The sequence below is a fragment of the Maniola hyperantus genome, chromosome 16 (assembly GCF_902806685.2).
Source record: "Maniola hyperantus chromosome 16, iAphHyp1.2, whole genome shotgun sequence".
Classification (NCBI taxonomy): Eukaryota; Metazoa; Arthropoda; class Insecta; order Lepidoptera; family Nymphalidae; genus Maniola; species Maniola hyperantus.
Window position 1 is genome coordinate 11,463,272 of NC_048551.1, and position 144,179 is coordinate 11,607,450.

Here is a 144,179-nt window from a genome sequence, read left to right on the forward strand (position 1 = left end):
CCTTCCAACATCAATGATTCTACCATCTACCATTCACTTCTACTACTTACTACAATACCATCCTTTAACACAATTTCTAAAGCTGAAATCTATAGAGCGCACTCTGACTTTGCTTAGACTTAAGACAGAGTTAAAACGAGACGGAGGTACCTACCTATATCTTTTATATAAATCGGTCTCTTATTAACTCAATCTTAAGTCTGAGCAAAGTCAAAGTGCGCTCTATAGATCTCAGCCTAAAAGAGCTAAAGCTATTAAATACAACTCAATTTAGAGATTAAAGACAACTCAAAGAACTGTCAAAGTTTTAAAAAGTGTTGACGCTACATTTGGCATCAAACTTTTCGGCAAAAGTTTCCCAAACGCGTTACTTGAACGACTTCTTTGTTTTGATCATGCAAAAACGAAATTCACCGAAGTGTTTTAGTAAAAAAGAACTTTTATCTTCGTATCTTTTTTCTATAATTCTTTTTGCGTTTGCCAAAATAATTCGAGCTTTCAAAGTTTACTATTTCAATAAAAACACATTTCATTTTCTTCTATTCTATTGTACTTAGTTTAATTTTCTTAAGCGAGACGACGAAGTTACTTGTTTGTAAACACTAATAACTTGTTATTTGCCGCTTAGCATGACAAAGGAAGGTGCTGCCTCTAAATGGAGTTACCTAATATTATTAGGTACGTGTATATTATATACAACGTTAGTTTTAGTATACGCAAAACCTAAAAGTTGTTTGTTTAGAATCAGTAACAGGATCATTTTTACAACGTGTTTATATTTTGACCAAAAATACTTTAAAATCCTGCATGTTTGAACACCTAGTTGAATGACCGCATGCACCAGCTGATTCGAGCAGCGCGAGCGGGAGCGCGCACGATCGACGCCAGCCATCTCGTTCGCTCACAGCCGCTCGCTTGGGGTGACCATGTTTTTGCGATCATAACAACTCAACACAACAATCTTATAAATTCGCAAATTTTCATTAAATATTTTTGAAGTTTTGTATAGATATTCTTTATGTAAAAACATTCGACACGCGTTGCGGTTTTTGCGTTAACCGTTTGCGTTGTACCGTGTGTTGTAACGTTGTAACGTGTGTCTTGAGTCATATTTAATTTAAATTATTTTGTATGTATCTATGTATGTTTATAATTATGTTTGTAGTTGTAATAAAAGAAAAATAAATGTAAAAATTAAACCTACCTATTCTATTTTTGAAAATAAGGCGCCAAAAAGTTTTTATCAGACTATCATGTACAGTAGTAAATAAAAGTTAAAGTTTTTAATCTGTGGCACTTCAAATGCTTGGTTCTTTAAAGCACTTCGATATACCTAAGGGTGAAATCTACAGAGCACACTCTGACTTTGCTAAGACTTAAGACAGAGTTAAAACGAGACACATGTATTTCTGTCACATAAATCTATCTCGTTTTAACTCAATCTTAAGTTTGAGCAAAGTCAAAGTGCGCTATAAGTGTCTATAGATCTCAGCCTAAGAGGTGTTCAGATCAAATGTCAAAGCTGTTTCTGTTTGGCTGCCATTTTCGACGAAAATTTCACACATTCACTGATCAGTGATCACCACATTGTCTCTTTTGTGTGTCACCAAATTCTCTCTTTTCGGATGGAAATAGGTAGTAAATTTTGTCATAACTTTTACAGAGCTTTTAAAATACTTCATAAATACGTAACAGGCGCTTAAAGTTTTTGTCACCAATGAGAATTTACCTACCTTCTATAGTTTTGGTACCGCCACGCGATATTCCAATTTTAGCCTTATTTTAGATACCTACTCGATATTGGTACACGCCATTTGAAAGGATAGTAAGTATTTTTTTAACAAAGTTAGTACCTACCACCTAATATTTCTAGACATTGTGAGCAATTAGTTTAAAGAGATATTATAACTTAGGCCTAAAATACCATTTTATATTTACAAGAGAACTTTTAATCTAAGCTAATATAATATTATATTCTGTAATCTAAGGCACTAACTCATTAGGTACTTGGTTTAGTACCAAGTGGTGACGTCGGCCTCAAAACAGCTGATCTATTTGGCGGCTATTTGTCCGTAAAACATTCGAATTCATCGTCTGGTGCTGGAATATCGACCTCGCAGCGGAAGGCGCAGCGTTGGAAGACCCCCTCTAGTTGGATGGACGGCATCAGACGAGTCGCAGGGACCCGCTGAATTCAGGCGGCGCAAGACTGTGGCGTGTGAAAGTCCCTACAAGAGATCCATGTCCAGCAGTGGACGTCTGTCGGTTGTTGATGATGATGATTCTATTCATACTAAAAGTGTTTTCTAGCTCTCATACATAACTCATTTGGGAAAGTTAGGAAAAGTAGTGAAAAAACAAAAAAAGGTGAGATAAACCGTGTCTCAGATTTATTAGTTGCTTTTAACTCCGCTCTACTATCTCTAACTACCGTTAAGTTTTTACTTTTTGCTGAGATTTATTTCTAAGTTTTTTGGACTTACCTTGCCAGGTACTTAAAAGTAGGTACCTATTTAACTGAGTTTTACTTTGGTATTAGTATCAAGTAAAAAAGTTGAACTTGGAAATATAAAAAAAATTTGTTAGTGAGACATTTAATGAGAGATTTAGGCCATTCATCGTGTAGATTATACGATGTCATTTGAAAGGGACGTGTGAAAATTTATAAATCATTTCTCCATTGTGGAGTTTTTCAACGGATTCCGTTTGTGATAAATGTGTTATGTAACAGACAATGGACCCTCGTTTTGTGTATGATTAATGACAGTTTAAAAACTCGATTCGGACCGACGAAGCGACTTTACGCGTCGTAAAATCGGGACCCTTGAAGAATATTATGTTCCGATTTCCTTATTAAGGAAGTTTTCTTTGCTGACCTTATTGATTTTGTGTGTTTGCGATTTTCCTGATATGTTGATATTTTACACGTACCTTATAGTATAATAATTATACTGTATGTCTTTCAAATAATATGTGATTAATGCTACTTTTTGATCTCGTAATTACACACGTTACAATTTGTTATTAGTAACAAAAAAAATACAAATATTAATTCAACTAAGGATTTTTTTAACAGTATTTAAAACTCATAAATTGAGAATCAGCTCAATTTATTTCATCTGAAATGGAATTATTTTTAACACAATATTTTGTTGTCTCATACACATCTGACATGAGACCTGCCGGGATTAAAAAATAGACTATAGGCAAAGAATTTATAATAGTACCTACTACGCTATAGGCTATTTACCGGTGATGGTTGTTGAGCCTATAGGTATCTCTTACCTTCACCAGTTTACCTGTTTGAAGGCTTACCTATTATGTGGCTTCACCTTACCAATAGATAGCGCCGTGTTCTTGCTCAGTCTATCAGGTTCAAATAACACCAAGTTCACCAATTCATTAGGGATTTATAACAGTTACATAAAATAGAATAAATACTGTGACAACTGATAAGGAAGGACCAGTTACTACGGCGGGCAGGGAACACCTGAAACTACTGACGCTATTTCTTACAATATATGCCCGAGTGGCTAAATGCTGGGGTAAGCAGTTCCCCTACAGGCTACTAGAGATGTTGGCTCTATTTTGCTCTTTACGTCGGACCTTAGAGATGACCACTACAGCTTGCCCGCGTCACCAAGAGAACCTCTTTTTCTTTTATTTCAAACTTAAAACTAAAACTTTCTGCTATCTTCATCTCAGCAGTGCAATAAAACTAATTACTCAGCTATCACAGCCGCACAGCTGGGAAAAGTGAAAAGTAAGTCCCGACTTCCTCATTTCAACAATATAAGACTTCTTTTCATTTTAACTCACATTTTCGCTGGAAACCTTCTGTCTTATTTTTTACTAGACTAGCTTATGCCCGCAACTTCGTCCGCGTGGCCTACACGAATTTCAAACCCCTCATTTTTCTACTTAGGGGCTAAATTTTTCAAAAACCATGATACATGTTTTCTACGTTTATAACAATTTCAGGGTTCTAACTGACAGACTTTCATACAAATTTCTAACCCCTATAGAGTTGAATTTTGAAAAATCCTTTCTTAGCGGATGCCTAATTTCAGCCCGATCCATCCAGTAGTTTGAGATGTGCGTTCATAGATCAGTCAGTCAGTCAGTCACCTTTTTCTTTTATACATAGGTTTATGGTAGAAAAAAATAAACAGACTGAACATAATATTATTATTATGTAACACATTACAGAGATAAAAAGAAATGTAATCAAAACGACACACGACCCGACACCACATAATGCGACTCAATTATGGTGAAATTGTACCTACGCAAAATCTGAAACATTATACTTTTCTACCTTCATAATACCTACTTCTTTTGTCATCAAAACTCATCGCCGTCCAATTAGGGCACTGAATAGGCATTTCATTAATCCGTTTACTGAACCTCAATATATCGATATACCTATATAAAATTGTATGATGTATCGATATATCTATCAATTTGTGTGTATATTATCATGGACGAATAATAAATGGCGGACGGATTGTCGCTGGATACCACCACGAAGCACTCAAATAAGCCAGCATCGCGTGTAAGTACAAGGGAATCCCTCCACCTCCCATGGCCCCACCAATCTCTCGATTATAGTGCTCGTTTGGTACTTGATACCCTTGGCGTTTTCCCGGGGCACCTACTTGACTCCCTAACAATTATTTTATGCCTTCTCCTTGATCTAATTGGGCTAGATGTCACTAGCACAGCTGAGATCCCCGCTGCCGTGGTGCCGGCCTGGCACCTGCACGCTCCGAGCTGCTTCGCCTTTTATACATTGATGCTCTTATGCCAATGGTGCGAGAATTCCCGAAGCCGGTTGTAGTTTAGGTTGTAGGTACAAGGGCAAGGGATTATACACATATTAACACTAATAATAAGCCTATCGGCCGCCATTACTTTTGTTTATTCCACTCACACATACTTGCACCGCCGCCGTCATTACAATACTTCAATCCTTTCTTTGCAACAAGTAGCCCCCCCTTTTTATTCGTCCTTGTATACAACGTTAATTTTAGTATACGCAAAACCTGAAAGTAGTTTGTTCAGAATCAGGAACAGAATCGATTGCAATCATTTTTACTACAGGTTATATTATTTTGACCAAAAAATACATCAAAATCCTGCAAGTTTGAACACCTAGTTGAATGACTGCGTGCACCAGCTGATTCGAGCTGCGCAAGCGGGAGCGCGCACGATCGACGCTAGCCGTCCCGTTCGCTCACAGCCGCTCGCTTGGGGTGACCATGTTTTTCGAGGACAACGACTCAAAGCAACTAGCTTATGACTTCGTAAATTTTCATTAAATATTTTTGAAATTTTGTACATAATAATTATATTCTATATGTAAAATATTCGGCACGTGTATCGGTTTTGGCGTTAGCAAAAACTAACGATGTATAGAAAAGTTGGCGTTTAATAAGTACGTTTGTATGGAGAAGAGCGTATGAAGTAAGGTAGGTTATGTAATTTATTTAGTCTTATTTAATGAAAATTGATATACAAAATTCTGTTGTTTTATTATTGCGATATTTCGTTTTTATCCTCAGAACAAGTAATAATATACTCTATTTTCGTACGCTAATATTTGAAACAACGTATAGTCCGCGACAGGTTGAGATAGCAATCGGGATATGAGGCGGGGGCACCCGCGCTTGCCCGCACCAGATTAGCGTGGGGGCTATGTGGGCGTGCGTGTGCGTTCCCTCCTTGATTGTCATCTCGACCTGTCGCGTGCTATACCTAACACGGCATCAGTTTTAAAGTAGGGCAACCGTTGGCTGCATGTTATTTTCAGTTCATTGAAAACAGACGGTAATAACAAGAATAACTTCCCATTAACATACTAATAGGGTATAATGAGGTACTTAATAGATACCTACCATAACTAACTAGCTGTCTCACATTAATCAGTATACAGTTCGAAACGCGTGGTCTAGAAACTAGCAATTCTGCATAACTACTTCCTTTTAAGGTTCAGTACCTCAAAGGAAAAAAGAAACCCTTATAGGATCTCTTCGTTGTCTGTCTGTCTGTCTGTCGGTCGGGTCAATTCAGGGAAATTAAAACCCATAAAGCACCTACTTCCCTTTGACCTATAATAATCATGTTTGGCAGGTAGCAATCATAGCATAGTAGATTTTTTAAGTTAGATTTTTAGGTACCTAAAGAAAAAATCTGAAAACCGTGTACATCACGAAAAATAAAATAAAAATGAGTGTTCACGATCAAATAATTAGTTTACTAAATCACATCATAGATGGCGCTGTCCGTTATTATGTTACAGTGTTGTAATGATGATGCAGCTTAAGATGGAGAGCGCTTGCCTAGAAGATGCCTATTCACTTTTGACTTGAAGGTACCCATATTATAATTGGAGGAAAAACTGATGCTGGATGGGTGTTCTTGCCAAAGTCTGCACTCATACGTAGTCGAAATTCCACGGATAGGTACGTACGAAGCGATTTGCCTCCTCACACTGTTCCAAATCTTAGCAGTTTGAATTAGAAATGAGGAGGCAAATCGCTTCGTACGTATTCGTGGAATTTCGACTACGTACGCTACGTGACAAAAAGTCAATGTAAGCAATTTTACTATTTACGAATATAAAGCGGGTAAACTGATTGACAGTAAATTGCCACTAGCTTGTTAGAAAAGTTTTAACGGTAACGGATTTTACGCTGAAAGCCGATAACGATCACGGGGAATCACTAAAGTTCCGTATACCGGCCTAAAAGGTACAGCCTACATCCGCACATCAAATTTTGACTTAATTCTTTGAAAAATAAAGTTCATATTTGAATGAAAATCTTGTTGTTTTTACCCTATTTCATTTGAAAGGTTCAAGAGTTTTGTTTCAAAAGTTGTCTGGTTAGAAATTTGATGGACGTGAGTGAACTGAGCTTCCGTCACTAGATTGAGGGTTATTTAATAGGACTAGTATATATTTTAAGTACCTACTTACATTTGGGTCTATGTCATCATCATCATCATCATCATAATCATTAACCGAAAGACGTCCACAGCTGGACATAGGTCTCTTGTATGGACTTCCACACACCACGGTCTTGCGCCTCCTGAATCCAGCGGCTCCCTGAAACTCGTCTGATGTTGTCCGTGCACCTAGTGGGGTTTCTTCCTACACTGCGTCTTCCGGTGCGAGGTCGCCATTCCAGCATCTTGGGACCCCAACGTCTATCGGTTTTACTTCGGCATTGCCTACATTGCCACTTCAGCTCAGGCTTCCATTGCGGCTTCAGGATCTATGTACCTAATATAAAAAAAAAAAAAAAAAAAAAAAAATTCGAAAAATATAAAATTAATTATGTTATGTGCCTCCTTTTAAGACCTTCCTGGATAGAGGGGGAAAACAAGCAACATAATTTAGTACAAGGCCAACCATCAAAATTAAGTTCCTGTCAGCCACCTAGCTACCCACCTAGCTACCTACCAATGTCTTTACAACGCGTTTTTGAAAATTGAACTTGCGTGTGGTCAATATTATTTCTCATTGATTTTAGTGATGGTGGTATACGTCCCGCAAATTGCTAATGCGCGTGACCGCCATTTTAGTGACGTCAGCACTAAACTGAAGTTTCGAGCTGATGGTATATTTTTACTTAAATAGGTATAGTCAAATGACGTCATTTCGATGTTAATGAGACATGGTTCCAGCGAAATAGCAACTTGCGGGACTTTTTATTACTACTCGTATTCATCCATTTAAAAAGTCAAAACCAAAACTATGAACTTTCAAAACCTAAACCATTTGCCATTTCCAGCGAAATAATTAATTTCCTTCGTCTTTTTCTATTTTGTTTATTTTGATGGACTCTCTTCACCGCATAGTATCGATTTTTGTATGACCTGACAACTTGCATCGTTCGCAACAAACTTTAGTACGGAAATTAAATTATGGAGAAGAGCCAGCTAGTGGCAGACTTTCGTTATTTTATAAAAGCAGAAATTTGAAAGTTTCTCTGCGTATTGTCCGCAACCAGGGTGGAACGATCTGCGACTGTGAGGTTTGGATTAGGGTGGGATCATTTGGGAGATAACAGGTAAGAAAAGTTTAAAAAATCTTACGAAAAAGTATAATGTTATTTTTTTATATTTTCTTTGGAATAGAAATTAGAAATCACGTCATGCATTGCTAGACATTAATTAGTATCGTGGCAACTCCCTTCCAGACATCATTAAAGTTTAATAAATTTTTGACGACCTCCCTGGCGCAGTGGTGAGCGCTGTGGTCTTATTAGTGGGAGGTCCCGGGTTCGATTCCTGGCAGGGGTTTGGAATTTTATAATTTCTAAATTTCTGGTCTGGTCTGGTGGGAGGCTTCGGCCGTGGCTAGTTACCACCCTACCGGCAAAGCCGTGCCGCCAAGCGATTTAGCGTTCCGGTACGATGCCGTGTAGAAACCAAAGGGGTACGGGTTTAATAAAAACTGCCATATCCCTTCCGGGTTAGCCCGCTATCATCTTAGACTGCATCATCACTTACCATCAGGTGAGATTGCAGTCAAGGGCTAACTTGTACATCTGAATTTTAAAAAAAAAAAATTGTTAAAGTCCTTCCCTGGTTGAAGACAATACGCAGATAAACCTTCAGCTTTTATAAAATAACGAAGGTCTGGCCCCCGCTGGCTCTTATTCCACTACACGAAACTCGCTCAAAGAGCTGTCAGAAGCAGTTCAGTACAACTTTACATTTGCGCGTATCCAGATATAGAAATTAATATGTAGGTAATAGTTTAATTATAGTTTCAAAATGAATCTATCTATCGTATCATACGATAGATAGATTCATGTAAAGAGTCTGTACAGTCTGTCATGAGTAGAGTATATATTGTATAGGTACAATACAGTACAATACAATATATTTAACATACTGCATGGTACGACATGCAGCATGCGATATGCGCTACGTACGCGTACAATAGTACGCGACAGGTCGAGATGGCAGTCGGGGTATACGGTGGAGAGACTGACGCTCCGTACACCCGCACGTCACCCGCGCTATCCCGCACTGAGCTAGCGCAGGGGCTGTGCGGGTATGGGGGTTGTCCCCACCCCAATTGGCCATCTCGACCTGTCACGTACTTATATATCTATGGCCCGCCCTCATGTTTAGTAGCATATAAGCTTGCTTTATAATAACCCAAGAAAGCCTTTACCATTATGTGCTTGATTAAAAGAGGTAACAACCCTCAGCAATGAAAAATACGATGCACAGAGAGAAACTTGCTCGTCGAAAATGTATTTGCGAGGAGACCCAGTTTAATGTAGGTACTTATAATTTAAGTTTTCATTCGATTTCTGTAACTCCTTAGAACTTTCATGTTAAACTGCAGTAACTTAGGTATGTTAAACAAGTAAACTAATTCGAGTACCTAAGTAGTTTGCCATTTCATAATTAATTCAGTGAGCTGCATCGGTTGTAATTCTGAGAGTTTATTATCGCTTTGTTCCGTACTTTTGATCAGTACCCTTATTATAAATGCGAAAGTGTGTTTGTTTGTTGGTTTGTCCTTCAATCACGTCGCAGCGGTGCAAACGGATTGACGTGATTTTTTGCATTGGTATAGATAAAGACCTGGAGAGTGACATAGGCTACTTTTATCCCGGAAAATCAAAGAGTTCCCACGGGATTTTTAAAAAAACCTAATTCCACGCCGACGAAGTCGCGGGCATTTTTATAATTCTAGCACAAAACAGCTCCCTTATCCAAATTTTTAGTACTTATATTTAACTAGATGATGCCCGCGACGATTTAGGTTTTTAAAATCCCGTGGGAACTCTTAGATTGTCCGGGATCAAAAGTAGCCTATGTCCTTCCCCGGGATGGAAGCTATCTCTGTACCAAATTTCGGACACCTCCTCCAAAGTCAAATTAACGCGTTCTACCAAGGCCTCTCTGAGCTTAGGGATCTCAGCTTCAGTAATACGGGGACCGGATACTAATAATTAACCACTACCACAGTCTAACGAGATACTTCATACGGTCATTAAATGGAGACGTCAGTAGAGCAATCCTACGGGATCATGGAGCGAGATAGGGGAATGATTCTTTGCAGTTTACAACTTTCCTGGCGCTGTAAGCGCTGTGGTCTAGTTAGTGGGAGGTCCCGGGTTCGATTCCCGGAAGGGGATTGGAATTTTATAATTTCTAAATTTCTGATCTGGTCTGGTCGTGGCTTTGGCCGTGGCTAGTCACCACTCTACTGGCAAAGCTGTGCCGCCAAGCGATTTAGCGTTCTGGTACGATGCCGTGTAGAACTAACCGGCTCGTTGGAAAGCCTGGAGCACCGCAGAGACGTTAGCTCCCTATGCGTGTTCTATCGCCTGTATAATGGGGAGTGCTCTGAGGAGCTTTTTGACCTCATTCCACCCTCTTTTTTCTACAACCGCACCGCGCGCCACCGTAAGGAATTTCACCCTCACCATCTGGGTGTCTGGTGCACTTCGACCGTCCGCTGCGCCAGATCCTTCTTTCCACGCCCATGCAAACTGTGGAACCAACTCCCATCGGCGGTGTTCCCACTAGATTATAACATGGGGTTATTCAAGGGGTGGACCAACAAATTCCTAAAAGGCCGGCAACACATCGGCGGCTCCTCTGGTGCTGCAAATGTTCATGGGCGGCGGTAATCACTTAACATCAGGTGACCCGCCTGCACGTTTGCTCGCTATATATATATTAAAAAAAAAACCATTGGGGTATGGATTTTATAAAAACTGCCATACCCCTTCCAGGTTACCCCGCATCCATCTTAGATTGCATCATCACTTACCACCCGGTGAGATTGCAGTCAAGGGCTAGCATGTATCTGAATAAAAAAAAAGTTATTATCACATGTTTGTGGTAACAGCCGGGATTACCGGCTTAACGAGACACGCAGGAGACCAAAAGGCTAATTCTAACCTCCAAAGTTACCGACTTGATCCATTGTTGCTTAACGATCTCAATCCATTGATATGCGTTGTCACAACTACGCCACACTTCTCTCGAATAAAAAAGTCTCTTAAGAATAAGTACTAAAAGTAACATCAGGTCATCGAGTCCTGAAAACCAACTGTTTTTCTTTCGGAATTCAGTCACGCATACCGCATCCAAATCAACGACATTTATTTATACGTCTAACCCTTTTCTGAATACCTTGTTTCGGCTTTGCGATTGACCTCTTGTTTATTTCACAGTTGATCGCACTGCGGTATTTTCTTTACAAAGTTTTCTTTTCTAGAACACTTCAATTCTTTTCCTTCCATTCGATTTTCAACTATATCTTCGAAGTGTTTAAACTCAGTTATGTACGTGACGGAACAATATGTATATTGCCTTGAACCCTTTTCGATATTTTCACTGAATGGAATTAAACATTCGGTGTAACATTATTTGCTTTCTAAAGCCTTAACTTAATTCCTCCTTTATTTATGTATAAACAGAAAGAGTTACATATACTTACTTCCATTGTTTTTTAAATTGATTTAAACTCATAGGTAATATTTTGTCCACCAGTACCCGTAGTACAAGATTTTACGTCTCACCAAACCAAACCAAATTCGAGAGTCGAAATACTTCCGCGTTACAGTAAACTGGATCTTTAATGCCTTGTTTTAAAGCTCAAGTTTGTCTACACTTCTACAGCCAGCGCTCCAAGCGGAAACATTGCAAAATTAAAATCAGTGGCATTGAATATTTGACTTCAATTCAAGGCTGTTTAGGTCCATTTTACTGTAACGCGGAAGTATTTCGACTCTCGAATTTGGTTTCGTTTGGTGAGACGTAAAATCTTGTACTACGGGTACATCTTACACTATCCTCACAGGGGGTCATATGTTTTTTTATTTTTTTATTCAGATACATGTTAACCCTTGACTACAGTCTCACCTGGTGGTAAGTGATGATGTAGTCTAAGATGGAAGTGGGCTAACCTGGAAGACAACCTGCACCAACGAAGAGCTACACGAGGCTACCGACCGAGCTATCGCGGTTGCGGCTTTTTGGGCTGCCCGTATTTAAGGTGACCGTCTACTAGAGAAGAAGAAGAATGGCTATCTGCATGTCAAATTTCAGCCCGATCCATCCATTACTTTGAGCCGTGTGTTGATAGATCAGTCAGTCAGTCACCTTTTCATTTTATCTATTTAGATATTGCGGAAACTGTAACTGCGTGGCCTGGATCGAACCCTTGACTACAAGAATAGAAGGCCGACATTTTAACCACTAGACTATCAGCGTTGGAGGTGGCTCAGAGTTTATTTGGCTAAAACAGAATATGTCATCATCATCATGATCAACCCATCGCCGGCTCACTACAGAGCACGGGTCTCCTCTCAGAGTGAGAAGGGTTTTCGCCATAGTCTACCACGCTGGCCATGTGCTGATTGGTATACTTCACATACCTTTGAGAACATTATGGAGAACTCTCAGGCATGCAGGTTTCCTCACGATGTTTTCACCGTTAAAGCAAGTGATATTTAATTAATTAAATCGCGCATAACTCCGAAAAGTTAGAGGTGCGTGCCCGGGATCGAACCCCCAACCTCCGCTTAGAAGGCGGATGTCCTAACCACTAGGCTATCACTGCTAAAACAGAATATGTACTGCATATCAATTCAGAGCACGGTATAACACCTGCGAAGTTTGTTTAGGATGATCCCCAAATGTCCTGAAAGAGAATGTTTATCCATCCCTTACACAATTTCATCCACAAACATCCCTATATTTTCACTTGTTGATTAATTTCTGTTCTGCTTTGATAAAGGCTTTATGTCTTCCCTATTATGTTTTTTTATCCACCCATAGGGCGTTTGTGCACTCATCCGTATTCAGTTCGTATCCGTAATTCTTTGAAGTGGCCGTCATACAAATATGTTTCATTCGATTCGTATTTTTAGGGAATCCCTGATTTCACGGATGAGTGCACAAACGTTTGGGCGTTTGTGCACTCATGTGTTTTGAGAGTTTTGAAAGGATTTTTGAAAACCTAAATCCACGCGGACGCAGTCGCTGGCAGCATCTAGTGATGATATAAGTACCTACACCATCAAAAATAATTTTTCAACTGAAAAGTTCATAGTTCACGACAGGTCGAGATGGCAATCGGGGTATACCCGCACGTCACCCGCGCTATCACGCACCGGGTTAACGCAGGGGCTGTGCGGTGTGCGGGGCGTCCCCACTGCTATCGCCATCTCGACCTGTCGCGTACTATACTTCTCAGTACCCTTATTATAAATGCAAAAGTGTGTTTGTTTGTTGGTTTGTTGGTTTGTGCTTCAATCACGTCGCAACGGTGCAACGGATTGACGTGATTTTTTGCACGGGTATAGATAAAGACATGGAGAGTGACATAGGCTACTTTTTATCCCGGAAAATCAAAGAGTTCCCACGGGATTTTTGAAAAACCTAATTCCACGTGGACGAAGTCGCGGGCATCAGCTAGTCAGCTAGTCATACATATACACACTGCTACACTAGTCATACAGCTATAGGCACTGAGGACAAACCTCTGTGTTTTTTTTCAGTGTTTTTAGTTTAAGCTTTTGATTTGTATATGTTTTGATTGGATAAGTACCTCATTAGAAGGTAAAAATACTTGTCAAAAATACAAGCTTATGTATTATATGTATTTGTACCTGTGTATATCTTTACCTAAATATTATTATTTCTATAGCTAATTTATTAGTATTTAAATTTACAGGTCAATACAACAAAAAAAAAACTATATATGGTATATATATAATTGGATAATATTAAATTTAAAAAAAAAAACATAATGTAAAGGAAGCCTCAAAGTTTATATGAGGATTCATATGTCAAGTTTATATGTCACCATAGTTTCGTATCAATATTCACGCCCTTCAGTAACAATATAACTAGTGTACCATGGGATCCGTCATAATAATTTTACGACTCAACTTTAAGGAGGTCAAACTTCCCGGCCCCAAGATTGAATCTGTGCATACCATTTGTGTATGTTATTAATAGTAGAGACACCATATTTACATTTTTTAAGGTTCCGTACCTCAAAAGGAAAAATGAAACCCTTATTTATAGGATCACTTTATTGTGTGTTGTGTGTCTGTCGGGCTGTTCGGAAAGAAACCTACAGGGTACTTCCCGTTGACTTTGGCAGGTAGGTAGGTCTTCTAGCAGACTTTTATTTTTATACATCAAAGTTTTTGAATTATCGTGCAAAATGTCGAAAAAATACGACTGTAGTACGGAACCCTCGTTGCGCGAGCCTGACTCGCACTTGGCCGGGTTTTTTAGTATGGCTATTCATGTCAGGAAGTATAATCTAAAATATTCATAAAAGTAAAAGGTGACTGACTGACTGATCTATCAACGCACAGCTCAAACTACTGGACTAATAAAATTAAAACGAAACGAAATAATGCCTATTACAGTAGCTAATAATATACCTATTTATATTATGTGCCGAAAGAAAATTTTAAGGAATAAAATACCTAAATAATTACTACCTAATACTTATGTACCTACTTGCAAATTCAATATACAGCAAGAATGCAAAACGTAGAACTCCAAATTCAAATATTATACAAAAGGAAAAGGTGACTGACTGACTGATCTATCAACGCACAGCTCAAACTACTGGACGGACTATTATGCCTACATGGCATCCGCTAAGAAAGGATTTTTGAAAATTCGAACCCTAAGGGGGTGAAATAGGGTTTGAAATGTGTGTAGTCCACGAGGACAAAGTGATAAAATGAAAATATGATATGAAATTTATAAATTAATGTAATTTCGTTATACAACAGAACCTAACTTCATTAAATTTATATAAAGCAACAGGGCAGCATAGGTAACATGTTAATTATCTCCCTACCTAACAGAATTCACTAAGACCAAAGAGGTTTGCTTTCATTTGCTCCAAAGCTCCTGGAACTATCCCTACTATCCTCTCCACCGTCGGTCCAATTTGCCCTAAGCCCTGTAATAGCGACGCCTAAATGGGACGCTCATGCAAAATGCTAAGTAGCTTAAATCGGGCACGGTAGAATATATTTAGTTACGGCAGCGATACAAATGTTCCACTAGATGCGGCGCTTCATAGTAACAAACATGTTCTGACGAATATTTTTAGAGGTAGAGTAGGTTTCACAACTTGGGGTTATTCAAGGGGCGTACCAACAAATTCCTAAAAAGCCGGCAACGCATCGGTGGTTCCTCTGGTGCTGCAAATGTTCATGGGCAGCGGTAATCACTTAACATCAGGTGACCCGCCTGCTCGTTTGCTCGCTATATCTATTTAAAAAAAAAGGGTAAAAACGCTCTCAATTCACCGTCTTCCTAGTACAAAATCTACCCCTGCACACGGGGCAAGCTAGCCAGTTTCATAACGCAGCGATATAAATGTCCCACTAGATGCGGCGCTTCATAGTAACAACATGTTCTGACGAAAATTTTTAGAGGTAGGTAAAAACGCTCTCAATTCACCGTCTTCCTAGTACAAAATCTACCCCTGCACACGGGGCAAGCTAGCCAATTTCATAACGCAGCGATATAAATGTCCCACTAGATGCGGCGCTTCATAGTAACAACATGTTCTGACAAACATTTTTAGAGGTAGGTAAAAACGCTCTCAATTCACCGTCTTCCTAGTACAAAATCCCAAATCTTCCCCTGCACACGGGGCCAGCTCGCCAGTTTCATAACGCAGCGATATAAATGTTCCACTTGATGCGACACTTCATATAACAACATGTTCTGTCCAACGAATATCGGTGTCCACACTCCTGTCAATCGTAAGCCGCTTTAGACGCTGTCCGTTGCTACGAACAAAGGTAAGTTAGAACTGACTAAAGATACTACGGATACCTATACCTACTCATAAAATATGATGTCGTGAATAATAATTATTTAGAATACCCATCGTGCAAGTTTATTTTTTACAAACGGTCCAATTTGCCATAAGCCCTGTAATGCGCTGCCTAAATGGGACGCGCTTGTAAAATGCTAAGTAGCTTAAATCAAGCAGGGTAGAATATTATTTAGTGACACACTTTCGCATTTATAATGAGGTAGTAAGAACGTGAATAATGAGTATTTAGAATTATTGTGCAAAGTTTTTACAAACGGACTGCGTCGAAATCAGATGACGATTGATAGGAGTGCGGACACCGATGTTCATTGGATAATGTTACTGTAAAACGGCGTATCTAGTGGAACATTTTTCTATCGCTGAGTTACGGCAACTGGCGAGCTTGCCCCGTGTACAGGGGAAAATTTGGGTTTTTGTACTATGAGGACGGCGAATTAGGGTGTTTTTACCTACCTCTAACCATATTATTAGAGGAAGTTAAATTTAGGTCAAAACAGTAGATACTTATGGTATTACTTTGATAATGATAAAGATTAAGTAGGTACCTACTTATATATTTTAGTATAACCAGAGAAAATCAGAAAACTGAACTACACTCTGTGACTATTAAATTTATAGTATAATCAGTAATTACTAACGATAGTTTATTTAAAAATGTCGTAGATTAAAACTTAACATTCAAAACGCATGGTCACATAGTTTATTATGACACGCTATTATGACGGGTTAAGGGTGTAAGCACGACTTTAATGCTCGAACGAACAAACAAACGACAAATCGAACGCTCACTACAACGGCTGCGAACTATTATGGCCAATTTGAGGGTTAATTGGCACAATTTTAGCTGAATCACTAATCACTCGACTTGAATAGTTCCCGAATGAACTTTCGGACTATTCAATAACTTTATTCGAATGGAAGGAAATAGTTAAATACCTTTTATTAAACTACATATATCATTATTAAACTATACCTATTATTAAGCTATACACGATATAAACCTTCCTCTTGAATCACTATCTATTGATGGAAATCGCGTTAAAATTTGTTGTGTAATTTAAAAGACCTAAGCGTACAGAGAGACAGACGGTGGAAAGCGTTTTTCTTTTATACTATGTAGAGACTAACAAGACAAGTCTATCTAAAATTTAATGTCCTAATTTTTTTAAAGTAAACATTCAAAACGCATGGTCACATAGTTTATTAAGACACGCTATTATGACGGGTTAAGGGTGTAAGCACGGCTTTATTGCTAACAAATCGAGCGGCTCCCTACAACGGCTGCAAACTACTATGGCCAATTTGAGGGTTAATTGGCACAATTTTAGCTGAATCACTCGACTTGAATAGTTCCCGAATGAACTTACGGACTATTCAGTGACTATTCGAATGGAAGGAGATCGTTAAATAGGTACCTCTTGTAATTAAAGAGGTCTTTATATTGCAAAACTAGCTTGGCTGCATATTCGTAAATACCTGACGCGTAGATACTTATCGGAATAATATTTTTATTTTTTTAAAAGAATATTAGCCAAGTTTATTATGCTGACTAATATTCTCCTTTCCCCTCCAACTAAGCGTAAAGCTTGTGCTAGGAGCAGGTACGACAATAGTGCAACGGGTGTGGTTTGAACCGGCGACATTTCGATTGGTTGATTCGCTGTTTACATTTTTTCACAGACAATCAAGGGGCAGAATTTGCTACCGATTAAGTTAACGATGAATTAGTTTTTCTTACACAATTTGGGAGGGCAGGTGCTCTTACAGCCGTACTCAGGGTCGCTTAATCGTTACTTAAGTTTAGTTAAAACGAGACAGAGCTATTTCTCTCACATAAATCTGACTCGTTTTAACTCAATCTTAAGTAACGATTAGCGACTCTGAGTGCGGCTGTGAATCCTTAACTAAGATAAAGGTCACTATTAAGCAAGGACCAGAACAGAGACAAATGGATTGTAAAATTGCTGTCTTCCGTATTTTCGTTTACCCTCAGAGGTCGCAGTCTTTAACATACGGACGATAAATCGACGGAGACGCCGATAACAGCCGAACGTAACTTTTGTAGTTCAATGGCGTTAACGGACAACGAAAATAAAATGTGTCCCATAATATTAAACTTTAGCTCCATAGAAATAAAGTTCAAAGTATATAATGTACTGTGTTTCATGTAAAAAATATTTTCGTAATAGTGAATGGACAAGGACAATTTGTCTTATAGATTCTGTCGTTTGCGAAATTATCGAACGCTTTAAAAATAGGCTGGTCGGTAAATCTGTAATGTGTATCATCTATCTTATTATTCCTTTAGATTCTATAATATGGAAGTAATCATCATCATCATCATGATCAACCCATCGCCGGCTCACTACAGAGCACGGGTCTCCTCTCAGAGTGAGAAGGGTTTGGCCATAGTCTACCACGCTGGCCATGTGCGGATTGGTAAACTTCACACACCTTTAAGAACATTATGGAGAACTTTCAGGCATGCAGGTTTCCTCACGATGTTTTCTTTCACCGTTAAAGCAAGTGACATATTTACTTAAAACCGGTGCGTGCCGGGATCGAACCCCCGACCTCCGATTGGAAGGCGGACGTCCTAACCACTAGGCTATCATAGCATGGAAGTAATAGAAAAGGTTAATTTAAGTTTTACAGCTAAACCACGCGCCACGGTCTTGCGTCGCCTGAATTCAGCGGCTCCCTGCAATTCGTGTGATGCCATCTGTCCACCTAGTGGGAGTTTCCCAACGCTGCGCTTTCCTTTATGAGGTCGCCATTCTAGCACCTTGGTTCCAACGTCTAGGTTTTTCGAACTATGTGCCATGCCAATTGCCACTTCAGCTGCGCAATGCGTTGAGCTATGTCAGTTACTTTGGTTCTCTTACGGATCTCCTAATTTCTGAATAGATCTTCTAGAAAAACTCGAAATATAGCTCTCTCCATCGCCCACTGATCTAACCACCTACCCACTATTATAAGGTTTTCCCGCAAATTGCTATTGCGCTGGAACCACCGAAATGTCATTTTGACGTCAGACGAAATAAAAATATAACATCAGCTCGAAACTTCAGTCTAGTGCTGACGTCACTAAAATGGCAGCCACGCGCATTAACAATTTGCGGGACTTATATCAGCTAATACAGTTAACAAGGTTTAAATACGTCCATACGCCGATCTCGCTTAATCATTTGCCGCCAGGATTTATGTACCGTTAAGTGTCAACGTCAATACAAGAGGCGACGGCGCGGAAAATAGCTAGCAATTCATTTCCCGGGAAAAGAGAGCCCTGTCTGGGAGAAAAGTTAATGACTCCGGTGTCCTTAGTACGGGATTTTACATCTCAAAAACGTTGACAGATTTCGAGCATCAGACAGCGTTAAAGTAAAATGGACCTTAACTTAACTGCCTATAGTACGCGACAGGTCGAGATTGCAATCGGGGAGGGAACACTCCGCACACCCGCAAGCCCCCGCGCTAACCCGGTGCGGTAAAGCGCGGGTGACGTAAGGGTGTGCGGGGCGTACCCCCGCCTCATACCTCGATTGCTATCTCGACTTGTCGCACACTATAGTTTAAACTTTCGTCCATAGATACATACATCTTATAAAGTCTCATCTTATAATACATACATCTTATAAAGTTTTAGTAATGTATGAATATATATAAATAAATAAAAATAAAATAAAAAAGCCTTTATTGTCTAATACGTTAATTCCAATTATATCTCCTATTTGAATATATATAATATGGTATAAATATAATATAGTATATAATATGATATAATATAGTATGAATGAGGTCGATGAACTTTGTCAGCCCTAGCACAGACTACGGTCTATTTGGGCTGCAAACTGCCAACACCAGTCTCGGCTTTTTATCTAGTGTTTTGGTCTAAAAGTGTGGAGTAAATTGTTCACTATTCGTTTTGTCAAAAAAAAAAAAAAAACAATTAAAATCAATCGTAGGTACTGATTGAGGTTTTCACTTGAAATCAAAGACTTCAAATCTATTTTAATTTCAACACAAGTTGTTATATTTGAATACTCGAATATTATCAACGTTCGCGAGAAAATCTCACAACTTTGATAGAATTTAAAAGCACACACAAGCTTTAAATCACACTGACGTCAGAGCAAAATGAACTCACAAATCCTTACTTTATAGCTCAAGTTCATCTAAACATACAGTCACCTCTCCAAGCGGAAACCTTGCAAAATTATCATAAGTAGGTACTTAATTTTAACTTTAAACCAAGGATCATTGGGTCTATGTTACTATGACGTTATTGTGTTTCGACACTCGAATACTATCTACGTTGGCGAGGGAATCTCATACTAAGCACAGAGATTGTAATTACCTTTTAACTCGATTTACCTGAACGTTTACTGACCGCTACTTTAGCACCAGTTAAGTCATGGTTAAGTATTATACCGCATCGAAATTTACAAGTAGGTTACTAAGTTCGTCGATATTTTACGTCTTGTTGTCAGAACTTTCAGTAATTAGCGTCAATCTTCTGAGCTTGGAGAGTAACTTTTTGTGTAAATATATTGCTCACTAGTAAAATAATATTTTAAAGTTTGATCATAACAAGCTATTTCTATATTAAATAAACTATACCCGCGACTTTGTCTCGCGGATTAAGGTTTTTTAAAAATCCCGTGAGAATTGTCTGATTTTCAGGGACAAGAAGTAGCATGTATCCGTCACTGGATGCAAGCTATTTTTGTATCAAATCTTATCAAAATCATTGAAACGGATGGACCGTGAAAACGTAGCAGACAGACAGACACATTTTTTGGATATTTTCTGTCGCTTTGTTTGTAATGTTGGATTAGCAGTTAGCTGAACTGTACTGTACCCGTAGTACAAGATTTTACGTCTCACCAAACCAAACCAAATTCGAGAGTCGAAATACTTCCGCGTTACAGTAAACTGGATCTTAAACGCCTTGTTTTAAAGCTCAAGTTTGTCTACACTTCTACAGCCAGCGCTCCAAGCGGAAACATTGCGAAATTAAAATCAGTGGCATTGAATATTTGACTTCAATTCAAGGCTGTTTAGGTCCATTTTACTGTAACGCGGAAGTATTTCGACTCTCGAATTTGGTTTGGTTTGGTGAGACGTAAAATCTTGTACTACGGGTACTGGCCGTTAATCAGCCGTTTAAGGACAGCGTAACCTGCTAGTTGGGGATTACTGAAACTTTGATCCATTGTCGGAACCGAGAAATATTACTGTTGGGTGTTTTATAGCGCAGTTTAAGTAGGTTGTGTTTTTAAGCTACCTCTCTGGCGCAGTGGTAGGGGAAATTTTATGATTTAAAAATGTACTTATTTATCATATTGTTGCCAGCTTATATTGCTAGTAGGCTAATGGTGCTGCCTATAAAATTATATTTGCCTGTACATTTCGACAAATTAATAGATTTTGATTCTGCCTCGGGTCTGGTGGGAGGTTTTAGTGGTAGCTAGTTTTGTACTCTTCCAGGTGCTTTAGCGTTGACAAACTCGAAAAATTCAATAAAGATAATAAGGTAGAGTATAGAGCATGCGAAACTAAACACTTCGGTGTCACGTCTCCAATCTCATGCATACAAAGTAACCAACATGTCCCACGTCATGTTGTGGTGGCGTAGCAGTCGTATGCTTCAAAGTCTACCTTTTTAGGATTCCGTACCTCAAAAGGAGAAAGAATGTATAAATGTATGTATGTATATTGTATGTGTGTGTGTCTGTTTGTCTGTCTGTTTGTCCGTCCGTGAATGAGTTTCACCTTTCCCCTATAACTAAGCGTAAAGCTTGTGCTAGGAAAAGGCACGAAAATAGCACATTGGATGAGGTTTAAGTTCCCCCTGTCATGTACAGAGTGTAACCAGAACGCTGGCAAAAACTTTGCGTTATTGTTATTCTACCTAAACACAATCCAATACCATTTGCCTCATTTTATAGTTTTAGTGATTTAGTATTTTTCAAACCCAAGCGTGCAAAACTCGGGTCAATGCCCCACCTTCGACGCGACATTGACTACAAGTTGCCTACTTACGCAACGTTCGCTGACCTCTAGCGTCAGTCAGATGTTTTATTTGCAATATATCGTGAACATACAAAATATAGGAATTTTTTTTCGCGTTTTTTTGTGATATCATAATATTATCAGTAATAATATCACCTGTCTTCGTTTTTGCTAGCGTTTCTGGTTATAAATAAGCTGGAATACGTGTCGCAAGTAAGCATTACCGTGTAAAAGGCGGTTTCATTCCACTCGGAGTGCATTTTCGAAATGAAAATTACGAAGAACAAACGTTTAGGTGCGATAAGGGACTTATTATGGCACCATGTAATTCTTATTGCACAGTGTGCTTAGTATGCATAGGTAAAGGTATTAGATTAGTATGCCAACCCTAATATAGGGTTATTCCCGTTGAGTCACACCCCCGTGTGACACAAGGTGCCAACAATTTCAAAACATTCCCGTTGAGTAACACTGTTACACAACGAGAATTTTTTGAACTTGTTGGCACCTTGTGTCACACCTACATAAATACATATTATTGCGCGTGTATCAAGTATTAACTGATTGTGCACTTTTCCGAGATGTTATTTATTTATAAATCCAAGATGGCGGACATGATTTTTTTTACAAAAAATTGACGTGGGTGTCGTTTTCAGGGTTTTCGAGGGTGCTGAATTTGATGATGACACTTATTCTGAAATCCAAGATGGCCTAATTCCACGCGAACGATGTCGTGGGCATCAGCTAGTAAGCTAGTAATACATTAATAGGAAAACAACATGGTAGAAAGAAAGCTGTAATAAACTTCCAGTCATGTATAGCTGAAATACGTGTCGCAAGTAAAATCTAGTGTTTACTTAGCTATTACACTGATCGCGAGCAATTTTATTTACTCTTATCCGTTGAGGAGTTCCATTATCTATCTTCGAAGATGTTCATCAGATCTTCACCAAATTTATATGGGACTACCTTTGAAGTATACCCTTTCAAACAAAAAAACAAATTTTCATAATCGGTCCAGGCGTCTTTGAGTAATCGGGGAACATACATAAAAAATAAAAAAAGATTCTGACGAATTGAGAACCTCCTCCTTTTTTTGAAGTCGGTTAAAAAGAAAGCTCGAATAAACTTCCTGTCATGTATAAATAAGCTGAAATACGTGTCGCAAGTAAGCATTACCGTGTACAAGGCGGGTTTAAATTCACTCGGGGTGCAATTTTGAAATGAAAATTACGCGGAACAAGCGTTTACGTGCGATAAGGGAGTTATTATGGCGAAATGCATCGATGCTATAATGTACCCACGGTGTGGCGTTTAGTCACGGAAGTCATTCATGGCATAAGTCCAGGGACAAATCTGGCGGAATTTCGCATGCGGAAAAGTTCTTTGGTGTTTTATCCGCTCTGATTTCGCGCTATCCTTAGCAATAGAATATTATGAGTCCAGGGACAAATCTTGCGGAAATCCACGCACACGAAAAAATTTATTCGGTGTTTTGTCGGCACAGGTCGTAGCCGACTTACAAGACTCCGCGACGAATGATGAACACGACAGATGGAATCGAAGCACTGGCGCGCTTTTTGCGCTTACGTTTTCTCTGGGAAAATCTGACAGACAGATGGACGGATAGACGGGCAGCGGAGGCTTTGTAGTAGGTTGCCGTTGACACCCTTCGGGTATATACGCAACCCTTAAAACGACTAATGACTAGTTTATGCACGTGACTTCGTCCGCATGAGCTACACATATTTCAAACCCCTATTTCACCCCCTTAGGGATTGAGTTTTCAAAAATCCTTTCTTAGCGGATGCCTACGTCATAATAGCTATCTGCATGCCAAATTTCTGCCAGTCCAGTAGTTTGAGCTGTGCGTTGATAGATCAGTTAGTCAGTCAATTACCTTTTCCTTTTATAAATTAGACTAGATGATGCTTGCGACTTCATCCGCGTGGATTTCGGTTCTTGAAAATGCCGTGGGAACTCTTTGATTTTCCAGGATAAAGAGTACAGCCTATGTCCTTCCCCGGGATGCAAGCTATCTCTGTACCAAATTTCATCAATATCGGTTGAACGGATGGGCCGTGAAAATTTAGCAGACAGACAGACAGACACACTTTCGCATTTATAATATTAGTGTGGAAGTATAGATTAGTACACTACATAGACATTAGGTAAAACATTACGAACACTAGTTTGAAGCTAATAATCTTCGTAATTTATAGCAGGTAATAATTGTAGCTACTCTCCGAAGCTAACTAGCAGCGAAGTTCATTATATCCGTCGTAAATGTTTGAACCTAATTCCAATTTGAAATAGGCGAGGGCTCCCGAGAGAAATACATATTAAACTTCTAGGGCTAATATCATTAATTGTACCGCGTACCTACGAGTATATATATGGAGGCATAACAAAACAATCTATCCATATTCCATACTTTCCGGACTAATATTATAAATGCGAAAGTGTGTCAATCAGAAATGAGGAGATCCGTAAGAGAACTAGAGTAATCGACATAGCTCAACGGATTGCGAAGCTGAAGTGGCAATGGGCAGGGCACATAGTTCGTAAAACCGATAGACGTTGGGATCTCAAGGTGCTGGAATGATGACCTCGCACCCGCAGACGCAGTGTTGGAAGACCCCCCACTAGGTGGACGGACGACATCAGACGAGTCGCAGGGAGCCGCTGGATTCAGGCGGCGCAGGACCGTGGCGTGTGGAAGCCCCTATAAGAGACTTATGTCCAGCAGAGGACGTCTATCGGTTGATGATGATGATGACTACTAAATCAAATTCTGTGCGATGCATGTTTAGAAGGTTAGCCTCCAAAAACTACAGAAGAAGAAATGAAACCGTTGCCAAGGGTAAACTTGTTTGTCTGACCACTTTAGCTTTAAACACCTGCCAAGTCATTGTAGTCTTTGTAATAATAATCATAAGGTTTCAATTCAAATGGACACTTAATTTCTGGAGGACATTTACTTTATTGAAGTACAACAGTTCCGTTTGTCTGTTATCGGCGCTTCCACGGATTTATTGTTCTAATGTTAAAGACTACAAATCTCTAGGAGTGGGCCAAAATACGGGAAATAGAGCACAATTCTTTCGAAAATAACATTGAACTAAAATACTTAGTAGATACATAGGTACTAAGTAATTACTAAAATCATTTATATAGTAATTAGATAAGGCTAGCTTCAAGTTTTATTGTAATATTAAAAAAAAAAAATATAATTACTAAAATAATATCTATGTACTAAGTCATTTAGATTTATAAGATTTGGAACACCCTTCCAGCATCAGTTTTCCCCTCCAATTATAATATGGGCACCTTCAAGTCAAGAGTGAATAGGCATCTCCTAGGCAAGCGCGCTCTATCTTGGGCTGCGTCATCATTTGCCACCAGGTCTGATTGCAGCCAAATGATTGCGTCCATAAATTAAAAAAAAAATCATAGCCAAAGCTCCGACATTTATGGGCTTAATTAGTTTGCCAAGAAAATCAAGACCTTGTAGTGTCGATGGCTGTTATTTGCATAAATTATTAATTTTTAAAACAAAGGCTTATTAATAACCATTTCGATGAACAATCCCTTAGTACTTAATTAACATAACGATTAAATTTCTCAATTTTGAAATTAATAATGAATTTTCATCATTGGGGTGATACCTACTTCAAGTCGATTAAATAATTAATTAATGAAGATTGGAGAGTATGATATAGGTAATAATAAATTATTCATTAATATGACTTTGAAAATAGATTCCGTATTCGCAACTTCGGTTTCAGTTTCACGTTCCTGAAGGCGCAATTAATTATGAAACTAGAGTATGGTGGCTTATTAGATAATTTCCACTAGCATAATATTATAAATTACTAGGGTATCGTTAATACAGAGCACTAGCTTATGCTCGCAACTTCGTCCGCGTGAACTACAAAAAATTCACACGCCTATTTTACCCCTTTAAGGGTTGCATTTAAAAAAATCTTTTTTTAGCGGATGTCTACGTTATTATAGCTATCCGCCTGCCAAATTTCAGCCGTCCGTCCAGTAGTGATACCTACCACAAAAAAAAACGCGAAAAAATAAATAAAAAATCCTATATTTTATATAATTTCACGATATATTGCAAATAAGCGAGAGGTCAACGAACGTTGCGTAAGTAGGCCACACGGAGTCAATGCCGCGTAGTGTGGGGCATTGACCCGAGTTTTGCACGCTATACATTGCGGGTTTGAAAAATGCAAAATCAATAAAACTATTGGTATTGGATTAGGTAGTATAATAATAACGTTAAGTTTTTGCTAGCGTTCTGGTTACATCCTGTATAAGTATTGCTGTGAGCATTTATTAACTTCGCGCGCAACTAACTAGAAAATTGAAAAAGTAAGTTTTACACCCTAATGATTCTATATTAACTCAGCTTGCCAACTACTCGTTGATCAACCGTTTAAGTACAGCTTAAGCTGTAGTTGGGAATTACTCAAACTTTGATACGGTGTCGGAGGAGGGATTAGTTGAGTGTTTTATCGTGCGGATTTAACTATTTACTATAGCGGCGTCTTTTAAGCTGGACTTTGAGATAAAATCTTTACTTCAACATGAAGAAACCTATTGCTGAATATTCATTTACAAAGCAAATAAGTGATTATAGTACGGAAATATGAATCTATATTTATCACCACTATATCTTACAAATTAACAATTTTGATCATCAGTAACATTGATCAGTAAGCATAACATGTTACCTATTCTGAATAAATGATTTGACTTTTAACTTTGAATTTTATATAACCTCCTATAGGTAAGTAGGTACTAATTTTTCTCGCGACTTCGTCCACGTAACCAGAACGCTAGCAAAAACAGGTGATAGAACTGACGATTACTGATAGTGATATGATACCATAAAAAACGCACATTTGACGCCTGCCAGTGACGTCAAAACATCGAAATTTTGTTTGAAAGTCCCTAACTGTGCTGTTAGGTACTTCATACTTCTAATCCCCTGGGTTTTGTCATTAACATAAAATTTCCCGAATCAGGAATCGATCGACATCGCTGCAACAATGAGGCCGCTGCACTGTTCTGAAAAAAAATACTCGTCGAATTGGCGTTTTTGGTCTTTTTTTAAAGTTGGATAAAAGGTATTGTTCCCGGGAATAAATTGCAAGTTATTTTCCGCGCCGTCGCCCGCCATATTGACGCGGACACTTAACAGAGTTTAAATTCCACGGGAAAGTTTACAAAATCGCCGAATTGACACGTTTAGACTTTGTCATATTTTCCGAACTTTGTTAATTATTTTAGAACGTGTGAAGGCGGACACAAATTATCGGACGTGGCAGACAGACGCGGCCGACAGCCGCGACCTATAGACCGTACTCGTATATCCTACGTACCTATCTGCATAATACGTAGTAGGTAGGTACATTGCAAGGCAGTGTGGCTAATTCCATTGCACACAATCTCTAAACTAAACTAAAATGGCTCGTCTAAATCTATTGCTATCCCTTTCATAATGCTGCTTGCGGAAAAGGATAGCATTAGATTTAGACATCTTAATTTAGTTTAGTTTAGAGATTGTGTACTAAACACCTATAATAATATATAAACAATAATTATAAATTAAAAACAACTAGGTACTTATAATCGATAATAATAGTTATTTAAATAAATAAATAAAAGTTTATTCAGCTCACAATACAAGAGAAACAAAATATTATAGCATAAGCTAAATGTAAAAAAAAAAATTAGTATACTAAGAGCGTGTTTGTGTGTGTGTGTGCTCGTGAAACTATTTATTAACTATCGGACGTAAGTCGCGGACGTAATCTTGACCGCTCGGACATCCAAGAGATATGTATCTCGCAAGCCGCGTCCCCCGCGGTTTACGGCCGCACAGACGCGTCCCATAGTTTGTTTCCGTTTATAGATATCAGTATAGTAATAATATGTTGCCTACTATAATATGAAAACTTATCTTAATTAGATTTTCGTGGGTAGATCAAAGTTAAATCATTAAGTAGGTACTTTAAGACAAGCCTTTGGGATTTACCTAAGGGACTTTCGTCTATATGAATCAAATATTTTACTATAATTAGTTGAGCATATTCGAAGCGCCCCCGAATTTTAATCAAAGTGACAAGTAGTCACGGTCTACAATTAACTAGCCTGTGGTGTATCAGATTCCCGCAAATATATCTATTTTCAGGTTAATATAGTTCGGGGGTTCGATCCCTAGCTCGCACCTCTAACTTTTCGGAGTTAGGTATGTGCGTTGTCACTTATAATAGGGGTAGTTAGGGTTGCCAGGCGTCCGGATAAAGCCGGACATAGGTAGGCTTTTTGATTGCATGTCCGGCCAAAATAAACGCTGTCCGGCTGGTCGGCTTTTGTTAGGCTTTTTACATTTTGCAAACGAGCGTGGCCGAGCGCAGGCGAGTCGACTGTCGGTCGCTACCGCAGTCTGCTGTGCCGCCCGACAACAAAATTTATGACAATAATAAAAAAGCTTGATACTTAATACTAAGACACAAAATCTAAATATATAAAAGGAAAAGGTGACTGACTGACTGAATGACTGACTGACTGACTGACTGACTGATCTATCAACGCACAGCTCAAACTACTGGACGGATCAGGCTGAAATTTTGCATGCAGATAGCTATTATGACGTAGGCATCCGCTAAGAAAGGATTTTTGAAAATTCAGCCCCTAAGGGGGTGAAACACAGGTTTGAACTTTGTGCAGTCCACGCGGACGAAGTCGCGAGCATAAGCTAGTCCTCAATAATGTAGGAAGTCCGGCCTTTCTACCCAAATGTCCAGCCAAAATGGCTGGTCTGTCCGGCTATTAGGTTTGGCGACCTGGCAACCCTAGGGGTAGTGATGTATTGTACCTAGTACCTACATACGTCCGTAAGTTAGTTATATAGGTATCCGAACATCTACGTATCTCTAATTCCTTGCATAGACATGCCTATCTAGGTGAGACACGCAATCAGCATCCAAACTATCAGTGCAGAAACGGTATGAGAACTGGTACCATCGCATATCAAGTACGGTTGAGCCGTATGTTACACCGAAACTTTCTTTATTTCACTCAATATTATCACACAAATATTATAAAGGCGAAAGTCTCAATAGTCGCAAGAATCTCAATAGCTCAACCGGTAAAGGAGTGGACTGAAAACCGAAAGGTCGACGGTTCGAACCCCGCCCGTTGCACTATTGTCGTACCTACTTCTAGCACTAAGCCTGACGCTTACTTGGAGAGGAAAGGGAAATATTAGTCATTTAACATGGCTAATATTCTTTAAAAAAAAAGTTAATAGTGTGTGTATGTTTGTCACTCTTTCACGCAAAAATTACTTAACGGATTTGGCTGAAACTTGAAATAATGATAGTAGTTATTATCCTGACTTAACACATAGGCTACTTTTATCCCGGTAAATCAAAGAGTTCCTACGGAATTTTTAAAAACCTAAATCCACGCGGACGATGTCGCGAGCATCATATAGTATTAAATAAGTAAGTAAAAGTGTGAGTGAGTGAGTGAGAACATTCTAAGCAAGTGCGCTCCAAATTGGACTCAACTTTACTTTTACCTACCAGGGCATGCCAGGGCATCATTATTTGATTAAAAGCTGAGCCTATGTCTTTATCCGAGATGTAAACTAATTCTGTAACAAATTTCATCAAAATTAAACTGTTGGACCGTGAAAAGCTCGCAGACAGACAGACACATTTTCGCATTTATAATATTAGCATGGTTCAGTTTAAGTCGTTTAAGCATTTAAACTTTAAAGAAATTACAATAAATGCAATATTTTTTGTTACAGTTCGGTGTGAGTGGAGGTCGACGAGAAAAAAATCTGCCTTTTCAGAAGCTACTTCACGCACGTACGATGAGAAAGATATCCCTCTCAAATTCTGCAGCCAAATACAAAACGAGAGTCGAAAACGCGTATTTTATCACGTATGAAAGTGTTGCTAACGAACAAGAGTAACATCTACCTATAGTCCGGGACAGGTCGAGATGGCAATCGGGGTATGAGGCGGGGGGACGCCCCGCACACCCGTACGTCACCCGCGCTGGCCCGTACCGGGTTAGCGCGGGGGTTGTGCGGGTGTGCGAGGCGTTCCCTCTCCGATTGCCATTTCGACCTGTCGCGTACACTCGTGTTTTATAAAAGTATATTTTTTATATCTACCTACTTACTTTTATCTACGTACTTTAGTCTACTGTCTAGTCATACATATTTTACGGAAGAGCTAAGAGTTTACAGTGTGATTTCGGCTTTGTAGAGCTTTGTCTCTGTTTGGTATGAACCTATATGACGTTTAAGTCGGTCTCAATGACAGGGACAACGCTCTACAAATCTGCTATCTCTTTCTAAAGGTCGATGTACATTACTTTCAGCCGCGAACTGTTATCCCAAGAATATCTCCTAGCATGTTTAATTAATGGGAGGACGATATTTTTGTGAAATAATTTTCATATTCGTAAACGTACTTGAACAGTGCGAGCGCAATTATTTGAACAAAACGTCAACAGCTCAATCAAACAGGCCGGCTTTATAGAGTGTTATCCATATTTGCTCTCTACGAGTGGACTGTTGTTCAGCACGAATCTCCATATTGGAAATCAGCTTCAAATTATTGAATTTATAAATAAAAATCGTTATTTATTTCTGACATACTCTTGCTATGGTAACTCAGTGACCCAAAGGCACTATTTTTATATTTTTATACGCATTTTAATTTTTAATTTTAACATGTTTTTATATGGGTCCCAAACCTGAAATAAAATGATTTTTTTTTTTTTTTATTATTATTTTTTTTTTTATTATTATTATTATTATTTATTTATTTTCCTCCAACACTATAGCCGTCTCCTGCCTATCCAATCACAAACGAGCCTATGTTTTCCGTACAACTCTATACACGGAAACAAGTTATTACGGAAAACATAGGCTCATTTGTGATTTGTTGGTCACTCAAAATGGTTAACGCTCACTGGTTTTTTTTTTGTATTTGTCATTTGTATGGAAATACATAACAGAGAGGGTGATTAAAGAACTATATTTATGTGAAATAATTCTCATATTCGTATACGTATACTTGAACAGTGCGAGCGCAATAACTTGAACAACAAGTCAACAGCTCTATCAAACAGGCCGGCTTTATAAAGTGTTATCCATATTTGCTCTCCACGAGTGGACTGCTGTTCAACACGAATCTCCATATTGGAAATCGGCTTCAAGTTATTGAATTTGTAAATAAAAATCGTTATTTATTTCTGACATACCTACTCGTGCTATGGTAGCTCAGTAGTAGCAAAGCAGAGTATAGTATTGGAGGAAATTGAACGAAAGACTATTTTCTTCCAATACTATAACTCTATTCATGAAGAGAAGTTAATATAGGGATCTCTCTGTTACGTAATCCCATATGAATGACAAAGACAAAAAGTCAGTGGGCGTGGGCGACAAACGAACCTATGTTTTCCGTAATAACTTGTTTCCGTTGATAGAGTAGTACGGAAAACGTAGGCTCGTTTGTAATTGGTTGGTCACTCAACATTGTTAACGCCTACTGACTTTATGTCTTTGTCACTTCTATGGGACTAACTTATGCTCGCGATTTCGTTCGCGTGGACTACAAAAATTTCAAACCCCTATTTCATCCCCCTAGGGATTGAATTTTCAAAAATCCTGTCTTAACGGATGCCTACGTCATAATAGCTGTCTGCATGCCAAATTTCAGTCCGATCCGTCCAGTAGTTTGAGCTGTGCGTTGATAGATCAGTCAGTCAGTCAATCACCTTTCCTTTTATATATTTAGATTAAGTAACAGAGAGAGCCCTATACTAACTACTTTCTGTGGATAGACTATAGTGGAGCCCACGAGTTTTCTTCTAATACATATTAAGATTTTGTAATTACATATTCTATTTGTTTCAACAGACTTATTTAATTTGTGCTTAGAATTAAAATCAATTCTTGACAGCTCGTTGATGAGTAGGTAGGCTATTATAAATTCCATTAGTATTATGAGTATTATAATTAGAAATATATTTTCTAGCTGAAAGTACTGCGCTAAGTTTAGACACAAGATTACAGTTGCGACTTATTGTTTCAAAAAATTCTGTCCAGACATAATATGATCTAGGTTTATACATATTATTGCGACACGCCAGAAGCAGATAATATTTAAATGAATTAATGAAAGAAGTTGACTCCACAAATTCTTTAAGACAAACTTTTTTGTGGTAACAAAAATATAGTTAGGTTAGTCATGGTTTCAAATTTTTACGTTATTGCCATTTCTTATGTTGTACGGAAAACTGAACAGATGGACTCATTTTCTTGGCCTTAAATTAATAAAATTATTACATTAAAAAACTAAAGCACACATTGCCTTAGTTTTTAAGGTCTTTGATCATTATGTTCAGTTACATACCTAATTAAAAAATTGATTAAATATTTCAGGTAGGTTTATTGTTTCTTTTGTGAAAAAACCTGGCGTTAGTGTCTCCATGTAGTCGACACCAAAATGTCGTTATTATAGTCGCGATACCACGACTTTTTGTCGAGTGACATGTCGCTGGTGTGCGTTTCACTAATTGAATTAATTCGAAATAATTTCGTTCTAATCCCCTGTAAGATAATTGGGATGTTTAGCAAATTTCCCTAGGTAAAGTTTGTAGGTAGTTTCATACGAAGAGTGCGAAATGCATTTGTATACAGGCGCTTTGTATTATGGAATTGAATTTTAGTTTTAGTTTAGGATAATTAGATTTAGTTCCTACTAGGTACCTACTTCCTAAATTAAATTAGGAGGTAATAGTTCGTTGAATTGTATAATGAACTTTAGTTTTAGGATAGTTAGATTAAGTTAGAACAAATTTACATTTTGTTAGGAAAAACAGGTATAATATTATGGACCTAGGTACTCTACTTAATTCAACTGTAAAGAGCTTACGTTCGGATTAGTACTAGGTAATGAAATAGTGTTTACCTTGAAGGTCAATCTAAATGACGTGTTTTTATTTGAACGGCAAATATGACAAGTAAAAACAAGCAAGGAAAAAGACATCAAATGTGCAAATATACAAAGAAATCCGCCCTCTTCATGTAATATAGTACGCGGCAGAAAATATTGTACATCGTCCTTTAGAAAGAGATAGCGGTTTTGTAGAGCCCGTCATATAGGTATGAGTGACAGAGACACAACAAAGCTGAAATCTCATTCGAATGGTCGATGTACAATATTTTTTGCCGGCTACTGTATTCCGTTATGGTTATCGCCGGCTCACTACTGAGCATGGGTCTTCCCTCAGAATGATAAGGGTTTACCTATGCCATTGTGAAACCTCACACCCTTTTGCGAACGTTATGACGAACATGCAGGTTTCCTCACGATGTTTTTCTTTACGATTAAGCAAGTGATAATTAACTGCTTAAAACGCATGTAACTTCGATAAGTTAGTGGTACGTATTTCATTGTAGACTAGCTTATGCTCGCGACTTCGTCCGCGTGGACTAAACTTTCAAACCCCTATTTCACCCCTTAGGGGTTGAATTTTCAAAAATCCTTTCTTAGCGGATTCCTACGTCATAATAGCCTTGATAGTCATAATAGATTAATGGGCACGACGTGACATAAAAACATCCAATTAGTCGTGGTATGTACCCGTTATCTACATTAAAATATGTCGTTCAACCACATTAGAGGTACGTGCCCGATATCGAACCCCCAACTCCCCGACGTCTTAACCACTAGGCTATCAGAGCTCTACCTACTTCATACAGTCAGGTAAAAATGGCATAATCCCGTTACCCACTCTCCTGTTAAGAGGTGATCTGTCAACTTGCGTATCACTAAAGTATTCTTCGAGGGGCCCTAACGATTTTCCGATCGTCCGGAAGATGTGCGCTCCCCTGATTCGACACTAATCCCATTTTCCAGCCGGCTGGGTTTAGTTAATAAGCTACACGTTTAACTTGCCTTTATCCTAAGCATAACTGCTGGGCCACTACTCTATCTTACAAGCTGCAAAAAATACTATCGCACACCAGCAGCCGATTACGAAACGACTGCATCAGTCATTGCTTCTTCTCTTAATCGTTTTGATTGGCTGAATTTATGATAGTTTTAATGCAACAATGAATAGCCAACAGCGAGAAAGCGTCGCGCGTCGGCCAATCAGAGGTAATCGCGATCGTCGTAGCGTCGTACCATAGTCAAAGGACTGATTGAATCCCGAAGTAAGTACTTCGGGATTCAATCACAAAACTCACGTACGCATCAACTACGCATCTCCCAGAAGTTGTAATAAGTACAAGGAGAGCATTGAAGCACGCGTAGAAGTGTACGTGTGTTTGTGTGTGTGGCATGCCGTAGCCTAGCCACTGCGCACTGCTGTGGGATGCACTTCCTACAGTTACTTGTACTATATCATGCACGCTCGTTCAGTGTCATAACCTGCCGTACAGTTTAGGTTGCACACTGTTTGTTTCAGGCAGCTTCATATTCAAACTCCTGCGCTCCGCCTCTGGAAGGTGCGAAAGTCATTTGTGGGAATGAGTGTAATATTTTATAATAAAATTCCACAAGCAATTTTAGACTTGCCTTTACACAAGTTTAAAAAATGTGTTAAAAGTATGCTCCTAAAAAAAGCATATTATACAGTCGCAGACTATGTAAACGATAAAAAAGCTTGGATTTGACTCGCTCCAGCAATGCACGGGGCTGCAATGGCTTGTATAGTACGGTATAATAACATTGTAAATTGAAAAATTAAAATAAAGAGCAACCGCCGAGTTTCTTGCTGGTTCTTCTCGGTAGGAACGGCATTCCGAACCAGTGGTAAATTAAAACTACCTGACTATTCATAAGCACTTTTAAAAAGTTTACATGAATAAAAAAACATTCTATTCTATTCTATTCTAAACGTCCAAACTCAGGCTACCTACGTAATATTTTGTTTTTGTCAATTTTAAGCTCTCGCGTGTACAACAAAACCGTGGCCCAATGGTCAGAGTACTTTATAGATAGAAAAAACTGGCTTACAACATAGACAGTAATTATCTAGACAGGGCTGTGAAATGGGTTTGCTTTTATTAAAAACAGTAAATAGTTTTCCTTTGATATTCCTATATTGTTTTCTTTTTCAAAGTCAGATTTTAATTTGTCTGTAGTTAATCTAAAATACAGTTCAATGTACTGGCATCACTGAAAATTTCCCTAGTTGTCTCGAGATATCAATACTAATATTTTAAATGCGATAGTGTGTCTGTCTGTCTGTCCGTCTGTCGGTCTGTCTGTCTGCTAGCCTTTCACGGCCCATCCGTTCAACCGATTTTGATGAAATTTGGTACAGCTATAGCTTGCATCCCGGGGAAGGACATATGCTACTTTTTATCCCGGAAAATCAACGAGTTCCTGCGGGATTTTTAAAAACCTAAATCCACGCGGACCAAGTCGCGGGCATCATCTAGTTGGTAGGTATAAGATAAATCTTCATTTTTGGTGTCATTAATGTCAATAAGTTTTATTAATTGAAATTCCAGAATTAAACTGAGAAAGACTACAGAAAGAGAGCCAGTGCGTGCCAGACCTTCGTTATTTTGTAAAGTCTGAAAGTCTCTCTGCGTATTGTCCGCAACACTGGGAGGAACGTTTTTTTGGATATTTGTTTGGATCATGGTGGCTTTGGGAGATAACAGGTAATGAAGGTCTAAAAAATCTTGCGTCAAAGTAGGTATAAATCTAATTTTTTATGTTTTCTTCAGAATAGTATATTTAGAAACCACGTCATGCATTGCCAGACAGTGTCGTGGCAACCCCCTGTTCGGAGTTATGTGCATTTTAATTAATTGAATATCACTTGCTTTAACTGTGAAAGAAAACATCGTGAGGAAACCTGCATGCCTGAGAGTTCTCCATAACGTTCTCAAAGGTGCGTGAAGTCTACCAATCCTAACATGGTCAGCGTGGCAGACTATGACCAAAACCCTCACTCTGATAGGAGACCCGTGCTCTGTAGTGAGCCGGCGATGGTTTGATCAAGATGATTATGAAGGATATGGATAAGTATAATAAATATGGATTTAGTACGGACTAGCTTATGCTCACGACTTCGTCCGCGTGGACTACACACATTTTAATCCCCTATTTCACCCCTTTAGGGATTGAATTTTCAAAAATCCTTTCTTAGCGGATGTCTACGTCATAATAGCTACCTGCATGCCAAATTTCAGCCCGTCCAATAGTTAGAGCTGTGCGTTGATAGATCAGTCAGTCAATCAGTCAGTCAGTCAGTCAGTCAGTCAGTCAGTCACCTCTTCCTTTTATATATTTAGAAGAAGATAATTAAGATTATCAAAATAATTGTCACTTTGTTATCACGTCGACTCGCGCAAAATGAAACCATTACCATACCATAAGCCAACGATATTAACAATACTCCACAGTAAAGCACCCCCCATACCCATCATGATAAAATTTTATTGGAGTACTAAAATTTTAACTCGCACGAATAAAACATTTAATTTAGGTCAGCTAATGTATATTTTATGTGATACTCGGTAAAGGATCTGAGAGCTCGTGGCTAATATTGAGGGGGTGCTTCTTAAAATCTGAAAGTCTTTATTATTGGGTGTATCTGCCAGTTGATCCGCAGTGGGTTCATGTATTTTATGACTTTTTAATGGAACTTACAGCTATTTACATTGGTTTATCACATTAAAAGTTTTGATTTTTTACGATTATAACATTCATAACTAACGAACTCGCCAGTGACTAACTGACAAATTATGTAGCAAACACTTAAAATCTAAAACAAAGATATCTAATAAAAAGGCCAGCTATGAATTGGCATTGGCGCTTAGTTGGTTATAGACAATATTTGATTTGTCCAAAATAAGTAATTTTCCTTTAAGAATGTTCCATGCTTAATAAATAGGATAGCACTATTAACTTTGTCAAATTAGTTAAGACTTGTGTACAGTCAAATAAACACCAATAATATGTAGTATTTAATGTTACACAAGTTTGATATACATTGTAGTGCTGCATCTGCATGTGTTGCAGGATGGTGGTAATCACTTCGTCACGTCAGATGACCTATCTGTAGTTTTTTCGACATTAGCTAATGGAGTAAAATTACCAGAGAATGAAGATAAACCATTTATAACGAACCTGGGCGTGTTTGGAACCCTCGTAGCTTTAGTTTTTAGTTTGCGTAATAATTATCACCACTATATCTTACAAATCCAACAACTGACAATCAAAAAGAGTAATTTATTACCAATTTTGAATAAATTATTTGAGTTTTGAATTTTGAACTGTTTTTAATGTCTACAAGCACCTCCTAAAAAATTCCCGCAGTCTCCTGAGCCATAATGGGCTGTTACCGTGCCGTAAAAAGTTAATCCGAAATGACAAAGTGTGAAATTGGCCTTAGGAAATCCTTTTGAAGCAATATATCTTTAATAAGGCCATTGCAGAGAGAGAGGAGGGAATATAAAATATTAAAACATTATAATTAGAGTTATATATTTTTGACGTAATAAGCTGTTAGTAAAAATGTTAATGCCTACTTACAAAATAATAGTAAGTATTTATTTCAAATCGCTGATAGTAAGCCTTTTTTTCCCCGTGAGGAAAATCCATCATGGATACCACCGGCCACGGGGGTGCACAGTTGTTATGTCGGATTCCTACCGACTAAAAACCTCACGAAGTTCCACCCCACCGCTAACGACGGAGCACAACGGACCAACAACGCCTCGTTACTCCGCCAGCAGATGTCCGCCGCAGCAGACCCACCACTGGGGTACTACGTGTCCCCAAACACCGTTAGAGGCATGCCGGAACCACAGCACACCAACCAACCCGAGTACCACACCGTGAGCGACGGACCGCCGCGTGTCCATCATCCACGGATCCTCACGAGGGCTAGGGCGCGCGGGGAGGGCCATTCCTTCTCCACGTTCCCTATCCTCAACATCTCCCTCGCCCGTCACCAAACTAGACAGGTGGGGCAGCCAGTGTTTGGATGGGTGATGAAACACTCATCACCAACCACCCACCACAGCTACACCCCCCACTCGTGGGTGCGTCCACTGCGCCCTCTGCTCACTCAGAGGGACGCGCGGACAACACCCTCTCCCTGCCAGGTCAATTAGCCATGGCTAACAATATCCCATGAAGAGAAATTGTTAACCATGTAACCAGGGTACAAAGGCCCAAGTGCTGCTGTGTTGAAACACGCCAGTTAATATTGAATGCACTATGGGTACATGAAATTAATATATATATATATTTAAGAATATTAGCCATTTTTTAAATGACTAATATTCCTCTTTCCTCTCCAATTAAGCGTCAAGCTTGTGCTAGGAGTAGGTACGACAATAGTGCAACGGGCGGGGTTTGAGCCGTCGACCTTTCGGTTTTCAGTTCACTCCTATACCGGTTGAGCTATTGAGGCTCAATATTTGATGATTTATATGGCTCAAATTTTTTCTTGCATGGATGATAAATTAATATGGGTAGGCTAATGCATTTTTATGTGATAGGTATTCGGTAATGGCCTATTACGGTGTGATAAAAAGTTAATCTGGAATGACAGCGCGAAAGTGTGGCGAAAAGCTCGGCGTTTGAAGTATTAATCCTTTTCATGTGAAATTAATCATTTCATCATCATAAGCAATTTAAAAATGATGAATTTTATTCTTAAAAGGTTTTTATTAGCTGTTTAAAAAGTAGTCTACATCATTTTCCAGGATGTAAGCTTACTCTTTACCAAATTTTACCACTAATACCAATAATACCAGACTTATATTTTTCATATGATGAGTAAATACACTTGATTACACTTGATGAGTACACTTGATTAGTTTTTAAAAAGCTTTGACTTTAAAAAGCTTTTGTACGTTTATCATGAACTATGAATATTACCATATTCCTTATTTGGCAGTAATTTTGTACCACAATATTGCGTCACGTAGGCTTAGTGACGGTATTACCATAAGCCAGCGCTATTAAGTATACAGGTGTAGTGTAACCAGAACGCTGGCAAAAACTTAGCGTTATTGTAATACTACCTAAACGCAATCCAATACCAATGATCATTTGCCTTATTCTGTAGTTTCAGTGATTTAGTATTTTTTAAACCCGCAATGTATAGCGTGCGAAACTCGGGTCGGTGCCCCGTCTACGACGCTGCATTGACTCCGAATGGCTTATTTACGCAATGTTCGTTGCCCTCTAGCATCAGTCACATGTTTTACTTGCAATATATCGTAAATTTTTACAAAATAGGAGATTTTAATTAAAAAAAATCGCGTTTTTTTGTTGTATGCCAGTAATCATTAGTAATATCACTTGTCTTCGTTTTTGCCAGCGTAGTTGTACAGTAAGTAAACAGGGTGTAACCAGAACGGTTACACCCTGTATACTTACCTACTGTAGCATAAAGTCCCCACACCCATAAATCATGGTTGATTTTTACTGTACGCTAAAAATTTAACTCCTATGAATAAAACATTTAATTCCGCCCCGCTAATGTAGGTACGTTTTATATGAGATTCAGTAATGGTTATATTACTTAGTCGTAAAAAAGTTAATCTTAAGTGACAAAGTGTAAAATAGCCCCAGCATCAAAATGAGGAAATTGCATTATTACAACATAGATGAACTTATCTAAATCTTGATCATTAATTATCATATTACAGTGTATGTATATTTACATACACTAAAATATTATGATATATAAATTTCGCCATTCTATCATCAGAAAACAGACCCAACTAATTGATGCACTTTACTATACACTTAAATCGAAATGGAAACGGGCCGGCCGTATTGTTAGACTCACGGACATCACCAGTGGACAATGAAAGTAATGAGCTGGCCAGGACCAAAAGGCAAACGTGGTAGAGGAAGAACGCATTATCGTTGGGACGATGACATAAAAAAAGTAGCAGGACCAAACCGAATGCTCAAAGCGAAAGACAGGGTGTTCAGGGAACAACGCACGGGAGGAAGCGTGCGGGGGACGGTGACGGAAGCCCCCCACATGGGACCGGCGGCGCGGCGGCAGCTGAACAAATGGTCCTTCGAGCCGGATCATATTTTGTTCGGCTGCCGAAGTGTGTTTCTCTAAAGGAGGCCTTAACCTGAAAAGGGTTCTTCATCGTACTGAATTCTTCCTTATATAAGTAGACTACTATAGAATAATTAAAATTTACATATACTAATACCTATTTCGAACTAATGTCTTATCCTTCAATGGATTTCAGATCAAAATTCCTTCCCAAAGGGATAGATTGAATTTCTGCCTAACGTCTTATTAAGTTTGCACCAAATCAAGGATGGTATAAATTACAAAATGGATACTATGTCTTTTTACGGATAAGCTACCATCTTTGCAACGTTTTTACTTATCAAAAAATACGACTCAGACAGTTTTGATAAATTATTACGTAGATCTAAATATATAAAACTAAAAGGTGACTGACTAATTGACTGATCTATCAACGCACAGCTCAAACTACTGGACGGATCACGCTGAATTTTGCCATGCTGACAGCTATTATGACGTAGACATCCATAAGAAAGGATTTTTGAAAATCAACGGGGTAAAATACAGGCGCGAAATTTGTTTAGTATTAGGTCGTACGAAGTCGCGGGCAAAGATATATAATTTCTTAGAAATGTAAGGTTTGTGGTTTTAATGAACGAAAATACCTCACCTTATAACCTTTAGTACACCGACTCGTTTCACAGAATGCGTCAGTGTACTTAATGCGTTAAAAGCTGAACAAAACTACCACATCCAATCTATGTTTTATCTCACCTGGTAACTAGTATGTTAGCCAGTGTTCCTCAGCGAGCAGCTATTGATGCAGCGCTAACAAAGGCCATAATGGAATAGATTATGATCTCACAATGCACTACATAGCACACACCTGTAGCACGGTTGTCGATATACATCGCCATAGATATACAACTCAGAGAATTTTAAAAAAAATCTTAAGCATGGAGATTGGAGGTATGAATATTAACTTTGCAACCCATTTACAATATTGTGGTAAAAACTGTGGTGGTGGTGTGACTGACTGACTGACTGAAATTTGGCATGCAGATAGCTATTATGACGTAGGCATCCGCTAAGAAAGGATTTTTGAAAATTCAACCCCTAAGGGGGTGAAATAGGGGTTTGAAATTTGTGTAGTCCACGTGGATGAAGTCGCGAGCAAAAGCTAGTACAAACAAGTTTACTAACATGACTAGAACATTAGAAAATTATGGCACATTATGTGTCGTTATACGTAAAATTCACATATTATGAAGGTTTAATTGCATGCATTAAGGAGCTCACATTTAGCGGCCATACTTTTCTATAATTTACGTGCAATTTTTTTATTTATTACAGTAAATCATGGCATAATTCGTTTAGGGAATTTCGCTTGCATGTGCATGTGCACGAAATGCATATGGACTGATTCTAATAAAATGCATAATAATGGTAATCATCATCATCATCATCAACCAATAGACGTCCACTGCTGGACATAGGTCTCTTGTAGGGACTTCCACACGCCACGGTCTTGCGCCGCCTTTATCCAGCGGCTTCCTGCGACTCGTCTGATGTCTTCCATCCACCTAGTGGGGGGTCTTCCAACGCTGCGTCTTCCGGTGCGAGGTCGCCATTCCAGCACCTACAACCGATAGACGTTGGGGCCCAAGGTGCTGGAATAATGGTAAAGTACTATAAAAATGTACAATGATCAAATCAGAAATGAGTAGATCTGTAGAAGAACTAGAGTAACCGTTCCGCCCAAAAAGCGGTAGCAGGGTTTTCTAACCTCCAACAATAACAAATAAATTTCAATTTTTTTGTTTAATGAATATCTCTCATATTAATCCCATAATGAGATACGTAATGGCTTTTTAATAGAATCTTAAACGAAGTTTCTTTTATGTATTTTTATTCTTCTATTTTTCCTTTCTCAAATAAACTCAATGCTTCATTTAGATTTTCCAGGTCAAAAGCTGCTTCAAGTCAGAACGAGTCAATGATTGGCAGATCTAGAAAAGTTTTATACAAAAGAAGATTTCAGTAAGTAGGCTTTAAAAAAATCGTGACCAAGTGTTTAGTTTGTCTGAGTTGTTTCTGAAACGTTGGTATTTAATGAGTCGCTTGTATGTTTATTTTTTGCCCAAGCAAACCACTTAGAAACGGTAAAATATAATGTTTCGTTTGGTGTGTTTCGTTTCCGAAAGTGATGTACGTCGACCTTTAGAAGGAGATAGCAAATTTGTGACCACTGTCTCTGTCGTTTAGACCGACAAAACGTCACATAATATATCTCAAAACGTCTCAATCTTACCATCATTAAAATTGTATTTGTTAAATTTCAGTATCAAAAATATTTTAACTTTCATTCTCAATTTAGTACGTAGATAATCGTACGTACGTAGATAAACTGAGAATGAAAGTTAAAATATTTCGAATTTCGGATTATCTGAACTATTTACACGAGCACAAAGAAAATGACTAAAGCAAATTGAAACAGTAAACGTTTACCCAAAATTTACGGAGATAAGGGGGCGCAAACACACATATCACGGCGGCGAATCTAACTCCTCACCCTAATTTGATTCCGCCATAAGGACGTCATCTGCAAACTTCCGAGATTACGTCAGCTATCTCTGAATTTACAGAGTAGGGAAACAATAGAGACATACATCATTGTTAATGTTGTTACATCAATAAAACTGAACATTCTACCAAAAAATCTATTATACATATATAAAAGGAAAAGCTGACTAACTGACTGACTATGATCTATCAACGCACAGCTCAAACGACTGGACGGATCAGGCTAAAATTTGGTATACAGATAGCTATTATGGCGTTGGCATCCGCTAAGAAAGGATTTTTGAAAATGCAACCACTAAGGGGTTAAAATAGGGTTTTGAAGTTTCGTACGCGTTGAGTTTATGCTGGGAGCAGAGCTATATTAGGCTAAGATCTATAGAGTGCACTTTGACTTTGCTCAGACTTAAGATTGAGTTAAAACCAGATAAATTTATGTGAGAGATTTACCTCTGTCTCGTTTTAACTCAGTTCTCGTTCGTTTAAACAGTCTTAGGTCTTAGCAAAGTCAGAGTGCGCTCTATAGATCTCAGCCTGAGGCTAACATCATGCGTTGCTACTGTCAAATGCCAGAGGGATGGATCGAGGCGTTCAGAAATATTATGTGTATGGTGCGTTCGCATACGGATCACAGACTTATTTATTTATTTTCTCTATTCGATAGTTAACCTGTGCTCTAAAGTAACAAGCGTGGAAGTAAGTGTTAATAAAAGCGTTTTATCTGACCTTCCATCGCTCCTCAAGTTAAATTGCTGTTACCTTAAACTCTCGTATCAAGTGTAGTTTAGTTCCCTTCAACGCCTCTTGCCAAAGTTATGTAGATTAAACAAAGTTAAATGGAAAATTTCAACGACATGGAAGATCTGCTTATTTACTATTGAATATTTCGTAAGAGAAGTAACCCTGTACGCTTCCCAGCTCTTTTAAAGTTGATCAAATGGGTGACATGGGTGTCACTATCATTTATTTAGATCATAATTCTTTCATTATCATGATCAACCCATTGCCGGCTCACTACAGAGCACGGGTCGCCTCTCAGAGTGCCGATGTGCGGATTGGTAGACTTCACACACCTTTGAGAACATTATGAAGAAATCTCAAGCATGTAGGTTTCCTCACGATGTTTTCGGTCCCACTAGGCTATCCTACACAATATGGTACATGTGAGTATATTATTAACACGAGTCTTAGCTTATTTCGAAAAACCTCCGAAATTGGGGTCCCAAGGAGCTGGAATGGCGATCTCAAACCGGAAGACGCAGTGTTGGAAGACTCCCCACTAGGTGGACGGACGACATCAGACGAGTCGCAGAGAGCCGCTGGATTCAGGCTGCGCAAGACCGTGGCGTGTGGAAGTCATAACAAGAGACCTATGTCCAACAGTGGACGTCTATCGGTTGATGATGATAATGATAAAATACAAAAGTGATCATGTCATTTCTCCTTCTAATGTGATACAGAAGTTACGCGGCGAAAAGTAATGTATATCGACCTTAAGAATGACATTTCGGCTTTGTTGTCTCTGTCACTCATACTTATATGACGTTTTGTCGGTCTCAACGACAGAGACAGTGCTCTACAAATTTGCTATTTCCTTCTAAAGGTCGATGTACATTACATTCGGCTGCGTACTGTACCTAATAGTACAAAGGAGAGACTTGAAATCAGCAACAGTTTTAAATTCAAATCCGTGCAATGTATTAAATTGCCTAATTTGCATTTTTGACAAATTGATACCGACAAATGAAAAAAGTGAAATCGCGACATCTTTACAAAATGTTCGTAATGTTCATACCATCTGTCACCCCCTCGTGGAGATAATCTGGCGAGAATATGACGAAAATAATGAAATGCGACAAAGAACATTTTTACGGACTTTTTCCTTTATTTTGTTTGCAATAAAATCGCACTAAAGCTGTTGTTTTGAACTATAGGTATAGTTCGCGCCAATTAAATAGTCGTTCTTGAACTTAACTGCAAGACGTGTCGCAATCTGCATTAGTGTGAGTGTTACATCCGTACACGTACACGAGCACGTGGAACAATACCTCCTCACACTCGCATCGTTGGTCAGACGCGACCATTTAACTGCCGGGAACTATACTTCCTTGATTGATGATTCTTAGTCTTATATAGAGTTCTTATAGATTATTAGCAAGCTTATACTAGTAGAGCATGTTAGCCATCCTGTTTTGTGTACTTCAATTAAACTGAGTCTCTTAACACCTGCCTAAGCAGCATGCTTCTAATGTTAGTGCCATCTGTCGGCTGGGTGCTGCGAAGATAATCTGGCGAGACTAATGGGGAGTAAGGAACTGTATTGAGATTGTAAAGGCGAAGCGATTTTAGTAAAAACATCAAATTACCGATATGATTCAATAAAACTTTTTGATAATTAATTTTTTTTATTCGTTTGTTTGCAATCAACAGCGATACATACAATATAATTTTACATAATAACAGACTAAAAAAAGGGCCAAATAGGATTACAAATTTGTTTTACAGATTACTTAAATAGTTATTAATTATTATAAATTTATAACAGTACGTTTGAAATGACCAAATAATTTAAACAAGCTTTACAATATAATAATATGAAAATATAAAAGTCAATTAACTAGTAAAAATACCTAGTATGTGATTCACAACATATGCATGTGTGTGTTAATGTGTGAGTGTATGTGTATATGTGTGTGCGTGTGTGGGGGTGTGTTTGTATGTGTGGGAGAGAGAGAGAGAATACGTGAGGAGAGTATGCGTAAGTGCGTGCTTGTTTCTTTACAAAAGTATTATGAGGCAGGTAATGTCTCCCGTATTGAAGATCTATCTGATTCTGAATTAATATTATAAAGAGGTAAAGTTTGTATGTTTGTTTGTAGCAAGTAATCTCTGAAACTACTGAACTGATTTTTTAAAAAATCCCCAGTAGAAAACTACATTATTCTTTACAAAAAAATCCAGATCCTTACGAAAATTGTAATAATGTGAATTAAGTCGGGAACAAATCAATGGCATTTAGTGTACTAGTATAGTAAAAAGTAAACTTTTTATCATGGTACATGACATATTAAACACTAAAATACATACACATATGACATAACGTCATAATTAAACACATTATAATACTCACATTTTCATTTCTCCATTACTAATAACAGGTTTGAATTGTATAAAAAAATTAGTACCCTTGCTGAGTTAAATAACAACCCTACATGAACCTGAAATGTAGTTTAACGGACGCTAGAGCCAATTTTTTTTGTTCGATAGAACTTCCCCTTAAGTGCATATTTTCATGCAGCATTCGCAACACGTCGTTACCGACATTATCGTCTCGGGTTGTGAAAGAGGCGTTGTGTCATAATATGAAAAGGATTTGTTGGAAACACAGGGGAAACGTAATTGGATAGAAGAATGGCGTAACCATAGAGCAGAAACAAAGAGGAGATGTTGTATTAAGATTTCCCTATGAAATATCGAGTGACATTTTGCGGGGTGAGGGGTTGTGGAACGCCGCCCACTTCTCAATTTTCCATCTGCGGGTTAGTAGCAAAACTACTCGCTTAGCGACCTAACATCGATATATTGATGTCACTACATAGTTCAGCTATCTCACACTAGATGTCAATAAGTGTAGAAATTACGTATAAAATTACTTACAAATGAAATGTGATACCATTCATAGCATCAGAACGTCTGTCTGAATAACTTTGACACGATAAAACACAACACTTCATCCTTTTGTTCTTAAAAACGCGAAAACACACCGATACTACGAGTCTCAATATATGTGAACCTGACGAACGCAGACAGCATACTAACTAAGGCCCCGCCCACAGTGATGACGTCAGGACCTAGTTGAAAATCACAGTGCACAGTTGCTTAGGCCAACTCCTCTTTGTTTCTGCTCTATGGGCGTAACCGATGGATAAATGGGGGTTTATTTATTGTTAAATTTGAGCCTCAATAGCTCAACCGGTATAGGAGTGGACTGAAAACCGAAAGGTCGACGGTTCAAACCCCGCCCGTTGCACTATTGTCGTACCTACTCCTAGCACAAGCCTGACGCTTAGTTGGAGAGGAAAGGGGAATATTAGTCATTTAACATGGCTAATATTATTTTAAAAAAAAAAAAAATTTGCTTGATTCTAATTCGAACCGTTAGAAAGAAAGAAAACTTTTATTTGATCACAATACTACAATAAACCTTAAAAGCTAATTAAGTCAATCTACATAATTAAACTGATAAGTAGGATATATTATATTGCCATTCAGGCAGAGTGAATTAGAGAGAGGGATAATGTCTCAAATATAAGGCTATCATCATCATCATCAACCGATAGACGTCCACTGCTGGACACAGGTCTCTTGTAGAGACTTCCACACGCCACGGTCTTGCGCCGCCTGAATCCAGCGGCTCCCTGCGACTTATCTGATGTCTTCCGTCCACCTAGTGGGGGGTCTTCTAACACTGAGTCTTCCGGTGCGAGGTCGCCATTCCAGTACCTTGGGACCCCAACATCTATCGGTTGTACGAACTATGTGCCCTGACCATTGCCACTTCAGCTTTGAGCTATGTCGGTTACTCTAGTTCACTTACGGATCTCTCTACGGATTTGATCACGTAGAGTCTCCAAGCATAGCTCTCTCCATCGCCCGCTGAGTGACTCTGAGCTTTCTTATGAGGCCCATAGTTAGCGACCATGTCTCGGATCCATGTCATCACTGGCAACACGCACTGTTCGCATAATAAAAATATTTTAAAACGAACATATTCAGCAAATAAAAATATTTTAAAACGAACATATTCTTTAAAACTGCAGAGACAAAACAAAATGAATACTCGCAAAGGAATTCGCGTGGGCCACAGTCAGATTTAATTTCCGGATTTTTATGAAAATATTATACAACATCTGACGCCATGGAGTTAAAAGGGGAAAACAAAATGTTGACTTGGAAATACAGTTGTTTTGACGAAATTTTAAATTACAATTAAGTACTTAAAATGATGTTTAGATTAACTGATTTTAATTTATTTTTTATTTTATTTAAGACGATGCTCCTAGCATGACAAAAGAGTTGAAGATCGCAGACCCAGATGTCTAGCAGTGGACGTCTATCGGTTGGTGATGATGCTGACTTTACTAGGTCCATGGAAATGTTATGGTGAGTAATTTTGATGCTGCTATCTAAACAACCGGAAGGAAAGAAATAACATTTAAAAAATATTGTCCCACTTAATATCACTAGAGGTACCATATTATGGTATACTCTGGTGTCAGTCTGGTCTACAAATTACAAGCCTCAATAGCTCAACCGGTAAAGGAGTGGACTGAAAACCGAAAGGTCGACGGTTCAAACCCCTCCCGTTGCACTATTTTCGTACCTACTCTTAGCACAAGCTTGATGCTTAGTTGGAGAGGAAAGGGGAATATTAATCATTTAACATGGCGAATATTCTTTAAAAAAATCCAACAACAAATTCGAATCTCTTTAGAGCGCTATATAAGGAGTTTCTCTGAAGGATAAGATCCGAAATAAAGAGGTCAGAAGAAGAACCCCTTGGTGCTCTTACAGCTTTGCTGTCATAGTAAAAAAAATTTATAATAATATATTCTATCAAAATAATTACTAACTTTACTTTTTTTGGCCGGCATTTTAAAATTTTGGTACCTACGTTTGAATTATCTTTCTATCAAAATTATTTTTTAATCAATCTTTTCCCAAACAAAAAGTGTGTAAGTAATAATAACGTTTCTGATAAATTAAAAAAGGTAAACTCGTGAAATTCTATTTCATTTATTACTTGTTTGTGGTAAATTACAGTTACAGCTACAATGAATAAATGGGTTAAATGTATTAAGGCCTGCTATTTATTGGACTTTAGTATTTTCTCGACATTTTCATCACAATCTTTTTATGGTGCTCTATTAATTCTTAATCTGTTTTACATTTCTAACTATTCATTTTAAGTAATACAAAGAGTTTTTTAAATAACATTCTAAATAAACAAGCAAACTAAAGCATATTTTCTAGAGGTATTTAAGATTTTTTTTAAAGTTCTTGTAAAGAAAGTTCTTTTAAAGTTTTTTTTAAAGTGTGTGTGCCCCTTCGTAGCGCTAGATTTGAATACAGGTAGGCAGGCCTACCGCTGCGGTTTGACAACACGACAGACTATTAGGACTTCATCAGCTCGATTGCAGGAAAACTGCATCAAACAATTTTACAATCGCAATCGTTGTGATTGACAGAATTTATAGTATTCTTGTTGCAGCAATATATTGTAGCCAATAGTGAGCAAGCATCAATCAATCAGAGGTGATTGTGATCGTGACAGTGTAGCTGTAAAGGTGCTGAACTATTTCTTTCGAAGCATCTTATTTTCCTCATTACCTTTTTCAACTTGCCAAATGACACACATAAATTCAATAAAATAAAATAAAATCAATACCTACTGTAAAAATAAAATTAAAAAAAATTAAGTTTGCAATGTGACTTCTACACGTAAAAGCTTATTTCGCTCATTATCTTAACCAATCTGGGAACTTAACACAATAACAAAAAAAAAACTGCGTAAAGGGGCTTTACTAACGTAAACGAATATATCATCGTTATACCGGACTGGCCAATTTACTTTGAAATTCATAAGGTTTGGCCACACAAAAAGCGAGAGGGTAGCGACGTGCAACGGAATGTCCAACGCGACTTTTGTAATGTAAAAGCTGCAATATGTAGCCTATTGATGTAAAAAGGCACTAATTGCCTTGGTTTTGGTCAAAACAATAGACCACCAATCAGAGCTGGCGCGCACCACGCTGCGGTGAGTTGCGATGCGTTTTAAAATCCGTAAATTTAAATTTAAATCTATCAAAATCCGGTGCGGAATTAATTCCGCAGTGCACGCGCTTCCATATAGTTCTATAGTTCACAGATTTTGCGGGGGGGAAAACGTACGGAAATTTACCGTGGTGCGCGCTAGCTCTCAGTAAAAGAAGAAATGCGACTCGTTTAATGTTGCCTGTTATAACTAGTATTCCAACGCTGCGCTTTCCGGTGCGTGGTTGCCATTCCAGCACCTTGGGACCCCAACGTCTATCGGTGTGAATGTGATATTAGTCTGTACCTACGATTTAACGACCTCTCTGGCGCAGTGGTAAGCACTGTGGTCTTATTAGTGGTCGTCAAACAGGAACGAGGATTCAGGATCAAACCGAGAGTTTCTTTCCCTCACTCTAGGTCACTCTGACCATGCTGTTGCAATCGCACGTCACCGCGCGCCGTCACGCTCTGCGTGTACCCAAGCCTTACGGGATTAAATCCACACGAGCCGGAGTCTTGTTACCGAACAAAACAGCGGCTGTATCAATTTTTTGTGATTGAAATTTTGGAATTTTTCCGTTTGTTCGTTATGTTTGAACCCAGGGACGATAGGCTGAAATCCCAATTAAGCTTGTGAATTTATGTTTACTTGTTCGGTATTGTTAATTGTGATTTCACCAAAATTATTATACTTAGGACTTTTATAGAAAATACTAGATGATGCTCGCGACTTCTTCCACGTGGATAGATATAGGTTTTGATCCCACGATTAAACGATCAACGAAATATTAAACTTTTGCTTTATAATAATAGTGTCGATTTCTGTTTATTAGAGGCAGTAATCTAAATTACTGCCTCTGAACTGCTGTACCTCAATCCTCAGTTTTCTTTATCCATTCTTCTCCATCTAGATTCTAAAAGGATGAAACGCACAGCAAAACATAGGAGTTAGTAATTGTAATTATAACGTAAGTGAGCACTAAGAAAGGATTTTTTTTTAAATCTGACTGCAAATGGAAAATCTAAAATTTCACATAGCATTATGATTAATGACCATTTCCACAAAGTATAATTCGCTTCAAGCTTCAGCTTTAGTTTTAAGTTTGCGTAATAATTTATCACCACTATATCTTACAAATCCAACATCTGACTATCAAAAAGAGTAACCTATTTTGAATAAATCATTTGACTTTGACTCAATTCGCTGCCAATATGAATCGACCCTAATGGGGTAAGGTGCATATAAATTACTAGCTTACGTTCGCGACTTCGGCCGCACGGACTACATAAATTTCAAACCCCTATTTAACCCACTTGGGGGTGGAATTTCGAAAAATTCCCTCTCAGTGAAATACCTACTCTTTACAAAGAACACACCCTCCAAATTTTATATCTCTAGGACCAGCAGTTTAGGATGTGCGTTGATATAATATAAGTCAGTCAGTCAGTCAGGACTTTGAATTTTATATATATAGATGACATGTTATGAAACTTTTGTTATACATAATGCCCAAATTGTTTACCTTGAAATCTCCACAAAATGTTATTAATTTATATATTCCGGATCCACCTTTACAGACGGTATATTATGATTAGAAATCCAATCAGGTACGCAGCTAGTTTTAGAAATACCAATAATAATCAATAAATTATTCGTCGGCTAGGTGTATTGTGCCCGAAGTATAACCAAAACAAATGAACCTTTGCCAATTTATTATGATAAAACATTCCCCAATTTACGTTTCAAGAGATTCAAAGCGGAATCGACTTGTAAACAAATTTCGCCAGCACCTTACAAAGTAAATACAAACAACAGCTATTAGTAGGTACTGTTATTATGAGGAATAGCTCTATACAAAATCACGACCTTTTGTTGTTTGAGTTACAAGTTTACTGTTTACTAGGTAACTCAAATACCTCGTTTACCTCAGTTTAATTAGAACAACTTCAATGTGACTTCGATGGTTGATATCGCCTAGCAAATGGGTACCTCTCTTTGCAAGGGAGACGAAAATTGGTATTCAGGCTTTCGGTTAAGAATACATATTTCACGATTTTTGAAAATCCTACTGCTAAGGGCTTAAATGGGGGATGAATGAAAGTCCGTCATTTTTCAAGTTATTTCCATGAAAATTGATATTTGGGTTTTCGGTTCCAAAATAAAAAAATACGTAGGTACCTATTTCAGGATTCTTGAAAATTCTACCCCCACTTTAGATTTTCTAAATTCCACTCGAGCGAAGCCGGGCGAGAAACTAGTGATACATAAAATAATATAACTAATATTACGACTGTAGCATTGATAATAAGTAGAGCATGAATACTTACAAGAACCGCACTGTTTATTACCTACCTCAAATACCATTTACCTCAGTTTAATTAGAACAGCTTCCGTGATGAATGGAAAATGGTCCCTCCCTTTGAAAGCGACTCAATATACGTCTCTGCCATAACATCGGACCACAGGGTCATATAAGCAACACCTCTATTTCCTCGAATACCTCGTTCATAGTAGGTAATAGATACCTACTGTGAACGAGGTGTTCGAGGAAATAGAGGTAATGTAGTTTCCATTGCAATCTAACTGGATCTACTTATATCCAGTTAGATTACATCCAGTTCCAGTTCCATTCCAGTTAGTTTCCATTGTAATCTAACTGGATCTATATCCAGTTAAATTACAATGGAAACTACACTAATTTGATTATAAACCTATGGTCCGCGACAAGTTGAGATGGCAATCGGGGTGTGAGGCGGGGTTCGTTCCGTCCCCGATTGCCACATCAACCTGTCACGTAAGTGCTATATATACCTATAGGTTATCCATCAAAGTATTTTCTGCTTGATTTCATTTCTGAGGTAGGTAAAGATAAATAAAAGAGATATTTGCAAAAGTACCAATTTATTATTTCACAGTTTATTGGAATAATACATGAATGTTAAAATATCTATGGGACTATAATATTATATTTACATTACGATAAAATAATATTCATACTCATTACATTATATCTTATTCCCTAAAACTCACATAAAGTAAATGGTAAAGTAAAACATTTAAAATAGCACTTACTCAAAATTATAATAAAAATAAAAATATTCTAAAAGTAATAAATGATGGGGTAGGCATTACCTTTTTACCCATATGAAGTACATATTATTATAATAAGCTTTATTTGGAATGTAAAACTAAGGAATACAAAGGTGAGGTGATGAGGAACAAAATGCTTATGCCTTATGCCCGAATCAGTTATTTCTATTTGTGATTATTAAAAAGACTCGACTCTAATCCACTCCGTCTGTTTGCGCTGGCCTTAAGGTTTTCGTTTGAAGGTATACGTATATACTATAATCATCGACATCAGGCGAGTCGCAGGGAACCGCTGGATTCAGGCGGCGCAAGGCCGTGGCGTGTGGAAGTCGCTACAAGAGACCTATGTCCAGCAGTGGACTTCTATCGGTTGTTGATGATGATGATAAAAATGTATAACTGAGTAATTGACTTTCAATGTTATAAGTAGGTATTTAATGCGTTTCCCGAGTTCAGTCCCCTAAAAATAAATCAGAGATTCCGCCCAAGAAGCGGTAGCAGGGTTTTCTAACCTTCAACAATAAAAGAAAAATTTAAATTTTTTTGTTTAATTAATATCTCTCATATTAATCTCACAATTAGATTTATACCTAATGGCTTTTTAATAGAATCTTAAACGAAGTTTCTTTAACGTATTTTTAATTAATAGATTTACATAAATCTTTTAAAGTAAAACACTAAGTTATTCTTTGGTACATTAATCACTTCGTACCTGCATACTCTTACTAACAGCTATGATTGTATAGATAAGCGAAACTTCAAGAAATGGAACGTGAAAATTAACAAACTTAAAGTCTAACACAGTCTTTGATTTAACGTTAAAGTTACTAAGCGCCTAAAGTTATTTACACGAGAATTTTAAGCAACATAAAATAAGAAGATTAATTTATCGTGAAATCTTTAAACAACTTGGAAAGTCAAAGGATTTTATCAATTTATCTTCGAACAAATTATTTGTTTTTAATTAATATAATTTCTAACGATAGAATAATATGAACATAGTTTTACACTTTGATCTGAAGTCTTAGTATAACCACAGAATATTTTAATGGTGTAACTGTCTAGATAAGATGTCCTTTTCCCATCAGAGAGCGTTATGAAAGGGATAGCAATACAGTCATGTGGACCTATCATTTTGTGTTAGTTTAGAAATTGTGTACAACAGAATTAGCTACATTGTCTATATAATGTATTTATACATTTATTAACTGAATCACTACATTCACATTGCCCACTGATCGTAAAATAATAAACAGGTGTACGTGACGTAAATACAGAGGTCTTGTCCCTGGTCTCTAAGGGACTCTATAACCTGGCCTGTGTCAGGTAGATTAATAAGGCCATAGCCCGTAACTATTTACATTCCTACAGGGAAATAAAGGTTGTAACCAGAACGCTATCTAGCAAAACTTTAGCGTTATTTTTGTACCTACTATCTAAACACAATCCAATACCAATAACCATTAGCCTCATTTTGTAGTTTTAGTGATTTAGTAAATTTTAAAACCCACTTTATGATAGTTCTAATAAGATATAGAACTTAACGTTATTGTTATAACTATCTAAACACAATCCAATAAAATAACCATTTGCCTTATTTTGCAGTTTTAGTGATCCAGTATTTTTCAAACCCCGCTATACATTGCAACCACGTAATGTATAGCGTGCAAAACTGGGGTCAATGCCCCACCTACGACGTGGCATTGACTCCGGCCTACTTCCGCAACGTTCGTTGACCTCTAGCGTCAGTCAGATGTTTTATTTGAAATATGACGTGAACTTTTACAAAATATAAATATTATTTATTTACTTTTCGCAGTTTTTTATGGTATCATATCAGTAATCATCAGTACTTTATCCTGTCTTCGTTTTTGCTAGCGTTCAGTACCCGTAGTACAAGATTTTACGTCTCACCAAACCAAACCAAATTCGAGAGTCGAAATACTTCCGCGTTACAGTAAACCTGAATAAATTTCCCAGGCCTGTAGTTCCCCCGTGAGAATAATTGTAAAGCTGATCTTATCCTAATATTATGTGCTTGTAGGAGATTGCTGTACATTTTGTATGGAAATGCTCCATTTTAATGTTATTAAAAATTTAAACTCGCTTCTTTCACGCCTTGATTCGCATATAAAATAGACTCACTTTATTTACATTAGCTATAATACTAAACTGAAAATTATTTAAAAATCTTCGCAAATATCTATTGCTAATTTAAAAGAGAGATAGGTCCGTTAAACCTAACTTTAAAAAAATTGAGAAAGTCTATGATTAAAAGGAAATCTTACTTAAATACTTCATTAAAAAGAATTGATACTTATTAATAAAGAAACTGTGTACTTAATAAAGAATCTCGAATAAAAACACTAAAAATAAATAAAAATAAATCTACAACATACATTTATAAAGTGTAGAGGCTAATAAATTATTTATTGACCTTCAGTTAATCCTAATTCAAGGCAAACCTTATTCCTACATTACAAGAACAACTGTTAAAGGTTCTCGAACAAAACTTGAAAATGTTTGTGTACACTTAAAACTTTGTACACCGCTACAAGATCTTCGCTAGAGTGTATAATGCTATCAGACTCAGGGTTGACACTAAGCACTTTCCGGAGCCCGAAGTTTTATAATATTTGACTTCGTCTTGCGTCGGCGGAGAGTATGACGCCTCGAAGCCAAGTTTGCTAGCACAGGGAAGCATGTCAACAGGGATTTCCATTAGTTTCCTACGGTACTCTATCTTAGAAACGTCCAAACCGTTTTCCTGATCCTGCATAGCGTCATCGTAATTTACATCCTCATCAAAGAACTCTTCTTCCTCATCGATTTTGTCTTCCTTTTTGTTAACCACAGGAATTATTTTAAGGTTCGTATCCGATTTGGAAGTTTTGATGGTACCTAGGTTCGCTTTTAGTTTAATATCCATGATGCAATTGAGACGGTCTAAAGAGGCCCTTACTCGCTTGCTACGGGTTTCGTTACGTAGTTTGTGCAGCCATGATAGGCGGCAGTCGCAGGTCAGCTTGTTACCTGTTAAAAGATAAAATCTTGTTTAATTTCAAAGAAAACTTCCAAAATAGGTTACAGGGTTTTTGCTTGTAGATTGGTAAACATAATAGTTTGTTTGGAGGTTATAACTTTAAAAATAACATTAATGTAGTTTCTAATTGAATAAATCAGTTTATTGTCTTATTTTTTGCTAATGGATGTTAGTATAATCATATTAAAACAAAGAAGTTTATCTAAGAGTCCATTCTCCAGAGATCAGGCACAGAATTTTATTGGGCGAGCAGATTATAGCAGTGTTTAACATTACATGCACCTATTCGTCACATTTCGAATAGAACGTAGTTAAAACATAAGAAAATATTAATATTGTGGAGATCCAGAATTGAGAATAGAAATAAGAAGAGGGAATAGGCATTTTTAGGTTTTTAATATTCATCATAATTATTAAGATTATTAAGAAAATGATAAAACCTACCTAATGCAAGTAAAATTTTACCAGAGACAATAAATTGTGTGACTAAACGAAAAAGCAAATTAAAACTAGTCTTTTAATTCCAACTCCTACTACTGGTCCCATTAAATCATACCCAACAATGCGAGTGTGGTAACGAACAATTTTGCGGCAAATATAATATCTCTCGACCGCGAAATACAGTCGCCATTAAAATGTCAGAGTGCAACAAACCATCATACATCACGCGCTGATTCATAGACTAGTTGCTACGAATGTATTAAGCTCATACAGGTACAAACAAAACTCATTTATGAACTCCTTTTAAACGAATTTCAACCCTAGCCTGAATCTATAGAATACGTTTTCGTTTGATTTCAAATGGGATTTTGTCCTTTAATCCGTGGCATGGATACGGAGTTGACTTTATGCACCCCTTCATGGGTGCAATAAATTTTTGTAGTGCACATTAACGGCCTAATGAATTTTATAGCGCCATAGTGGTATGAGTGTTTTATTGATACAGTGAAATTACTACTGCTAGTAATTACTATAGAATTATCATTCTTCGCAGTCAAACTCCAGCTTATTTTGTTACTCGATGATGCCCGCGACTACGTCCGCATGGATTTAGGTTTTTAAAAATCCTCAAAGTCAAAGTCAAATGATTTATTCAAAATAGGTAATTAATAACTCTTTTTGATGGTCAGATGTTGGATTTCTAAGATATAGTGGTGATAATTATTACGCAAACTTAAAACTAAAGCTACGAGTGGGAACTCTTTAATTTTCCGGGATAAAAGTTATATATGTCTTTACCAGGGATGAAAGCTAATTCATGACTAAATTCAACTTCAACAATAAACTCTTAATGCAGGCAAAGAAAATCATTTGTACCTACTATTTTAACAAAAAGAATACTTGACAGTTACTTAAACTTTCATTACGAGTTAGAACAAAAATCTTGGATCCATTTGAGACAAAAGAATCTCAAATGAAATGTTTACGAAAAGACACTACGACCCCATTAAATTTTTATGAACTTTTAGAAGTTAATTTAGAAAATAGTCTCTTCAACGCGTTAATACACTTACTAGGAGAAGATACCAATGCAAGATTGATGAGCTTAGAGAAGTTCTGAGACACGAATCATACCACGACACGAAACATACGAAAGTAGTTGACTGCTACGATAAATTAGGCAAGTAATAAACATATTACTAACTAGCTTATGCTCACGACTACACAAATTTCAAACCCCTATTTCACCCCCTTAGGGGTTGAATTTTCAAAAATACTTTCTTAGCGGATGCCTACGTCATAATAGATATCTGTATGCCAAATTTCAGCCCGATCGGTCCAGTAAGAAGTTTGAGCTGTGCGTTGATAGATCAGTCAGTCAGTCAGTCAGTCACCTTTCCTTTTATATCATCATCATCATCATCATGATCAACCCATCGCCGGCTCACTACAGAGCACGGGTCTCCTCTCAGAGTGAGAAGGGTTTTGGCCATAGTCTGCCACGCTGGCCAAGTGCGGATTGGCAGACTTCACTCACCTTTGAGAACATTATGGAGAACTCTCAGGCATGCAGGTTTCCTCACGATGTTTTCCTTCACCGTTAAAGCAAGTGATATTTTAATTACTTAAAACGCATATAACTCCGAAAAGTTAGAGGTGCGTGCCCGGGATCGAACCCCCGACCTCCGATTGGAAGGCGGACGTCCTAACCACTAGGCTACCAAAGCTTCCTTCCTTTTATATATTTAGATATAATACTTTGGAAGGAAATGGAGGAGGCCTATGTCAATAGACACATTGGAGATCTCACTTAGATTAACTAAATACTTAGTTTATCAGGAATCCTTACTTAGAACACTACGTCTACATTGTTGTCGGTGTAATTTACACTTTATGTCTATTAAATAGTTTATTGTAGTCAATTTGAATAAACACCAGACTTCGTGCGTATAATTAACTCATACTAAAGTTCTACTCATAATAAGTGTTTGAAGTACAGAACTATTCAAAACATTCATAGCGCAGTACATAGACATGAAGCTGTCTGGGACAGGTACAATTTACTTAGTTCTAATAACAGTTTCAACTTTCAAACCTTTTATTAAATACCTATTAGATACTACCTATTTCAACTAGAGGATGCCCGTGTGAGATTTTTGTATAAAGAAGAGAGAGAAGTTAAGACAGTGGGCTTTAATAGTGATGGCTAATAACATCTAATGATGACTAACCAAAGTTATCATCTATCAATTATTAATTGAAATGTAGGTAGTTGTAAATTTTGTCAGGTAAGGCCAATATTAAGTTATTAAAATCAAGCAAAGCATCTGCTGTATTATCTGTGATGATAAATTAAATCCAATGATTACTAATGAAAGTTATCATTTATCAATTATTTGTCAGGTAAGGCCAAATACTAAGTAATTAAAAAATCAAGCAAAGCATCTGCTGTATTATTTCAAAGTAAGAACCCTAATCATCTAAACAGGCTTCTATAATAATTAGAAGCTAACAACCTAGTGTTTACTTTTATCTCAATGTATAAAATAAATAGCACAAGAGGGTAGGTTATAAATACAGAAGTAAAACCAACCAAGTCGAATAATAATTAATCATTTATTGAAAGATTTTTAATACTTTAATCTTTATAGACCTATCTGTATTTTGTTGTATTTCTCAGCATAGGTCTATTTCATATTTAAATGAATCTACCACCCGTTTCCAAAGGTGTTTCGTTGTGGAGAAGAAATGGGCAAAGAAACTCCACAACACACATCTTTTAAAAGCATTACAACATTCCATAATACATAACATAATATCTAAACATATTTGGTACATGGTTATAATAACTAAACCTTTATAAGGCAAGTGATTACAATAAAATATAAGAATACTTAACTTTAGTAACTCTGTCGCCTTTGTTTACTCTGAAGTCACATCACTTCACTAGACTAAGGCTGTAGTTAACACGAGGAGTTATAATACGAGACTGCCCCTTTATCGATGTGTGTCCCGTTTTTATCCTCTCTCCATTGTAAACCAACCACAGGCCACCGTCACATGACATCTTTAATAATTATTTATGTTGGTACAATGGTAGGTACCATTGTACCAACATTGAGATTGTTGACATTATTATTAATTTACTTAAATAATATTATTTGCAACATGTATTGACGGTTTACTTATTATTGTTTTACTACATTAATTAATGCCATACTCTATTGATGATTTACATATTATTTCACATAATTTCTATAGACAACTGTATTTTAAATCCAGCCATATCCTGTCAATCCTAGTATGTTGTCAGTATTTACTTTACAATAAATAATTAGTCATATGTATCGATAATTTACATAATATTATTTTTCGTATTGTCACATTCCTAGATATTAAATTGGACAACAATAAAGAATATAAGATACTACTAAATCATAACCTTTCGGGTTGGGTAACATTGACGTTGATATCCTGTCGCGGGATAACGATTCTGTTTAAATTATTACTACAAATATTTATTGTAGACTCCAAGTTTATGATTGGGTCAATTCTAGCATAATAATTATGTATCCAATTTTATCGTAATATAACACGGCCATACTGACAAGTACTTCGTTCCCGAAGTACATAGGGAAATTAGAAAGAAAAGAAAAAAATCTAGCTAAGAGCTAAATAAAAAAAATAACTGTAAGCTAAAAAGATCTATAAGCTAAGGAAGATCTATAAGCTAAAAAGATCTATAAGCTACAGCTACCTAGTTTAACTGTCCCTAACTGGCTGCGCCCCATAATTTAATGTTTAAAAATTATTTTTTTTGTATAATATGTATAGTTTTTTTTTTTATTATTATTAGTTTTTTAAAGCAAGGGGTCTTGTACTAGACTCTTGCCCAGTAGAGGTCATTACTAGACCTCGCTACTTACTGGCACCGTCCGAACAAGCCGTCTAACATTACCAACCAATATTTTTTAACATTTTTTTTTTTTTTTTTTTTTTTTTAATTGGTACTAGTAATGATTAGTGCCAGCAGCCCTAACTAACTGGCCTAACCGCTGCCCCCCCATAAATGGGTCTTGTACTAGACTCTTGCCCAGTAGAGGTCATTACTACACCTCGCTACTTACTGGCACCGTCCGAACAAGCCGTCTAACATTACTAACCAATTTTTTTTTTTTATTCGTTTGTTTGTTTTTTTTTTTTATTGGTACTAGTAATGATTAGTGCCGGGCAGCCTAACTAACTGGCCTAACCGCTGCCGCCCCATAAATGGGTCTTGTACTAGACTCTTGCCCAGTAGAGGTTATTACTAGACCTCGCTACTTACTGGCACCGTCCGAACAAGCCGTCTAACATTACTAACCAATATTTTTTAACTCTTTTTTTTTTTTTTATTGGTACTAGTAATGATTAGTGCCAGGCAGCCTAACTAACTGGCCTAACCGCTGCCGCCCCATAAATGGGTCTTGTACTAGACTCTTGCCCAGTAGAGGTCATTACCTAGACCTCGCTACTTACTGGTACCGTCCGAACAAGCCGTCTAACATTACTAACCCTTTTTTTTTTTTTGTTTTTTTTTTTTTTTTTTGGGTCTAGTAATGATTAGTGCCGGGCAGCCTAACTACCTAGCTAACTGTCTGCCGCCCCCATAAATGGGTCTCGTACCAGGACATTACTGAATTATCACCAATAAGATGTATCACACCAATGGTGTAATACCAGCACTGTCAAGTCGAGCCGTCTAACATTACCCGACCAATGAAAAGGGCAATGATTAGTGCCAGGCAGACCTAACTAACCTAACTCCCTTTGTTTTATATGTTTGAATAATAAAAATTGTCCCCTTTGGGAATAATAACATCCGTTTCATACGGGAATAAAAAAATTGTCCCCTTTGGGAATAATAACATCCGTTCCATACGGGAATAATAGCATTTGTCCCATTCGGGGATAATCATTGGATTTTTTTTTTTTTTTTTTTTTTTTTTTTTTTTTTTTTTTTTTTTTTTTGTTTTTTTTTTTTGTTGGTTGCTACATTCGGGAGTCTTAACATTTTGTCACATTGTGAGTCTTAACATTTTGTATCCATTGAGCATATTTTTTTTTTTTTCTTCCTCTGTTCTGTCATTTAGCATAAATTATTAGTATGTTTTATTACCATTCGGCCATCTTGATAAGTACTTCGTTCCCGAAGTACATAGAAAAATAGAAAAATGCAGCCAGTGAACTTAAATGAACAGCGGCAACAAAAGTACCGACATAAAAAAAAAAATAAGATTGCTCCATTCACAAAACGATATTCAATGATTCAATGTCAATGTTACTGTCATAAAAACCAGGATAGCCAGACGTCAGACCGAAATCAGAGTAGAATAGAATATGTTTTCTTTGTTGTTACCAAACAATGTTCCCCAATGTTAATATGTATACGGTTACTACTATTACGGTTAAAGAACTTTATTCTCACTAAGAAATAAATTCACTTACATGAGAAATTTAACAAATAAACAGTAGGTATCTTATCCACACATCCACTGCGATTTTATACAAAATAAAGTGGGTAGAAATAGAATTGGCAAAACACGGATTACTAGAAACGGCTTGGTAGTAGTATAATAGTTATAATATCTGTACCTATGTGTATGTATTACATATGTATTATAGTAAGTATAGGGTTTATAGTATATATAAATGTATACATATATCGCACCGACGACACACTGTCGCAACCCAAAACATGTCAAATTTGAGTGACTGACTAACTGTCGTGATACCCTAACCAATATTTCATCATCTTTAGTTACATCTAAATTCGACGAAGAAGGACGTGACAGTTTACTGTTTAGACCGCATTAATTCAAATTGGAACGATATTGTTGAATCAGGTATGTAAAAGTTCAACTATGAATTCGAGTTAATACAATATAGCTGATTTAAACCTAAATAGATATTTCTAGTGTGTAGGTGTATTTCTAGTTATTACACTATTATCGATTCACAGAAATGAAATTTAAAATAGTATTTTCACTTAAGACACCCTTATTGGTTTAGTAAGTAATTTTAATGTGAATTAAATTGTGACCAGTGGGGTAGTAATTTTAATGTGAAGCTGGAAACCAAACGTTATTTTTCTGTTGCTTTGACACCAGCATAAACAATTAAACAAAAATATTAAAAGACGAAAGAACTGCTCGACAAAATATGATTCCCAGGACCTATTATGAATCTTACTTGCGAAGTTTGACTGGTTGATTTTAAGTACTTAAATAAAAAATATTGCTGTCATTTTGATGCTAATTATTAGAAACAGACTGATGTAAAACTAGTTTAAGCATACTATTATTATAGAAATACTATTATTTAATTTTGCCTAGCTCCAATTTAGTGACTACGTACAATTACTGTGCAGTTACAACAATAGCTGATTATTTAAGTTAAAAAAAATATTTTGATTGGCTCTGTTTTTTTTTTTTTTGTATTCAAGACAAATTTTGTTTATTGTTTTGGAAGGTTTTTTTTTTGTTGAAAAAGGCAGAAATTGTTGAAATTAAATTATTACTTTTTATAAATAAAAACTGATTATCTGATTGAATTTTCTTGATTATCTGGTTTTATTCATCAATGTTCAAACCTGAATGTGAAAATTATTTTTTTTGGAGGGAGCTATAAAACTTAAAACTAAATTAAATAATTGTTGTAACTACAAAATTATACTCAAAACCATAAGGAAAAAGTCAACCATTATTTATAGTAACTCAAAAATTTTCAGCAATAACTATACAACTAAAAATAATTACTCTTTCTGAAAACTTTTTTTTTTTTTTAGCAATACAGTCTTAACTCAAAAATTGCGAATTACAGTTACTACCTGTAACTTTGAAATAATTAGTAAATGATAATTGCGTTAATATTATTTATAAACCTTATAAAGTATTCACTTTTTTATAATCTATAACAGGAAGTGAATAATCAGTTTTTCGTCGATTCTGAAAAAGTCATTCTCTGAGTCACGACACCACTGCATCACCAGTGCGACACGTATATTTAAAAATGTTTATATGTTTGTATTTTATTTTTATTTTTATAGTCATGTATGTGAATTTAGTATGAAAATATATTGTAGTTATATTTATATGTAACTATGTAATGTAGCATATGGTTTTTTTTTTTTTTTTGAGGTATTATTGTAAGTAGGTTATATTATTGAAACCATTTATTGAGTAGTATTAAGTCATTTTGTGCATCTGTGATGATTGTGTGTATTGAGTTGCCATAGTAAAATAAACATGTATCATCAGCGTACAACAGTATTTGATCCCTGAGGAACGCCAAATGTACAAACAGGTTTTGGTTTACTCCTATGATCTCCAGTTTTTTTTTTTATTACCGCTTGAATAAATATGTTCTTTATTTGATTTGTATGTATATCAAACAAACTCAAAACAGGAATAAATTAATAACACGTTGTAACGTAGGTATTTCCTAAAATAAAATGTGGGACGTATTATTATTTTTTGTTGGATGACCAATTGAAAAAAAAAATAGGTTCCTATTTACTTGATTGGTTTGTCAAAATAATAAGATAAAATAAAATCAGGTTCAACCTAACCTCAAAGTTTATTGCTGATATGTGGGAACAATAAGAATATTTTATTAAAAAGAAAATACTTTTGAAATGAGATATTTCGACAAAAGAAGATTAAATAAAACAAACTATATTTAAGGGGAATTATTCTTAAGCGAAGTTATAATAATATTATAGAGTTAAGAATAAAATTAATGTAAGAAATCTCAAAGAATTTGTAGTTGTATTATTATTATTATTAATTTGTATGTGGAAACAGTTTGGTAATCTTAATCCTTATTTATTAAAAAAAAATGTTAAATGTTATAATAATTTCACTGAGTAGAAAAAATTACTTGAGTAGGCAATCTGCTTTGCGTTGTTTTAAGAACGGATGGATAATCTCTTGTGTTGTTTTAAGAAAAGACAAATAGTTGAATTATTTTAAGAAGCAAAATAAATAAATATAGTTTATGTTTAAGTTGAATTAATCAGAATAAGTTAATTTCTTCAAGTTTTGAGCTGTAAGTACGGTGCGATTTCTTAAAAGCAAACCTACTGATTTGATTATTATTATTGTTTCGGTATATCATAACTTTCTAAATGATTTCACATTTACATATACTTTATCAAAAACCGTTCGGCCAATCTGACCTCTAACTAGACTTATTCTTATCCAAATAAATTATACCACAACACGTGGTTTATCTAACTAATTAAAATCTTTTATGATTACCCTCACAAAAACTTTTTCATAGAAACAATACCACAAAATCGTGGTTTTAAATTTACACTTTTCTTCACACACAACGCACAAAATTGTACTTAGCTTGATCAAACGACGCGACGTTTCAACCGGCGGTGCCACACCAGCACCAAGTGCCGCTGACAACAGAGTTGCCCCTCGCTTTGGGATCATCGGGCACCAACACCAAGTGTCACCGACGACAGGCGGCAGCCTGTCGCTTCGAGGAGAAGCCGTATCCACGATTGCTGAAAGCATTTGAAAAGTATTAGTATTTCGACAAGAAGAGTATCGTATCCCACTTCTGATGTGAGATTTTTGTATAAAGAAGAGAGAGAAGTTAAGACAGTGGGCTTTAATAGTGATGGCTAATAACATCTAATGATGACTAACCAAAGTTATCATCTATCAATTATTAATTGAAATGTAGGTAGTTGTAAATTTTGTCAGGTAAGGCCAATATTAAGTTATTAAAATCAAGCAAAGCATCTGCTGTATTATCTGTGATGATAAATTAAATCCAATGATTACTAATGAAAGTTATCATTTATCAATTATTTGTCAGGTAAGGCCAAATACTAAGTAATTAAAAAATCAAGCAAAGCATCTGCTGTATTATTTCAAAGTAAGAACCCTAATCATCTAAACAGGCTTCTATAATAATTAGAAGCTAACAACCTAGTGTTTACTTTTATCTCAATGTATAAAATAAATAGCACAAGAGGGTAGGTTATAAATACAGAAGTAAAACCAACCAAGTCGAATAATAATTAATCATTTATTGAAAGATTTTTAATACTTTAATCTTTATAGACCTATCTGTATTTTGTTGTATTTCTCAGCATAGGTCTATTTCATATTTAAATGAATCTACCACCCGTTTCCAAAGGTGTTTCGTTGTGGAGAAGAAATGGGCAAAGAAACTCCACAACACACATCTTTTAAAAGCATTACAACATTCCATAATACATAACATAATATCTAAACATATTTGGTACATGGTTATAATAACTAAACCTTTATAAGGCAAGTGATTACAATAAATATAAGAATACTTAACTTTAGTAACTCTGTCGCCTTTGTTTACTCTGAAGTCACATCACTTCACTAGACTAAGGCTGTAGTTAACACGAGGAGTTATAATACGAGACTGCCCCTTTATCGATGTGTGTCCCGTTTTTATCCTCTCTCCATTGTAAACCAACCACAGGCCACCGTCACATGACATCTTTAATAATTATTTATGTTGGTACAATGGTAGGTACCATTGTACCAACATTGAGATTGTTGACATTATTATTAATTTACTTAAATAATATTATTTGCAACATGTATTGACGGTTTACTTATTATTGTTTTACTACATTAATTAATGCCATACTCTATTGATGATTTACATATTATTTCACATAATTTCTATAGACAACTGTATTTTAAATCCAGCCATATCCTGTCAATCCTAGTATGTTGTCAGTATTTACTTTACAATAAATAATTAGTCATATGTATCGATAATTTACATAATATTATTTTTCGTATTGTCACATTCCTAGATATTAAATTGGACAACAATAAAGAATATAAGATACTACTAAATCATAACCTTTCGGGTTGGGTAACATTGACGTTGATATCCTGTCGCGGGATAACGATTCTGTTTAAATTATTACTACAAATATTTATTGTAGACTCCAAGTTTATGATTGGGTCAATTCTAGCATAATAATTATGTATCCAATTTTATCGTAATATAACACCCGCGACTTCGTCCACGTGGATTTAGGTTTAAAAAAATCCCGTGAGACCTCTTTGGTTTTCCGGTATAAAAAGTTGCCTATGTCAATTTTCGGGATGTAAGCTAAGCTCTGTACCAAATTTCATCAAAATGGGTTAAACTGATGGGCCATGAAAAGCTAGCAAACAGACAGATAGACACACTTTCGCATTTATAATATTAGTATGTATGTTAGTAGTAGTTAGTAGTGGTTAGGACATCCGCCTTCTAATCGGAGGTCGGGGGTTCGATCCCGGGCACGCACCTCTAACTTTTCGGAGTTATGTGCGTTTTAATTAATTAAATATCACTTGCTTTAACGGTGAAGGGAAACATCGTGAGGAAACCCGCATGCATTGATTTATTAACTAGTTAATAAATGAATGCCCGCATGCCTAAGAGTTCTCCATAATGTTCTCAAAGGTGTGTGAAGTCTACCAATCCGCACATGGCCAGCGTGGTAGACTATGGCCAAAACCCTTCTCACTCTGAGAGGAGACCCGTGCTCTGTAGTGAGCCGGGGATGGGTTGATCATGATGATGATGATGGATGTTAGCCTGAAGCTAGAGGATAGTAATTTTGTGAATTAGTCGCGTATTTTCGGTCGCATTAATTTCGGTTCAACTGAAATTCTGCTGGGCTGCCAGACGGACAGACAAAACGCGACACACAAGGTATGTAACCTTATATGTAATTATAACCGTGTAACTTAACGAGCATTGAGGTGAATCTATCATTTCGTATGTATGAGCAAACTTCGCATCTGATAATTCTGATTGTCAATTTTGATATCACCATACAAATTCGCCAGGTTAGATTAGTTAGTGTTCAAATAGAAATCAAACTATACATATTTTGTTTAAATACACTTTTAAGACCATTATGAAAAACTCTCAGGCATGCAGATTTCCTCTCGACGTTTATCAAGTGATAAGTTGTTATTCTAAAAAGTGATATTTAATTGCTTAAAACGCACATATTATCCCCAAAAATTTGCGTGCCCGGGATCGAACCGCCGCACTATGGTGCGAACGGGTCGATTTCATATCAAAATTCAATAACTTTTAAACTACTTGGAATATTGAAATCAAATTTGAAATGATAGTAGATGAATAATCACAGTTTTATATTATGTTATTAGTTTTATAATATGTTTTCTGATTTGGTTAATTGATTCCGCATTGAGCGGCATGGATTCAGTAAATCGTCGATGATAACAGTTTTTGTGGCTGCGGCTTTGGGCCGAGGTTTTGTGCGCGTTTCATAGATGTTAATTAATAAACTCATCAATTATACCTACGCTTGTGTGTTAATTGTTTAGTATTAAACCAACTATTGTAACTGGGTAACTTCGAAGTATTTTAATATCTAGAGATCTCTTACTAGATAGACAGAACCCGGCAGGAAAGATTGCACATTGAACTTTGAAAAAAGATTTTGGCTTCGTAGAGCGTTATCTCTGTCACTCATACCTATGTGACGTTTTGTCGGTTTTAACGACAGAGACAGCGCTCTAAGAAACCGTTATCTCTTTCTAAAGTTCGATGTTTAATCTTTTCTGCCTAGTGCGTAAGTGCTCCCCTATTCACTTTTTTCTTACAACTTTTTTATATATGTAGGTAGTTATAAATAAACAAAACAGCTTACCGTCCAAAGAAACCAGCGCATAATTCGTTTTCATATTTTCGACAACATTCCGTAAAATTTCTTGTTTCAATGTTTCCAAGTTGTTGTTCCTTAAATCGAGAACATTCAACTTTTGTATATCATCGAACACCCCGTCATCCAACACTCGTAACTTGTTATCGGCTAAAGAAAGTTTCTTGAGTTGAGTCAATCCACCGAAACCTCGTTCAGAGATAAATTCTATTTCGTTGCCATCCAAGTAAAGTTCCTGAAGGCTCCAAAGTTCCGCGAACGCCAAATCTCCTATCATCATCAATTTGTTGTTCCTCATGTCCAACATAATCAGATTCGATAGTCCCTGGAAGTTCTCTCTGACGACTACCGTCAACAGATTGCTGTTCAGATCCAATTTTATCAAATTATTCAAATGTTTAAAACATCCGTCGTGCAGCATGCTTATCGTATTCTTCGACAAATATAACCTCTGTAAATTCGGAAGAACGTAAAAAACGTCCCTTTGTAATTCCGATATCTGATTTTCTATCAGACTTACATTAGCGAGCAGTATTAGATGAGCGAACGCCATTCTTTCCAGCTTTGCGATTTTATTTTTCTGTAGCGTTATTTCTCTTAGTGTCGACGAATTTGTGAATGCGAACGATGGTATCGTGTTAATATTTGCGTATTGTATATTTAAATAGTTCAATCGATCGAGTCTAACAATAACCTTCGCCGGGATATATGTCAGCCCACCGTCGGCCCTCACATTAAACGTGAGCCTTTCTATTTTCGGTTGGGAGTAGAAATTCGACCAGAAAGGGTCGTCTTCGGCTATACCGCCGTTAAAAACCCAGCAGTCGGCTTTTGTAGCTGTTTTTAGTTTAATATTCTCACAGTAACAATGTACTTTGGATACCCGGTCCTGAATATCGCAAATGTTCACGTAATGCGAGTAGGGGGATTTTTCGGATTTCCATCTCCGTTTATCATTTTGACGACTCTCTGTCAAGTTTATCTCGACGGTCGCGAAGGCAATCATTAGGATTAGGTACTTGAAGTCCATATTTATTGCCCTTCACATCGAGGAAATCTGAAACAACGAAAAACGTATTAGGGATTTCCTTTTGTCTTGGATTTGTCATTTAGTTGGAGTAGGGTTTTTAAAAATTCCGTAGGAACTTTTTGATTTTTCGGGACTTAAAGTAGCCTAGGTATATCGTCCTCTGAGTTGCAAGCTATATCTATACCATATTTCGTCAAAATTGGTTATATGGATGGACCGTGAAAGCTAGCAGATAGACAGATAGACACACTTTCGCATTTTATTATATTGATATGGATTTTTGTTACATGACGTATTAAAAAGTAAAGACACATTGAAAAGTAATTAATACAATTGGACGGTTTGGTCTGTCCTTTGAAAGACTGGGTATGCATCAAACATTATTGAAAGAGACGGATTTACTACGTTATACTACATTAGCTTATGCTCGCGACTTCGTCTGCGTGGACTGCACCAACTTCAAACCCCTATTTCACCCTCTTAGGGGTTGAATTTTCAAAAATCCTTTCTTAGCAGATGCCTACGTCATAATAGCTATCTGCATGTCAAACTTCAGCTCGATCAGTCCAATAGGTTGAGCTGTGCGTTGATAAATCAGTCAGTCTGTCCTTTAATATATATTTTAGACTAGCGTATGCTCGCGACTTTGTCCGCGTGAACTACACAAATTTCAAACCCCTATTTCACCCCCCTAGGGGGTTGAATTTTCTAAAATCCTTTCTTAGCGCATTCCTATGTCATTATAGTTATCTGCATGCCAAATTTCAGCCCGAGCGTCCAGTAGTTTGAGCTGTGCGTTGATAAATCAGTCAGTCAGTCAGTCGGTCACTTTTTTCAGATTGATAAGTGCCTACATACCGCACTCTAGTATGAATATGTAGAATTTATTCGAAGCAAACACCGGTGAAATAAACACATAATCACGTTAAATAAATATTAAATTTAACCATCATTTAATTCCCTTGTGCTTGTCAATTTTCATGCTAACGTTTTAATTGGTACAAATTAATAACGATCTGTTCGTACAACGTAATTTATATGTATTTATGAGTACCTAGTTTCAAGTGTTGTTTTGTGCTTCATTTACCTAAGTAATTTTTGTTGAACATACATTGTTCTGGTGTCCTCAGTTTGAGGAAGAAAGAAAGAATGTCGTGGACAAGCTGGGAGACGAGTTTGGGGTCGAAAGCCTCGTAAATACTATTCTGAGATGAGTCAGACCGCGGTAGTAATGGTTGGCCAACAGGGTGGGGACATTATTGCTTGGAGAAAGCAGGGGTTTTTAGTCGCTAGGACTTCGGCACTATGTCCATGAGGATTTTCGCCTCCTACGAAAAAAAAATTGTTTTGATGGGCAGGACATGTGCAGCGCATGGACGACACAAGATCCCGAAAAAGTTGTTGGTTAACAAATCAGAGGGCCCCGTAAAGACCGAGGAACAAATAGACATTTTAACCCGTTACGTACGATTGACTTAGTATTTAAGGCAATATGTAAAACGATTCAAACATACCAGTATTATGTAAAACGTATCAAACGATTCAAGAATCTAATAATAGTAAAAATACATGGATTTGAATCGGCTCTATAATATTATGTAAATCCAATATTCTTGCCGTTTCCTCGGATTCGATTTTGAATACAACCTTACGTATTTTAAGTTAACTCGGCGGTTGCTGTGTGACCAAGGCTTTATGTTTTAACTTTTAATACAATAATTAATGTACTCATGTCCTCAAAACATCCTGAATATTTCGAACATAACCGTGAAAACTTTTCAGAATTTTATCATTGTATTCGCTACAGAAAAGTTTCCTTTTGAAAAATACTTCATTGTTATCGCAACTTTGTGCAACAAGTCCGGGGTAAAAGTTTATCTTTCAGTTATTATGCAAACATCTGTATCCGCGGTGCTGTTTTGTGTTTTTATTCGGTTTTTAAACGACTTAATTACTTTTTGCCTGCTTTTGTTTGTTTGACTACTTTTCGCCAAATAATAAATAAATAAATATCTTTATTTTATCAGACAACAATACTGTGTTAGTAAACATGTAATATGTGGTAATAAGGGCTTACTTCGCATAGGCATGGTCGCTAACTATGGGCCTCATAAGAAAGCTCAGAGTCACTCAGCGGGCGATGGAGAGAGCTATGCTTGGAGTTTCTCTACGTGATCAAATCAGAAATGAGGAGATCCGTAGGAGAACTACCCAACATAGCTCAACGGGTTGCTCAACGGGAAGCTGAAGTGGCAATGGGCAGGGCACATAGTTCGTACAACCGATAGACGTTGGGGTCCCAAGGTGCTGAAATGGCGACCTATATCACTTGCTTTAACGGTGAAGGAAAACATCGTGAGGAAACCTGCATGCCTGAGAGTTCTCCATAATGTTCATAAAGTTGTGTGAAGTCTGCCAATCCGCCCATGGCCAGCGTGACAGACTATAGCCATAACCCTTCTCAATCTGAGAGGAGAACCGTGCTCTGTAGTGAGCCGGCGATGGGTTGATCATAATGATGACTAATATTTATAACCCCACATGACATAAAATCGAGTAAGTAGGAAACGCAAGCGAGTACAACCGGCTGTATTTTAGCGTTTATAAATTTCGTTTAACTAGAACCACCGGGCTTCATTATAACAGTTTAACGACCTCTAACAAAGTATTCAGGCCCCTAGAGCTTTATGAGTTATGACCAGCACATTCCCTCGACGGGGACTCACTGTAAATATAGGTACGAGTAACTTCTTCCAGAGTAACAGACCAGTCGGTCAAACTTCTTCTAATGTCATCTGGCATGGCATCTGCGGTGGCTTCCATAGTGCCTCAGCATAATGTTTAAAATGATTATGTGGTGTCTTTATGTTGATAATAAAAATAAAAATAAATGTCAATAGATTCTGTGAATAAAAGTTAAGTTAATGTAACCGACCACTGGGTCAATACGCATGCTCATAATATATTTTGCGTTTTTAAATTGAGCGTGAAATGGTAATAGGTTCTGTACTTTCTATAACAAGTTTCTATAGCTATAAACAAAAACTAGCTTCACTCAGATGGAGTTTCTGAAAATCCGTTTTTCCTTCCTTTTTTGGTTTACATTTTTTTAAAGGAAATTGATCTGGGAAACAACTCTCCTATTTTTCATCATCGTATAAATTCTTATCAAAATGCTTTATTGCACACATATAAAAATTAAAGACATAATAATGTATGCCACAATGTATGCCAGAGAGTTCTCTAAAACGTTCTCAAAGGTGTGTGAAGTCGACCAGGGTAGCGGACTATGGCTAAAACCCTTCTCAATTTGAGAGGAATCCTATGCTCAGTAGTGGGGTTAATCATGATAATGATGAATGCAATACAATAAATTTCACACATATTTTGCCAAAACTTTTGCATTAGATTACAGAGCGGCCGAAAGTGATGTACATCGGCCTTTAGACATTTCGGCTTTGTAGAGCGTTGTCTCTGTCACTCATACCTATATGACGTTTTGTCGGTCTCAACGACAGTGACAGTGCTCTACAAATCTGCTATCTCCTAAAGGTCGATATACATTACTTTCGGCCGCGTACTGTACCTATAGTAATTGTTATTCACTAGAGTCCTAGTAAAATAGATTTAGAAATTAATCATAAGTAGAAGTTTAAGCTAGAATAATATTACTTACTAGCCCATAGGCTAGATGGTAGTAGCAATAAAGTTGCCATTTTATATTAATGGTAGGAAAAAAAGTCCTATGTCCACTCCTAGACGAGTAGCTCGTTGTTCATGAGTAATGTCGCAGCAAAGCGACAACACTGCGGGGGTAAATTTACACACCCTGTGATATTTAGGCAAATAGAAGGTGTTTCGGGCACAACTATAAATTATTAAAATTACGCATAAATATTCGTTTCGTGTGAAATGTGGTCTGTACACATGGTGGGGTAAAGTTTTGTTTATTATGCGCTGGATTTTACCCGTGAAGTCACCTAAATGTTAATGTATACCCGTAGTAATACAAAATGGGGAAAAGGCGGAATATTTGAGTACGTAGGTAGGAAACTCAAAGTCAAATTATCTTTAGTAGCTTATGCTCGCGACTTCGTTTGCGTGGGCTACACAAATTTCAATTCCCTATTTCACCTCCTTAGGAGTTGAATTTTCAATAATCCTTTCTTAGAGGATGTCTACGTCATAATAGTTATCTGCATGCCAAATTTCAGGCCGATCCGTCCAGTAGTTTGAACTGTGCGTTGATCAGTCAGTCAGTCAGTTTTATGCTAAGCTAATGATATTTTTATAGTTTTTATAGTGTTTTACCTTTCACTTCAAGGAAATTTCATTCGCTTCAGTACTGAAGTAACATACATATCACAAACGTCACTGGCAGCAAGCGTACCATGGCTTAATGGTCAGACCGACGGGCGCGATCTCGGGAGACGCGGGTTCGATTCCTGCCGGTCCGCAATTTTTGATACGTATTTAAAATTATTTAGCTAATGATATTATGGTGAAAACTTGAACAAAATCCGTTTATATTCATTTCTGAGACATACCTGCGCTTTTTAAAAAAAATTATAGGCTGCAATCAGACCTGCTGGCAAGTGATGATGCAGCCTAAGATGGAGCGCGCTTGCCTACAAGATGCCTATTCCAGTATTCACTCTTCACTTGAAGATTCCTATATTCAAAGTAAAAGGGAAAATTAATGCTGGAAGGGCGTTCCATTGTACTTAAACAGAACATGGCAGCACTTTTTATAATTTCGAGGAAGTCAAGTTGACCTGATATTAATCACTTAACATGATACTTGGCACGACACAGCGCTCCTGATGAAGTAATTAAGTTTAATTACCCGTATAACAGTATGATGGCGAGACAAAAGGATTTGACCGTTACCGACTCACCGTCACGATATGGGGTTAACGTCTTTATCCCTTTTTAGGGTTCCGTACCTCAAAAGGAAAAACGGAACCCTTATAGGATCACTTTGTTGTCTGTCTGTCTGTCCGTCTGTGTGTCAATAAACCTACAGGGTACTTCCCGTTGACTTAGAATTATGAAATTTGGCAGGAAGGTGGGTCTTATAGCTGACATTTAGGGAAAAATCTGAAAACCGTGAATTTAGGGTTAGATCACACAAAAAAAATTAATTGTGGTCATGAACTAATAATTAGTATTTTCAACTTTCGAAGTTAGTGACTATGTCAAGTTGGGTATCATATGAAAGGTCTTCACCTGTACATTCTAAAACAGATTTTTATTTATTTTTATGCATCATAGTTTTTGAATTATCGTGCAAAATGTCGAAAAAATACGACTGTAGTACGGATCCCTCATTGCGCGAGCCTGACTCGCACTTGGCCGGTTTTGATAGTTAGGTATGCAACCGTTTCATTTCATTTTTCAAAAATCACTACCCATATTATAAATGCGAAAGTGTGTTGGTTTGTTGGTTTGTCCTTCAATCACGTCACAACGGAGCAACAGATTGCCGTGTTTTTTGCATGGGTATATAGTTAAAGACCTGGAGAGTGACCTAGGCTACTTTCCATTCCAGGAAATTAAATAGTTCCCACGGGAAAATCTAAATCCACCCGTACGAAGTCGCGGGCATCAGCTAGTTTTGTATATATTTTACTAGCTGAAGCCCGCGACTTCGTCCACGTGGAATTAGGGTTTTGAAAATCCCGTGGGAATTCTTTGATTTTCCTGCATAAAAAGTAGCTTATGTCACTCTCCAGGTCAAAGGAAATCGGGCAAAGCTCCTAAGAAAATGGACAATCCCCTTTAAACTTACACTTTGAATCAAAAACATCCATAAATTACTTCACAAGTGCGACAATCCAACCTGACCTATATGTATTGTTCCCACAATGTTGTAACATGGGTGTGACAACTGACAAGGGGAATTAGGACTTCAAAAGTTTTGTGAGATAACAACTTATGTCAAATCAATTAAATGGAGTTTTGTGGTTTTGGAACAGTCTCTAGAGATATGATTCTTAAAAGGAAAAAATATTATAGGATCACTTTGTTGTCTGTCTGTCGTGTCTGTCAATTCAGGGGAATCAAAAGCTATAGGGTACTTCCCGTTGACCTAGAATCACAAAATTTGTAGATAGTATTATGTCAATAGCATAAGTGAAGGGGAAAATCCGAAAACCTTTTGTGGTTACACCACAAAAAAATGTGTGAACTAATAATTAGTATTTTCAATTTTAAAAGTAAGATTACTATATCAAGTGGGATATCATATGAAAGGGCTTCATCTGTACATTCTAAAATACATTTTTTTTTCACTTTTATACATTTATCGTACAAAATGTCGAAAAAATATCCGAGTACGGAACCCTGGCTGCGCGAGTCTGACTTGCACTTGGACGGTTTTTTTTTGTTCGATGACAAAATGTGAGGGACCTTTTTGAGTGGACGTGATGGAATCACCGAAGTTTTTAATATCACTTTTACATATTACGTGACGTAATCGATACGATGGCAGTTATCGTGAAATAAAATGTCTGTCATATTAGGTTCCTATATTTTTTTATTCTATGACAAAATGATAAGTTCATAACTCCGAAAAGTAGAAGTGCGCGCCTGGAATTAAACTTCGAACTCCACAAATAGGAGACCGAATACCCCGCTTTAAATTAAAAACAAATTAATGTATCATTGTTACAATGCCATCAGTATCCAAGATTGCAGTCAAAAAGTGCTAAAAAAGTAAAGATGCTCTTTAATCGAAGGCATAGCGTAGATCAAAAAGCTGTAAAGGCTGTAATAACAGAAAAGGCGTTGAGACAGTCTGCCATTGTAAGCTAAACAAAGACATTAATCTCGGAGGGAACTTTTTGAATCAACGTGACGAAATCACCGAAGTTTTTGATATCGCTTTTACAGATTACGTGACGTAGTCGATACGATGGCAATTATCGTGGAATAAAATGTCTTTCATAATGTTATACTTGTTATTACTCCAATACGGGATACAATGTTCAGCGCGTAGTAGTGGAATGTAGCAGATATAACATGCAGAGAGAGATTCTGGTGTAGAAATATAATATTAATTATAATATATATATATATTTAAATTATGATGATGTTGATGATGGTATTCCACGCGCTTGAAGCCGTGACATTATTCACGTCTGCGTGGCCTACATAAACTTCAAACCCCTATTTTATCCCTTTAGGGGTTGAATTTTCAAAAATCCTTTCTTAGCGGTTCTCTACGTTATAATAGCTATATCTGCATCCCTTTCAACCCGATCCGTCAGTCGGTCAGTCAACTTTTTCTTTGTATATTATACTAGCTGATGCCCGAGAGTCGAAACTTCGTTCGCGTGGATTTAGGTTTTCAACAATCTCGTGGGAACTGTAAGCTAACTCTGTACCAAATTTCATCAAAATCGTTCGAACGGTTGGGCCGTGAAAAGATAGCAGACAGACAGACAGATAGACAAACAGACAGACACACTTTCACATTTATAAAATTAGTATAGATTATTTAGATTGTTGCTTTGTGTGTGTTGTTGTTTGAGTACAAAAAAAAATTAAGAGAAATTACCTATTACATAAAATTGCGTGACATCCTCACTACTAGAGTCATTCCAAGTAATTAATAACCCACTTTTCACTTATCACAGTCCACGTCCAAACAAATAAAGCAGGGCGGTCTTCCGGCACGTAAGGTAACGGCGTTGTGTCCGTAAACTCAAGTTAGAACAGCACTGTGTTTATTATAGTAATTAAAAGCCACGGTAAAAATAGAAAATTGCGGGAAAACAAGCAACAGCGTTAGGTCGTGTTTTCCGAGCTTCCGTCCGTTTCTTAAAAAGCGCTTTTGAAAAGAGGTTCAATTGTTTTTAGCTATCACCAAAATAATTTTGCGACGCGTCAATCAAACGCGAACTTATGCAAACCTTCAACATGAGGATAGTCCATATTTGGACACGTGTTTAGGCACGAGAGGTACGAACTCTTACAACTTATCATGAATTCATGAAAGGCAGGTCTTATAGCAGATAAAATCTGAAAATTGTGAATTGTGGTTACATCACACAAAAAAAATTAAATTGTGGTCATGAACTAAAAATTTGTATTTTCAACTTTCGAAGTTAGATAATTATATCAAGTGGGGTATCATAATATTATGAAATGGCTTTACTTGTAAATTCTAAAACAGATTTTTTTTTAATTTAAATATGCATCATAGTTTTTGAATTATCATGTAAAATGTTGAAAAAATACGACTGTAGTACGGAACCCTCGTTGCGCGAGCCAGACTTGCACTTGGCCGGTTTTTTAAAGCTTAAGGATACCATAAGGTCAACTAATCACAACAATTGAGATCGTAATGATTGATGCAGCTTTTCTTTAATCGACCAGCCGGCCTACAGGCTTTATGTAGGACAAGACAGGGTAGAACAAAACACACACAGCACTACAAATAAAACAGGGCACGCTTTCCGGCCGCATTGTGTCGTCTCGTCAGCGTCACGTCGACTATAAAAGTACACGCGTGCTTTTATAATAAACACCACGTCGCTAACAGGGACACGATGTATCAACTACTTCCGATCTACCTACGCTTAGTATAAGATTTTACATCTCACCAACGTTGCTAGGATTCGAGAGTCGAAACACAATAACGTCAAAGTAAAAGTCTAGAGCCTCAATAGCTCAACCGGTAAAGGAGTGGACTGAAAACCGAAAGGTCGACGTTTCAATCCCCGCCCGTTGCACTATTGTCGTACCTACTCCTAGCACAAGCCTGACGCTTAGTTGGAAATGAAAAGGGAATATTAGTCATTTCACATGGCTAATATTCTTTAAAAAAGTCAAGTAGTTCAAAGCTTCATATGTAACTCAAGATTAATATAAAGTTTTGAGTCCATATAACTTTGAAACTAGGTACATGTTTTTATGGGAATCTGCCAAAACACTGACATTGAATAATCGTTTTTAGAACGTATTAATTAAAAAAAATTATTGACTTTTATTGGTAAAGTGACTTTGGTCGGTACAGTAAGAATCAAACTTCACTTATATGGAGCACGCTACGAATGCACTCCTCTTAACTGTGTATGGGCCAATAATTATTCTGAATAGCCATGGAATTAATGTTTCTAACGTTGAAAGAGTAGGTACTATTCTAAATCCTAACAATGAGAAAGCTAGTTTAATCTATGCTTTGCGTGGACTTTTTATGGCTCTTTTTAATAAAACAAAAACTACTTAGTAGAAAGTACCTACATAGCGTGTTTCTAAATGACACAGTTATGTACTTAATTAAGTATGTATCTCAATTAATAACAATTTTGTAGTAAAACAATGTTGAGGATTTACGTATACAACGCAAAAATATTTTATCAATATTATCAAAGCCTCTCACAGCCGTACTCAGAGTCGCTTAATCGTTACTTAAGTTTAGTTAAAACTAGACAGAGCTATAGGTATCTCTTACAGAAATCTGTCTCGTTTTAACTCAATCTTAAGTAACGATTAGCGACTCTGAGTGCGGCTGTTAGGTACTTAGTAGGTTATATCTTTTCACATACCTACCTAACTGTAGCTATTTCTAGCAAAGAATTTTACGCATCTGTTTTTTAAATTCTTCATAGACTAGGTACTTCTTTCTTAGCAATTAATAACAGTGGAAACTAACTCTTATATTCAAATACCGCACCTGTACCTACATTTAAATTATATAGCGAAGAAAGAAACGACACAAAATTCATATGAACATTATAAAATAAAGCCATTTTTGTATAGGAATTCTACCTTAACCAACTCAGTAATAAACTTTGTCGCATGAAACAATAAGCGAAATAATTATTTTATTAAACATAGTTGCATGTAAAAGATGCATTTACCTGAATATTAAAACGTTTAAAAAAATGACTGCAATAACCTATAATATACTGCTGATAATTAAAAGTTGTCAGATGTAAACATTAACTTTGTAATTATCCACACGGCTATGGTTACTTTACGAGCTGGATTGATTACAATCTGTGGGTAGTTAACGTTTTTAAATGGATTATTACACGCAATTATTTTGTAAAGTAATATAGAACACACAATCCAGCCAGGTAGGTCCAATTTCGAGAAAGAGGTTAGCACCCGAATCCAACTCGTCTGAGCAGCATCCGGGGGGTACTCGCTAGCCGTGTAGCATGTATCAGATTAATACCTATTTTAGGAGATATCACGAAATTAAAATAATGGCGACGGCCGCGGCAGTCCGTGCGTGCAAAGCGATTATGTCGCAGTGCGATTTTATTGGAGGTAAGTAGCTACTAACTAGTAAAGACTTTTTGAACTCGAGGATCCAACTCCTCAGCCTTGATGCTGTAAGGAATTGCATTCTTAAATCGTGGTGATACCATGGGATTTTTAAAGAATCACACGTTTAAATGTTTTTACGAAATTCGGTACTGAGATATCTTGCATCACGGGAACGGGCTACTACGGATAGGTTACTTTTAGTCCTGGAAAATCAAAAGTTCCCACGGGATCTTTAAAAACCTAAATCCACGCAGGCGAAGCCGCTGGGATCAGCTAGTAAGTTATAAATGCCCTTTCAAAATCAGATTTTTTACAGGAATCTTTAAAAGACATTCAGTAGCCGTGGCTGGCGTGCAACTCATAGAGGCATAAAAGCGCTGCTTACATGCCCAAGAAATAGTTAACTCGGTTGAAATTGCTCAATGCTCATTATTCTTTGACTTGCTTCCCTAACTACTGCTTACCCTGGCTTTAAACCCTATGCACGCCACTGTAATCAGTAGCTGATCTAGCAACTTCTGTTGACTCAGGAATTTATAAACCTCAGCTTCCTACTTTGTTATTTCACTGAAAACTTAGATCCTTATTCCAGCTGCTGTTGAAATCATAAACTAATAAAAAAGTTTATTAAATCCAGCTACAAAACTCCACTTCTCAATCCTGATACTTTATAAATGTACTAGCTGATCCCCGCGGCTTCGCCCGCGGGGATCAGCTAGTACATTTATAAAGTCACTCAGGAATAATGTAGCTTTCTACTGGTGAAAGAATTTTTAAAATCGGTTCAGTAGTTCTAAAGATTACCCCCTACAAACAAACTTAACGACATTACCTCTTTATACATATAATACAACGGGCCGTGCAGCAGAAATCGTAATATTTTAATTTCGCCATAACTTCAAAACCAAACGTCCAATTTTAATCATTCAAAGACCAAATATTATCTCCATAAACTGTTCTTAGTGATGAAATCATTTATTTTGATAAGGATTAATAGCATGAGTAAAATAAACGCGTTTAAATGTAGTCCAAAAAAAATTCAAGATTTTTAAATAAAAAAATGGTTGCTGTGCCTCACTCGACATAGATGGGTATAGTGTGTCGCGGACTTTTTTGTAGATATTTATAAGATCTACAATTAATTAGAACATTTTATGGTTCTATCTTTTATAGTTTAGGCAGCGTACGCAAAATAAGTAACTTTTCTGGTTGATTTTTTACACCTTGTGTCCGAAAAACCCAAATATCTTACGGAACCCTATTTTTTTCCAAAATAAAATATAGCCTATGTTACTCGTGGATAATGTAGCTTTCGAATGGTGAAAGAATTTTTAAAATCGGTCCAGTAGTTTTTGAGCCTATTCAGTACAAACAAACAAACAAACAAACAAACAAACAAACAAACAAACAAACAAACAAACAAAGTTTTCCTCTTTATAATATTAGTGTAGATTATATTTCAAAATACTAGCAGTTGCGGTGTTCATACAACAATATTATACCTATTTCCGTTCCTTTCTCCTTACGTAATTAATTAAAAAGTTCTTCTTAATTATCAAAGTGCACTTGTACTTATATCCTTGTTTTTATTATTTCTCATTTTGTAATATGAACGGTTATTTTTTTTAATAAAGGTCGGTGACTCTGCCATCGGTTAGGAAAGTAGATTCTATTGCGGCAAGAAACATTTCAGTAAAATTTTCTTTTTTATCAAAAATTCGATACCAAATCGAAAAACATGCACTTTACTGACCATCACTTAATTGGTGGTAAAAAGCGAAATCGACAAAGTCGGGCGGCCGACGTGATTAAATAAGCCGCAATCGAGTTTCGATGTTAATTGCAGTGCAAAAACGTTTGCGAAACTCACAATCGGTTCATTAACGGGATACTACTCGTTCAGTGGGCTACGGGTATCGATGTAATCGGAAGCCTGAATCGATGTTAAGTTTCTTTTTTTGAAATCGAATGGCTTCATAGAGGTCCTCTTTGGTAGTATCTATGTTGATACCGTTGGTAGTGTTTAATTTAAATTCGGTAAAGTGCAAGTCGTACCTACTCGCACACAAACTTCCGTGCCATTGAATCAGATATAACAATTTTTATTTTTTTTGGGATGTACCTAACCACAAATTCTCAATTTTCGGATTTTTCCCTTACCTACGAGTACTTGTGCTGTCAAAGACTTGATTACCTGCCAAATTTCATGAGTCTAGGTTAACGGAAAGTACCCTATAGGTTTTGATTCACTCGACAGGTCTTGACAGATACGACAGACAGACAGACAACGAAGTGATCCTATAAGGGCATCTTTTTACTCTGGATATACCAAACCTAATTTTTTTTTCATATGGAACCCTAAAAATTCTCTCACGGGCCAAAGATCAAACTTTAACCATTTAGTTTTTTATAATTATGTTCTCACTAGCTGATGCCCGCGACTTCGTCAGCGTGGAATTAGGTTTTTTTAAAAATACCGTGGGAACTCTTTGATTTTCCGGGATAAAAAGTAGCCTATGTCACTTTCAAGGTCTCTATCTATACTCATGCAAAAAAATCACGTCAATCCGTTGCACCGTTGCAACGTGATTGAAGGACAAACCAACAAACCAACAAGCAAACACACTTTCGCATTTATATTAAGGGTACTGATATTATTATGTTAAACTCATAAGATTTTATAGATAAGTATGTACCGCACAGATACATGCAATTCAAACGAAATTACATAGGCTTTTCTAGTTCAGAGCTTTGGAAACTGTATGCAGCCGCAATTCAATTAAACAATACATTTGGATACATTCCAAACAGTGCTTTAACCGAGGCCGAGGTTGGTAATAGAAATCTGGAGTATTGGGTTTTATTAATTACTACATCGTGCGGTTACTCTCATACTCTCATGTATATTCACGGCCAAGCTTTGGTCAAGACGTGCCAATATTTCGATTGATCTTGAAATCCATCTAGTAATATTATAAATGCGAGAGTGTGTCTGTCTGCCTAAACGCACGCGGATGAAGTCGCGGGCATCCTCTAGTATAACAATAATTTTATAACAAATCTATCGCCAGTTGCTAAATAGTCAACGGTTTATAAAGGAACTTTTCGTCAACGTCGCGTTAAAATCTGAAGTCGAAGAAAACCTTCATGATACTAATAGGTCAGGCGAGAGGATGATTAGCTGCAAAGTGTCGCCTAACGAGAATTAATTTACACGAAGCAAAGTTCAGGGTCCTTCGACCGGCGTGAAACTATTGTACGTTGTGTTGTTTAAGGTGTTTTGATATAACCAGCCGCGAAAATTAAAATTTTAGTTACTTTTTCGAAAATAGTAGACTAATCATACATCGAAGGCTTATGGTAATGAGTTTTGCGGGCACACCATATTTTATGCATCTTCATGTTTTTCTATAAAAACTTTGGTAAAAATACTCATTTACTTCATATTTTTGTGCAATTCGGGGAACATTCAGAAAGTTATCTGTCAGGAACAAATATGAAGTAAATGAGTATTTGTGACCAAAGTTTTTATGAAAAAACATGTAGATGCATAAATGAGTATTTTTGACCAATGTTTTTATGAAAAAACATGTAGATGCATAAATGCTATGCCCGCAAATCTCATTACCATAAGCCTTCGATGTATGATTAGTCTACTATTTTTGGTATATTGTACCACAGACAAAAAATATGTTTAATTCTGGGAATAAAGCAATAAATATTGTTTACTAAGTCTTACTACTCGTAAGCAAATAAATAGGTACCTTCCTACACATAAAATGGTAATTTAGCTTTAGTGAATTTTGTTACATTTATTATTCATGTTGTCCACCTACTTTGATTTATGTTTTGGGCGTACTCTAATGGCTACTAAAAGAAATAATGTTGAAAGTTTTCCCAAATTTTGTTGATGTTAATATATTAATGCTACGGTTCTCATATTAATATTTAGTAGTATTTTGAACACATATACAAGGTGTAACCAGAACGCTGGCAAAAACGAAGACAAGTGATAGAACTGAGGATTACTGATAAATATGATACCACAAAAAAACGAGTTTAATAAAAAAATTACGATATATTGCAAATAAAACATCTGACTGACGTTAGCGGTCAACAAAAGTTGCGTAAGTAGGCTACTCGGAGTCAATGTTGCGTCGTAGGGGGGGCATTGACCCAAGTTTTGCACGCTAAATACTGCTGGTTTGAAAAATACTCAATCACTAAACTACAAAATGAGGCAAATGGTTATTGGTATTGTATTGTGTTTAGGTAGTATAACAATAACGCTAAGTTTTTGCTAGCGTTCTGGTTACACCCTGTATAACACATATTTTTTTACTACTTGTCCCGCTTTATTAAAGTGTAAAGCTTGAAAAGTTGTGTAAAGATTGAAACGGCAATCGGGGAGGGAACGCTCCGCACACCCGCACAGCCCCCGCACTGACCCGGTGCGGGCGAGCGCGGGTGAGTGCGGAGCTGCAGGGCGTCTCATACCCCGCCTTATTCCCTGGTCCCGTGCAGTAATGTACTATTACTAAAAAACTTTTTAAAACTTAATAACTTAAAAGTTATTTTCTCGGGCTTTTCACCCCCTAACAAGACACCCGTCTTCAAACACGAGTTTTAAAACTAAGTGCTTTATGCGGTAACTTAATTGAGAAACAGAAATGCCGGCACGTCTTCTACTGACGTGACTGTAAAAATAGGTAAAGTGGAAACATGGCTAATAGAAAGGTGTGAGAAGAAGACCGACCCGTTTTGGGCCCAGTCTTGGGCACAGTCTTGTCACAGAAAAACAATATGTGTTCATGAATAAATATTTTTTTAAATTTTTCAAAGTCCGATCATAAGTGGCACCATGATGTCCTATATGAAATACATTAATTTCATTCCATTTCGGAAAAACCCGGCGAGACAGACTCGCGCAACGAGGGTTCCGTACTACAGTCGTATTTTTTCGACATTTTGCACGATAAATCAAAAACGATTATGCATAATAATAAGTAAAAATCTATTTTAGAATGTACATGTAAGTCCCTTTTACATGATAGCCCACTTGGTATAATTATCTTACATTGAAAATTGAAAAAACTAATTATTTGTTCATGGACATAATATTTTTTTTTTTTTGTGATGTAACCACGAATTTACGGTTTTCGGATTTATTGAACTCTACCTACCTACCAAACATGATTCCCTATAGGTTTTCTTGACAGATACGTCGGACAGACAGACAGACAGACAGACAGACAACAAAGTGATCCTATAAGGGTTCCCTTTTTCCATAAAAGCATAAGTTTCGTACAATCGATGATTACGTAAAAGATAAAATTCTCCATACCTAATCATAGAGACTTCAAACGTCTGCCGCACTTGGCCAACGTGGCAGACTAAACCCTTCTCATTTCTCAGTAGATGATAGCTAAGAGCGAAATATTTATTTAAGAGAATGCTAGGTAATACCTACGATTCGGTATTAGAAAAGGGTTTTAGTTCTGGGCGCCAGATGCAAACATGGTGCTTTTGGAACTAAGTGCTGAAATGCTAACTTAATTGCGAGAGAGAAATGCTTCGCTAAAAGCGTACACATCTTAGACGCTACCTGAAATAGTTTACTGTAAATACTTTGTCCGGAACACGAACATTTGCACAATTTAAAAAATAATAATACTTCACAACATACCTAAGCTTGATACGGAGCGAGACCAATGATTAATCTATGTTGATAAACTTAACACTAGATGTCATAACTCATAACCATCTCATATCGTCACAGGTCACGGAGAACGGATCTCTTCAAGAGTTCAAGCCAACAACAAACTAACGAACATAGAGACAAGAATGCCATCCTGTTAGAATCTATGTTTATAAAATTGGGTATTTGACTACATCAAAAATAAATTATTTCTCAGTAATTATTCTTCCCTAAAGTCTCTAGCTGATTGGGAAGTCAGTTTGAAATCAGTTGCAAAGTATACTTATGTATTGTCGAATATAAAATTACTTTGTATAAAAATGTGTTTCTATCCGTATATTTTTGTATAAACCTTAAAATATCCATTTCCAGTACTGACCATCAGTTTTAATTAACTCTGCAAAGATTTTAATCAATATAAAACGCCCCTTTATTAATTTAAAAGCCCAGGTGAGCGCAGCGGTAAGTGCATATGGCTAATTAATTGGACACATCCTGTCTAGGGTATAAAAATAATTTTGGGTGGAAAAAGTCATTTCATTTTGGGGTACAGGGGGTGATTAATTTAAGTGCAAGCAACTTTTTCGACTAGTGGTCGTATTATATTTCAAAGAAATGTAGTGCATTATGATCAACCCATCGCCGGCTCACTACTGAGAACGGGTCTCCTCTCAGAATGAGAGGGGTTCGGCCATAATCTACCGCGCTGGCCCAACGCTGATTGGCTGTCTTTACACCCCTTTGAGAACATTTGGCGAATTCTCAGGCATGCGATAACTTTTTAAAAATAGCATTTCATCCGTAGCAGAAAATAAGCTACCTATTATTGTTGAAATGTCTCACTGAGCAGAAAATAAGCTACCTAATAGTTCCGTGAAGTTGGAAAATAGTTTCAACTTCCCATTAAAAATATTATTAAGTATCATGGTGGAGTTTTTCCATCGTGAAATGTAAAAAAAAATATTCATAACAATTTGAATTGGAATGAATCAAAGAATAAAAACATGAATTGAATAATAGAGGCTTAGAATGAAGCGTAGATTAGAAAATAATCTAAATATATAAAAGGAAAAGGTGACTGAATGACTTACTGACTGACTAACGGACTGATCTATCAACGCACAGCTCAAACTACTGGACGGATCGGGCTGAAATTTCGCATGCAGATAGCTATTATGACGTAGGCATCCGCTAAGAAAGGATTTTTGAAAATTCAACTCCTAAGTGGGTGAAATAGGGGTTTGAAATTTGTGTAGTCCACGCGGACGAAGTCGCGAGCATAAGCTAATACATTTTAAAAATAGCATTTCATCCGTAGCAGAAAATAAGCTACCTATTATTGTTGAAATGTCTCACTGAGCAGAAAATAAGCTACCTAATAATTCCGTGAAGTAGGAACTAGGAAAATAGTTTCAACTTCCCATTAAAAATATTATTATGGTGGCGTTTTCCTTCCATCGTGAAATGGAAATGAAATCATATAGCAGCTTGCCGTCGCGTCGTTCAAAGCTATTTGCTCTCGTTCAGTAAGCCCTGTTCTTTGATACCAGGAAAATTCTGTTTGTATAGACTATTATGAGACACTATTTTTATTATCGTTCCGTACCCGAACATTGCTAATGGGACCCTATTACTAAGCCTCCGCTGTTCGTCCGCCCGTCCGTCTTTCAGCGGACTTTATCTCGTGAACCGTAATAGATAAAAAACTGAAATTTTCACATAATGTGTAGGTATTATTTTTATTGTCGCTATAACAGCACATAATGAAAATTTCAATAGTTACTATGCAAAATTAAAAAATATTAAAATGTGTTATTTCTAGTACGTGTCGGACTCGCAGTTGACCGGATTTCTGGCGGTATTTTAGGGTTTCGATTTATGTACTAAAAAAATTTCAAATAGCCGCCATGATATTAAAAAAAATTAAAAATTGATATTTTTTGCACGATGGTATGAGTCTGATTCGCACTTGGCCCGTTTTTTATTATTTTTATAGAGATAACCTACACTTTAGCGCACATTTTAATAAGGAGAGTTTCCTATCATTTCTAGGGTTTCAACGTGCGCCTCGGTTTCCTAGTAGATCTAGATTCCACCGAATGATATTTTTCATGTGATATTTAATTGCAAAGCAATTTCTTAGAAATATGTTCGCCCCATGAATCATAAAGGAACACGTTTCACAACACTGATTGCCTTTAAATATTTGTACATTATTTTAAATTATTTTTTAATTAATAGCCTAGTGGTTAGGACGCCCGCCTCCTAATCGGAGGTCGGGGGTTCGATCCCGGACACGCACCTCTAACTTTTCAAAGTTATGTGCGTTTAAAAAAAAATGTGTGTGAAGTCTGCCAATTCGCACGTGGTAGAGTATGGTCAAACCCTGAGACCCGTGCTCAGTAGTGAGCGGGCGAAAGGTTGATGATGATGATTATTATTACTAAGTGAGAGTGTTCCGTACTTTTGATGTATTTATAATCTTAGCACAAACCAGCGTCTTTTCCAAATTCGTATACTTATTTTTATTACAATCGGTCGGGGTTTACCAATGTGGCCGCTTACCAAAACGGCAACACTGCAGTGCTGTCAACTGTCATTTGAAGTTGACACATACTCCGCGAACGCTACGCGAGAACGAGTTGCACGCAAGAAACAAGCCTCTAACGGCTATCGGCAACTAAACCGCATTGTAGACGCGAAGTTCAGCAATCTTCGACCAGATCAGCAACACCTAAACCTTACTAGCGCAACTGGGGGCCCTCATTATCGGAGCGCGTACCTCATTCCTGGTAAATGACTGCATTTCACAACCCTGATCGTCCATTAGCTTTTATTCTAAACAGAGAGTGAGTGTGCAAGATGCTTAAAACTAGATCCTGTGGTTAGACAAGATTGCTTCGAAACCCACTAAATTTCCAATTTCAATGATGGAACATAATTTAATTGCCTAACCCCAGCGTGTAGTATAAATGTTAAGGGCCGAATTAGAACATACCCAATACCCATGTATTAGATTGTAAACCCTTGGGCAATTACAGTGTGCACTATACCTAATCGAATATTCTCAACTAACAAACGTGAAACAATCTATAACAGCTGTTTCTCTTATTATTTTTAGGGTTCCGTACCTCAAAAGACAAAAGGAACGCTTATAGGATCACTTCGTTGTCTGTCTGTCTCTCTGTCGTGTCTGTCAAGAAACCTATAGGGTATATAAATTTGGCAGGTAGGTAGTTCTCAAGTACTTAAAGCCTTTTTATATGACACCCCACTTGGTATAGATATCTAACTTTGAAAATTGAAAATATTTACTAATACTTAGGTATTTGTTCATGAACACATTTTATTTATTTTATTTTCTGTGATGTAACCACAAATTCACGGTTTTCGGATTTATTTTCTTACTTGTGCTGTAAGACCTACCTACTCATACCTACCTACCAAATTTCATGTTTCTAGGTCAACGGGAAGTACCCTAGTGGTTTTCTCGACAGACACGACGGACAGACGGAAAGATGGGCAGACAGACAACAAAGTGATCCTATAGTGGTTCCTTTTGCTTTTGAGGTACGGAACTCTAAAATTAAGATTTTACGTAGGTACTTTGAAAGTTACTAGGGCCTATAAACGGGTATACAAACAATCACAAACAAATTTGAGCCTCAATAGCTCAACTGGTAAAGGAGTGGACTGAAAACCGAAAGGTCGACGGTTCAAACCCCGCCCGTTGCACTATTGTCGTACCTACTCCTAGCACAAGCTTCACGCTTAGTTGGAGAGGAAAAAGGGGAATATTAGTCATTTAACATGGCTAATGTTCTTTAAAAAAAAAAAAAAAAAAAGTACAGTCAGCTAAATCAAAATCTTTCTCCGTTCCTTTATACGGGTACAAAACAAACAACTACAAGTACCACTATGATCCAATTACTGGACTATATAAAAACAAAATGGCAAAACGTAGTGTACACGTCCAAAAACCATTTCACCCTCGTTAATTGCCAACAAACCATTGATTTCAGCTTTTTACTTCTCTATATTTTCACGTTTTTATCCCGTGTAATGGCGGTGGGGATATAAAAAGTAATGTGCGGTACTGCATTGGGGAGATTTGAAGCGGGCTTGCTATGCTGTATAAAGGCTTTGAGTCCCGCAAATTGCTAATGCGCGTGGCCGCCATTTTAGTGACGTCAGCACTAGACTGAAGTTTAGAGCTGATGGTATATTTTTATTTCGGCTGACGTCTAAATGACGTCATTTTGCTGTTAATGAGACATGGTCTGTTAATGAGACATGGTTCCAGCGCAACCGCCGAGTTTCTTGCTGGTTCTTCTCGGTAGGAAAGGCATTCCGAACCAGTGGTAGATGCATCCGACTATTCGAAAGTACTTGTAAAAGTTTATTCGAATAAAAAAGATTTATTTTTTATTTTTATTTAATAGCAATTTGCGGGACCTATAACAATGGAATTAGAGTACCTAGTACCTACCTACTATAATTTTTTTATGACTAAGTATTTATTTGACTAATTTTATCAAAACTATGTACAGGACACGTTGTTAGATAATATAGCATAACATATTGCATGATAATAGGCAGAATTTGGCTGTACCTTTTTGTTTTTGTAATATCTCCACTGTTTACACATATTCGCAATTTGAACTAAATAGGGACTGTAGAAATAAAATGATATCATTTTTGTATAGCGGTAATTTATGGGGTTAGAATTCATTATTTTAAAGAGAAAAATTTTAAAAAACATGATTTTTATTTGTTTTTTTTTTACCATGAACGTCGCACACTTTGTATTTCAATTTTTTAATAACATAAAAATAGAATAATTTCTGCGGGAAAATATTGTTTATGTTGGAAAATTTAAAAATATTTGTCGTTTGTCGCTTTCCGTACAGCGTGACGTTAATAATTATTTTAAAAATAATTAAAAATCATGGTATTTTTTTTATTATTCTACTTTAATAATAATTTCTAGACCCATAAAAAACCACTATATTACTATGAACAAAAAATCTCGTCATTTTATTACTACAGTCCAAGGACCAAGACAAATGGGCCGACCTCATGGGTCAGTCAGTCAGTCAATTACCTTTTCCGTTTATACATATAGATTGTAATTTTAAATTTTTTTTGTAAGTATATTTATGTTAGTTAGTACTCGTAGTTTAATTAGTGTAATTGGGTTTTATGGCCGTTTTAATTAAATAATAAATAAATAAATAATAATAAAGACCCTATTGATCAGGCTGAAAACTTAGGCACCCCATCACAGACTCTATTTAGAAGTGTGCAGCATGATTACTCATCTCTGAACACAGCCGGCTTATAAACGGTGCGGTGTTCAGCGAGGAAAAAGTTGACGCTGCTCAATTCGACGCAACCACCTGAATATTTTATTGACCCCCACCTCATTCCCAACTTGAATTATTTAAGCAAGTACGCCGATGGAATTTTAATTATACGTCCGAAGATAATTGTGCCGGTACCTACAGTGTGGCAGTTATTGTTGTAATTATGGGGAAGAATTTTTTAGTTTTATTATGGTTTTAGCAGAGGGTTCCTCGTTCGCGTACTTCGTTCGCCTGGACTACACAAACTCCAACCCCCCATTTTACACCCTTAGGGATTCAATTTTCAATAATCCTTTCTTAGTGGATGTCTAGGTCATAATCAGTACCCTTATTATAAATAGCGAAAGTGTGTTTGTTTGTTGGTTTGACATTCAATCACGTCGCAACGGTGCAAAGGATTGACGTGATTTTCAGCATGTGTATAGATAAATAAAGACCTGGAGAATGACATAGGCTACTTTTAATCCCGGAAAATCAAAGAGTTCCGACGGGATATTTAAAAAACCTAATTCTACGCGGACGATGTCGCAGGCATCAGCTAGTAACTACATAGGTATATTATGTGTGCCAAACTTCAGCTCGACCCATGCAGTAGTTTGAGTTGTGCGTTGATAGGTGTCAGTCAGTCAGTTACCTTTTCCTTTTATATAGGTATTTAGCTTTTGGTCACTGAGACATTTTTCATAACAGCTGTCTTTCAGTCTACCTCTGCGCAAACCCGCTCTTGCACCTCAGTTCTCAGCTGCCAAAAAAATTGCATCACTACACATCACTACCCATATTATAAAAGCGAAAGTGTATTTGTTTGTTGATTTGTCGGGTGACATAGTTACTTTTTACCCCAGAAAATCAAAGATCAAACCTCAGGATAATTTAAAAACTAAATCCACGCGAATGAAGCCGTGGGCATCAATAAAACATCCCGGCATAGATTAATTATTATTGGTCTCGCTCTGTATGCATCCCGGGTTTGCTATACAAATTGACAGATAAACGCCAATTACAGAAAAAAATTCACTCACTCAAACTTACACTCGATATTCTGAGCGCAAAGCAAAAAACAAATTCCAAAATAACCGCTCTTTCCTGAATTATTGAACCGCTGTTCGAAGGAGCACATAAAAAAGTTTTTATAACTATTTCGCCCAACATTTTTATTTGCAAAGTGAACGATAAAAAGTTCCACGCCTATTTTTCCACGACGGCACCTTGGGGCTTTATTTTTATATTTTTTACTATCATAGCCAAACTTGTTGAAGTGTATTTTCCTTTCAACCTTACCTGCGTAAGACGTTCTTCGACAATTTTCATCGAGCATTTATCTTTATTTTTAAGAATTAGGAACTTATTTTAGTACGTTTTATCGCAGTATTAAATCAATCGGTAACTGGATGAATTCCACCGCAATGTTATTGGAAAAAAATCGCTCCCAATAGCCAAATTACCTAAGTATTTCAGTATTTAAATAAAACTGGCCAAGTGCGTGGCAGGCCACGCGCAGTGTAAGGTTCCGTAGTCACAATCCTCGAAAAACAGATATATAACTCCTTAACCAGTGAACCCTACTCAGCCATGATAGTTTTCCTTTAAAATTGATTATATATACTACTGCTGTGAATTTTTTCACGTTCCTATATACTACCATTTGTCTGATAGAGAGGGGGGGACACTTGACTGTAATAAAAATTAGCACTTTAAAACATCATATTTTACAAACGGATCTAGAAATCGAAAAATGATGTTCCCACACCCACAGTATTTTTAAAAGACCTATTCAACGATACCCCACACTATGGGGTGGGAGCTACCCTAAAAAAAATATTTATCACAATTTTATTACCCCACTTTGTCGGCGTGATTAATATTTATACCCATGCCAAATTACAGATTTCTAGCACTAAGTACCTAGTCTCTGAGATTAACCGAGGACGGACGGACAGACGGACGGACATGGCGTTGTTAGGTATATCTTGTACGATGGTATGGAACTCTTGGTATGCGAGTCCAACTCGCACTTGAACGGTTTTTATTTACTTTAATCCTGACTTTGTAGCCTTACAGAATAGTTTCTAAGTAGGTACTAACATGAACTAATTTCTAAGCCGGCTAAAACTGTACTGAAATTGAGCCCAATTTCATGATTCCTTCACACAACTTTGAGAACATAATATGGAGAAGTCTCAGACGAGAGTTCTCCATAATGTTCTCAATAATTAATTAATGCCTATACCTACAGTTTTTTGTTTTTTAATTTGACATTTTGTAAGGGGCTTTTACAGATAATCTATATGCCAGCCCCCTCGTCACTAACTAAAATCAAACTACATAATTGCAGTTTTCTTTACCGTTAAAGTTAGTGATATTTAATTGCTTAAAACGCACATAACCTGAAAAGTTAGAGGTGCGTGCCCGGGATCAAACCCCTGACCTCCCGAATAGGAGGCGGACGGCTATCACGACTTTCATTATCCTCTACGTATTGTACTAAAGTGCCTGTAAGACTGAGTAGGTACAAACAAATTAATTAATTTTACGCGCAAGAAAATTCACTCGTAAATTAAATAAGCCACTGCCTTCGTTTTCGTGATAAGTTAACTCGTACAGGACTTGTAACCCCAGAACGCAATTGCGTAAATCAATGTAACAAGTTTATGTTTATTTATTTGTTCTGTAAAGTTTCAAAGGTATCAAGTTTTATTTATTAAGTAACCCCACGGCTCTAGGGGGTTGGATTTCAAATATTGTCTAACAAATTCAAATCAAGCTTAATTATATCGCAATGGGTATATTTTTCGACTTTTAAGTGGGCTCAGTTCGATGCTTTCTTCATACAAACGTAGGGGAGTAATTGCTCCATTTTTTAAAAGATTCCTATTTTTAACCGACTTCAAAAAAAGGAGGTTCTCAATTCGTCGGAATCTTTTTATTTTTTATGTATGTTCCCCGATTACTCGAAGACGCCTGGACCGATTTTGAAAATTCTTTTTTTTAACACTAAATTTATGACAACTTTGGATGTAAATAAATAAGATTAGGGGTATGAAAATTCTAAAGAAATTTAACATTAGACATAGTTTATTTATTCATTAGTTTTTGGACCATTCCACTTGGACCAGCTGTTTTTAGTTTGGCTATCCATCCTATCATTTCGACGCTAAATTCAAAATTCAATGTTTGGTATTTAGATGATGGGACCTTAGGTGGCGAAGTGAACACAGTTTTGGACGATCTAAGCAGTGTTATATCAAAATTTGAATCTATTGGCCTAGAACTAAACTTTGATAAATGCGAAATATATGTTCCAAATTCGTTTTCGGCTGATTCTAAATTAGATATTTTAGAGAAATTCAATATGTTGGCTCCTGGTATTAAAATTTTAAATGATGAGTCACTTCGTCTCCTAGGGGCTCCCGTACTAGATGCATCAGTTCCTCAATTTGTTGAAAATACTATTTCAAAATTTAGTAGTAACTCCCACCGTCTGTTTGAAATTAATCCACATATGGCTCTCACAATATTGCGGTTTTGTTTATTTGTTCCAAAATTTACTTACTATCTAAGATGTTCTCCACTTTGGAAATTTAATACTTTATTGGACAATTTAGATGCTTTTGTTAAAAATATTCTCACTAGTATTCTAAATTGTCCAATAAGTAATCAAGCATGGTCCCAGGCTTCTCTTCCAATCAGGTATGGAGGTCTGGGAATTCGCAAAATTTCTAGTGTTTCGCTGCCAGCATTTCTTTCCTCTGTTTACAGTACACACACTCTCTATGGCAAGATTATATCCAATTCTTTGGGTTCCATAGAGGTGTCTGGCTTAACAGAGGCAAGAAATGAATGGTCCATGCATAGTCCCAGCCAAGTGCCGGTTTCTCTTTCTTCCCAGAGACAGTGGGACGACATTATTTGCAAAACGACATTTGACACTTTACTAGCAAACGCAAATTCTAAAAAAGACCGTGCTCGTCTTCTCGCTGTCTCTGCAAAAGAGTCCGGCTTCTGGCTACATGCTCTTCCCTCTGCCAACCTGGGCACTCTGTTAGACCATACGACACTTTCTGTTTTGATTGGTCTTAGGCTTGGCGCCACAATAAACCAGCCTCACCGTTGCCACTGCGGTGACTGCGTTGACGCCTTCGGCCACCATGGGCTCTCCTGTTCGAGAAGCGCTGGTCGCTTCTCCCGCCATAGTACCCTTAACGACATCATCCGGAGGTCCCTTGCCACCGCCCATGTGCCAGCTGTACTAGAACCTATTGGTTTGGCACGTGGCGATGGCAAGAGACCTGATGGTATGACGCTCGTACCGTGGAAGATGGGCAGGTCGCTTGTTTGGGATGCAACTTGTGTAGACACTTTAGCTGCATCCCACATTCAGGCGACCTCCTCTATGGCGGGTGCAGCGGCCATCAGCGCCGAACAGGCCAAAAGGCGCAAATATGAAAACCTCGATGGGAGCTTCGTATTCGTGCCTTTTGGTGTGGAGACCTTGGGGCCGTGGGGCCCGGGGGCTCGAGCTCTTTTTGAAGAAATTGCGAAAAGAGTTATCGAGTCAACCGGGGACCCGAGAGCTGGCAGCTACCTTGGCCAAAGAATTAGTTTGGCCATCCAAAGGGGTAATGCTGCCAGCATCTTGGGTACAATGCCTCGCTGCGGTGGTCTCGATGAGGTTTTAGATTTAATTTAATTTATTTTAGTTTTAATTTAATATTGTTTTCTTTTTTTTTAGATTTAAGTTTATTAATAGTTTATTTGTTTCCATCTTCATTAGTTGAAATAACTATACTTTGCAAACATAAACTCAGTAGTTTTTTCTCAATAATAATTTTTCTAAACCCTTGATTTCAGTGAAAAATGAAAATCATCGTGCCTCTCACCTTTCTCATACAATGTCAAGTGAAAAGCAAACAGGTTCGGTCGAGCGTACTTCGTCACCTCAAGAGGTAGGTATACCTACTTTCTCAGCAAAACCCGTACTAATTTACCCATATTATTTATTACCCATATTATATTAATATTAAAAATACGAAAATGTGTAAGTCTGTCAGTCTGTTACCTTTTCATGGCCCATCCGATTAAGCGATTTTGGCGAAATTTAATACACAGATAGGTACGTAGCTTGCATCTCGTTTATGTTTATTTTTATGCCGAAAAATCAGAGTCAAAACGGATTAAAAAAAACTTAAATCCACGCAAATTGGTATCGTCAGCTAGTTACATAATATTAAAGAAAACTTATTGTTACAAACAAAATGAGGTAGCTGAATTATAAGATATTATAAGGAAAAAACATAAGAGATTCTTCCATAAAATTATCTGAAAATTAAAGTAACTTGACATACTTAAATAACTTATTAACTAAAGTTTACCGCCAAAATTCAATCCGAGAAATAGAACTCTCACACCAAGACACAGATTAAAAATATTATATAAGAAAATACTATACCTAATTAACAATCACTAAGAACACTTCCGAGTTCGTTCGTAAGTTCTGTACAAGAGTTCTATAATCACGGGACACACGTGTATACCTCACGACGGTATCGGATAGACTGAAATTTCCTGAGGCCATTGTAAAAGCACAAGTAAGCTTTGAAGTTTGAAGGGATAGGGATGCTAGATGTGACTTGAGCGTGGTTTAATTGAGCTTTAAGCTCTTAATTTGTGCTTTGTTAATTTCTTTTCATCAGTTTATTTAACTGGCGTAGTTAATTGTGTCCTTAGATATGACACAAGACCGTTAATTTGAGCGTTAAGGTCCTAATTGCTATGGTTCCGTACCCGAAGCTTGCCTTCGGGACCATAGGTCCCGCCTCCGCTGTCCGTCTGTCTGTCCGTCCGTCCGTCAGCGGGTTGTGTCTTGTGAACCGCAATAGATAGAGAGTTGAATTTTTTACGGAATACTTATATATTTCTATTGCCGCTATAACAAACAATCAAAATTTTAAAGTAGCCGCCATGAAAATTAAAAAATTAAAAAGTTTTTCTTGTATTGGTACGGAACTCTTTGTGTGAGACCGACTCGCACTTGACAGATTTTTCTGGTCTTTGTTGTTTGACATATACATCAGTATTCAGTACCTACCCTCATTATAAATGCGAAAGTGTGTTTGTTTGTTGGTTTGCTGGTTTATTGGTTTGTTGGTTTACTTATTGGTTTGTTGGTTTTTTCTTCAATCACGTCGAAACGGTGCAATGGATTGACGTGATTTTTTGCATAAGTTCTTACAGATAAAGACCTGGAGAGTGACATAGGCTACTTTTTATACCTACCGGAAAATCAAAGAGTTCCCACGGGATTTTAAAAAATCTAATTCCACGCGGACGAAGTCGCGGGAATCAGCTAGTAGTTCATAAAGAAGTGTGCTTAATTTGATATTGCTGTGATGATTCAACCCAACTCTAAGTTTACGCCTAATAAATGATTCGTGTTGGTCATAAAAGATGAAAATAAGCTTTTGAAATAATCAGGAAAGCCGATAAAGGTTGGCGTACAATAAAGCTCTAATAGCGACCTCACAACAGGAAAGCACAGTGTTTTTACTTTGTAGGCACTGCATCTATCCACAAGGTATATTTACCTAAGCGTAAATCGGTCAAAAGGTACAACCCGTCGGAAATATAGGTAACCTGCGGGGTGATTCGCTAACTCAGTGTGTCACGATAAATAATAGCCACCGAGCACATTTGACATTGGTTGGCTGTACACTGAGTGACATCAAAATATTTTTTCGTAAAAAATCTTCAATGGATTAAAAACAAAATATCAAATGAGCTAGGTGGCTATCATTCAGTGTTAGACACTGAGTTAGCCAATCACCCTGCAGGTACATGACGTTTCTAGGTGAAGCAACGATGTTTTTCATCAGACCCTTAATTGGGTATTTGACTCCAATTTTTTTATTACTTTATTATAAACTAGAATAAAAATAATGACGTAAACTAAAAAAACTAATTAATCGATCAAATAACAAAAAGTTATAAGCATTTAAATATTTCTGTTTAGACAGAGATAGCGAACCAGCAGTTTGACGTCACACCTACTAATGCCATAGTAGCTTCGTGCGGTTTCATACAAATTTTCGTTTTGCGAGAAAGTGATAGGAAGTGATAGAGAAGACCCTCCCACTCCAATATTAAAATGCCTGTAACTTTGTAAATATTTGTTGGATTTTAATATATTTTTCAACGTACGTCATTATGTTTATCCTAGTTTATAATAAAGTAATAATATTTATCAAATTCAAAAGTAGGAAAATACCCAATTCAGAGAATAAAGAAAAATAAAAACCTCAACTTGTCCCATCTAGAAATCAAACCAAATCAGTTACATCGAAGCGTACGTAGTATTTTGTATCATTGAGCTGATTTTGTACCGGAAAATTAAGAAAAACAAAGGATCTTACAACGTCGCGTAAAGCTTGAAATAAACACAACGCGTGACGGAAATTTGGCATGCAGATAGCTATTATGACGTAGGCATCCGCTAAGACGACTTTTTGACGACCTCCCTGGCGCAGTGGTAAGCGCTGTGGTCTTATTAGTGGGAGGTCCCGGGTTCGATTCCTGGCAGGGATTTGGAATTTTATAATTTCTAAATTTCTGGTCTGGTCTGGTGGGAGGCCTCGGCCGTGGCTAGTTACCACCCTACCGCCAAAGCCGTGCCGCCAAGCGATTGAGCGTTCCGGTACGATGTCGTGTAGAAACCAAAGGTGTATGGGTTTAATAAAAACTGCCATACTCCTTCCAGGTTAGCCCGCTCCCACCTTAGACTGCATCGTCACTTACCATCAGGTGAGATTGCAGTCAAGGGCTAACTTGTATCTGAATAAAATAAAATAAAAGGATTTTTGAAAATTCAACCCCTAAGGGGGTGAAATAGGGTTTGAAATTTATGTAGTCCACGCATGAGCTAGTCGTATATGAAATCGTTTTCATGCGATACCCTGCAGAATATCATCGCACTGCGCTGTTGCCGCGTCTTATGTCACTTCAGCCTTAAAGTCTGTTCCTTAGAAGTTGTATGTATTTACCAAACAAAGCCAGTTAAAGGAAAAACAACACAATAGAATATTACGAAACGATTGTTTTGAAATCTAATGCTTTTTGGAATTCTTTTAAAGTAGCTTTGTCATTTGTTAATTAATGATTTACGTTTTTTTTCGAAGACATTGACTGTTATCTCATCTGATGGTAGGTGATGATGAAGTCTTAGGATGAGATCTATAGTCACTTTTACATTGGTCAGACTTAAGTCTTAAGACACGGTTAAAACGAGACAGCGTTGTATCGCTGTGTCTCATTTTAACTGAAGGTTAAGTCTCTCAAATTACGTTCTCTCAGGCTAAGATGTAAACGATCTCAGTTTCAAGTTAGTACTTAAATGTTGGTTAGAAGTAATGGTTTAATATGGATCCTGGATCCGTTCAGTAGTTTGAGCTGTGCGTTGATAGATCAGTCAGTCAGTCAGTCAGTAACCTTTTCCTTTTATATATTTAAGATATGCTTTCGACTCCTACGAGTTACTAACTAAATGATATCCACGACTTCGTCCGCTGCGATTTAGATTATTCACAAATCCCGTGGAAACTCTTTAATTTTCTGGCATAAGAAATAGCTTATAATATCCATCTCCGGGATGTACCTAAGCTATCACTGTACCGAACGTCAAAAAATCGGTTAACCGGATTAATCATGAATAGGTTAAATGACAGACAGACACTCTTTCACATTTACAATATCAGTATGGATTGTTATTTTTCTCAAACTTGTCTAACACGTAACATTAGGGGCCTAAGTTTATTTGCTTAGCAATCACCAAATAGTAAGCAACTAAGTTAGTCTTGTTTCACCCCAAACCTAATCAAGTACGTGTTGAGGTTGCTGATTGCCAGGACAACGTCATGATGCTTCGAATGAATTGAATAGATGTATACATCTAAAACATAAAATATGTTGTATGGTTGAGCATATTGTCTCTTTCCCTTTAATTTTTTCTGTATTGAAAAAGAAAATTCACGCTTGCTGCGCTCGCGATCCTAATTACTATTGCGTTCTATTTAACTGACAAATGGAAAAGCAAAATTTCACTAACCACTCCCATATGTACCGCGTCAAAGCGAGCAAAGGTTTTTTTTCATTAGAGAATTCGAGTGAAGCCCTGATAATCCCCCTTCAAAATATCGATTATTCTACAAAAATATCGTACCTACCTACTTATTTATAACGGTAGGTTATATTTTATACTCGGTATTTACATTGTATTATGTCTTCAAACCTATTAGTACTTTTCAAACCAGCAAAGTATAGCGTGTAAAACTCAGCTCAATACCCCGCCTACGACGCGGCATTTTTAAAAAAAAAGAATATTAGCCATGTTAAATATCACTGGTTAAATGACTAATATTCCCCTTTCCTCTCCAACTAAGCGTCAAGCTTGTGCTAGGAGTAGGTACGATAATAGACAATAGTGCAACGGGCGGGGTTTCAACCGTCAACCTTTCGGTTTGCAGTCCACTCCTTTACCCGTCGAGCTATTGAGGCTCAAGTGGACTACTTACGCTACGTTCGTTGACCTCTAGCGTCAGTCAGATGTTTTATTCGCAATATATCGTGAACTTTTACAAAATATAATATTATTTATTTTATTTTCGCGTTTTTTGTTGTGGAATCGTATCAGTAATCAATACTATCACCTGTCTTCGTTTTTGCAAGCGTTCTGGTTACACCCTGTACAGTTTTCATGACGTGTTATTTAATAAAAGTGATGGGTTCTCATTTCATTATAAAATTAACTTGAAAATGTTTTTTGTAAATTTTCTGCAGCAATATTATAATAAATTGAAATAATATATAAAATAAAACGTGGCAATTTCATTGTTACGAAAGTTAACGCAATCAAACTTTTAATGAAATTCAAAACCGTCAGATATGTATCGAGGAAACTGGCGCGAATCGAAACAATATAACGAGAGTATTATTATGGTAATAAGTTATTTTATGCAATGAATAATATTTCACTATATAATACTAGCGACCCGCCCCGGCTTCGCACGGGTGCAGTGTAAGATGCTTATGCGGTGTCACAATTATGTACATCATACGTTATTCTGTTATCTAAATAAGTAGGTATATAAAACGAAAAGGTGACTGACTGACTGACTGATCTATCAACGCACAGCTCAAACTACTGGACAGATCCGGCTGAAATTTCGCATGTATGACGTAGACATTTGTCAAGAAAAGCTAGAATGACGTAGACATTAGTCAAGAAAAGATTTTTGAAAATTCAACCCCTAAAAGAGTAAAATAGGGTTTATGACGTAGGCATTCGCTAAGAAAGGGTTTTTGAAAATTCAACCATTAAGGGGGTGAAATTGGGTTTGAAATTTATGTAGTCCACGCGGATGAAGTCGCGAGCATAAGCTACTTTTTAAAAAGATAAGACAGCATTTTCGATGAAATGTATTAAAATCAGGTGTGCGCGCGCTTTTTTTGTATGTAGTTCTATAGTTCACAGATTTTGCGGGAAAAAAACGTACGGAAAAAACGTATGGAACTGCCATAATAATATGTGAATTATTTTTTGTGTATTTATTTATGCTGGGAAGAACAGCACCCTTACTTACCCCAGTAGGTACGGTAGAAATAGTTTTGGAATAGGAGTTGAAATTCTGCAAATTATAGGTTACGCTACATTTGTTCTGGAGGTGGGGGTTATACTCGGCTAAGCACATGGTAGTTACGTGACTGAGGCCTGGAGGCTTAGCACGAGTCTACATATATCGATAACGTTGATAGTTTTCTCAGTATCGAAACACTTAGCCTGCAACCGCGGTGAGAGCACTGGCTCTCATCGTCCCGTGTGTAGAACAAACTCTTAATATTTACGAGAAATTGTAAGAAAGACGCGCGGACATGTCCTAATCGAGAGCGGGAGCCGAGCGGCAAGGAATGTATGGCATCGCGCCTGCTGTCCGCCCCGCAGGACGCACAGCTCCCACCTAGGCCACAGACTTATAGGTAACTCTACTTTTTTTCTGAAGATGGACATTACAATCGGCTATAAACACACGGTGGCTACATGAATAAGGCTTAAAACGAGTACACATATCTCGACAAGTCTAGTATCGAAACACTTTAACGTGAAAGTGTAATCCATCCATGCATTTAGTATCTACAGCCAGCGCCCAAGGGAAAAACAGTCGAAGTGATAATAATAATTACTCGTATTGAATGTACGACTTTAAAATAAGTTGATTTTACTTTAACGTTTTAGTGTTTCAAAACTCGAAATCTATTAACGTTAACGCGGTGTACAAACTTGTACTAAAGTTAGTGTTGTGTTAGGCGCCATCCCCCAATATTGCCCATACGTGACCTATTACGATATTAAAAGCTCCCGAGTTTTGGTAGACTACCTCTCTCAGCTTCTTGTTCCTCATTGTTGAGGGCACACATTGAGTGCCATCATCATCATGATCCAACCATCGCCGGCTCACTACAGAGAACGGGTCTCCTCTTAGAGTGAGAAGGGTTTTGGCCATAGTCTACCACGCTGGCTAAGTGCGGATTGGCAGACTTCGCACACCTTTGAGAACATTAAGGAGAACTCTCAGGCATGCAGGTATCCTCACGATGTTTTCCTTCACCGTTAAAGCAAGTGATATTTTAATTACTTAAAAACGCACATAACTCCGAGAAGTTTGAGGTGCGTGCCCGGGATCGAACCGCCGACCTCCGATTGGAAGGCGGACGTCCAAACCACTAGGCTACCACAGCACACACTGAGTGTGACCAACTGCAATAGTGTGCTACGTCTGTTTACTAGGATCAGCTAGGTGATTCAGTAACTCAGTGTCTAACACTGAACGATAGCCACAGAGCTCATTTTTTTATCCGTTGAAGGTTTTCTACGAAAAAATATTTTACTACCACCCAGTGAAGCAGCAATGTAGAACCGACCAACATCGGTGGCTATCATTCTGTGTTAGACACTGAGTTAGCGAATCCACCCCGCAGGTCACTAAGCGAGTAGCTTGACTCTTAGCAATAAGCAAGGCTCTTAGCAATAAGTAATGTGGCCTTAGCCTAAGGGTTATAAGGGCTATAAGGGCATTTTCCTTTTGAGGTACAGAATCTGAAAAACACTGATGAATTACCTAGTTACTAGTAGGTATAAACAAAAAAGAAACCTTGTTCGAGAACTTGTCACAATTAAAAAACCTCGTTAGTGAAACAAGTACAACTACAACCCTCATTAATAATGAGGAAAAGTGCGGGAAAAAGTAAGGTTCAACTTGTTTGTATTATCGAAGAGAATATGAAACTACTATGTGCTACTATTTTATTATGCTTCTTGATCCACGCGTGCTAAGGAAAACGTGACTGACTGACTGACTGATCTATCAACGCACAGCTCAAACTACTGGACGGATCGGGCTGAAACTTGGCATGCAGATAGCTATTATGACGTCGGCATCCGGTAAAAAAGGATTTTTGAAAATTCAACCCCTAAAGGGGTGAAATAGGGGTTTGAAATTTGGGTAGTCCACGCGGACGAAGTCGCGAGCATAAGCTAGGATTATATTAAAGCAAAAGCTGACTGACTGACTAACTGACTGATCTATCGGATCGGCCTGAAATTTGGTATGCAGATAGCTATCTATTATGACGTATAGACATCAGTCAAGAAAAGATTTTTGAAAATTCTACCCCTAAAAGAGTAAAATAGGGGTTTGAAGTTTGTTGAGACCACGCGGACGAAGTCGCGGGCATCAGCTAGTAATGTTATAGGTAATACTTAACATACCACCTAAGTACGCGACTCACGATATTTTCTTTCACCGTTAAAAGTGAGTGATATTCAATTGCTTGAACCTCCGAAAATTTAGAGGTGCGTGTCCGGAATCGAACCCCGACCTTGCCGAATACGGGGCGGACATCTTAACCGCTAGGCTATCACGGCCCAGACCAGTTTGAATGGTACTAATCCTAGAATGTACTAATATTATAAATGCGAAAGTGTGTCTGTCTGCCTGCTAGCTTTTCACGGCCCAACCGTTCAACCGATTTTGATGAAATTTGATACAGAGTTAGCTAATATCCCGGGGAAGGACTTAGGATACTTTTTATCCCGGAAAATTAAAGAGTTCCCATGGGATTTTTAAAAACCTAAATCGAAATAAGAATGAGCAACCTCGCAATGCAAACGGTGAGAATATAGCGGAAAGAGTTGACATTCCGCGATATGATTATAATGCAACCTTCGTTGTAGGGATAGCTTATTTTCATAGATACAGCTTTTAAAAATAATAATAGCGAGCAAATGAGCAGAGGATGAAATGAATCTATTCATTTCATATAGGACATCATGATAAGTCAAAACTCTAGCACCGGTTCGGAATGAAGATTCTACCAAGAAGAGCCGGCTAGAAACTCAGCAGTTGCTTTAATAAAACTGGCCAAGTGCGAGGCAGGCTCGCGCAACGAGGGTTCCGTACTACAGTCGTATTTTTCGACAGTTTGCACGAAAATTAAAAAACTATGATGCATAAAAATTAAAAAAAAATTGTTTTAGGATGCACAGACCTTTCATATGATATCCCACTTGATATAGTTATCTTACTTCCAAAATTGAAAATACCAATTATTAGTTCATGACCACAATTTAATTTTTTTTTGTGTGATGTAACAACAAATGCACAATTTTCAGATTTTTCCCCGAATGTGTGCTGTAAGAGCTACCTACCTGCCAAATTTCATGATTCTAGGTCAACGGGAAGTACCCTGTAGGTTTCTTGACAGACAGACAAACAGCTCAACAAAGTGATCCTATAAGGGTTCTGTTTTTCCTTTTGAGGTACGGGAACATATACACTTTTAACCTCTTTAATATTGTAGACAAACTACTCCTATTATAAATGTGAAAGTGTGTTTGTTTGTTGGTTTGTCCTTCAATCACGTCGCAACGGAGCAACGGATCGACGTGATTTTTTGCATTTTGCACAGATGACAACAACCAAAAAAATGTTAAACTATGACAAAGACAAAAAAATGTGGTTTTTGTCTTTATCACCCTTCAGAGCTTTCATACACTTAGGTATTATTATTTTTATGCCAAGTTCACCTTCATCCTTTGTCTGAGGTCCTGGCAAAATAAAAAGCCGCCGCCATATTATTGTGAAGCAAGTTCGCAAGCCAGCAGGTGTAGTTGATGGCATCCCTTTTGCCATTTACCTTTATTTATTGGCAACTTCGCAAAAAGGCGCGCTGATATAGGACGCCAATTATACACTTTTAACCTCTTTAATATTAAACGCTACTTTGTAGACAAATTGTAACAGACAATACTCAGGAAACAGCTGTACCTTTATTTTTCGATTTCAGATTTTATAGTCTTGCCTACTAGGCCAGTCTTTAGGTTTAGGTTTTAGTAGTTTAGTTAGTTAGTTTAGTTGATCAACTGAAGGGATATTTGAGTTTACTTGGGATGGAACGAATCTGTCTGTCGAGACCTTCTGAACTTCTGAACTTCAAATTAAGTAATCTCTACACATATTATTGTAAATGCGAAAGTGTGTTGGTTTGTCCTTCAATCACTTCGCAACGGAGCAACGGATTGGCGATATTTTTGCATGGGTATAGATAAAGACCTGGAGAGTGACATAGGCCACTTTTTATCCCGGAAAATCAAAGTGTTCCCCTGGGATTTCAAAACCTAAATCCACGCGGACGAAGTCGCGGGCGTCAGCTAGTAATAAGTAAGCTAACTTGTGATCGAATAAACAAAAAATAGAAAATATACCTACATAATATACCTATTGTATGTAATAAACAACCAAATTTCCTGTATATTATCACGCTTGACGCGTATATAATACGAACCCATATCAATAGAAAAGTGAAATAGAAAATGGGTGCATAAATAATAGAATCCCTTTGTCCTTTCACAGATAACTTTGTTCATAGAGATATATGGGAGAGTGTTGCGATAAGAGCAACATTATTCAATTATTCATAAGCAAGGTCCATATAAACCTCACGCGGTGCGCGGTCAGTGTGGACACGCAGTACCTACGCTGAGGGATGCAAGTTTGAAGTCGAGTCCGTACAGACCTCGTTGCCGCGCAAAATGTTATTGCTAGGCCGGACCGCATTAGACTGGGGGCACACGATGCGTTGCGGCGCCGCTCCGCAAAGATTTCACGGTATCAGCGGGCACACGAGCGGTACGGCGCCGCAACGTTGTTATGTCGTAGCGGCGCCGTGCAGCGTTGGACAGCCTGTTAATAAAAACAACTGAGCGGTGCCGCTCCGACGTCGCGTCGCCACGCAATACGCATTCACCCCTCCCCGCCTCGTCTCGGTGGATGCAAGTCCGGTGCGGCGCCGGAGCGCATCGTGTGACATGCCACTGATATTTCTATGTAAGACGACGCAGCGACACCGCTCCGGCGCCGCAACGCATCGTGTGCCCCCGCTCTTACAGCGGCGCTGCGCAACGCTGCAAAGCGCGGCACAAAGCGTCAAAATATTATTTCAATCATTTCGTATGGTGCATGCGCACTAGAGCTGCGGCGCGGCGCTGCACAGCGCGTTTCTACGCGTTACGATATAATATCATGCTGGCTCATTTTTTTGCGCAACGGATCAGCCTGGCTGTCCAAAGCGGTAATGCAGCCAGAACTTATGGCAACATTCCACGCGGGCATGATTTGTGTAGATAAGGCTAGCTAGTTTTATTGTAATATTTTCATTTTTTTTAAAAAAACATTAAACAAAGTTTTTTCTCTCTATAGGGCATAAGTACGGCTAAAAACCATTGTAGGTAATTAGAGAGCTAGCTTTAAGTTTTATTGTGATATTTTCAAAATAAAACAACAAAAACAACATTATTATTTTGTTTATTCTTACCTCTGTAACAACTTTACCTACTCTATGTCCAGCTAAACGATGTCCCGACCTATGACACAGGTGTGTCATCGGACTGTCACTCCTGCGTCTAGTTAGGTCAAAAATTGAGAATCATACAGATACAGCCAAATCTACCCAATCAGGTGGAAAATTGTCTAACCTGTCACCTCGCTCCCTCGGTCACTAAATAATAAACGCCAATTTTTAAAATATACCTTGATTATTTTTCCGACCCAAATGTCGACCAATAGAATTGCACCATTCGACGTCACGTGGTACAACCTACATGGTATTATACTGATAATTTTTTGAAAATTTTCTCTGGTAGTTGCTACATATAAAAAACAAACATGATCCAGTCAAATTAACCACACGTCAAACTGACAGGTTGAATTCAATTGTGAAAATTGGAGATTTTGGCCGACATTTGGGACGGAAAAATAATCCCCCGAATACCACACGAGCTTCAAAATTATCTGGCACTTCCCTCAAGGTTCCCTGCAAACAAATAAAGTCGTCAAGTTTTTCAGGTTAAAAGTTAAAAGATTTTTTAACCTGAAAAACTTGACTCCTTCATTTGTTTGCAACGAACCTATCGGGAAATACCCGATAATTTTGAAACTCTTGTGGTATTATAAGTGATAATTTGATAAATCAGTTTAAACTTACCTCTCTGTAGCTAAAAAGTAGTGTGTATAATCTTTACGTGTGGTTGTAGGTAATATGTTTTTTTGAAATTATCAATGTACCTACAGAAAAAACGATTATATTAGGTAGCACGTATTGGAAAAAAAACACTTTGACACTCAATGACACACAATTCTTAGATTGCATCATCATTTGCCACCAGGTGAGAATGCAGTCAAGGGCTAACCTGAATCTGAATAAAAAAATTTAAAAAAGCACCTTATAGAGGTTCGACAAAGCCGTCTAGACAGAGTAATCGTGGGGCGAAGGAGCGACCCAAACTGGCTTACGTAGTGTTAGGCAAAGGCATCGGAATCGGTCACCCATCCAGTTACCGACTTGGTTTAACGTTGTTTAATCAGCACCATCGATTAATATGCGCTTTTGCAACTAAACCATGCCATGCCACCTTCTTATTATAACCAGAGTGAACTATAATTTGCACAGAAACTTTCATAAAGAAATATAAAAATTAAAAGAATAAATCCACGAATATCCCGCCTCAGTAAAAGAAGTGGGTACTTGATCATTTGCAGCGGGTCATTAATATTCTGTGGAGTGGCTTCGTTATCTTTGTACTTAGTTCTTTTCTTTTCTTTCCTTTCTGTACGTAATTCTCTTTAACTAACTTGGTTGAAATACATTTTTTTAATGCGGTTTTGCCTGCTTACATTACACTTGATTGATAACTTCTGACCATCAAAAAGAGTAATTTATTACCTATTTTGAATAAATCATTTGACTTTGACTTTGACTTTGACTTTTCAAAGATTAAATATGAGATTGATCAGTGTCGCAAAAGACTTTAACTTGACTTGGTTTAAAAATGATTTTTAGGATTACTTTTACTTATACTTGTTACAAATAGGAGGAGGTTCTGAAATTCTGAATTCGATGCGAATATTTTCTAAACTTTTTGATGTTGCGCTTTACAGAAAGACATTTCATTTATACTTTTTTTGTATACAGCTAGTGTTATTACATTCGTTAAATGATTACCTACGAAGCTTGACCAATGACCGAGAAACTGACTATTCTCTTTGGAAAGTAACAGGTAATCTAAAAAGACCTATCACACATATACCACCTATTAAAGAATCAAATGGAAAATGGGCTATCAATAACATTCAAAAAGCTAATAGATTCGCTCAGCATCTGGAAGATATATTCCAACCAAATGAGGGCCATACAATTGATTTCAGTGAGAATGAAGAAAGACAAGATGACCTGCAAAATATCAGACTTGTGACACCAAAGGAAGTATCTGAAGAAATAAAGTTCAATTTAAGCAAAAAAAAATCTCCAGGATATGATCTCATTACCGGAGAAATTTTAAAAAACCTACCTCGGAAAGTTTTAGTGAAACTTACCAATCTCATAAATGCATCATTTAGACTAAGACATGTACCTGAGTTATGGAAAGTTGCTGAAGTTATTATGATCGCTAAACCGGGGAAACCACCCCATGAAACAACATCATACAGACCAATCTCTTTATTACCAGTTATTTCAAAATTATTTGAAAAACTGTTACTCAAAAGAATAAAACCTATACTAGAGGAGAGAAAATTAATACCAGATCACCAATTTGGATTCCGTGAAAAACACTCAACGATAGATCAAGTCCACAGAATTACTGACATAATAGAGAAATCATTAGAAAATAAGAAAGTGTGTTCTACAGTCTTTTTAGACGTAGCGCAAGCTTTCGATAAAGTGTGGCACGAAGGGCTTATCTATAAACTCAGAAATATGCTACCAAAGTCATTTGCAGATATTCTTGAATCATACATCTCAAATAGATGGTTTAGAGTTCGTCAAGAAGATGCGTATTCTGAACTCAAGGAAATTAAAGCTGGGGTACCACAAGGAAGTGTCTTAGGTCCGGTCCTGTACTTATTATACACCTGTGATATTCCAGCACTAGAAAATAACACTATTGCAACATTCGCTGATGATACTGCCATAATAGCAACTGGAGAAAGTCACGAAGAAGCAGTAGAAAAAGTTCAAGCTGCCATAAATAAAGTCAACGATTGGACTATAAAGTGGCGAATTAAGCTAAACGAGTCGAAATCTATGCATATAGATTTTACCAATAAGTTACCAAAATATCACCCAATTTATCTAAATCGGCAACTTATTCCCTACGTAAATACAGCGAAGTACTTGGGTATGACGCTTGACGCAAAGCTTCGGTGGAAAGCTCATGTTAAAAAGAAACGTGAGGAGTTAGAATTACGCTACAAAAAAATGTATTGGCTGCTTGGAAGGCATTCCACGCTCTCATTACATAATAAACTTATGCTATACAAGCAAGTTCTGATGCCTGTATGGACGTATGGTATACAACTCTGGGGGTGTACTAAACCGACCAATGTTCAAGTAATACAGAGATTCCAGAACAAAGTACTCAGGGAAATAACAAATGCACCCTGGTATGTAAGAAATCACGATCTCCACAGGGACCTTAAGATAGAGTTCGTAAACAAAATCATCCAAAAGTACGCAGAAGCTCACCAACATCGACTTCGCCATCATGTTAATTTGGAGGCTGTGAAGCTTCTAGATAACATGGATATCAAAAGGAGGCTCAAAAGAACCAAGCCGTTCGAATTAGTGTTAAAAAGTACATAAGTGCAGCGTTTGTGTAATAGTGCTTGTGCTACTTTATTTTTCTAGGTCACAAGAACATAGTGAACTGTAAGTACGTGTTAGAATAAACTAAGGACAGTTATTGGACTGTAAATTAGATTTAAAAATTAATCATAAGTAGAAGTTTAAGCTAGAATAATATTACTTATTAGCCCATAGGCTAGATGGTAGTAGTAATAAAGCTGCCATTTTATAATGGTGCTTTATGGTAGGAAAAAAAAAAAAAAAAAAAAGCTAGAGTTATAATATACGCATGCGGACAACACTAAATTTATGTGGCGGGCAAGAAAAATGTTATGGCGTCCATTAAAGGTGAAACTATAATGGTGGGGTGGTCACCTCACGTATATATGAAGTCATTTTGACCACAATTTACTTTTGATGAGCGATAAAGTGTGTATTGTTTTTTTGTGTAAGTATACAGGATGTAACAGAACGCTAGCAAAAACTTAACGTTATTGTTATACTATCTAAACATAATCCAATACCAATAACCATTTACCTCATTTTGTAGTTTTAGTGATTTAGTATTTTTCAAACCCGCAATCCGCAATCCGCAAACCCGTATTTAAAACTAGGGTCAGTGCCCCACCTACGACGTGGCATTGACTCTGAGTGGCCTACTTACGCAGCGTTCGTTAACCCCTAGCGTCAGTCAGATGTTTATTTGCAATATATTGTAAACTTTTACAAAATCTAGGATGTTTTTTTTTTCGCGTTTTTCTATGTGGTATCATAACACTAATCATCAGTACTATCACTTGTCTTCGTTTTTGCTAGCATTCTGGTAACATCCTGTATCCTTTATGTGTATGTAAATATATCTACCTGCGTTGAAAAATATTTTATTTTATTTTTTATTTTATTCAGATAGTTAGCCCTTGACTGCAATCTCACCTGGTGGTAAGTGATGATGCAGTATAAGATGAAAGCGGGTAACCTAGAAGGGGTAAGGCTGTTTTTTTATTAAATATTATTATTATTAAACCCATTTCTACACGGCATCGTACCGGAACGCTTAATCGCTTGGCGGCACGGCGGCAAATTGTTTTTTATTTCAGAAAGGTAAATCGATCCTACGTGTACACTGTCCACCACATAGAATACGAACATACAAATCTATAAATATATAAAAGAGAAAGCTGACTAACTTACTGGTTGACTGTCTGATCTATATCAACGCACAGCTTAAACTACTGTCTGACTAACTCATCGGACTAAAATTTGGCATGCAAATAGCTATTATGACGCATACATCCGCTAAGAAAGGGTTTTTGGAAATTCTAAATAAATAAAAAATAGCGGTTTGAAATTTGTGTAGTCCACGCGGACGAAGTCGCGGGCATAAGCTTAGTATTAAATAATTTTAAAGAAAGTGGGTACTAGAACTAGGCTATAAGAGTTTGTACTAGAACTTTAATCAAGATTTCTTTAAGTAGTCCAGTTTTTACCACATGGCAATGCATATGTTAATATAATATTACCTACTCAAGGTTACTCAACTCAAAAAAAAAAGAAAAAAAAAACACAATTTTAACACTTGTTTAGCCTCACCCTAAATCACCAATATCCTAAAATCACGGATTCAATGTAAAATACAAGTGGGTACAAAACACTATTCGTCCCAACACAATTTCTATGAACCTAACCGCAATAAAAACTGTTCCGGTCTAACCCCTTTTATAAAGAGCTTCAATTTCCGCCTGTAATATTCCAATGTATTTCAGAGGTTCGCTCGAAAAGCACTGTTAATAGCCAATTATGAGTACAAAGCCACATTCGGCAGGGGTTGCTTTTTTTTTCTTAAATTTCCACGTAATGCTTGTATGCCGTTCACTGCTGCGTTGATAATATGGTGCTTTGAAGTAAAGATACTAGAAGAGCCAATCGATATAATACAAGGTGTACGTGGTACGCCATAGAAAGAACCATAACTTAGCGTTATTGTTAGACTACCTAAACACAATCTAATAGGTACCAATAACCATTTCTCTCGTTTTGTGCTTTTAGTAATTTAGAATTTTTCAAACCCGCAATGTATAGCGTGCAAAACTTGAGTCAATGCCCCACCTATGACGCGGCATTGACTCCGAGTGGCCTATTTTCACAACATTCGTTGGCCTCTAGCGTCAGTCAGATATTTTATTTGCAATATATCGTAAACTTTTACAAAATTATAGGATCTTTTATATTTTTTCGCGTTTTTTTTGTGGTATCATATAAGTAATCATCGGTACTATCACCTGTCTTCGTTTTTGCCAGCGTTCTGGTTACAGCCTGTATACTGGATTCCGTATAATATGATACTACTTCATTATGCCGTATACGGTATCGGTACTGTATCAATATACCGTATCCAGTATTCGTACCGTACACTGCATTAAAGATGTTAGCTGTATGTGAAGATGATAGCAGCTGAATAGATTTAACTGTCCAGGTACGGATTCAAACCAACACGAAGATTTTATATGAAGCAGTTTATGCCTCACCGTAGCGTGTCCGTGCATCGTCCGGAGTCCGGACGTCACACGGTATAAACTGCTTCATATAAAATGTTCGTGATGTTTTGAATCCTTGCCTCGTCCGCGCGTCGTACATGGCACGGTCCGCGCCCGCCACGTGCTGGCATAATATCATCCCTTAGTCGGTTCCAGGCTCATGTTTCAATGTAATTATCCATGTTGACTGGTGTTTAACATTGAATGTAGGTAGCGTGCGGCGCTGGAACAGTCGGTGAGTTTAATGTGCGATCGACACGGCAATCAAACACGCTCGGGGTGACTCATAAAACCGAGTCTAGACTTTTGACTTACAGTTATTTACTAAAATCTTCATTACAGACGTAAAAGTAGCTACATTTTATTTATTTTATATTTCAAAAGAAATAAATTCAAAAGGCTTAACCAATCTTTTGTTTTAACCCCCGACTCAAAAAGAGGGGTGTTATAAGTTTGAATGAACCGATTTTGATTAAGTTTTTTTGTATTTATAACGTGAGATAGGCTCGTGCTTGACGACAATCTTGCCTAATATAAAGCAATGATGAGGTTTAGGTTGGAGCGCGCTTGCCTAGACGTAGGCAAAATCAAAGAGTTCCCACGGGATTTTTAAAATACCTAATTTCAAGCGGACGAAATCATCTATTACTTACTTCTTAACAAGAAGAAGAAATTTCTCCCATCATTGCCATTGAAAACCATTTGAAGGTAGCGCGTAAAAGCGCAAGTTCTCTACAAACAGTGAGAGCCTACTTCCAAACAGTTTAGCCCTATTTCCCAAAGGGGAGCCTGCGCAAATATTGGAGTTGGGCTTAACAACATAATATAAAGGCATAGTTCGGGCTCGACGTCCGTTAGTTGAACCTTGAAATGAGCAATACGTTAGTGGTTGCGTGAATAAATAAAGATAAATAATGATAATTAAAGTCCAAAGCACTACCTTACAGTCGCGACTTTGACCGCGTGGACTGCACAAATTTCAAACCCCTATTTCATCCCCTTAGGGGTTGAATTTTCAAGATCCTTTCTTAGCGGATGTCTACGTCATAATAGCTATCTGCATGCCAAACAGCCCGATCCGTCCAGTAGTTTGAGCTGTGCGTTGATAGATCAATCAGTCACCTTTTCCTTTTATATATTTTAGTTTTTAGGGTAGGCTCAAAAAAAAGACTCAGGAGATTTTTAAAGAAATTCTTTTGTTTTTTCAAGTTCAATAGTTTTTTTTCGATAACGTTGTGATCCCATCAATACCTATTATAAAATGAATGTTAGACCTGTTATTCTTTGTTCCGTACACGAAGGGAGTTAACGAAACTAGCTCTATCTGTCTGCCCATCTGTGTGTCTGTCTCCGGGTTGTATCGAATGAACCTAGGTAGTACCTACCTATTAGATAGTTAAAATTTTCACAGAGTGGATAATAAATGTATTTCTATTGCCGCTATAGTAACAACAAATAATAAAATAAAAATTCAAAATGGCTGTCATGCAAATAAAGATAAATAAAAAGTTTTATATCTTGTATGATGGAACCGTTAAAGTGTGCGAGTCCGACTCGCACTTGACCAGTTTTTTTTTAATTTAAACTTAAATTTTTATTATCTGCCCGAAAAAGTAAAATTCACAATACTTAAGCTATCATTAAATCTATAGAGATGCCTTTCACCGCAAGGGTGCAAGAGAAAAATCTGAAGTAATATTTCCGCTCAGCTAAGACTGTTACTTTGATAAATGGTCAAAAGTTAAATGTGGTACGTGAGCTAAATCCGGTATAAATTGTGAAAAATTACATAAAAGCAGTAAAAAGCTCAATATTCACTTACCTATCTCTTCTAATATAATATAATAGGGTCTTGGACTGTAGTAATAACATGATGTGACTTTTCGATAGCTGCGGTCGTTTATGGGGCTAGAAGAAAATAATTTAAAAAATCATGTTTTTTTTTATTCACATACAAGTTAGCCCTTGACTGCGATCTCACCTGGTGGTAAGTGACGATGCAGTCTAAGATGGAAGCGGGCTAACCTGGAAGGGGTATGATAATTTTTAATTAGCCCATGCCCCTATGGTTTCTACACGGCGGCATCGTACTGGAATGCTAAATCGCTTGGCGGCATGGCTTTGCCGGTAGGGTGGTATCTAGCCACGGCCGAAGCCTCCCACCAGACAAATTATTTATTTTTAACATAATTAATTATTAACGTCGCGCTGCTGTACGGAAAGCGAATAATAACGTCACAATGTTCACAGCGATCAGGCCGCTAATTGTATATTCTTCTTGTACATGTTTCTTTTTGTGTCTTTTCTTTTTGGTGTACAATAAAGAATATTAAACTAAACTAAACAATGCGTAAACGACAAATATTTTTAAATTTTTTAACATAAATGTTGAAAAATGTTTGTCGTTATTTAACCAGGATGTCTTTATCTATCCTACGCCCCTTCCGACTTGTATCTTACTCAGGATAATACCTTAACTATTAAATGTACGTAATAGGCATGTAAAATATAGTGGAGTAGGCGGAATGGATACACAAACAGCAAATAGACAATAATATCCTAAATAGACTTGGTTAAGCAAAACCACGCGAGTGGAGCAAAATAGACTAGGAAATGTCTGCATACTTGTGTCTACTGCAACAAGACACAGAACTAAGACGTTTATTTATAGCAGTAGAGATCTCAAGCGGGTCGTTGGGAGAGGCTGGAAATGATAATAGTATTTAATAGCAATGTTTTTTATTTTTTTCCCGAACAACCTTTTACAAAATGTTCAAATCAATCAAATCAATTATCGTCAAGTGAATCTACCTCTAGTTCAAAATGTTCTTTCTACCGAGAAGAATCAATAAAATCCATACTAGTTCATATCCGTACTAATATTATAAATGCGAAAGTGTGTCTGTGTATCTGTCGTCTGTCTGCTAGCTTTTCACGGCCTAACAGTTTAACCGATTTTAATGAAGTGACGTACAGAGGTAGCTTACAATAACCCGCCTTAAATCCCAGGGAAGAAAATAGGCTACTTTTTATCCCGAAAACATTTAAGAGTTCCCATACCAAAACCGCAATATTTTTATCGACAAGTCGGTCACACATTGACACAACAGACACACACACAGTGACACACACACACACACACACACAATACTTGATAGCTCCATTCACTGTCATAATAATTAATCCAAGACAGACAAAGTTTTGAGTCGGCCGCTATGTGACGGCGCCGCTTTCATAGGACACCCTAGCATAGATAGAGTAGGTAGATTAGCACGGATAGAGTAGGTAGATTAGCATGGATAGAGTAGGTAGATTAGCACGGATAGAGTAGGTAGATTAGCATGGATAGAGTAGGTAGATTAGCATGGATACAGTAGGTAGATTAGCATGGATAGAGTAGGTAGATTAGCACAGATAGAGTAGGTAGATTAGCATGGATACAGTAGGTAGATTAGCATGGATAGAGTAGGTAGATTAGCATGGATACAGTAGGTAGATTAGCATGGATAGAGTAGGTAGATTAGCACAGATAGAGTAGGTAGATTAGCATGGATACAGTAGGTAGATTAGCATGGATAGAGTAGGTAGATTAGCACAGATAGAGTAGGTAGATTAGCATGGATAGAGTAGGTAGATTAGCACGGATAGATTAGGTAGATTAGGAGTTTTTGCAACGTCAACCATTACGATAAAATGTCGTCAAATATCACGTCTTAACGACATAATAACCGTCACAAGACTACTAGAATCCTTAATGGTCGTCTTTATTACACTATTAAGCACTAATTCTAGCTGCCATATTTTTACTAGACTAGACACACGAGCTAGCGTCTATTTTTTGATAGTTGGACTAGTTTTAGCCTTCAACTATGCCTGTATTCAAGTTAAGTCGTTTGACTATCTTCCTGGCTCCCCGGTTGTATACAAAATGTCTTGTAATAAAAAGATCCCGAAAAAAAGATCTCTTTGATTTTCCGGGATAAAAAGTAGCCTAGTCACTCTCCAGGTCTTTATCTATACCCATGCAAAAAATCACGTCAATCCGTTGCACCATTGCGATGTGATTGAAGAACAAACCAACAAACCATCAAACCAACAAACAAACAAACTTTCATATTTATAATATGGGTAGGGATTGTTAAGTTATTAACAATTGGGTATTATTATCAGATACTAATGATTACTCCGCAGAAGTTTCAAAACCCCAGATTTATTAAAATAATTACAAATGTTAAAGTGAGTCAGAGCTTTTATTGACTTTGCTCGAGTTGTTAAATTTAGTAGTAAGAAATTTTCATTTAATTAAAAGTTGAATCTCTTTGCCGGTTCCCGGGTGGATATGACTCTAACCATTATACTATTAAAGTTGAAATGTTAACTCAATGTATTTCGGTTAGTTAAAAATATAAAGTGGGTTGTTTGAAACGAATCCCGTTATATTTGCAGCCGTCAGTAACGATTTAATATCAAATAGCGATTCGTTAAAGTTGAATAAACATAACATTTTATATTTTACCGAATTTTAATTTAATTCAATTTATCGGACCGTTTATAAATAATAATCTATTACTTATTATCTATTGACTATTCGATATAGATTCGTACTTGACTTATAAAATATAATCACATGGCAATAGACAATGACATGAAACGAAAGCCCTTAAAGCACGTTATGATTCCTCGTGACTAATTCGCAATTTTGCCCGATTCATGAATAATAGATAATGGTCGTACCTACGTGTTTATGGTTCACTAAAAAAAACAATTCGTATCAAATCACGATCAGGACAAAAATTCATGTGTGAACGGATAACGGATATCGACTAAGATCAAGTGTAAGTGATCAAGTAGAAACCAAGGTAGAGTTTGATTCGATGTTGATGCCTGAGTTAAGGCGAAATGGGATTGAAAAGGCGAAGAATCCCGAGCGCTAATTTGTTGCAAGGTTTTTGTAAATATTTATCTTTAAAATTCCACGTGCTCTGTTACAATAAAATAATACCGTAATCCCTTAGTGTATTAAACGTTGAACGAACACGAAATTTTATTGAAATTGGTTTTATATCAATCGAATAAAACTGGTTTTTCTCCTAATGGTCGTGTAAAAAATGCATATTTTGAGAAACTTCGCAATTTTTTTGTATCGAGCCAAATAGTGCCAATCGTGCTTTGACTCTCGTAATTCACAAAATAATATCTTTCATTTTTATAATATTAAAAAAAACCTGGAGTTTTTGAGGCCAAAACTTGATTCTTTGAACAAGCGAAATATTTCTCAACACCGCTTTTGGGATGCATATCGCCTTAAAACCCAGTATTGTACAAAAACTTTTCCTTCTATTCAATTGAAAATAGCTACCGAAAAGGCATAGGTACTATTCCTAATATAACAAAGTTCGTCGAATTTCATTTAACGAAAAATCATTCGGTCTAGGAATAGAGGACGAGCACTTAGAATTAACTGTAGATATCATTTTAAACTCTTCGCTGCAGTGTCTAACTTCACGTTTTGGCTCTCAAAAAAAGACAGATGAAAAACGGATTAAATTTGAAAAATAAGCCAAGAGCGGGCTACGTTAATCAATTCTTATAATCAACGATACATAATAACTCAATTTTGTGTTTTAAGATAGATATATAAACTTTTTAAAAAGTAAACTCATTTCAAAACATTGAAACTAAATGTGCCTACTCTGGAACAATGAGTAAAAAACTAAAAAATAGCCGCAAAACGAGCTGACCCTAAAAAAACTAGAGTTAAAATCAATTGTCCAATTAAGTATACTTTGACAAACAGCGATTTCCTTCAGCCAATTCGGTTTTTAGGTCCTCAGTCAAATGGGAAAATGTTTGGAGTAAGCTACTATGAATTTCTAATGCGCAGGACAATGGTAATTTTCCTTATAAGTGGCAGAAACCATGGACGCCGGAAAGTCATTCCCATACCTTAGCGGTTTGTATGTAACTGAAACGTTCAACTTTCAACTTTAAAATAGAACAATAACATGCCTGTTTGGGATTTTCAGGTGTTTCCAGTTTGCCTTCAGCTTCTACGGGTTTAGGGACTCGCCGATTATTATTTCCTGGTTCATAAATATAATATGTAGAGTAATTTCTCCGGGAAAATATTTTTAAGTAAAAAAAAATGTCGTTTATGCCGTATGACGTCATTTATCGCTTTTCGTACAGCGTGATGTTAGTACAAACTAATTTTTTAAAAATGAATAAAAATGATGATTTTTTTTAATAATGAATTCTAGCCCCATAAACTACCACTATACAAAAAATCACGTCATATTAGGTATATACTACAGTTCAAGACCCTATTATTGTCTGAACTCATGATGTAAAAATAACGCTAACTCCTACTCTAAGCCATAACATGAAGTTACGATTTTAATGAGCGGACTAACTCTTCAACTAAGCATAACATTATCTTTTATGGGCCGCTATTTTCAGCGAAAGGTCATATAGAGTACTTAGTTGGAACTTTATTTTCGTACGACAGTCCCTTCGCGCGAAACAACACTAATTGATGGTCAAATTTTGCCTTAATAAAATCTAATATAAACTTTCCCTAGTTTTAATCAAGTTTCGCAAATTTAATGAGGACTAAAATGAGTTCCGAAAATAAACATTTTTAGTTGTTCGCGGTAGAAGTTCAGTCCTAAATCCAGATAAAGGTAGTGAACTGGTATTTTTAGGTTTATTTTCTCTCTTCGGTCATTTTTAGGGTTCCGTACCTCAAAAGGAAAAACGGAACCTTTATAGGATCACTTTGTTGTCTGTCTGTTTGTCTGGCACGATAATTCTAAAACTAATATGCATATTTAAAAACTATTATGCATAAAAAAATCTATTATGCATAAAAATAAATAAAAAAGCCCTTTCATATTATGATACCCCACTCGGTATAGTTATCTTACTTTAAAAGATGATATATTTTGTTCATGAACACATGCTAATTTTTTTCTTGTGATGTTACCACAAATTCACGGTTTTTAGATTTTTCCCCTCATGTCTGCTATAAGACTTAAGTACCTCCCTGCCAAATTTCATTATTCTTGGTCAATTCAGCGGGAAGTACCCTATAGGTTTCTTGACAGACAGACAGACAGACAAAACAGACAGACAGACAACAAAGTGATACAACAAAGGGTTCCGTTTTTCCTTTTGAGGTTCGGAACCCTAAAAACCGACGCGTAGCCTCCTTCGTGTTCTCTGAGTTCTCCCTTAGGATTGTGTATTCGATCAAAAAATACTACTTTTTCTATTTTTATGTATTGTACCTCTAATAAACTGTTCGAGCATCTTATATCCTTAAAACATCTACCTGTAATATAAAAACCCGTGTTAGCGAGCTCATCTGAAACGGGGAACTTTCGTTGTTAACCTTGCCTGGGGGAATATACGCAAGGCTTGAAGCAGACTAGGCAAACAAACTCAGTAGGAATATTATATTAAACTGGCTGATTGTATGTCCTTCATCTAGGTAGTTTTAACTTTTAAGCGCTAAAATATTCACGCATAGTTGGTTACTTTGAATAAATGATTTGAATTTGACTTTGAATCAATGAAGCGGATTTAAATTTAGATCTAACGTCTTTTTTTATCAAATTAGGTTGTTCATCTGTATTATATAAAATTCCTGACTGACTGACTTATATATCAACGCACAGCCTAAACCCCTGGTCCTAGAGATATGAAATTTGAAGGGTGTGTTCCTTATAAAGAGTAGGTATCCAATAAGAAAGGATTTTTCGAAATCCCACTCCTAAGTGGGTAACGTGAGGGTTTAAAATTTATGTATTCCACACGGACGAAGTCACGAGCTAGTTATAAGTACAAAAAGAAACGGCTAACAAGTATAGAATAAAAAGTTGTTGATGAAAGTGTACAATTTTTTTTTTTTAATTCAAATTCCATCTTTCAACTCTGGGGCTTTGTATTTTTTAATTGTTATTCCATAAAACATTGAGATTTGTCAACCAATTTTCACCCTCGACCATTAGAAATATGCTCTAAATAAGTGAGCCCGATAGCTTTATGTATTAGAATATTCATACATGGTTGCCATTTTGAAAATACAGTCTATCTCTTGATGGAAACTTAAACAAAATACATCAATACAAAACATAAATAGGTTTTTAGACTTCTGCTTTCTAAATTTTGCTATAAAATATTAATTGCACTCATTTTCCATCTGCTGCGCTTGTTGTAGGCATTCGTAGAGGTGTAGCGTACGCCATCCTACGCCGTAGAGCATTACTACGACGTTCCTACCACTAGGTACTTAGAATTTAACAATATTATTATTAGGCTTGTTAAAATAGGTCTGGCAAATAGGTCACTTATAAAAGCCGCGTAGAAATATCAGATAAAATAAATATCTATTTATTTACTTAAAATAAATATTGGGTAATTAGCTATGTTATATTGTATTAGGAATGACAAAAAGTCTGATTTCGATATTATCTTCTTTCTAAGATCATCGAAGAAGGGCTGGCTCATTTTTTGCGCAACGGATCAGCCTGGCTGTCCAGTGCGGAAATGCAGCCAGTATTCTTGGCACCATTCCACGCGGTCATGATTTATATAGTAATTAGAAAAGGCTAGGCTTTAAGTTTTATTGTAATATTAAAAAAAAAAAAAAAAAAAAAAAGATCAGCTAACCCTGGACTTTTGTCGTTCAGTTCGCGCTTGTCATAAAGCGAAAATAAAAATCCTGTTTGTTCCCTATCCCGTGGGAATTACAGAAAATCTGATATTATTCTTTGCTAGACCAGAAATTTTTAAATTCCCAAACAGTCGTGGATCAAACCCGGCATCTCCCACTTATAAGACCACAGTGCCAGTATAACACCACTGCGCCAGGGAAGTCAAAGCAAGAGGTCAGTGCAAGTTCAACTTTCTAGCTCCATGAATTTTGGCTGGGGGCTAATAAGTCCGTCCGTCAGTGAGTCAAAACCTTTATTTTCGTATCTAAGAGGAAGAAGAAAGAACAAAAATAAACTTTGGGCGTTTTTAACAGACGCATGTAAAACGCTCTGTGCGTACCACGCCTTGCAAAGCTAACGAGCTAAGATCTCATTACCCGCTTTGTTATGTGAACACACTTAAGTTTGAGCGTAGCCGGTACCTGCTAAGTACACGCTAATTAAATGGAGATTGGAAACAAGGTTGAGTTTTCAGCAAGGTAGAGGTACATGTCTCAGGGAGGCTAAACCTTAACAGTTTTACCCAAAAAAAATACTTAATATTTTTTTTTATCTGACCTGATACAAACATTACACATTATAAAATTCGATAACAATTGCTTAAGATTGTTAAATATAATGAAAAATAACTTTGTGGTTCTGTCTGTCTGTCTGTCTACTAGCTTTTCACGGCTCAACATTTTAACAGATTTCGATAAAATTTGGAACAGAGTTCGCTTACATCCCTGGGAAGGACATAGCCTTCTTTTTATCCCGGAAAATTAAAGAGACCCCACGGGATTATTAAAAAACCTAAATCCACGCGAACGAAGTCGCAGGCATCATCTAGTTATTATTAAGTTTATTTTTAACTAGCTGATCCCCACGGCTTCGCCCGCGTAGGTATATATAATATAGCCTATGTCACTCAGGAATAATGTAGCTTTCTACTGGTGAAAGAATTTTCAAAATCGGTTCAGTAGTTCCAGAGATTACCCCCTCTTTATAATACCTCTTTATAATATTAGTATAGATTAGTATACATACATAGAAACTTATCATCGAAAATAGAATTTTACTGTTCAGCTGGATACATGTATTTTAAATAATATATTCGTAGAGCGTAGCAATTTTTGATGAGCTTACGAATACCCAGTTAAGCTTACAAATCACAAAACCCTGATAGACAAAAAAATATTAAAAATTCTTGGTGAGTTAACAGCTTTTAGACGGGAGAGATTTTAAGAGTTCAGAACATTGTTATGTGATTTATAGCATCTAGTTTACTTCAGACACGTGATTCTCGTGTAAAACAATGTAAGTGCTTGCTGCTTATGGACTAAGAGTCCATGAGGGCCAGACATTCGTTATTTTATAAAAGCTAAACTTTCTATCCGCATTATTACATTGTCGCCAACACATGAAGAAACGATCAGCAACTATGACGTATAAAATCTGTCGTCAAAGTATCAAGTCTTTTTTCTTTATTTTACTAAGTAGCTGTTGCCCACCACTTCTTCCGCGTCCCGCGGTAACTGTCTTTTCCCGTGAATTTTCCAAAAAATTACGTTCACGCAAACCTTGTCCTGAGAATGGCAAACACAACAAAAACAAATTACCTAACCAATTTTGTGCAGTCGTTCTTAAAATATGCGCATACAAAAATTTCACGATCATTTTTTATTTATATTGATTCGGATTAGTACCTACTAGAAATCACGTCATGCATTGCCAGACACTTAGTATCGTGGCAACCCCTTACCCTGAAACAGACCTGACGTGACAGTACACCCTTAAACTTTAATAAAAAAATCTTGGGCGTTTTATAAAATAACGAAGGTCTAGCCCTCATAGGCTCTTTCTCTATTACTCCGTACTTGGAAATGTTTATTTATTTTGTATTATAAAGTGCTCTTAATACTGAGAAATGAGGGCGAATATAAATTTCAATTGTATAGAAGTTAAGCCTTAGTAATGGTTTCTTTGAGGCTCCCTGCTGTGAAGAGAATTATTCGTATTAACTAGTAAATGGCCGAGACTGTGTCCTAACTATTTACGTAGATTTTTTTAATAGGGATAATATCTAAATATATAAAAGGAATAGGTGACTGACTGACTGACTAATCTATCAACACACAGCTCAAACTACTGGACGGATTGGGCTGAAATTTGGCATGCAGATAGCTATTATGACGTAGGTTTACAGTATAGCAGGCAGGATTTTTGAAAATTTAACCCCTAAAGAAGTAAAATAGGGGGTTGAAATTATGTAGCTCCTATTCGGGGTGTCGGGGGCTCGATCTCGAGCACTATTGCTAACTTTTCTGAGTTATGTGTGTTTAAAAAAACTAAATATCACTTGCATTAACGCTGAAGGAAAACATCGTGAGGAAACCTGCATTTCTGAGAGTTCTCCATAATGTTCTCAAAGGTGTGTGAAGTCTGCCAATCCGCACTTAGCCCATTTATGAGATGGCATGCGCTCTAAATTAGGGGTGCCTACAAATCAATAGCGCCGTGCTCTTTTATCAGTCATCAGGTAAGTAACACAAAAGTTCACCAATTCATTACTGCTTTAATAATTTCTTTGGCTCTAAGTTATAAACACAAATACAAGACAGGACAGGACAAGACAAGTGTATGCGGTGGCCGGGGAACAACTTGCCTGACCGCGCTTGGTTTTACAAAAAGGCCAACATGGCAAAACGCTAGGCGTCGGCAGTCTCCCACAGCCTACGTGGTAGACTATGGATAAACCCCTTCTCATTCTGAGACGAGACCCATACTCTGTAGTGAGCCGGCGATGGATCTATCATGATGATGATAATGATTCTATGATGCCATAGCGCAGTAAAGCATCCGTTGGTTCTCCACCATGTTTTATTTTCTTTATACGACTTTTAACCATCCGTGTTGTTTTCTGCGCAGCTCCATCCAGCTTCAAACTACTCTGCAGGTGCATTGAACATTCAGGTAAAATAGCTGGTTATTCTGAGAGCAGGTGTTTAAACCTAACCGCAGGCCTAAAACCGCTGATAAAACAAACACCTCTTTGTCCGAATGCCGCATTCGTGTCAATGAGGCATTAAGGTGTAACACGTATTGCTTATTTCAGGGTAGCAGCATTAAATGAAACGTTGTAACGGCGGGGCGTGGGTGAGAAACTACAGGCAGTGCCACAGATTACCAAGCATACAGTAGGTTTTTGATGACCTCCCTGGCGCAAAAATCTGCTATTTTGCTAGTCTAGTATGTTAAAAAATCTGGTATCATGATACTTAATCCAGTATTTTGAGAATCTGGTGCTTTGGAGCAAATGAAAAATGAAAATGAAAATATTTTTTTATTCAAGTAAACTTTCACAAGTACTTTTGAATCGTCGGATGCATTTACCACCGGTTCGGAATGCCTTTCCTACCGAGAAGAACCAGCAAGAAACTCGGCGGTTGCTCTTTTCAAATATCTGATATACAATATTATGCCAAGTATTATCAGTCCTGTGCGTTGCTGGAACGAGCTGCAGGTCAAATCCACGCTCTTTTATCATTTAGATAATCTTCAATTGTGTAATATGCTTTTTTCAGGAGCATAGGTACTTTTAATAGATTTTTTCAGATCTAGGTCAGAGTATTCTTGATCACTGTTGCCAGTGAGAACTTTCTCTGCACTGTTGTCCAGTTTGTCGAGTAGTAGATAGTACTTGTGATCGATTACCGGGAGTGGCGATTTTGGAATTTATCATCATCCATCATTTCAACCTCTCCTGTGGCCCTCTTATGAGCACGGGTCTCCTCTTAGAATTAAAATTTTAGGTCATTGTCCACCACGCTGGCCAAGTGCGGATTGGCAGACTTCACACACCTTTGAGTACATCATGGAGAACTCTCAGGCATATTTTGTAAACGATTGTACAAATTAGTCCACTTACCTTTCCTATGCGTGTCGAAAGCTTCAATTAAACTGTTACACGTACAAAAGAGTTTCATATTAACATTCCTTACTAAAAACACGCTTAGTAATTACCGCCGTGTAGCCCGGCAGTAAACTATGCAAGTTACTGCCGAAAGAGCCGTGTTATTGACCCATAATGCGCTAGGAAACGACAATCATAATAAAGTTACAATTTAATTTCTTTTTGTAAGGTTCCGTAGTCCGTAGGCAGGGCCGTCTTTACCTGGGGGTTCAAGGGGTGCGGTGCACCCGGGCCCAGAGTCCTAGAGGGCGCTAGGCGACTACCATAAATTTCGATAGGTAGGTACCTAATACACTGAGACTACTCGAGCGGTGCCGCAGGCCCAGCCAGTTGTCTAACAATAGGTTGACAAGCTGGGCAAAATGCCATGTGCCAACGGAGACGGACCAAGGGGCCCACAGCCCTCGAGGGCCTGGGGCTGGAAGAAAAGATTGTGCTCGTTTTATCAAATTGCGAATATCTACCAAGATTTGATTTGGAGGGGTGCCGAAAAGAAAAACAATAGGTATGTGCCTTCCTTGAGCAATGTTGTAAAAAAATTCGCGCTCGCTTATCTCGCGCTTTCTAAGTTTTCGGACTTCCGCACCCCGGCGCCGGATATGCTTAAGCCGGCCCTGTCCGTAGGTAAAGGAAACCTACTTAATTGCTATTTTCTTCTGTGTTACTCAAGACACTGTATTTTTTGTTATTGGTTTGCATACTTCAAATTCAAATTCAAATAATCTATTCAAAATTAATAAATTACTCTTTTTGATAGTCGATCGTTGTATTTGTAAGATGTAGTGGTGATAATTATTACGCGAACTTAAAACTACGAGGGTTTTAAACGCGCCCAGGTCTGAGAAGAGCCCACAACAAACTCAGCCGGGCATTCTTCATATTATCACCACGTAACAAAATAACTCATTTGGACTAGTTGATACCCGCGACTTCGTCCGCGTGGATTTAGATTCTCAAATCCCGTGGGAACTGTTTAATTTTCGGGATAATAAAAAATGTAGGTCTATGTCCATCTCCGGGGTGCAAGCTATCTCCAAATTTTGTTAAAATCGGTTAAATTGATGGGCCGTGAAAAGATAATAGACACACAGGCAAACAGACAGAGAGAGACACACTTTCGCGTGTATATATTAACTAGCTGATGGCCGCAACTTCATCCGCGTGGATTTAAGTTTTAAAATATCCCATGGGAACTCTTTGATTTTCCGGGATAAAGTAGTCTATATCACTCTCTCCAGGTCTTAAACCATACCCACGCAAAAAATTACTTTGATCCGTTGCGACATGCTTGAAGGACAAACCAAAAAATCAACACAAACAAGCAAATTCCTACTTTTGAAATTTATTACCAGTCCAGTCTTGGATCCTGTAGCTCCTTTAGAACGTCACTGAAGTGCTGAATAAATGAATCAAAGAAGCGGCACTGGTCCTCGCGACTGCTCGGCTCAGTGCTCAATAAACAAGCTTTAGGTACTGCAGTTAAACAAACTGAACGTAATTCAATTACACTCAAATGCACCATCCCAGTTACATTTCTTGCAATTTCAACTCTGAAAAAAATAAATCTTTTTTATTCGAATAAACTTTTACAAGTACCTACTTTCGTATAGTCGAATGCATCTACCACTGGTTCGGAATGCCTTTCCTACCGAGAAGAACCAGCAAGAAACTCGGCGGTTGCTCTTTTCAAATATTTGATATAGGTACAAGATTATGCCATGTATTTGTATAAAATAGTATTTGCAGTCTTGTGCGTTGCTGGAACGAGCTGCAGGTCAAATCCACGCTCTTTTATCATTTAGATAATCTTCAATTGTGTAATATGCTTTTTCTATTTAAAATCTATTTAAAATGAAACTAGTGGACCGTTTTCGAAACCTACAATCAAAACAAAATGTAGGGGGTCAATAGATTGCCCTGAATTACTTATGAAACTACAGTACGCGGCCGAAAGTAATGTACATCGGCCTTTAGAATGACATTTCGGCTTTGTAGAGCGTTGTTTCTGTCACTCATACTATATGACGTTTTGTCGGGCTCCACGGCCGAGACAGTGCTCTACAAATCTGTTATCCCCTTCGAAAGGTCGATCTACATTACTTTCGGCCGCGTACTGTGCAGAAAGACTTTGAAACCATCTAACCGATGTGCCCCAAACTGATTTCATTAGAAAGGCAATAATGCGAAGATGATTTTAGAGTTGTTATTTTTACACACGCCGGGTATCCGCTAGTCTTAGGTACGTAGTGATGTAGTAAAGCCTGCCCTCCCACTTTCACTTTATAAACCTAAAATAATTCACCCTATCTAAAATGCAAGTAAACCGAAATGCCTTCTGCAGCGGAGTCTGAAATCTGAATCCCCTGAAGTCCCGGATTTAAGATAAGGTTAATGTAGTTGTTTCGCTGAAAATTGTGCTTATTTTACTTAGTTTTACTAACAAAAGATTTACTTGATCTTATATAAGTACCTTTATAAAAATTTATGCTTGTGTCGTCATCATCATCATCAACCGATAGACAACCGTGGTTGACTATGGCCCAAACCCTTTACAGAATAACAGCGAACCCGTGTTCATTAGTGAGCCAGTGATGTGTTGATGATGATTTAATTCAAAATGTTACATCAGATTTTTCACAATTTATTATATTTTTTTTAAAGTTTTGATTTGTCTTATGATTAGTTAATAGTGTGGAAAAATTTTAAAAACCTTCACCGAAAAAGCTGTAGATATTAGATCATAATTTTAGAACTATTTAATTAATACTTTTAAACTTAACACTTTTGCTGCTTTTCAACCTCCCTGGCGCAGTGGTAAGCGCTGTGGTCTTATTTTAGAGGGCGGTCCCGGGTTCGATTCCTGGCAGGGATTTGGAATTTTATAATTTCTAAATTTCTGGTCTGGTCTGGTCGGAGGCCTCGGCCGTGGCTAGTTACCACCCTACCGGCAAAGCCGTGCCGCCAAGCGATTTAGCGTTCCGGTACGATGCCGTGTAGAAACCAAAGGTGTATGGGTTTAATAAAAACTGCCATACTCCTTCCAGGTTAGTCCGCTCCTACCTTAGACTGCATCGTCACTTACCATCAGGTGAGATTGCAGTCAAGGCCTAACTTGTATCTGAATAAAAATAAAAAATAAAAGCATTTTGAGTCGTTTTGGCCATAATATTACCTATACATACCTACTATAATACACATACCTACCATACCATTCGTGTTTTTTTTTATTTAATTTTTTTATATTACAATAAAACTTAAAGCTAGCCTTATCTAATTACTATATAAATCATGACCGCGTGGAATGGTGCCAAGAATACTGGCTGCATTTCCGCGCTGGACAGCCAGGCTGATCCGTTGCGCAAAAAATGAGCCAATTCGTGTTTGAAAGCTACATTACATTTTTGATCGAATAGTCATTGTAGGTACTGCGACTTGCGAGTCGATTGCGGGAAAACTGCATCAATCATTATTACAATCGCAATAGTTGGGATTGACTGAATTTATGACTATTTTTGTTGCAACAATATATCGTAGCGAGTTCGTAGCTAATAGTGAGCGGGCATCAACCAATCAGAAGTGATTGCGATCGTGACATTGTAGCTGTCATTACACCGCAATCGAGCAGCCGGTTAAACAACATTGACTTAAGACAGGACCTGAATAGGTGACAAATCTTGTTTGAAAGATAGGAGACTAAAATTAGCCGTTGGGAATGCTGCTAAATATAGCTAGTATAAACCAAACTTGTCTTGTTTACTGCATCGAAGTTTGCACTGAATTCCCGATCTAGGATTTCAGACAACTCAGGTGAAATTGTAAAGTCACGATGAAATTCGAATTGTTCGCATGCATTCCCTTTATTCAGTGATTTGCGATGCAAATGGTTAATTTAGTTACCAGCACGTCATGTTATAGTAGTCGTGTATTTGTGTACGTGCATCATCATCATCATGATCAACCCATCGCCGGCTCACTACAGAGGACGGGTCTCCTCTCAGAGTGAGAAGGGTTTTGGCCATAGTCTACCACGCTGGCCATATGCGGATACCTAGACTTCACACACCTTTGAGAGCATTATGGAGAACTCTCAGGCATGTAGGTCACGATGTTTTCCTTAACCGTTAAAGCAAGTGATATTTAATTGATTCAAAAGCACATAACTCTAAAAAGTTAGGGAGCGAACCCCCGACCTTCGATTAGAAGGCGGACGTCCTAACCACTAGGCTATCACAGCTTGTGTAGGTACGTACAGTTTGTATTAACCAGGGTTGTTGTGGATGCTAATACTTTGACAACCGTGGATGCGGATGTGGATTATTAGAATGCGGATGTTTGAATTAATGCGAATGTTCCGCATTTGTGTGGGTGCGAATATCCGTAACACCCCTGTTGGGTACCATTGTACACTTTTTGATTGGTCAGTTAGCGAACGAAGATATCAATCGCTGGTTAATAAAATGAATCTATAAAAGGAAAAGGTGACTGACTGACCGACTGATCTATCAAGGCTCAGCTCTACTGGACGGATCGTGCTAAAATTTGACATTCAGATAGCTATTATGACGTAGGCATCCGCTAAGAAAGGATTTTTGAGAATTCAACCCCTAAGGGTAGAAATAAGGGGTTTTGAAATTTGTGTAGTCCATGCGGACGAAGTCGCAAGCATAAGCTAATATTTGTATAAATCTTATTTCGACAAAACCCTTACACAAATCCTTAGTTGGCTTATTGCCACTACATTTTGCTCCACCTAAAGTCTAATAGGTATTCGGGAGCGCGTAAGCCTCTTTTTCTCAAGTATTTATAATTATCCTCTCGAAGTCCTCGAGCACTCCGGCCCGGGGCGTCCCTCCGCACAATGAGGGCTCCGATAAAAAATATAAGAGACAGTAGATGCCATAGATATCCGTGGAAAAAGACACACTGTTCCATAAAATGTAACTCTCAAAAACGTAGATCGAGAAAAAAAAATTCTTAAGTAAAAGGGTTTCCATTTTCTTTAACTAAAAAAAGAAAAAAACCTTTGATTTGATTATAAACTCATTTTAAAATTAAACCACCAAACGATTTAAGAAAAAAGAAAACTTTTTTTATTTGATCACTACATCACAATGAACACTACAATAAACCTTAAAACTAATTTAATAAATCTACATAATTATACTTAAAGGTAAAAATATGCCTAGGTCTGATGGTCAGATTAGATGGTCCCACACAGAAATCGACCAGGGGAGTGTGTCTATTAAGCAGCTTTTGTCCGTTTTAAGTTAAGCAGTACCTACGCTTCCACTTTAGCCGAGAAAAATCAATGCAACACATCACTCAGCGGCTTTTATAAGGCTTATCGATGGGAAATCCTTGAGAAAGCGTTGTCACATTAATTATTCATCCAAGCATTAATTATTGTGCTTGACGTTTAACTTGAACTTAACTTTTGACTGCATCTCCTTACCTGACTGCAATATCTATCTCTAGCTGTAGACAACATACTCGTACATATCTGTATACATTGGACCTTTCATCTCTTGGTAACGCTCACTTTGTAATCGACAAAAATTTATTTCCAGACACTTTTTCGTGAAACAAATCACTTGTATATAACCTTTCTTGGGTTTATAATATCATTGGCTCCGATAAAAGAATATATAAGAGGTTTCGAGACTGAATTTCGCGAACGGCGGACGGCCAGTCGGCAGCGACGGATGAAATGAAAGAGGCCTTAATTATCCGGTGCGGCTCCTTGATCGAGAGAAAAATGTCTTTTGTACGGACATTTTGTTTCGACTTCTGCGGATTTATCTGGGGCCGCGATATAGGTCAGACGCGTGAAAAGATCTGATTTTGTATGATTTATTTTATTTACTGAACCATAGACTTAACCCTTAACAATGGTCGTATAGTTTATTAATCTTTATGTAACTAAATCTAACACCAAATAAATTACACAAAAAAAACTTATTTAACTAACATACTAGTAGAGTAGAGTATAGTTTGCGCTCACCACAGATATTACAAAAAACTCGAGATAGGCAAGTTCATACATTTGTATTGTAAAAGGTAAGGACTTTGTACGCTTGTGTGCTAGATATAGCGCGTGCACCGGACTGTAGCGGCTCAGACTACAATGAGATATTGCCGATTCTCTTGAACACAATCACTATACTAAACTAAATTAACAGGTCTAAATCTAGTGCTATCCTTTTCCGCAAGGAATATTATGAAAGGGATAACAATACATTTAGACGTGTCATTTTAGTTTAGTTTAGAGATTGAGTAGAACGGAATTAGCCACAAGTGCGCGGTGCTTACCCTACTTTGGGTAAAAGTATGCTTCAAAACATTGTGGCTAGATACCAGTTTGTAAAAGACATACCTACCCAAGTACTACTTTAAAAAAAAAAAGAATATTAGCCATGTTAAATGACTAATATTTCCCTTTCCTCTCCAACTAAGCGTCGGGCTTGTGCTAGGAGTAGGTACGACAATAGTGCAACGGGCGGGATTTGAACCGTCGACCTTTCGGTTTTCAGTCCACTCCTTTACCGGTTGAGCTATTGAGGTTCTACCAGTTTGTATAAGGCCAATTCGCAGATAACCTTGTAAAAGGTAAAACTACATAGGTGAAAAGAAAACACTCAAGTACTAACGGTGCATAGGTACAACAAAACAAGCGTCCTACGAAAATCCGACTAAGTACATAATATGACTCTCGCCGACTCAACTCTATTTTTGTTGGAAAGAAGGATAAAACACAGAATTTCATTGGCTCTTCCTATAAAAACAGGTATAAAATGATTGCAAATCTTTTAAAAAATCTTTAAAAAATCGTAAATCAGTACCCTTATTATAAATGCGAAAGTGTGTTTGTTTGTTGGTTTGTCCTTCTATCACGGTGCAACGGTGCAACGAATTGACGTGATTTTTTGCATGGGTTTAAATAAAGACCTGGAGAGTGACATAGGCTACTTATTATCCCGGAAAATCAAAGAGTTCCCACGGGATTTTTAAAAACCTAATTCCAGGCGGACGAAGTTGCGGCCATCGGCTAGTCATTAGTAATTGATTGAGTGATTGAATGTTGAATGCCAAGCAATATAAATGTGTTTCAGAGAAATATCTTACCTTTTTGCTCTTAAAAAGATCCGTTTCCAAATTTTTCACCCGCTATGGATCAGCCGAAGTTGATAATCTCAAAGCCTCTATTTATAAAATAAACTTGAAAAATCTGGACTCTTTTGTATACAAAAAGTAAAATCCTTCTCAACATACCAAGCCTAGAGATATTTAAACATTACTTAAATGTAGGACGGAGGGATATAAACATTTATTTTTGTTGGTAAGTACCAAAGATCGTAAAAATAAAAAGAATGAAAAAGTAGTGACAGGAAAGCACTTCAAGAGCTGAGAGAGTAAGATTTTATTTATACAGTTTTTCTTACCCATGTGGCCAATATTATTTACAACATACGCTAGTAGGCTACCGAAACATAAGATCAAAATATTGATAAGTATGAAAATGTTTCCAATACCCCCTCTACTCAGGAAAATCTCATTGACTAAATCCCAAAAGGCCATATTGATCCGGCATTAAGTATCAACCGCAGAACGAGGGTAACATTCTGGTCATCTCCATATCCGGTACCTCCAGTCCATACCCCCAAATCGAATTTGCAGCTTTAAATTTTTAGGGTTCCGTAGCCAAATGGCAAAAAACGGAACCTTTATAGATTCGCCATGTCTGTCTGTCTGTCTGTCCGTCTGTATGTCACTGCCACTTTTTTTCGAAACTATAAGAATTATAACTATTGTTGAAACTTGGTAAGTAGATGTATTATGTGAACAGCATTAAGATTTTTACTCAAAAATAGAAAAAAAAAACAATAAATTTTGGGGGTCCCCATACTTAGAACTGAAACTCAATTTTTTTTTATCAAACCTATACGTGTGGGGTATCTATGGATAGGTCTTCAAAAATGATATTGAGGTTTCTAATATCTTTTTTCTAAACTGAATAGTTTGCGCAAGAGAGACACTTCCAAAATGGTAAAATATGTGTCCCGTCCCGTCCCCCTGTAGATTCTAAAATAAGAGAATGATAAAACTAAAAAAAATATATGATGTACATTAATATGCAAACTTCCACCGAAAATTGGTTTGAACGAGATCTGGTAACTAGTTTTTGATTTATCGTGCAAAATGTCGATAAAATACAATTGTAGTACGGAACCCTCAGTGCGCGAGTCTGATTCGCACTTGGCCGGTTTTTTAAGAGTACAAAGTTGCAAGCAGGATGGATCTGAAATCTTCTTACTCTAGTAAGCTGCTTAGAGGGTAAGTCTTTGACAATCGAATGCGAGAGATTGGGACTCGTGAATTTAAATTTTCCTACAGACTGCGGGGGTGGGATTAAACTCGCACTGTGGAAACGTTATGTCGACTGCCGCATGCTCACTGAGCCCTGAGACTCTTGTAAATCTTCAAGTTAACATTAACTCTGAATAAATCTGATAATATTATCGATGTGGAAGACAGGCAACAATATTGTTATTTGAAATCTCTATACATTTTGGCAGATAGAGATTTGAACTTCAAACTATTAAGTACTAGCTGCCTCGGCGAACTTCGTACCGCGTAACAGTTGATTATTTTCAAATTTTTCTCTCCGTAAGAACCTACCTCGTACTTCAAGGAATATTATAAAAAAAGAATTAGCGAAATCAGTTCAGTTGTTCTCGAGATTTGCGATCACAACACATTCAGCGATTCATATTTTATATTTAGAAAAGAAGAAGATTATTCTGTTGTTTCGCGGTAAGAAGCGGTGACTAATTTTTTGTGGGATGTTGAAGCATGTATGTAAGTGTAATAATTAATGTTGTACCGTTTTCGCAGATTTTTGTCGGAAGGGCAATTTTTTTCTTATCCATTCAATCTAGTGATAAAATAATAGGCTAGTTGACACTTTTTTTAAGTTGGTCTTATATGGTTAATATTTGTCCTATTAGATCAAAAAAATTAACACTATATTTTTTTGCGCCCTAAAAACCGTAAAACTTTAATTTAAAAATATATTTTTCTTAGACAGGTGAAAACACTGTCGGCCATGTTTGGCCGATAGATTATCTATGCTCTGACGTCATGCATTTGTAAACAACAGCATAACCTCCCAAAGTTTAATAAACATGACTTCTATACTAGTTTACATGAAAAATATAGTAATTATCGTTATTGTATCATCCGAGAATGTAAAAACGCATCGATAAAGACCACAGGAAAGTTGTGGATTAGAGTGCCCAGTGAAATAAATATACGTAACACGCGAAGACTTGCTTAAAGGGATCCTATATCACTAACGACTGCAACCCAAATTTATTTTTGCAAAGATCACTTTGTTGTAAGTCTTACTTAATAACTTATTCAATTTATAAAGAGAAAACGATAATTTTTTACGTTTACTATGTTATTAGTGAGAAATATATAAAAACTAGCTTATGCTCGTGACTTCGCCCGCGTGGACTTCATAAATTTCAAACCCCCATTTAACCCACTCAGGGGTGGAATTTCAAAAAATCCTTTCCTAGTGGATACCTTCTCTTTACCTACAAAGAACACACCCACCAAATTTCATGTATCTAGGACCAGCTGTTTCGATGTTTAGGCTGTGCGTTGATATATAAGTTAGTCAGGAGGACTTGAAATTTTATATATATGGATACTACGTTAGTCAATACGGATGACATTTGTTTGTTTACATATTTAATGACGTCACATCATGGCTGACACCGTTTTCTGAGTTTCAAATAAAAATAAAAACTGTATTTTTTTAAATTGGATTTATATATCCATCCTGCGTTTTTAATAATTGTTATTGATATATTTCGTTGTCTTAAGCAAAATACTATAATAAATAATCATTTATTGGACGAAATTAGATATGAGTCAAGTAGCCTATTAACGAGACGAAAATAAAACGAACCGTTCAATCCGTTAATTTAAAAATCAAGTAGTACGATTTGCTGTTGATGTGTTTGTCTGAAGATTTTCCAGCCTGATAACGTCTTACATTAAAACAGAGTCACCGAAATCGGTCCAGATTTGACAGTGTCCGAAGTTTCTCAGACTACATCAAAATGCAGGGAGCCATTGGATTCAGGCGGTGCAAGATTCACTCCACGTCAATCGACGATTATTGGTTGACAACGACGACGAAACTAAATTAAAAACCTTATTAATTTTCCAAGTCGGTTAAGATTCTTGCCCCGTAGTGTGCAACTGTAAACTCACAACACTTGGAGAAAGACCAGCGCGCGACTGAATTAATTTGGACTCGAATTAATCCGAACACCTTCCGATTTGAAAGATTGTGAGGCTCCGATTGGCGTTTTTCGAATTTCGAACACGTTCCATTTATCACCGACATTTTATTTTCACAAAGGGCTTTATTAAAATGTGACAAAGCATTAAGCCAGTTTTTCTTCTTTGATGTTTTAAATTAGGAGTAAATTGAAATGAATTTATTTTATTTAGTTATAATTTTGATGAAGCAATTTCGTTTATACCTATCCCATCTTTAATTTGAAAATGCGACATTAAAAAGCTATTAACTAAGTAAAAGCCTGTACAAAGTCTAAAACATGACAAGGCCTTCTTCTTTAGCCCTCATATATTTTTTCTATTATCTTATCGTTTCTACTAAATATAAACTGAATTAATAGGTACAGTAAAAACTCTGATTTTGAAAACTGTGCAGTAACTTATTCACATTTTTTATTGTTACATAGGCTTACGATCGTTAATTTTCACTCATTAGATTAGGTATAATTGTTATCTAAATATATAAAAGGAAAAGGTGACTGACTGACTGATCTATCAACGCACAGCTCAAACTGTGGTCGGCCTGAAATTTGGCATGCAGATAGAAAAATTTAATCCCTAAGGGGGTGAAATAGGGGTTTGAAATTTTGTAGTCCACGCAGACGAAGTCGCGAGCATGAGCTGGTTAATAATATTTTCACAAGTTCATACTTTTATTTCTACCCGAACTATACAATACGATACGGTATGTCCAATATGGGCAATTCTAGTTTTATACAATAGGCTACTTGACAATTTTTTTAAGTTGGTCTTAAATGGTTAATATTTGTCCTATTATATCAAAAAAATTAACACTATATTTTTTTGCGCCCTAAAAACCGTAAAACTTTAATTTAAAAAAATATTTTTCTTAGACAGGTGAAAACACTGTCGGCCATGTTTGGCCGATAGATTATCTGTGCTCTGACTCATGCATTTGTAAACAACAGTATAACCCTGTGGTTATACTGTTGTTTACAAATGCATATACATATAACAATGCATATAACAGTATAACCCTGTGGTTATACTGTTGTTTACAAATGCATGACGTCAGAGCACAGATAATCTATCGGCCAAACATGGCCGACAGTGTTTTCACCTGTCTAAGAAAAATATTTTTTTAAATTAAAGTTTTACGGTTTTTAGGGCGCAAAAAAATATAGTGTTAATTTTTTTGATATAATAGGACAAATATTAACCATTTAAGACCAACTTAAAAAAATTGTCAAGTAGCCTATTGCTTGTATACTACACTTATCCTAGTCCAAGTCTTGGACTCCATTATGTACCTAATAATGTCACACAAAGTAGCTCGAAAGATATTTTATCAAGCATACATCCATATACTAGGTACTTGCGACTAGCTTGAAAAGTCTTTGTTTGATTTTTAAAATTCGCGACATGTCCCCATTGTACCGATACAAAGGGAATTTTCAGAATCATAGCTGCATTGGTAATGTAGGACTTGTCCCGGTCTAGGAAAAGCCATTGTTATGGCTAACCTAGGAAGTAGCCTTGTAGGCAATTAGGTGTGTACGTGTTTAGGGTTTTACTCATGGTTATCCCGGGTTTTGAAAGGCTGTTAATGGTCGAGTCGTTTACCAGTGATAAAAAGGTACATAACCAGTGATCAATTTTAATTTTTAATAGCGTTGGTTAAAAATTGACAAATATGACGGATTTTCTAAAAACTGGAACGTTTAAATTTCACCTCCGAATTGACCTATAGTCTAGTCAAAATATTGAGACATAAAAACTGATTACAGCTGGTAAGAGCGGTTACGCACTGCATCCGATCCGTGAAAATACGTTCCTTTTTGTTTTGTATGGGAGCTTATCTTATGGCATATATCGCAGATAATCGCTGGTATTCTCATGGATGACGGATAGAACTTAGATGATGGAAGTGCAGTGCGTAATCGCCGTAATTCGGTATGATGTCCCATCGCTAAATAATAATTACGGTGTGAGATGTCATTTCATACACAAAATTTGGTGTCATCGCCGCTGAAACTAATTTTTATATGGGTCTATTAAAAATGACCAAAAGACAAGAATATCATTGTTGTAATAGTACCTCCTGTAAATGGACATAATGTGAGGTCCCGGAGAGAATCTCGAATGGTTATTAGCTGTGACGTCAGACTTCAGAGCCGGTGGCTTCAGGTTAATCCCATAGAGGAAGTAGGTATAATGTATGGTATGGTTTGCTGGAAGAGCCAAGCATTTTTATTTTCACACTAGGCATGTGACTGCCATCAGATAAGGCAGTCTCTTGCTAAGTGCAATTTAATAATAGAGCCTCAATAGCTCAAAGGTTAAAGGCGCGGACCAAAATCTGAAAGGTCGCCGGTTCAAACCCCACCCGTTGCACGATTGTCGTACCTAGCACAAGCTTCACGCTTAATTGGAGAGGAAAAGGGGAATACGAATATTAGTCAGCATAATAAACTTGGCTAATATTCTTTAAAAAAATTAACTCAAAAAGGCATTTAATTAATTTAAAAGGCATTTAATAAACTCAAAAGAGCACTTCTCAAGAGATATCTTACTGACGGTGTGATGGACTCACGACCGCCGTTGCCTTTTTTTTTTTTTTTTTTTTCCGCTGGTAAAAATGCTATTAGGCATGCCGCACAAGGGCGGGTATGTGGGACTCACTCGCGGTTTTTTTTTTTAACCGCCATCAGCATACCCACTAAGAAACCCAGCGGTGCCGTCCGCGTCAAGTATAAGACGTCTCAGGATCCCGGATATCGGATGCGACTGAGACGTCCTGGCGTTGGGCCGGCACAAGTTTACTCCCAATGCCTAGGGCAGGAGAAGGTGAGCATACTGTCTCCTTCTCCTCCCCTGTCTTCTTCTGCGGAGCGGGTGGGCGTCGGCGTCCAGCTCTCGTTCCCGCTCCGCGGCCTCCTTCAGTGATATGACAGTTTCACAGAAAGAGGCCATTACGCCCCAGCTGGTCTCACTACTGATCATCTCGTTTATTGCATTTGAAAGTGAGAGGCTTCCTCTGAGGGTCGACGACAGGATGTGCCGCTGGGGTCCCCATGCCGCACACTCTACCAAAGTGTGATATGTCGTATCTTCTGGTGCACCACACTCGTGGCAGGCCGGCGTCTCCTCCCGTCTCGCAATCTGATGCAGGTACTTACCAAAACAGGCGACCGCCGTTGCCTGTGAGGCTGGTTTGCTACCTAAGTTATTTTAATTATTCAAATCAAATCTAATCAAATTTTGCAAAATTGTGGGTAGATAATAACACATAGTATTATAACAATAGCAACTCATACGCAATTTACTGCCGCAGACAGTGTGCAAAAATATAATGCAACTACATCCAATCACTTGTCAAAATTGTACATTGTCATCGTTGGAATAACCTCGCTTGGCTAGACTATGGTCAAAACCCAACTCACACTGAGAGGAGACCCGTGCTCTGCAGTGAACCCGGCGATGGGTTGATCATGATGATGATGATGATAATAAGTATACCTGCATAGTACATTATTATAATGAACTAGCTGATGCCCGCGATTTCGTCCGCGTGGAATTGGGTTTTTAAGAATCCCGTGGGAACTCTTTGATTTTCCGGGATAAAAAGTAGCCTATGTCACTCTCCAGGTCGTGCACCGTTGCGACGTGATTGAAGGACAAGCCAACAAACCAATAAACCAATAAACAATCACACTTTCGCATTTATAATAAGGGTAGGTACCTACTGATAAGGGTACTGGTAAGAGTACTAATTTTATACTGTCATGTCTAGTAGCTCTAGATCCATTTTTTCTATCTTCACAAAGGGTTTCCAATCGGCCAAGGATTTCCCCGGACTGGCACGGAATCTATTTCATCATTCGACGGAAATATGCCTCATTATGCCTCAGAGATGCGACATTTCCGAAAGGACATTTGAAATCTCGGGAAGAATCGTAATCTTTATGCTATTTTTAACTTCTATGATAAAGGGGGAGGTTCTATAGATGTGTAGTTAGCAATATTATTCTACTAATCCTAATAATATCTAACTAAAATCCTCCTACTAATATGAAAAAATACGGGATAGTGTCAAATTGTTTGTTGGTGTGTTAGTTTGTCCTACAATCACGCCACAAAAGAGTAACGGATCAATGTCAGTTTACATGGATAAAGTTAAAAAAGCTTATGGTAATCTCCAAGATATTAACATAAGCTTTAACTTACGAGATTTTTGTAAAACCAAAATCATTTAATACGTACCTAATACATAAAAACATACTTCGTAACGTAGAATATTAAAAATCCTATAGTTTTGTAAAACTTTACGATATATTGCAAATATAACATCTAATAGACGCTAGAGGTCAACGAACCTTGCGTAAGTAGGCCACTTGGAGTCACTGCTGCGTCGTATGTGGGGCATTGACCCGAGTTTTTCACGCTATACCTACATCGCGGGTCTGAAAAATACTAAATCACTAAAACCGACCTCCCTGGCGCAGTGGTGAGCGCTGTGGTCTTATTAGTGGGAGGTCCCGGGTTCGATTCCTGGCAGGGGTTTGGAATTTTATAATTTCTAAATTTCTGGTCTGGTCTGGTGGGAGGCTTCGGCCGTGGCTAGTTACCACCCTACCGGCAAAGCCGTGCTGCCAAGCGATTTAGCGTTCCGGTACGATGCCGTGTAGAAACCAAAGGGGTACGGGTTTAATAAAAACTGCCATATCCCTTCCAGGTTAGCCCGCTATCATCTTAGACTATCTATCTGAATTAAAAAAAAAAAAAAAAAAAAAAACTACAAAATGAGGCAAATGGTTACTAGTATTGGATTGTGTTTAGGTACCTAGTATAACAATAACGCTGAGTTTTTGCTAGCGTTCTGATTACACCTTGTATAAATACTTACTATTAAGTTTCCAGTCTAAGGATGACCTATATTTTGTTTTGTTGCCTTGCCAGTTGGGTGGTAATCCCTCCAGACAAGAACGAAACAAATACCCAAATTGACCCCGCTGGGAATAGAACCCGGGACCTCCAATTTGTACGACAACACTCTAACTACTGTACCATAGAGAGGATGTCAAAACGTCGTTACGTATCTCAAGTTAATGTTTATCATAGTTCAGTGTTCCGTCTTTGAGAATTTCTAGTGAATTCAGCTAGCTAGTAGAACAGTAAGTATTTGTTTGTGAATATTCTAGCATGCCTCAGATCCTCTTTGAGTAAGTATACTTTGTATACTATACAATTATAATGACATTTACTTAGATCCCGTTGCATGACAGGCAGTTAAAGTTACTTGTTGATGTTTTGACTAATAACACGAGTTAAGTTTAATTTTGTATTATTTATCTTTAACCTCATAAGCCTTATAAGCTTTAATAAGCTGTGATAGCCTAGTGGTTTGGACTTCCGACCTCTAATCGGAGGTCGGCGGTTCGATCCCGGGCACGCACCTCTAACTTTTCGGAGTTATGTGCGTTTTATGTAATTAAATATCACGTGACGAAACCTGCATGCCTTATAGTTCTCCATAATGTTCTCAAATGTGTGTGAAGTCTACCAATCCGCACATGGCCAGCGTGGTAGACTATGGCCAAAACCCTTCTCTCTGAGAGGAGACCCGTGCTCGGTAGTGAGCCGGCGATGGGTTGATCATGATGATGATGGTGATGATCTTTAACCTTAATCATGTTGAATAAGTACTAATTTACTTTTAGTCATTTAAAAAATATAACAAAAATGTAAAATCTCTAACCTTTATGTAGTCCAATAACATGAAAAAGCTGATGGATTATAAAACACGCGTTCATTAGGGCTAACGAACTGGCACGTTGCAGCGTATCGGATAACGTATGGATTCATTTACAGCGGGGGATTTTTGATTTTTACAAGCTTCTAAAATATGTTTGTACAATTTAAACAACTAGGTACCTACCCACCTGCTAGGTATAAAATGTGAATAAATCTAAATATATAAAAGGAAAAGATGACTGACTGATTGACTGACTGACTGATCTATCAACACACAGCTCAAACTACTGGACGGTTTGGGCTGAAATTTGGCATGCAGATAGCTATTATGATGTAGGCATCCGCTAAGAAAGGATTTTTGAAAATTCAACCCCCAAGGTGGTAAATTAGGGGTTTGAAATTTGTGTAGTCCACGCGGACGAAGTCGCGAGCATAAGCTAGTAAGATTATAAAGCTTTTAAATACTTCTATAAGTATACCTACTGTATAAAACTATACTAATAGGTACTAATACTGAATACACAGTATAAAGTAAGACACTCTTTATTATTTGTTGTTATACTTAGCAGCAATAGAAATATAGTACGCGATAGGTCGAGATAAAAATCTCGACCTGTCGCGTACTGTAAAAATTTCAATTCTCTACCTATAACGGTTCATGAGATACAGCCCTGTGACAGACAGATGGACGGACCGACGGACATAGATTGGACATCGAAGGCCTAGTAATAGGGTCACATAGTTGACACCCTTCGGACACAGTTTTCGAGCGAAATTAATCTAATCTAAGTAAATATAAGTACTGATGAAGCACCTATTGATTCATTAATAAAAGTAGGAGTTTTATCTTTAAAGGCTTTATAGCCTAAGTAGCAGAAAGAATTTTTAAGCTATTACTGGGACGCTCGAAGATGCAATTTATACTCAGAGAAATTAATCTAATCTAAGTTGATCTAGTGATGAAGCGCTTATTGATTCATTAATAAAAGTAGGAGTTTTATTTTTAAAGGCTTTAGCCTAAGGAGCAGAAAGAATTAAGCTATTACTGGGACGCTCGAAGATGCAATTTATACTCAGAGAAATTAATCTAATCTAAGTTGATCTAGTGATGAAGCGCTTATTGATTCATTAATAAAAGTAGGAGTTTTATTTTTAAAGGCTTTAGCCTAAGGAGCAGAAAGAATTAAGCTATTACTGGGACGCTCGAAGATGCAATTTATACTCAGAGAAATTAATCTAATCTAAGTTGATCTAGTGATGAAGCGCTTATTGATTCATTAATAAAAGTAGGAGTTTTATTTTTAAAGGCTTTAGCCTAAGGAGCAGAAAGAATTAAGCGAGCTATTACTGACGCTCGAAGATGCAATTTATACTCATTAAGAGTAATGTCGCCGCCGGCATTAATCACTTCTTGGTCCATTAGTGCCGGAATTACTAGCGGACGTTTTAATTTTACCAAACACAAAACCCAGTTTTAACTGTGAACTCTTATTGTTTAAGTCATAAAGGCGATTTTGTAATGGAAATTCATTTTCCTGCCGGGTACGCGGAGGATGTTGAGGTAATGTTCGCCAAATATTTCGCCCATCATTCCATTATCCGGTGGTTGAAGCCCATTTTTTAATGGAATCTGTTAAGTTTTTCGGGAAGATTTTTTGTTATATTTTTAACTTTTTGATTTTAAGTAGCAGTTCTTAGATTGACTAAGTAGATAATACCTACTATTCTGAAGAAAATATTAAAAAATTAAACTTTATATTATTACTATTATAAAAAAATAGACTTTGCACACCATATCAGGTAATAAACCTGATATTTCCCAAAGCCACCATGATCTAAACAAACGTCTCTCCCAGTGTTAGGGATACGCAGAGGAACTTTCAGCTTTTATAAAATAAGGAAAGTCTGACACGCGCTGGCTCTCTCTATATGTGGATTAGTTAGGATTACAATAATAGCATGAACTTTTGATTTGTCGCCGGGTTCAGTCTGAACTTTGTAGTCGTCTGGCCGTTATTGAATATGATTAAGTGGCAACTTGAAACGGCCCAATGGCTTTTCATTTAGACTCGTTAAAGTGACCGAGCAAGTTAGTTGGTTTTTTTTACGTTTATTGAACAGTTTCATCATCATCATCATCATGATCAACCCATCACCGGCTCACTACAGAGCACAGGTCTCCACTCAGAGTGAGAAGGTTTTGGCCATAGTCTACCACGCTGGCCAAGTGCGGATTGGCAGACTTCACACACCATTGAGAACATTATGAACTCTCAGGCATGCAGGTTTCCTCACGATGTTTTCCTTCGCCGTTAAAGCAAGTGTTATTTTAACTACTTAAAAACGCACATAACTCCGAAAAGTTAGAGGTGCGTGGCCCGGGATCGAACCCCCGACCTCCGATTGGAAGGCGGACGTCCTAACCACTAGGCTACCACAGCTTTTGATACCATTGAACAGTTAGATACCATTTTATTTCTGCGATTTTATTAAAATGTACGTACTAATTATCATCTTCAAATCAATCGATTAACATAAAAGGCAATAGTCTAACATATTATTTTGTCGAAGCGAAGCTATATTATTATTCCAAAATATCAAGGTCTAAGTTATTTATAGGTCTAAAAGTAAAATACGGGTCCTATATAGAATGTAAATTATATTAAAATTCAAGCAAACTCAAAATGACAAATTCTAGAACCCTAGAAGCAAGCTCGATAAAGTTTATTTCAAACTATAAATTTAAGGTTGGGCGTTACCAACATTCGTACAAATTACCAATTTTTAGGGTAAAAATTGGTACTGAATGTTGGGAACGTTAAAATATTGACTGGACTATAATATAATTCATATGCCGTAGTGTGAAATAAGCTTAATATTATACTCGTAGTTTTTGAAATAATAACATCCCTTAACTTCTTTTTTTTTTTATAGAAAATATTACAAACTTATAGTTAGCCTATATTAATGGCCGCGTGGAATGGTGCCAAAAATATTGGCTGCATTTCTTCGTTGAATATCTAGACTGATTCTTTGCGCAAATAATAATCCGGTATACTCTACATCACTATTTTAAAAAAACTCACTGTTAACTATGTAAAACCATTGTACAAAAATACTTGGCACTATCAACATTCAATTTTATTTTCCAGATAGGATCCAACTAATCGGAAATTCGGCAAAGTTTCTTGACGGCGGCGGCCAGAATCAAACCTATTAAAAGGGATTTTTGTGTGAAACTTTGCGCAGAAAAATGTCCAAAACTTTTATAATAGCCAAAGTTTTTATCGATCATTGAAACGCGGATTATTAACAATCTGTTTGCTGTTAAACTTTGGAAAGGGCGTATTCATTTTGTTCAACGGGACCCGGCTTGAAGGCTTTTCACATAAAAAACTTACACAATAAAGATCGACGCTAACCTATACACAGAGTGGAGTGGAGTCCGATAATCAACAACTTTTTAGAGTTCCGTAGTGAAGCTAGGAACCCTTACGTATAGCTTAGTCCAGACGGACTATCTGCGTATGTGTCGATTTTAAAAATAAACTATAAGCAAGGTTAAAATATAGTACAGTTCTTCTTCTTCTTGAAA

General features: G+C 37.2%; 1 protein-coding gene across 1 annotated transcript; it reads right to left on the minus strand.

Moving 5' to 3' along the window:
- Positions 1–54,824: 54,824 nt before the first annotated feature.
- Positions 54,825–95,611, minus strand: LOC117989523 (connectin-like). The gene is made up of 3 exons (XM_034976897.2): positions 95,518–95,611; positions 67,679–68,747; positions 54,825–55,496 (listed from the first exon to the last, which is right to left on the minus strand). The coding sequence occupies exons 2-3, from the start codon at positions 68,718–68,720 to the stop codon at positions 55,015–55,017; spliced, it is 1,524 nt and encodes a 507-aa protein (XP_034832788.1). The 5' UTR covers positions 68,721–68,747; positions 95,518–95,611; the 3' UTR covers positions 54,825–55,014.
- Between the last annotated feature and the right edge of the window lie 48,568 nt (positions 95,612–144,179).

Bases quoted from the DNA above. Each gene is read 5' to 3' on its own strand.
- LOC117989523 (XM_034976897.2), bottom strand. From the start codon at position 68,720: ATGGACTTCAAGTACCTAATCCTAATGATTGCCTTCGCGACCGTCGAG. The intron at 55,497-67,678 runs GTAAGCTGTTTT...ATCTTTTAACAG, and splicing joins TGCGCTGGTTTCTTTGGACG to GTAACAAGCTGACCTGCGAC.